The sequence below is a fragment of the Colius striatus genome, chromosome 19 (assembly GCF_028858725.1).
Source record: "Colius striatus isolate bColStr4 chromosome 19, bColStr4.1.hap1, whole genome shotgun sequence".
Classification (NCBI taxonomy): Eukaryota; Metazoa; Chordata; class Aves; order Coliiformes; family Coliidae; genus Colius; species Colius striatus.
Genome location: NC_084777.1, coordinates 8,949,184 through 9,093,362, shown reverse-complemented (window position 1 = coordinate 9,093,362; position 144,179 = coordinate 8,949,184). Strand labels below are relative to the sequence as shown.

Genomic DNA, 144,179 nt, shown 5'->3' with positions numbered 1-144,179 from the left:
GATATTGTGGATGATGGAAGTTTACATGGGTTCAAGCACATACTCAGTATGTTTATAGAAGAGGAATTCTCTGTGGGAGCTAAATGCTTAGACTTTGTGTGTCTCAGGAACTCTTTGGGCCTCTGATTGCTGGATTCTGAGTCAATGCTTTGGGAAAACATTGTGCATATTTGTCCTCTATATTTACATCTGCACGAGGGCTGGGGAGATTTGGGACATGTCTGTGGAAATGCCCTCATGACAGATCTCCAGCTGCACACAGCAGCCAGTATTGGGACACTTCTGGAAATGACACTACCATGGCTAACTGATGTTCATGACTTCTTAGGGCTCCAATGGGAAGGAATAGATGGAGTTACTGCTCCAGGTCTCAAGGCTATAGCTGCAGAATGGTTCAGATACACCTTTATGATCGGCAGACGATCGATGCCCAAGCTGAGAGAGGCCAAACTCAGACTGCTTCCTCCTTGATTTTTTTGATCAGTGTTAATTACACATTTCCTGATCTGAGCCTTTCAGCCCACTTGTTTGTCCTTTCCAGAAACCTGGTCATTTGAGTAATAGCTCTACGGTTTCCCAGGTGGGTTGTGGAAGACTATCCCCAAGTGAGTTGCTGGCAGCCGTCTTGTGCACTTGGCGTGGGAGACTCTCCACTTGTATCGCTCCTCCCTCCAACACACCCTTTCTGTTGGCTGCAATTCTGCAGAATTTGCTTGCCCACACAAAACTCTTACCCTACATTGAATGAAATTAGAGATTAAGAAATAAATGCACTTCAACAGAGGCTGAAGAGTCAGTTTGCTAAAAGTTCTCTGTATCTATTCTTCAGGAGCTGATCCTCCAACTGGTGTGTTCTCAGAAATGTGATGTATCATGAGAAATGTCAAGGTTCCAGGTGGAAATAGCATGGGAAAGTTATCCAAGAGCAGCCTTAACATTTCTGAATCTGTGAAGAAAATACACCTTTCAGAAGTGAAGCATTCTGGAAAAGGCACAAGGATTGTACAACTCATTTTTTTTTAGGCTGGTCTTAATGTTTCAGCCCCCTCTCTTAGAAGAGGCCCTGGGTGTGACTGTGTTCTTATGTCCTGTTCATTAATACAAAGGGCCTTTACTTCTATTGACAGAGAGATTACAAACCCACCATAGGTACTTTTTTGTTGAATTTGAAGTATAGTCAAGCAATTGTAGTTTAATATTCTGACACTGAAAAAAGATGCAGACACTAATATCAGCCAGTCTGAGCTCATATAATTTACCTTGTGGTAGCGTAAGTTTTGTATTGTTTATTGATTCTTCTGTAAAAAACTATCCTTACTTGTTAGTGAAAGCAAAGCTTTCATGGTAGTGAAGCCCAAATATTTCTTTGTAAAGATGAGAATCACCGATTTATTAGGTGTACAAGAAAGCACAGTAGATTTCTTTGTACTTCAAAGACCTTTGTCTCTCCCTCTTTTTGCTGCAAAGCTATTAAACACTGGGAGTGTTGTCAGGCACACAGGAGATGGGGGAACAGTGACCTCTCAGAGTCAGCCTTTTAACAAGTATGTAGATATGTATTTGGAGAGTTCTGTTTCTCTTTTGCAAAATTATCCTTAAATTTAGCCTATATGACCCTTGTATGATTTGAGATTAGCTGTCAGTTAGCATTAAGGCTATTTTCCACCTTAGCCATAATGGGCTGACCTTGATTTTTGTCCCTGGAAATTGCAACGTACAGGCTGCTCTCTCAGATGAACACGTGATAAAGTTCATTGTGATTCATAAGGGTGGTTCAGCCCAGAACACGAGACATGCAAATCAAAACAAGAGACACTATGTAAGGTCTGTGAGGTCCCTGAGCCTCTGCTGTGTGTGGGCAAATGCTAATTACAGTGACCAAAGAAAACCACGACTTCATACTGGGATGAGAGGTGAGGTGGAACCAGGGAAAGGAAATTACAAGGGGAGAAAGGATATCATTTCCATGTTACACAAAATCTGTTGTCATGGTTTCAAATGCAGAGGTGACACAGATACAAGTGAAGAGGGACTGGCTCAAGCCTTCACTCGCTTAAACTTTGCTATATTTCATGCTGAACAGATTCACATTTCAGGAATTATATAAGCATCTGTGAAAATTTGAACAGAAGAACTAACTCATCTGAGTTTTAGAGAATTACCAGAAGAATCAGATTCATTCTTTGCAGCATTTATCTTGAGTGTTTGTGTGGCTTCTCACTGGGAAAGGCTCTTAAGTGCTCTGTCAATATTAACTCACCAGGCCTTTCAACACTGCTGAAATGCAGGTATTGTGAACAATCCCTGAGATCTGCTTTTCTTGGGTACATTAGGTGTATTTTCCTTGGACTGATGCCCCAAAATGTTAAACAAAACTGTAGCTTATCCAAAGGAAAAAACTGGTGCATTCCTGAGATGCACCATTTGGACTAGAGTAAAGCTGGGAAATACCTCTTGGTCTCTTATCAGGACATTTATGTGTTTGTATACACATCTTACAAGGAAATTGCTTTGAGTTTTTTGTTTTGAGATTCGTAATTTGATTTAAGATTTTGATTTGAATGGAATTGTCTGGGCAACTGGGTATTAGTTCCCTCCATGAGAAGCTGGAAGAGTGTATCAAGCTGCCAGGAGTATGCGTGCAGCTTATACTGACAAGCTATTAACCTGAGACAACATACAGCCACAGCCACGTGGCACTTGCAGAGGGTTAACCACCCAAGTACTGACCAGGGAGAAAATAACTGCACCAGACCTAACTGCAGACTACCAAAGTGAGTAGTAACAGGATGGAAACTCTCAAGGAATCTGCTTGACTGATGGATCACTATGTATCTATATGAGCCTGGTGCTGGTATGAACTGACCAATGAGGTTCTGGTCACAAGAGGAGAGTGCTGAGGTGGACAGATGACAGGCTTGAACTATATAAGTCTGGCTTTGTGGGCAGTAGGTCAAGAGAGGTTCTCCTCCCCGTGTACTCTGCCCTTATGAAACCACATCTGGAACATTGTGTCCAGTTCTGGGCCCCTCAGTTCCAGAAGGACAGGGAGCTGCTGGAGAGAGTTCAGCACAGGGCTGCAAAGATGATTAAAGGAGTGGAGCATCTGCCTTCTGATGAAAGGCTGAGGGAGCTGGAACTCCTTAGCTTGGAGGAGACTGAGAGGATGACCTCATTAGTGTTTACAAATACATAAAGGGTGGGTGTCAGGAGGCTGGAGCCAGGCTGTTCTCAGTGATGGCCAGTGACAGGACAAGGGGCAATGGGGACAAGCCGGAACAGAAGAGGTTCCAAAGAAACACACTGAAGAACTTCTTCCTTGTGAGGGTGACAGAGCACTGGCAGGGTCTGCCCAGATGGGCTGTGGAGTCTCCTTCCCTGGAGACACTCCAACCCAGCTGGATGAGTCCCTGTGTGCCCTGCTCTAGGTGGTGCTGCTCTGGCAGGGGGGTTGCACTGGATGAGCTTTTGAAGTTCCTTCCAACCTTTAAGATTCTGTGATATGGCAGAAGGATGAGAGAGCAGTCTGAGAAGACTGGATCTGTGGAAGACCTGATGGCCAAATCTCATGGTCAATCTGTGCAGAAGGATGACCTGGTGGACGATGGTAATTGGTCAGCCACTAGGTTTAGGAGGCCTGAAGTAGGACTGGGTTTGTCATATCTGTGAAACTGGCTTACAGGAGACTTTAATGCACCCACATAGAGCATGCTCTGAGACTGCACAGGTTTTGGTAATAGTAGTGATGTAACTAGGATGAAGTTGCAATTATGTAGCCTACCTCTCTGGTATGGTGGAAGAGCTTTGAGAGGAATCTTCTCAGCACAAGTGAAGGCTGCTGGGGTGTGATTAATGAGTCAATTCACTAAAAGGCATTATTGCTGTGTCAGCTTCATGGGTTGAATTACATCTTGAGTGGGTGAGGAAGGAGACTTGTTAGAACAGCCCAACCTCAGATGCGGGCTGCAGGTAGAATTCTCTGTAAGGATAATGTTTCTGACTGCTTTCTGAGGTCAGAAGTTTGCTGCTTCTTAATTGGTCCTTTCTCAAGTGCCAAGGCGGTTAATGAGTCAATTCCTGAAACTTGTCAACAGATCTGTATTCCTCATCTCTTCCCCTGGGATCTCAGCACAATCCCAGCTGTTGGATGAGGAGCATGACCACACTGCAGGCCAGAGCAAGAGCTGGGACTACACCATCCTCTGAACGCTCAGGGATGTGCAAGTGTGGGCATGCAAATGGGATGATATCCCATCATGTGCTCCAGGATGTCCATAAGCCTGGAAGACTGATGCAATAGCCCTCATCTCCCACTCCTGTTGTGTGGGCAAAACCAGTGAGTCAGTGACCTCTGGGAAAGAGCAGAAATAATTTGCACGGAGTGTTGGGAGCTGAGGTTTCCGGTGGATGAAATAATAGGGTTACTGGCCTGCAGCAGTGACTCTTAGAAGGATCGTGATCTCTTGACACCGGATGTGACTGTGCCACAATCAAAACTTTGGGTTTTTGATCACCTGATAAAACTGATTTGATCTAATTAAATCTCATGACTTCTGTAGAGCTTAACTCTGTTGCTAGAAGAAGTGATAGGTTAAGCTGTACTGAAATCAAGCAGTAAAAGCTGTATGTTTATAAGACTAGGACCAAAGTATTATTTGAAAAAGCAAAATTCATTAAGAGTTTGTTATTTTTTTCTCACTTGCAACCTCTGGTATGTCAAAACAAAAGGTCAGCTGTTGATGTTAAAGGTATTGTATGGGGAAAATACTGAGAAACAGCTGCTCAAATAAATGACACAGTCTGTCTCTTATCACAAAATTATACTTAGTCATACAGCTCCTGTCTTGTAAGTGCATCACATTTTCCAGGTTAAACATCAACTTTGTCTCATATTTGATGTAAAGTCTTTGTTACTTACACGTAAATATCATGCCATCATGCTTGCCAGCATGTTCAGCCTCTGGAATGTTTTGCTAGTTGATGGGATCTGAACCATTATAAATGAACACATTACCATGGAAAAGAGGGAGAATTTTTTGTTTCAGGGTCTTATAAGTGTAGAGAAAGTAGGCTTGCAGGAGATGTGCCAGAGGGGAGGTGTGTATGACATGGGTAGTATGCAGGTCTCTATTTAGAAATGAAGGCTGTTTCCTGGTAATTTCCCTCATTTAATTATTAAAGGCAAATCACTTCTGGTTTTCCAGTGATCAATAAAGTTCTGACCTTGGTAATCTAAAAACAGAAGGTGATGCTGTAGACTGAGGGAAATAATAATTCTATTAGACAAATCATCCTGGGTTGTGAGGGAAGAAACATGATATAAATATTTCTATGTTCCTCATCTAATTTCATCTTACTACATAGAACTATCCTGTCCCTTACACATCAATACCTTAAAGTGTTCTGGCTATATTATAAGACAGCAGTGATGTAACCTTCCAGAAAGCACCCAAGACCCAAGCATGTGACATCTCAAGGACATGTATTTCCCTTTCAGCTATGCGATGGGCCCTGCTCCAAAAGAAGGAAGGGGACAGGTACAGGGAAAGTTGGAGGAAAGTTCATGGGCTGTAGAGCTGCCGTGGTAAATTGAACAAGATGCAGGAAGAAGGATTTGAGCCAATCTTTTCTGTAGTGTCTTTTCTACCCTTAACTCCTACTACTTCTATACTGAAGGACATGAACCAGGACTTACAGAAGTACCTAGAGAATCTGAACAATACAAATTTAGGGGTTCGGTTTGAAGTACTTGGGAAAGATTTGTTTAAGACTTGCTGAAAAACTTTGAATAAGAGAACTGGCACAAATCACATCCTCCCTCCCTTATGCTATGGTAGGTGGATCATGTGAAAATAACAGAACATCATTCAAATCTGCAAAGTAGCAGAATCACAGAATCAACCCTGCACTCTTTGCCATGTCCAAGTTTCAAGGTATTGGCTGTAGCTGAAGGACTAATGCCCATTCATTTGTCATTATAGTTGATTAAATTCTCTTTAGTTGCTGGAAGGCAAATTGTTCTGGAAAGCTTTAATATCTGTCTCTAACATGTCCTACAAGTCTTCCATTTGCAGGCTGTCATGTCATCCCCAGAAACTACCTGTTATCTAAAATTATGAAGTATAGCAAGGGAAGAAAAACCATCCCAAATCATCTAATTTGCTGATGACCTTAGGATAATGAAGCTGTAGAAAGCCCCTTTCCACCACATTTTTTGAGTCACATTGTTTCTGTTGTTTTCTCAAATTGCACCTTTCCTTTGTCTCTGGGTCATTCCAGTAACATTTTTTTTGCACCACTGAATGTTCTCCCTCTGTCCTTCAGTCTTCAATCCCAAACCCCCAGTATGATGTCTCACCACTGAGTCCTGGATTTTCCAGGAGCTACCTAGAATCTTGGGGGTTTGAGGGAAAAATTTCCCTTCTTGAATCACCTAGAACAGTTGAATAGAATTAAATGAAATGGCATTTGGAGTCCAATGGTATCAGTACAAGAAAAGAGTAACTGTTGTCTTTAATGGAAACCACAGACCCTTAGTAGACAAAAAACTAGTAAGTCAAGGTAGAAAGACTTGTTTCATATCTAGGTTTGATCTATTCTTTCATTTCCCTCCAAACCTTCCTTGAAATGTACTGCAACGGTCATGATTCATGAGACTACAGAACCTCTGCTCTGACTGCCTGGTTGCATATCTCACCACTGCAAAACAAAGTGGGTTTTAGTGGGTACCAAGCAATCCATTGCTTTCCTCGTTCATGGTTTTGAACAGTGCTTCACTGCTCTCAGCAGCCAGCTAGTACAAACAGGGTGAATAGCTCTTGTAGTGGCTGTTCTCATGGTAGGGAAGTCATCTTGCTCCTGGAAATCACCACCACTGCTTGCACAATCCCTGCTCCCCCCCACCCCAGTGTGTAGTGACATGTTGTGAGCCACCTCTTGCTAAAGTGGCAGGGGACATCTAATGCAGCAAATCTGGAATTCGAGGGCAGCCCTCTCATGCTGGCATGACTCTGGCTTCCTTGCTGGAACAACATCAGTTTGTGCACTTGAAGTGCACAATTCACCTCCATGCTGGGATACGGTCAGTTAGATCCCCGTTATCTTTGGAAAAGACTTTCGGAAGTGGCCAGACAGATATGTGTGTTTCAAGGCTGTTGAGCATTTGCTGTCAAAGATTTTTTATTGAGCTCCCATGGAAAAGACTGTATGAAAAAGAGTATAAAATGATGTCATTTATCCAGTATCTCTGAGGCAGCATGTCCAATTGAAAGTGTTCCAGGAAAACTCAGGGATAATTACTAGAGGTGTGGAGAATGCAAGCAGCATAAGGCATAAACACAAAGTGTGTGGTTAAAAGATTATTGAAGGCTTCTTTAAGAGCTGGCTGCAATTACTACATAAAATGCCCTCAAGAAGAGGAAAAGGACAGAGCACTGACCTACAGCTTAAAAATGTGCCTTCTGCACTGGCCAGTTGCTTTGTTTGTCTGAGCTTTGAATTTCCAGTAGGAGAGTGTGGGCCTTGATGCTGGGCTTCTTATTTGTGAAGCACTTCAGCTTTTCATCATAACATGTAACAGTAATTATTACTATTATTGCTAGTATTACTCTTGTTATTATTGTTGTTATGATTCTTAAAGTAGATTCTTCAGTAAGAGGCATTTCTTAAATGCAAATAATCTTTTCATGTGTAATATCAATGTTGCTTAGATCAATCCCTGTACTGTTGAGGGTTGCAATTGTAGTGCAGAAATACTTTCTAAGTCTTTCCAGGTCAAGTAACACAAAACTTATGCTCTCTGTCATAATGATTGAGGAGAAGGGAACCAACACAACTTTTATAGAGGACTGTCTTCTTTTTGTACTGTTGTTTTGTGTTCTTGGGAAACAAGCCATATTACTGTGATGCTGCTCCTTGGTGCTAATGCAGTTATACCTACCTGGAATGTGTCTTATGGAGTGTATTTAGTTGCTTTTGGAAACTGTGCTTGATCCCTGTCAGTGAAACAGATACTGAAAGGCTGTTAAAAATCCTAGCCACCACACAATGGTCTCTGCCTCAATGCTCAGCTTCAAAAAATTCATGTAGCACCTCTGAAGGCCATTGCAAGACCACTTGAACAGAGGTTTTTTCATGCAGCACTGAGGAGTTGTAATAGCATGATCAATGCAATTATGACATGAAGATAACAAAATGTGTCAGGATGGAAAGGAAGGAGAGCTGTCCAGGACAGAAAAGTAATAGTAACTGAAAGGAAACAGGCTGGCAATGCTAAGGGAAACTTCTTGCAACTTGAAATGAGTTTACTCACAGATCTCTTCTATTGGTGTGATTGGAAACCCCTTCACTGGAGTTAATAGAGAAGTCTGCCTAGTTCCAGGGAGGCCACTTGCTGCCTTTGTTATGTGCTGGAATTATCAACTCTTCTGGCACTCAAATAAAATACAAGAAATGGCAGAGAAAATAAGCACCATAGACCAAAGCACAGTACAGCCTTGGTTCAGAAAGCTGAGTTAGTGCAAAGGGAGTGAGATGCAAAACTTCAGCTCAAGGACACATTCATCCCTTGGCATTTCACTTTGAGCCATGTCAGATCTGACCAGAATCTTTCTGATAAAAATGTTTTCCCTCTGAAAGGAAATTTTGTTGAAATTAAATGAAAACTCTTGGAGGAATCACACTGCCTTTGTCAAGAACAAACATCCACAAGTTTCAGTTCAATTTTGTTTGTTTGTCCTGTTTTGACCCCATTTGACTTAATTTCAAAGTAATCTAATCACATTTATTGCTCTGTCTTTGTCAAAATTATAAAGAAGCCCCTCCACTCCTCTGAAGTTAGATCTTAGACAAATTAAGGATTTCTATTCAGGAAAATGTTTTCATCTTTTCATTCTGTGCTAGAAGGAAACAAAGTGAAATATCTGAACATTGCTTAGAGGAAATTCCAAGTATCATCTCTCAGTTTAGCAATGACAAAATAATAACAAAAATGACAAAATAGTGATGAAAACCCTGTGGCTTTCCCATGAGGAAAAGAGGGGTTTTTTTTGTATATAAACATTATTTTGTGCACAATCTGGACAAGCACATTTCCAGAGTTGTGTACTATGTCTTGATTTCACTGGTCAGGAAAAGTTGTTGCTTTATTTTACTGTGCAGTATCTTTCTTTATTTAGAAAAGGGATGTGCTAAAAATAGAAGCAGAATTTTAAGCTGTTCCATAATAAATTTGGTACGACTATGATGCAATCAACAGTATGTTTGTGAGATGAGCCCAATGGTACAGTCACATCTACATTGCTGTGATGTTCTTTTCTGAAGATCTTAGTTCATATTTGTCCTTTTGAGCAATTCCAAATGTCCTCTGAGGTTACAAGAGAGAACTGGACCCAGTGAATGCCTTAATCTCTACTCATTAACCACTTTTCATCTGGTCTTCATCACTTCTTTCAGAAAAGCCTAGATTAGAATGACTAAATGTGGAAATGAGAAAGCTTGGGTCTGAGATCTGGCTTGGGTGTTCTCCACATGCATCAGATTTTGCAGATGTGGATTGTTTCACCTTTTGATACTCCTCCTATATCATATTAAGCAGATCTGCTCTCCTTGGCAAGCTAAAAAAGCATGAAGGCTCCTCAGTATGTGCTCACAGCAAGCAAAGGTGGGGACAATGTCCTGACCTGAGGTCTGCACTCTGAGAGCTACACAACTTGCTATCTCAGGGCATCTGCTGATACCAATAGATGTTGGTCTTTGTGTAGTGGTCTTCAGCAGGGCTTTTGCTGTTGAAAAAACTGTCCTTTTCTGATCATAGGTGACTGTGTGGGGTTTCTGTGGAGCCACTTTTTGCTTGGTGACAGGGTGAGGGAGCTGTAGTGTTGGCCTCCATAAAGCATTCTTGAAACTTCTCTTGGCTCTGAGTCAGACCCACCTGTGGTCCAGCCAGACCAACCTGGCACCTCTGTGATCATTATTTAAGGAGGGAAATCTGCAGCCATGGAGCTGGAAGGAATGGGACAAGATGGAGGTGACCATGCAGGCCTTGCAGTCAATGAAGGAAGGGAGATGTGCTGGACTGGAGACCCCTCTGCAGCCCACGATGAGGTGGCAACTGTCCCCCTGCAACTCACAGAGCACTGGAGCAGGGGAATGGTGAGGAGCCCTCCTGCCCTAAGGCAAGACAAGGGGCAGGAGCCATCAGTGAAGAACTGACCACAAGCCAAATCCCTGACCCCCTGTGCCACTGAGGGGTGGAGGAGGTAAAGATACTGGGATCTGATGCCTGAGCTTGCAAAGAGGAGAGGATTGAAGAGAAGATGGTCTTAACGTGCTGCACTCTGTATTCTTCCCCGTCCTGCCAGGAGGGGGAGGAGTGAGCGAATGTCTTTGTGGTTCTTTGTTCCTACCTGGGCCTAAAGCATGACAGTTGTGTTGGCCCCCTTCTTTCATAGCTGGCAGCCTGTGCTGCTCCTAAGGGAGCCCAGGACTGCCAAGACCTCTTGGTTGCAGTCTTACATTGAAGAGTCACATATGTTCATGCCAGCTTTGAGGCCTTTTGAGACTTTGGTATGATGTTTCAGGTCAACATCACAGTCCCCTTCAACTGCCTCTGTGCAGGTGCCACCAGTTCACAGCAACACTCCTTCCTCACTGTCCAGCACCATCTGAGGGATGATTTATGTCTGAGCTGAATCAGAAGCTTCAGTGCCTCAGAAATGTCTCTGGGGTCAGTTTGTGCATCCTGAACTCTACAGGGAGAATGGTTTATGATAGCCATTGATTGCACATTTCCTGAGAGGAACATTCTAGGGACAAAGCTGATGAGCACAATATGCTAGGACCTCATCTGTCCCCTAGTGAGAACATGGTTCATGCAGGGGGGTTGGACTAGATGATCTCTAAATGTCCCTTCCAACCCCTACCATTCTATGATTCTAGGAAGGAGAGGCAACCTTGTTTAAGTCATAAAGGTCTTCAGCCATGATGGAAACTATTTGCAAGGAGGAGAGGAAAGTTCCAGAAATATGGCAAAGCTTTATGTTCTTGCACTATTATTCACCTTTCCAGTGAAAAATACCAGCTTCTCTGTATATGGTTTTGCATAAAGATGCAGCTGGGGGGAAAAAAAATAGATAAAAATGTGGAAGCCCACGCGTGTGACCACATGGGACGAAAGTGCCATTGCTTGCCTCAACACAGCCTCTGAAAAGTGTTTCCTCCCCTTCAATGTTTCTGGAGGAGGCTGAGAAGGCAACCTCCACATAGAGAAACTGCTCCGTGTCTCCTTGACAAATGAGGCACCAAGGAATGACGTGGGCGTTGCAGCTGCAGGGAGCTTTGTAGCTGCCAAAGGTAAAAGGCATTTCAAATAAACTTTCCATGTTCCTGCACTTGAAAGGGATGCAATGGGAGATAATGTTCTCCATAATCCCAGAAAAAAATGACACTGTTTAGCTGGCCCAGGGAGGGGGAAAAACAACAATATCCTGGGAAGATGAATTCTAACTCGTGCTCTGCGAGCATCTGCTGCTGTCTTCAGTTTTATGGCAATGACAGTAAAATACAAGTGCCTGGTCCTCATCCAGTGAAATAAGTGGAGGATGCTCTGCAGTTTTTAATGAAGATTGGACTCAGGACTCATTGTGGATGACAAGATAGTTTGTTTACATCTTGATAAAAGTTGAGAGGAGAGTGGCCAGCAGACCAAGAGGCATGGTTAGACACCCTCAACTTGGTGAGAGTGAGACTGTATCTGGAATATGGTGCTCATTTTTGGCTCAGGAGAGTAGAACAGAGTGTTTCAGTTAGAAGGCATCAACAAAGGTCATCTGGTCCAATTGCCCTGGCCATTTAAGGACTGAACAAAAGTGAGAACAAATTATTAAGGGCATTGTCCAAATGCTTCTTAAACACTGACAGTCTTGAGGCATTGGCTACCTCTAGGAAGCCTGTTCCAGTGTTTGACCACACTCTCTGTAACGAAGTGCTTTCTCTTGTCAAGTGTAAACCTCCCCTTGATGCAGTTTTGAATTTTAGCCCTGTATCCTGTCACTGCATAGCACAGCACCTCCCTCTCTGCTTCCTATGGAGTCTGTGAAGATGCTCTGGGTCCTAGGCAACATGACATGAGGAGAGATTGAAGTAGCTGGGCTGGTTTAGTTTGGCAAAGAGGAGCCGAAAAGCCTTGGTAATGCCAGATAATATACCTAGGGGCTATTCACTATAAGAACTTGACGATGGATGCTAGGATGATCTTTTTCACTCAAAGGGTGATAGAGCACAGTAACAGGTCATCAGAGAGGTGCCTGAGTCTCTTCCCTGGGAAGCTATCAACCCAATCTAGTGCCAGTAACAGTCCTGTTTTGAGAGGAGATTGTGCTGGAGATCCTTAAAGATCTGGGTCAGCCATTACACATACATATGTAAAACCTTTTCAGCCAAGGGCTCAGATTAATTAAAGAGGGACTAAGTTATTAATAGTGATTTAAATAGCACTACTGTAGTATCAAGTTGCTCATGTCTCACGTACTGTGCAAAGTGAAAAACAATCTTTGGTTATGTAGCCAAATGCCTGCTATTTCCCAAGCTACCTTCCACCACTTTTCTGTAGCTGAACTGTGAGAAGTGACCAGAAAGACTGCTTTTTTCAACACATAGTTCTGTTTATTGGTTTGAGATGAGTCTGGTTATCACTGCATAAAAAGTTTATATACCAGATAATTTACTTTATATGACATTTTCTGGGGAGATGCTTTGACATCTTTTGAGATACAACTGCCATGATAACAACTGCTCAGTGTAAGAGGAGAGGTGGCCACATGCCATTAAGAGAAAGCCAAGATGAGAATAAAGCAATACTAGTCAACAAAGTAGGCAGCAATACACAATATTATACACATCATTGTTTCATTTTTCATATTCTGGAATGATGACTGTGGGCAGAAATGGAGAAAGAAGAAGGAAGAGCAGCAGCAGCTCTCATGAGACACCAGAAACCTGGATTTAGTGGGGCCCTTTGGTACATGCAGAGACCAAGTCAAGTTTCTCTGCTTTTGGTTGTTGTAGTGGGTTTGTGTGGCCAGATTTTGGTAGTGGGAGGCTACAGTGGTGGCTTCTTAAAAGAGCAAGAGCTGCCCTGTATCTGACAGGGCCAGTGCCAGTCAACTCTAGGACAGTCCCACCACTGACCAGCATGGAGCCCATGCCAGAACAGCTTTACTGGCAGGAGTTGTTACCCCATGGAGGACCCACACTGGAGCTGTTTGTTCCTGAAGGCCTGTTTCTCCCATGGGAGACTCACATTGGGATAGTTTGTGAAGAAGTGCACCCCGTGGGAAGGACCCACGCTGGACAAGTTCCTGAGGAACTGTCTCCCATGGGAAGGACCCCACACTGTAGCAGTGGGAAGTGCGAAGAGGCCTCCTCCTGAGAAGCAGCTACAGCAAAGTCCATCTGTAATTAACTGACCATAACCCCCATTCCCCATCCCCCTGTACTGCTGGGTGTGAGGAGGTAGAAACTCAGGGAGGAGTGGGGGGAGGTGATTTAAGATTTGAGTTTATTTTTCATTTTCCTGCTTTGTTTTGATTGTTTGTTAGTAAATCAAACTAATTGTCCCCAAGTTGTGTCTGTTTTACAGGCGAAATTGTTGAGTAATGGCTGAGACATTGAGTCATCTCCCTGTCCTTATATTGACTCACAAGCCTTTTGTTATATTTCTCTCTCTCCTATCCAGTTTAGGAAGGGGAGTGATAGAATGACTTGGTGGGCATCTGGCACCCAGCCAAGGCTAAACCACCACAGTAGTGTTTGTTAGGCAGAGCTGCAGAGAAGGCAGAGGGTGCCTCACCCTCATTTTGACCTCTTTTGGGTCAAGGGAGACAGTCACCATGTAGATACTGAGCTCCATGCAGAGCTCACTCAGCCTTCCCCGAGAATGGTACAGGTCCAGGGAGGCAGGAGGCTTCACCTAATGTGGGCTGACAGCAACTGGACTTCTCTGTTGTAGGAGCTCACATACCAGATGTGGCTGGCAGCAGCCCAGGCACATGAGAGTGAGGACCTGGAAGGAGCCCAGGGAATGGATTGTAACCAACATTACTGTGGATCTGTAGGAGATGGGCATTCACTGGGGCAGGGGAAGCTCAGTCCTCTCAGTGCTTCCAGATCTGTGGTTGCCTACAAATCGAGGTCCTTTCAGCAGGAAAGCTGGACATTTTTGGCAGCTCAGGAGGGACATTATGGTCAGGTGAGGCAGAAAAGCCCTTTCTCTAGAGCTGAAATTCTCTTTTGCTTTTTCCCTCTCTTTCTTGGTGGGTGCAGTGTGAGGGTATACAGAGCTATGCTGTGCTGCTTAGGATGGATCTGGACCCAAGGACTGTGCCAAGAAATAGTAATTTATTTAACTGTGTTCAGTCTTTCTTTTCTTATAGTTTTTCTCCCCAAAGCCAGTCTTCATTTCCTGACAAAACTAAGCTGTTTTCTGGATTGGCCCGAGTCCTGGAGTCATTAGATTGCTGGCAAGATCCCATTCATTTTGCAATGCCTGGTAGTGTCTGGTCAAATGTTATTCTGGTTAAAGAGACTAGCTGCTGTGTGTTGCAGAATGAAATCAAAAGCATCATGAAGCATGGACTACTAAGTGTATATGGTGCAGATTTAGGTGAAAATGAAAGAAACTATAATGGTATGTGTCATAGGACCTTGAGGTCTGTCTGTGATGTTAATGAAGATATTAATGTAAAGCAATGTCAGGGAGGTTGTTGGCTTTTCCTCTGCATCTTTGATTGAAGTGAAGATTTTTCTTTAATATTTCAAACCCTTTGAAAAGAGGAGAAGCTGTTTCAGGGCATTGTGAACAGTGGTGAAAGGCAGCAGAAGTTATGTGCTGTACCTCACAGGCATGTCTGAACACATATGAAATGGTAATGAGCAAGATCTGCACCGTGAGGACGTCACTATGCTGTTAGGAGATTATGTAAGTTGTTTTCCTTGATCCAGAGCAAGAAGCCAGGAATAAAAGTGTGGAGAAATCCTAAGCAGATAGGTTTAGCTCCTGGGCTTGTGGTCCTCCCCCTGGTGCTTCTCACCCTGCTTTCAATGTAATGGAGCTCCTTGCTCAGTTTCCAATGAAAGGGGCAAAGATGATATCATTGCCTCTTCTGTCATGGAATAAAGCCTGAAAGAGGGTGAACACATGTAACCATCCTATTAGCAGACTGGATATCAATTACTGGCTACTGTCTCATAAGACACATTCATTCTCTAGTCACTTTTTGCTTCAAGTGGAGCAGTACCTGGGAATGTCAAATGTTACTACAGGATTCTTCATTTAAACGAATCTTCCACTTGCACAAGACTTGGTCACATGCCTCTTTCCATCACTGAGATGATCAGAGATTTTGGACAGATTCACAGGATCCTCTCCTGCATGGCGTGCAAGTTGTCACGAAAACAGTGCTGTTGAATTGTGTAGGTTCCAACCACCTTGATGCCTGATAAAATGCCTATAAAATCTCTGCTCAGTGGTCTGCCTTGAGCGTTTTCCTCCCATTCCTCACCCAAATGATTCACTCTGTGAATCAGAGCCTGGAGTTTTTGTCAGTTTATGTGGAAATCTAAAACATCTCTTTTAGAACCTTGTAGTGTTAAATAAAGATTTGTCACTCAATCTTGTGGCTCCTTTTGACCCTCTGCATCTGTCAGCATGTGCAGAGGACAAGGAGCAAAAAGCTCTTTCCTTGTCACTGTGGAGAGCCACAGCAGTAATAGGAGAAATTCCAGTAGTCCTAAAGAAGTTCTCTGGGTGGTAACATCTGGCTCATCAGGTGGAGGGAAAGACACAGTTCTAGGGTATGTCCAGGCCTGATTGTAACAAAAATCAGGCTGTATGACTTCATTAGTGCCTTGCCACAATGTGCTGAGCTTGTGTCACAGCCAAAAATCGTAAAAAAGCTGCTCTTCTAGATTCAATGGCAACCTGGGTTGGGATGGCTTCACAGGGGCTGGGGCAGCCTCCAATTCAGGCAGGCTTGGGACATGGCCTGAGGGAGTGTAAAGATAGAAATGGTTCTTGAGTTGGGAAGCTGTGCTTGATGTCTGGTAACTGTGAAGGGAGGGATACTTTTACATTTTCATAATAAAAGAGAAAACCAAAGGGCAAGGAAGGAAAGTGATGAGAGCAATGCTCATAATGAAGCATATGAATAAATGCATAAGTGATGTTTGCAAGGATTAGGGCATTCAGCAGTTCCAGGGGAAGTTTAAGAGAGTCTTTTCAGTGTTTATGGTTGTTTAAGACTTGTGATTAATTCTTCTTAATATTCTTTAAAAAATAATTAGAAGAAGATTTGAAAGACTTTCCATTATGTGATACAGATAATGATTTTCAAGCTTAAGGTTAGATTTTTTTTGACCATTCCCTCTGTATATTGAGTCCTAAGTTATGATCCCTCACATACCAAGATTACATGTGTTCAGGTAAACTGAAAGAGTCTGAATATCACACATCATGATTAAGTAGCAACACTTCGAAGAGAGGAATGCACTGCAACTTATCTTTCAGCCTAAGAAGAATAACAGACATTAGCAGAAGTAAAACTCTACTTACAGGATTTCTCCTTAGAATTTGTTCCTTGGAAGACATTTCTTTGGTTGTGGTTTAAGTGCATCATCTGATATGTGTAGAGTTGAAATGCCTCCAAACAATACTAAGTCTAAGCTGCCATGCTGGATTGTTTCTGCTTTCATAGTATAGTGTTTGGATCCTGATCAATGATACTGTGGAAATTGCCTTCTACCACTTTAGTCCCAAGGGCTGTATCATGGAGATGGTTCAGATTTATGCAATGACGAAAACTTGCCTTTTAAAGCCTTCTGTGTCTTCTACAAATGCATCTGTCATTGTTATATGTTTCTCTGTTAATGTCATGCTGTAATTTTGGAACATCTATCTGATGATGTGTACATTTTATTGTGGATCAGGAAACTTAAACCTCAGATAGGATATGGACAAATGTTTTCATTGACAGTAGCTAATTTTGTACAAGGACTCTTGAAGGATGGTGAGGGCAAGTATACACTACAAGCAGGGCTTGTGAAAACAGATACAGCCTGGAATGGTTGCCCTTGAATTTGCCAGGGCTTGCATAATATGCATTTACATGCTGAATGTGGATTTCAACTGGATCCCGAGTCTAGCTTTTCTGTCTTATGCTGTCAGTGCATGGTCTTGAGAAAAAAAAAAAACTAGAAAGAAGCAGCAGGACACAGTGTGAGATTTGGTAAGGGATGGGAAGGAAAGTGAGCTTTAACATGGGCCAGGAAAACGTCTGCCTACAGGTGAGCCTGGCCAGCCACACTGCCTGCCTTGTAGCAGCATCACTGGTCCAGAATCCTTCTTGGAATGGCCCCAGCCTCGTGCCAACTATGGGATTTGTTATACTCTGACCCCTGTGTGGCTCTGTACCACCAGCATCCGAGAATGCATTTGAAGTGCCCAACACAAACCCTGCTGGCGTAGGTGCAGCTGTACTGAGTCAGTGGCAGAAGTGGGAGTGAATAGGAATAAGACAATATTTTTAAAAGCTGCTGTTTAAATGTCATTGAATTTCTAAGAAAAGTGTACACTCACTGTTTGGGACTCTTGTGAAAGCCCAGACAAAATCCATCCTGAGCTCTTGCAAGATCATTCTTTTCACCTTGCAACAGGATTTTCTTATTTCTGTAACTCCTGCAACAGTTTCTCCTAAGAGGAGACATGCAGTTTCTGTGCCTTTCTACTAAAGGGTTTCTATCTGCCTCCATTTTTGAGACAGAGTGCCTCTCAGTTGCCTGACACTCCCTGGGAAGCCAGAGAGGAACGTTGTAGAGCCTGTAACAGGCAGAAAGCAACAAATCAGCGTGAGAGAGAAACACATTTGAAGTGGAAACAGGAAGCATTGGTCAATACCTTGCAGTTTCTGCCTTTTTGTGTGGTGAAAGAAAATAGCAAATAAAAGGCCTAGCACACCTCTTCCAGGGATTTATTTGTTTTTAAGAGAGGAGTTAAAAGCCTGATGTCAAGAAGATGGTGAGGTACGGCTGGAAAATAAGTATGTGAATGAGGGTGAGTACTCTCAGTGCTGCTTGGCAGACTGGTGGTGTTTCAGATGCTCTTTCAAGGGGATGATTTGCAAAATATGGAAGGGATAGGTACAACCTTCTCTGGGCAAATACACAGTGATGGATTTCCCAGAGACTTCAACAACTATGGACTGTAAATGTTGAACCTCGGTATTTGCAGCTCTCTAGGATAGGACTCCCTTTAGAGCTTCTCCCATCACCTTCAAAATCCCCAACCAAATAATTGAAACCTGTTTACTAGACTTCTGGTAGAGGGATGAGGCATTTTGGTTCTGTTGTGTGAAACCAGTATTATTTGCATTTCCAGAAGAGCCATCCCAAGCAGCAATTCCCAGGTTTGGTCTTCAGCACTTATCTCCTTTCTTATCACTTGTGGAATTTTCAGATATAACCCTCTTGTTAGCAAAGAAGCTTAAGATTTAGGTTTTTTTCTCTTTGTCTCTTCAATTCCTGTTGTCCTTTGAGTGATTTTATGTGCTATCTAAAGAAAATGCACTCTGAAGTCCTTATTGCTTCTTGAGTTTTACAACCTTTAAATGGAATCGAAGTTATTTGGATCTTATACCCCCCTCTCCCACCCAGTCTGTACAGTAATGAAGGATCAAAGTCTCACAGAAAGCTCAAGTGACTCATTAGAAATATTGACAAGAGACAAATGTCATTACTGAATTGTTCATACAATGCCATGACTCAGAACTGCTGAAGCACCTAAACTCATGCACTGCTCCTGCTTAAAAACACTCAAATATTTAAGTGGGTCATATATTTTTTAAAGCCCTTTAATTGCCATTAAACACCTACTTGAAGCAAGGTCTACACTGAAGGATGTTCCTCTGAGTCAGAGCAAAAGTACCAAGCACTTTCCAAGAATCGATTCCAAAACTTTAACTAACATTCAGCTGAAATGGTCAAATCATTACATCTTCACACAGACCTTTTATTCTTAGCTGAGAAAACAAAAACCTGCCAAGCACTGAAAGATTCTGATAACTTTCTGCAAACTTCTCTGCATCTGTGAAATGCAGCTCTGTTACATTTTCAGGGCGAGATCTGCCACTCATCACCACCCTAGAACATCAAGAGCACAGTTGTCTTTATTCAGATGCCACTTACTCAAGACCAGCACAGTTAGACGCTGCCTCTTGCTCCAGCAATTCCTATACAAACTCTTCCCACTGTTGTAGGTCTGGTCTGGGCATCAAGGGACCAGACAACCAGCCCTCATTCACTCTAAGGTGTATTTCATCTCACGATATTTAAACCAGACAAAATTATATGGGGACTTCCCTAGGCTCAGGACCTTAGTAAGTAGAAGTCCAACTAGATCCATGCATGCACATTACTACAGCTGTTTTGGGAGTCCAGACTCTTGGAGAAAGGTAGATGCTTGCTGCAGGCCACTGCCCAAGCAGGTTGTAGTCCTGTATCAGGTGAACTCACCCATAGGAATAGATTTGGATTTGGCTGGGCTGCAGGATCAGGTCTGTATGCACATCTACCTGGAACATGTTGTGTGATGCATCTGAAGATGATTAAAGGCACACTCAGCACTGTGTTACAAATCAGATGTGTTTATTCAGGAAAATACCCATGCCCCCAATATTTAAACTGCAATAATTAACATAAACCAGTTTCATTTTACATGACATGATAATCTTGACATTTCATATGTATCTATTACTAAAGCCCCTGGTGAACTGCCTCATAACACAGTCAGGTTTATACATGAAAGAAAAAAAGATACCCTTTAAATATAAAGGCTCTGTTATACTGCACACAATTCTGCTTGCCAGAGGCAAAAGTTCTGCTCTTCTGCCACTGTCAAGCTTGAGGAACTTGGTTGAAGCTCCTGGAATTAAATACATATAAAGTATTTAAAAATTGCATGAAATTCTTTTTAAGCATTACACTCACTCTTCCTCTAAAGCATAAGCTGTGGAAATAGTTATTTTCAGATTGTTGCAGTTGTCAATAATTGAGTCCCATCCTTGGAGACAGCTTTTGTGAAGCTCATTTAACTGTTCAGACAAGTGAGGGGTTTCTCCAATTCTCCACACTTCTTTGGCTTCCTTCCTTTTTTCCTCTTTATATTTTAGTTGCTTTTTATACAGAAACTGAAGAACAGAAGCAGGCAGAGGAAGAAGCAGAATAATAGAAAACCAAGGAAATTAAAAGACAAAAACCTCAAAAATGTCATAGACAGTTTTAGATGAGAGAACACTTCAAAACCCAAGTACTGAATTAGTGCCTAATTCTAAAATGTTGCTTTCCTCCTATCAGTTCTGGACAAGTCCAAGCAATAGGTGCTGGTGGGAATGAAAATGACTTAAGCAGCAAAATCTAATTCTTTTCCATCTATACAAGTAACAACTTTAGTTGGCATTTGTATTTTACCTTACAGATATAATTTGCTAGAGAGCCATGGGCTTTCCATGAGCCTCACACAACCTCAAAGCACAGGCATCACTCTCTAGGAAGCTGTTAGGAAGTGTCCATAAAATATCAGTAGAAAGTGCCCATAAATCATCAATACATGGATTAAATAGTCTTTTCTCTGTCTTGAATTGACTGAAGCTGTTGAGACTGAGGACTCAGTTACTGGGCTGAGTAAAGACTCACTCAGCAGTTGACAATCTCTTACCTAGGCAGCTATTTTGGCTGCTCTGACTCACCTCCTGGACATTCTTGCCTCATGCTGGCTATACAGAGAAACAGAAATCCTAAATTTAGATGCTATGGACATGGCTGAAGGGAAATGGTGTGCCAATACTGCAGGATATGGCATCTCAGGAAAAACTGATGACTTTACCTATGGTGTACAACATCCTCATCTTACAACAGAGGAGGGTGGTTGCTGTCTGCAGGGAGTCCTTTGCAGCCTAGATGCTGAGCATGGAGTAGTTGAAGGCTCTGGCATTGATGCAGATGTCAGGCTCTGGGGGCAGAGCTTCCCTGGGAGCTTTGAGCACTGCTGCAGAATGTACTCTTCCATAACATTTTTCCAAGACCCTGTATCCTCACAGCCCCTCAGACTTTCATGAAATTGAGCCCATTTACAACTAGTGAGGGTTTTGAGGTCACTGAGTGCAACTTCTGCTGTCACAAGTGTTGCTCATCAGAATTTGCATTTTGACACTTACTCCTCCTACAGAAACTGCCTTTGCTTTGAGGTTTTCTCTTGCTCTTCCCACCAAACACAAGCTGCATCACTTCCTTTTTTTTACAGTTGTGTCAGTAGGTTCAGACAGAGGTCTCAAAAAGCAAAGATTTCTTATTCATTTTGCTTTTTTTTGTTGGTTATTTGTATTGAATGGTCCCTTTCTTGCTTTAACTGTGGGACAGGCTGCTTGAAAACAGCTAGACCTGCCTGTAATTTTTTGTATTAAGAATAATAATATTAATTTAAGAGCATGAGCAAGTGACTGAGGCTTTTGCAGAATGCTGTTTTCTCAGTTTGGGTGTAGGAGTGCAGAGGTGCAGAAGATCAGTGCACTATTGATCCCAGTGGGATCTCAGGACTGCTGTGAACTTTGAGGTAGCACACAGCCCCTGGTTGACCCATGGCACAGTAAAAGATTTCTCTTTAAATGACTCTGATATTTTCTCCCTCTGGAAGGTGCTGAAGAAAAACAAAACCAGAAGTGAAGTGACTACAAAACTCCCAAGTTCTTCAGTAAGCACTTGAGTAGCCTAAATAATTAATCTGTGTCAGATAAGCCAAGATCTAATTTCAGATCTGAGCTTTGAGGAGTTTGGGTTCAGGTCAGTTTCCAAGGGGGTGCTGTCTAATTGCAATCCTAGTTTCAAAGTCTTCATAGCTTTAGTGAAGTTCAGACCCAGCTCTAATCTCTAATATTAAACTTGATCTGATTTTCTTTTGCTGCCCCCGAGTGAGCTTGGATGGAAGTGTATGCACTGACTTATAGTTAATTCCCTGTTAGAATCTTCTATAGCAGTTAACAACAGCCAGAATTAAGGTGATAATACATATCTTTTTCTCTCAGCCATGGCTATGAATAATGGCATATATAAACTCCCATAGATGCTGCTTAGCCAAGCTGACAACAGTTTAAGAGTAGGGCCAAGAAACCTCGACAGAGCAGACTTGCTTGTGAGATTGCTGATGCTTCCTGTTTCTGGTCAAGTTAGCAGCAGAGCACACACAGAGAAAGCCACATATTCTCCACATCTGAGGACAAGGGAAGGGATTTTCAACATTTCTCCATGATTTTTGGTAGTGCTCCCTTTCTCATGGACTGAGTGAGCTTCCGTGGTGGGAAACCAGAGCAAGGTCCATGGCTCAGAGGCGCTCCTCAGAAGTCAGAGGACCCTCCTGGTGAAGAGCTGGTCTGCTGCAAATGGTGAGGATGAGACCACGTGAACAGATTGTTCCCCAAAGTGTATTATTGTTGCTGCTGCTGAAAAGATGGGGCAGCACTGTCTGAAGGATTAGCCTGGGTGGTTTTTTTTTAGTCTGAGATCGTTATAAAAATATTGCCTCCTTCAAAAAACTAGGAAATAAAAGAAGGTAAAAGGATGAAAGAGTGAAGTCACTTGGAGTCTGCCAGAAAGTGTGGAGGATGCTGCTTGGCTCTGGGCCTTGTTTCACTGGAAGCTGTTTAACATTTTTATAACTGATGGCAAAATTGCACACTATTAATAGGCTCTCTTTATGGCTTTAATTTCTTATGTCTCGGAGCCAACGCAGTAGAGGCTAGATTGCTTTATCCTGTGGTATTAGGAAGCCTGAGGCTGAGAAGCTTAACACTGCTTTGTCAGGATTTGCTCTGTCTGGCAAAATAACAGAATCAAATCGTCCTATGCAGACAGCTTCTTTATGTTTTTTAAATAGCCTTTCTCTTTGAATTCAAAGCATCCAGGGAAAAGCTGGGGGAGGGTAGGGTGGGGTGTGTGTAAGTAAATGCTCATTTTCATTCATTAGCTGCCTTTTCTAGATGCAGGAGCTATGATTTCTGACTACCAGACTTGCTTAAACTTCTCTGGGCATTACTTGTGTGGATCAAGGTGGAGGCAGATAGAAGTTAAAACCCCTACCCAGAGACATGGAAGCTTTATAGGGTCCAGAGGACTGAGAAGATCCCAGTGAAAGTTGCAATGTAATAGGCAGGGTAAGCTTACTCTGAGGAAAAACAGGAAAGAAATAAGAAAGAGGAAGAAAAAGAAAGAAAGAGAGAGAAAGAAGGAGGAAGAAATAAAGACAGACAACACATGGCTTCAGTTTTCTTCTTTTCTGTCAATCATTAATAAGAAAAACATTTTTTTTGTTGTAGCCAATGTTTTTCAACACAGAAAGTAGATGTCTCTAGCAATGAATCACATCAGTTGCTCTGAGAGTTTCTCGTGTATTTTCAAGTCACCTGGTCAAAAGGATGAAATCTCACCAATACACGAGTTTCTGGTGACATAACACAAACAGCAAATCACTAGTTGTAGGAGTGTTTTGAGTCTGCTCACACAAACTGAGCTGTACCAGTTTACATCACCAACTAAGCCAGAAACTAAATTTATGACTAAATCTTCTGATGTAAACTGTTCATCAAGCTCTAGTCAAGTAAAGGAAAGAAGGTACAGTTATGCAAGGGGGAAAACTTGAATACCACTGAAAATAGACCTGAGTAGGATCTTGGGGATAAACGGAAAAGAAGAAAGAGCAAACTTGGTACCAGCTTTTGTAACTTTGTCCCTTCCCTCCCTACACTGAAATTACATTTCAAGTAAATACCTGTGTTACTGTAATTCACAGAATTTAGGGCCTGAGATTACTCTTTTATTCTTCATCATCTAAGCTTTCTGGTAAGCCAGAGAAGATCAAATAACACCTCTGTCCTCTGGACTGCCCAAACACCGCAGCTTTCAGCTGAGGGTCAGGTCTGAAATTGTCTCTGGACCTCAGAGCTAAATCTTGGAATGTTGAGAATGTGCAAAGTTTGAGAAAGTTAGAAGTGTGTTTACACACCAGTGTGTGCTGATGTGAAGCAGGTGTCCAACAGGCAGGACACAAGTCAAGGAAAATGTAAGGAAATTTGTTACATAGCTAAATTTGCAACTAGATTACTGTCTGGATATTTGCTATGAAAAGATCTAGAAACCCCAGGTGTGAATCAGGCTGAGCACTGTGCATACAGAAAGTCTCTGCCCCAAGGAGCTTCATATTTAAATAGAAAGGATGGATAAATAGTGAAAAGGAAGATCATTGGAAGTAAATAACATAAAGTCCATAGCAGAATGCAGCACAGAAATATCCTGTAAGTCCCATGTCTCTTATGTCCTGTCCCAGAGTTTTAGCTGTCAATCTGAGAGTTAATAATTTCATCATCTTTGCTTTCTATCCATAGACCTGCTCCAGAGCTCTGGTTGCCTGCTCCAGTTGCAAAGAAAGCTTTGATTGTAAGCTTTAGCTGTTACATTTTTTTGAAAGACTATGTCAAAATACTACTTGTTAAAATTCAGTTTAAAAGATTTCCCCACCTCCTGAGCACAGGCACCCTGACAGCAGGCCATTAGTCTCAATATTAGGCTCAATATTGTATACCCTTCTCATAATTTGGTTACATGTTAATCTGTGTTTGCACAGGGTTGTTTTGAGGAACCGTTGGCAGATTGGTGGGTTACTTGTTGGATAACCCAAAAACAATCCTACCCCAAGCCAAACCAAAGGAATCTGTCAGGTGTGGGTCTTGCAGTGTTTTAGGTTTGGTTCTGGGACCCTGACAAAGCTCCTTCTTTCCCCTAGCGATGAGGTAAGATAGGACATTTAAAACAAGGTGTTGCCTAGTAAAAGCAGGCTCCTGGTGTTCAGAGAAAGATAAGTCTGGCAGCAGTGGAAAGTCAGAGAGCTGCTCACATTTCATCACTGTACCTCAAGACCCCAAGAACGTTTTCATTGGGAAGAGAAATGTTATTCAAGAATTTAGGATGATTAAGTGTTACTGATATTCTGTCCTTCACTCTCAGGTATGTTAAATGGGGCTGGAACAAGGTCTTAAAAGTCTTTTCTTGGCATTTTTCTGCTGCACACCATGTGAATAACGTTTGCCTGCTGACTTTGTCATTCACAAGGAGCTCTATTTTGATGTCTATGAGGCTGTTTGGACAGCTGGGAAAATGAAAGTTCAAGTGGCAAAAGATCAAGTAGAAGCCTTGTTTCTGTATCACCAGCTCTTCACTCTTGCACTGGATGTTTTTGCAAATACCCTTCTCCACCAAGCTCAGTTTTGAACTGTTTACTGGATTGGACACTAGAAAGGAAAGAAAACAAGTTTTTAAATGAACCAGTGAGCTCTAGTGAGCTGAATTAATCCTTATGTGACTAGTAGCAGTGTTTTGGAGCACTGGAACAGGCTGCCCAGGGAGGTTTTGGAGTCTCCTTCCTTGGAGGTCTTCAAGACCTGCCTGGACACATTCCTATGTGACCTGATCTAGGTGGGACCTGCTTTAGCAGGGGGGTTGGACTGGATGATCTCTACAGGTCCCTTCCAAACTCTTACCATTCTATGATTCTATAAATGGAGATACTTGTCCAGTAGTTTTCCTGCAGGAGGCTCCAAAAAAAGATCTGGACTGATGGGTGGGAGTTCCCACATGGAAGTGGGGAGTAAAAAAGTTCCAGGGATTTACAGAGCCTTTGGGAAACCCAAGACAGGGAGATGTAGTGGAAATAGCCACCTGCAGCATTTGCAGGGAAATAGTGGAGATGTTTATAATTGTGTTTGTTTGCAGAAAGCAGTCTCTTTATTTTTTTCTAATCAAGGGTTTGAAAAAGGTTTCTGTGATCAGATGGAGGGTTTACCAGACACATCTACATTTCAGGAAGCTAAGGTGGTTTTTTTCTCCCCTATAAACTGACCATTTGGTCAAAAAGCCACTTGCCACTAAAACCAGTTTGAATAACACAAGTGCCTCCTCTTCCACCAGCTCTACAATCTCTCTTTGCCGACACTTGCCCTCGGCTGGGCTCCCCACTGACCTCTCATGTACGCAGCAGCTTCCTTGGTTGGGACATTCAGTAGGATTCTTACATAGTCTTCAGAGACATTTCCTGAAGGAAAAAGCAGATTAAGTGACCATTCCTCTTTTGTTGTTGTTGTACTGTAGAATGCTGTTAACATTTGACACCTCACTAACTTGCTCTGACTGCTTGATGCACAAACTCCACAGCAGCAGCTTTAAAGCAATTAGCAGCAGCAGCTACAACAGCAGTTGAGAGCTGGTGCTTACTCCTTGGCTGATAATATCTGAGGGAATTCACAGCAGTGAACTCAATTGGTGAATTTATAACAGTCTAAAGCTCTGGTAAATTGCAGCTATCAGTCCAAAAATATCCAACCCAATTTCTTATTCTTCTTCATACAAGTAGATATTATGTGCAGGTGAGCTGCTTTAAACCAAATTATTTGGATGTTTCAATGACAGCCAGAAGCTTTTGAACATTTACCTGGGTGCTTTTGAAATGCTGCCTTGTTCGCTCAGGGTTACACTGCGGGTGTCCCCAGCCCTTGGGGCGAGGGTTAAACTGTGGATGTCCCCAAGTCCTTGCGGTGAGGGTCACACTGCGGTGTAACCAGGGTGTCCCCAGCCCTTGGGGCGAGGCAGTTGCTTGGTCGGACCCGAAGCTGCTGCCAGAGGCGCCGGGACCTTCTGCCCGCGCATCCTCCGGCGCAGCCGGCCCGAGGGCTGAGCCGGGAACATCCCCGCTCCCGCGGCTCCGCGACCGGGCGGCCCCGGGGCTCCCCCGCCGCGCCGCTCCCTCCACTGGCCACGGCCGGGACTGCGAGTGGCACCTTGGGGCTGCCGCGGCCCCGCATCCAAGTATCCCAGGTCCCGCCTCCCGGCCCCCGCATCCCACCGCTGCCCTCTCCGTTTCACCTCTTTTCCAGTGACATTTCACCTCCCCACCTGCCTCCTGTAAGCTTTTCGTCTCAGCTCTTCCTGGGCGTTCAGTGAACGGTTCTTTCTCCTTTATTTGACTGTACAGGGCGATTTGTACAACCCTGAGCTGCCAACAGGCAGGGGGATACACAGCCAAGATACAGACTCAGGGTATGCCCCAGTGGCTGCAACCATGCCAGGGAATGCTCCTTTCTCCCTGCATTGGCTCTCTTTCTTTACATCTCTTGGCCCTGCTGCAGCTGTCCAAGGGATGTGCATAGGAGCTCAGATGGGAGATAGGGAATTTCCTATGGTTTATTCTACAACTCAATACCAGGAATAAAATATGAAGGAGTTTCAGTAAAGCCTTACCAAACTATACTCCCTTTTCCCAGAGTACACAAATACCCTAAGTTTTCCTATGACTCAGTTTATAAAATTGGTGTAAGAGTCACAATGCTACAAGGGTCTCTGAAGGACTGGTCAATACACAGAACCAAGTTCTTCTAAATCTTGATGCTACTCTGTGACATCAGATGACATATTTCATACACGTTGCACAGATGCACTAGAATGAGTCTACTAAATGCAGAGTGAGGTAAGGATTTTAAATCTCACAAGATTCCAGAAACTAATGGTACAAAAAGGAGATTCAATTCTCCAGACCCTTGCAGTATCTTCATGGTCCAATTTCTAGGAGGCATTTGGTCAGGAGGATAGATAAATCAGAGAATTGAAGCATGGTAGGGGTTGGAAGGGACCTTTAGAGATCATCCAGTCCAACCTCCCTGCAGAAGCAGGTCCCATCTAGATCAGGTCACACAGAAACGTGTCCAGGTGAGTTTTGAAGACCTCCAAGGAAGGAGCCTCCACACCTTCCCTGGGCAGCCTAGGCCAGGGCTCGCTCACTGAAACACTGAAACAGTTTTTCCTTGTGTTTAAATGGGACTTTTTAATGTTCCAGCTTCATCCCATCACCCCTTGTGCTGTCACTGGATACAACAAGAAGAAGTGCTGCCCCAACCTCCTGACATCCACCATTGAGATATTTGTAACTATTAATGAGATCCCCTCTCAGTCTCCTCCAGGCTGAACAGCCCCAGTTCCTGCAGCCTTTTCTCACATGAAAGATGCTCCATGGTCATCTTAGTGGCTCTATGCTGGCCTCTCTTCAGAAGTTCCCTGTTGCTCTTGAGCTGGGGTGCCCAGAACTGGACACAGATGAGGCCTCACCAGGGCAGACTAGATGGGGAGGAGAACCAAGATCCTCTGCTTGGTGACTTTTAACTTTACACTCAGTTGGAGATAGAGGCTGTGGATATTAGGAAAGAATTGTAATATTTCTCTGATTTCAGTAGTTGAAACACTTTTGAGGGAAACAGGTGCTCACTGCACTTCAAGAATGAGTCATGGATCAAGGTCCTTGGTCACACTGGAAATCCCCAAAGAAAAACCAAAGCATTTTTTCCCGATGTTAGTAACCTCAATGCAGTGTTTTAGTGAATGCACAGACACTAGAGATGTAGAGATATGGCATAGGATAGGAGAAAAGCCTCCTAACTTATATTTCAAACTTAAGTTGTACAGTGGTAGCAACAGTCTGTGGTAATGCTTAGTCAGCACCCTGAGCCCACTCGCTTACGAGTGTCCCGCAAGAAGGAAGAATATTTTTACAGAGGCTTGGTTGTATTTAGGGAGTTTACTCTGTAAGGTAGAAAATCCCCTGCTGCTCAGGCTGGCTTTGGAAGCTGCAGCCGTGCAATGTCTGTGAAGTGAGCAAACAGCTGTGCCTGTATGCAGACAGGTGCTGCCAGGAGCCTGATCAGTCACCAGTGGTGGCAGGATACTCATGGCACCTCCCTGACCTAGCTGCACTTGGCATTTCCAAAGCTGTACTGACATTTATGATGTCAGCAAGTTTTGTGTGTGTGTGTTTAAACCGTTTATTTGGTGACATCAGCTGTGTTTCTGAGAAGGCAAGTTATGGAAAAAATAATTGTTTGATAGAGCCATTTCCGGCTCTTGTTCTGCTGAGGCAGTTCAGATCTGTTCTCTAGTTTTGATTTCTGAGGTTAATTATTGTATCTGAAACATTTTAGTGCAAGCCAGGAGAGCCTGGAATCACTAGAGCCTCAGGACTGATTGATGGATAAGTTCAGTCCCTTTGCTTAGTTGGCTTTGCATTAGTAACAGTGTAAATCAGGAGTAATCCCACTGAAGTCCAACTGGATTACATGATCTTATAAATACTGTGAGAAAGAGGGAAAGCAAAGCCACATTTGGGGCTAAGTACCAAGGACACTACACTGGTTCGTTGTCCACTGTGAGCAGAGATGCTTCTGCAGGGGAGTTGGACCAGATGATCTCTAAAGGTCCCTTCCAATCCCTACCATTCTATGATTGTCAGATCAAGCTACTTTAAGGAAGCCTGCTGATAAGGAAGGAGTCTTAGTTGGAAACCATTTATGCTATTTTGTCCTAAAGAAACTGTCAGGAGATAATTCACTTCTATCTTCCTGACCTCTTTTTTACCATAGGGTGAGCACCCAGAGGGTGTAGCCCTGAAGAAAAGGGCCAGATCATTTCCATGAGCTTAATGCAACTTTTCCCCACTGAGCCAAAGGCAATGCATGGCAGGACTATGAAATGGGGCTCAGAGGAGCTGCAGCCTCACTGATGCTCTCAGGATTTGCACCTGCAGTGTAGAATGGAAAGAGTCTTCTCAAAGCACAGCAGGACCTAAAGAGGCTCTGTCTGCCAGCTAGGAAGAGCCTGAGGGCTTTGGCACATGTGGACATCTGGGCTGCTGCCAGACAGATCCCAGGAGATATGACTCTGCCTGTAGAACTCTCCTCACTGCTCATGGCCTCAGTTTCCTCACCTCTGAGATAGGTATTATGGGAGGGTGGACAAAGGGCAGTGAAAGCAAGAGCTGAAAGTCCCATGCCAGGGAGACAAGTATTGCTACACAGACATGGAAAGCCCCTCCAGTGGGGTTTTTGAGGCTTGGCCTAGGACCAGTCACCTCTTATGGTGAGATTCTCCTGCAGTGCATAAGATCTTACAACTAGCTGGAGTCTGAGTCCCAACAGGCATGAGAGTGGGTCAAAAATCTGAATGTGTTTTATGAAGTAAAGAAGTCTGGACAGCTAACAAAGAGCTTTCAATTCCTCCAAGCCCTCCACCAATTCCAGTGCTTATAAAATTAGGCAAGGTGATTTCATACATTCTTGTCAGCCAGCTAGAGTTAGCAGAACTTGTCTAATTTTATTTCTCAGCAGCTGCTGTTTGAAGTCCCCATAGCTATCTTTCACTCTCTCCTTCCATTTAAGTGTCCTGAAAACATCTGCCAGCTGACACTGAGGGACTGTCCCAGCAGAGTGGTGCTGTGACAAGTGCCAGCTGGATGATGTCTTCTCTTGGGCTCCGGGGCAGAGTTGAGCTCTGCTCATGGCTGTGCCTGCCACACATACACTGGATACCTTTGGTCCTTGAGAGCCCATGGACTGTCACTCTGGTCCTGTGCATTGAAAGGGAACTGAACTCAGCTTCCAATTTTACCTCCTTCCAAAAACATAAACTTTGGAAATGTTGCTTTCTTTCCTCCAAATTTAGGAAGAACCTTTTGCACACCTGACTACTGCAAAACTCGCAGAGTTTAAGGCCAAAACTGTTCAAGTTTCTAGTAGGCCACATAATTCCATGAGCTATTCATCTCTCTATATTCATCTACAACTTATGTTTTAAGTATTGGAGCGATGGAAGATCTAACATTCAGTATTTTGTGGCAATATTGATAATCTCGTTATTAATTAAACAACCAGCCCCTGTTATGACTAACTGGAATCTGTCTAGCTGCAGTTTCCTCCGGATGCTTGACTTAGGAGGATGCCTGTGTGCACTTTGTAGCATTTACAAGCCCAGACTTGCCCAAATTTTTCAAACTGAGAAACACAGCTCATGTGCCATGACCTCCCAAGAGCAGATAGAACCTTATACAGTTTCACACATACGCACACAAACACATACGTCTACTGAAGCTGAGAAGGCAAGTAGCTATATGGTCTAAATGTGAAATACCCAGTTTGGAAGAACTCACCAGCATGGGATTTGTGCCTAACAACCCAGTAATTTCATTAGTGTCACACTGGGACAATTCCAGGCTGGAGGGGAACAGATTTAGTTGCAGAAGGGCAAACTGCATTTAGAGATACTGCTGCAAATCTGGAAAGGCTTGTGTGCTTCACTGGCTTCAGCCTGATTTACTCTCCTGTAGCAAGGATGTGAATGTCACCTGTATTAGTTTAATTTCTTGGAGCCAGATTTTTGTTTGGGAACCCATTTCCCATTGAAACTGTGAATGGAGTGCTGGATTTCCTTTCTTGGTCTGTCCATCAACTGTTACTGGATTTTGCTTCCAGACAAAAATATCTCTAATGTGTGTGTGTGTATGTACCTGCAGGCTTTTCCTTTTATAAATGAGAGGAGATTTTGGTATCTTGCCTTTGCAGTCCAACATAACAAGAAAAGCTATCGGTTGAGGATCACATTTATGGCAAAATGAGGTTCAGAGAGGACAGAAAGGAGATGATGAGGGCTAAAATTCTCTAGATGCTGTTAGGTCATAAATTTCTCTGTGACTTTGTTTTCCCTCTAAGAAACAAAATGAACAATAATACCTCTCTGGCCTATATTAATATATGATTTCATATTTATGAAATGTGGATGAGTTTCCACAGAAATATTTTCACAAACATTTTGTTCTTGGTTAATTACTTTCTTCCTGTTGTTCAGGTGCTCCACTGACAATAGCACAGAGGATCTGAGGAAGCTGGTATTGTTTTTCACACAAACATTTAGTTACTTGACATTGCATCACCCTCAGTTACTCTTTGCAGATTCCTGCAGACCCATCCATTGAGGACTGACAGCTGAGTCAGGAATGTAAACCTATAAATCTGCTTTAGTACTCATGGGTATTTAGCTAATAATAGAACATAATCTCATTGTAAATCTGAATGAAATCATCATGGTTTTCCTGCTTTAGGTTTACAGAATTAAGTCAGAGAAGTAGCTGTGCCTGGACTACTGTCCATTTGCATTACATTACAATCTCTGCCTGAGTGAACTCCAGCTGTTCCCACTAACTAATACAACCCTGCATCCCCCACTACTATATCTGAGATATTTTGCACAAGTGGGTACCAACACAGGGTTTGAGCAAGGCTGAACACTCAGCTGGTAACTTGGCAAGGCTCACTTTTTGCTTGCTCGCTCATTTTTACAATGCAGGGCTTTGAAGCTCTGTTATGAACAAAGTAGGTACAAAAGACATCCTACCAACATCTGGGCTACCTGAGAAGCAGACAAGGATCCAAATAAAAATCCACAGCAATTTCAGCCTCACCACAATCCTCATCCTGCAATGTTTCTTATGCTGCTCTGCAGCTGCTGGATGGGACCTTGCAGCAGTCACTACAACTTCCTGCTTAGTAAGCAATACCTGGCAGCATACAACACAGCTTGCTGCCAAGGGGGCCTTAGTAAATGACCCACTGGGATACATCAATCAATTAGCCCAGCTTTATGCACTTAAAGAGAAAAATATAAGGGCATTGTAATTCACTTACACATTAATTCTCCATTGCCCTGCCAGAGATATGCAATAGAGACTGACAGGCAGTGAGAGGTAGGCTGATACAGAACTTACACCCCTTGTAAACAGCTTTCAGCAACTCTTCCTGCCTCGTGGGGTTTCTCTGTCATTCCCTCTTTAGTCTTTAATTAATGGCATCATCTCAGACTTAGCAGCAGAGTTCAGGGCAAGAGGATGCCTGTAATTGATACTGACACAAAGACAGAGAGGTTTCTGGCTAATGGATTGTCATTGATGAGGAGAAAAAAAGCAACTGGCAGAGCTTGCCTGATATGAAGGGGTTTTATAGGTACAGATATACACATATTTGTATGTATATTACAATGCACTTTTGGATTAGTGAGACCTTTCCTTCCCACCCTGGGAATGCCAATATTGCTCATGCTTTGCATTGATAATACTGACCTACAGATACAGTCTCTGTGGCTCCTTCTCTGTCAGTCACTAGACTCCATGCCAGCAGCTTTCACTACATCTTCTTATGTGCTGGTAAAACTCAGCCATGAAAAGCAGGGGAGTTCTGGTGACTCCTCTGAGGTTATTCTCTTTCACAAGAGCCTGAGGTTGTGCTCTGGGGCTGTACTGACTTGCAGCCACTGGGGACTCTCCATTGTCATGAGGGACTATGTACAGAGAGATTGATGCTTTGAGACCCTGTTAGGTTTGCAAAGATTGTTTTTGGGTATCTTTTGAGATGCACTGGAGTGGGATGGGATGTGGCTGTCCATATACCCTTATTCAAATCTGTCTTACATGTTCATGCCCTGCTTTATTTCTGAGGAACTTCAGATACAATAAAGCACTGGAAGATATAAGAAGGAAGAAAGACTTGAGGAGCTACTTAGGTTGACAGAGAGAAAGCAATATGTTCTTATGATGTCCCTGGGACATACTAAGGGAAAAATAAAATCCCTCCAGGAACTGTAAAATGCAAAAAAAAAGAATGGTTAGACAAGATGGGAAGTTGTGAGGAAGGACAGAGTGATATGCAGGGACTAGTCTGAGAATTATAGGCTGAAAAAAAACCAATGCAGAGGGGTCCCAAATCAAAAAGTTATCCAGGATAGAGTATGTGCTGCCCAAATGCTGCATTATGTCACCTGTGTGCAAAAACACAGCTACAGAAGAGGTGGTTACATGATTAGGACTCTCTGGACCTTGAACTTAAATTTCCTATTCTGTCAATGCTTCTAGAAGAACCCTGTGTGTTGTTTTCCCCACCTGCAGTGAGAGGCAATGGGATCTCCTGTCCTTCAGGACTGAGGACGAACTTTTGCAAGAAGTCAAAATACTTGGTGCTAAGGGCCGTGTAACCAGGGAGGCAATGTCAATGAAACAAATAGTGCTCCTCTTGGTCTATGCTAAGACAAAGCAGAATTTGCTACACCATCTCTGCTAGTCTAGTTTTCCCAATTTCATGCCCCTTGTGCTCATACTCAGACTGTCTTAATTCCTTGCTCTGTTCCTCTTGCTGCTGTTCTCCATTTGCTCCTTCCTTTCTTCCTCCCTCCCTCCCTCCCAGTACAGGAATTTCAGTTGTTTCAATAATGTGCCCATACATTTGCATCCATGCCTTGTGAAGATGGGGATACTACATCCACATTTGCAAGAGCCATCCCTTAAAATAAAGCTTAATAGTCAGCCTGATGTTCACATCTTCTAGTAAAAAGGATCTCATGCAGAAACACTCAGGGCAGATTCAGACATAGGTGTTATTTCCTCAGTCAAGCATTGATTTCTGGAGGTACCAAGTAATTTGAAAGCTTTTTGTTTCTGCTTCTTTCTTTTCCCCATTACCTTGACTTTTCACCAAGAAAAGACTTTATGTGAAATGTTGAGATGTGCACAATTGGCTTGTTTGTCATCCTGGGCAATGGTTGCATTACAGATGAACAAATAGCATGTATAGGCAGTTTAGGTGTCTTACCTGTCCTGATAGGCTTTGTGATGCCCTCCATGGCAGGATCAGCTGTCTGAAAGAGTATTGAGAGAAGTGATAGTTATTCTGGGAGAATACCCATGTTCAAATATGACCCTGCTTTAGAAGTGGATCTTAAAAGATACTCCCTTAAGGCAAGGCAGAGCCTGATGTACAGGGAGCCAGTGCCAGTTTCTTACAGAGCCTCACAGGTCAGTGAGGGATTGCTGTGCTGCAAACAGCTTGGCAAGCTCTCTGCACTCAGCCAGGTATCCTCAGTCATCTTTCATCAAAGCCCTTTTTTCCTAATGTAGAAAATCTACATTTCTGGCACAGACTGCAGCTCTGTGCTGTAAGAACTGTCTGTGGCTTTTGATGGGGTTGTTTTGGAAGCATACACTTTGAAAATCTCACTCTGTGGCTAGAAAAGCTTGGGGAGAGTAGGACAGAGTGGGACTGGACACCTCTGAGAGCCAATGCTCATTCCTGGGAAGCTAGTCTGGGTGAAAAGTTGTAGAGCCCTAACATGGGTCTGAAAGTGACAGTGTAGACTTGCTTCACCTCTCCTCCTACTTCTTGCTGGGATGTAAGCCCAAGGGTCCAAATGTCATGGGAAATTGTCCTCAATCAGCATGGCCTGAAAACTACTAATGAAACATGCTCCAAGCGTGACATATGGTAGGTTTCATCTGTTGTCATGCTTCTATTTTATCACATATCCCTGACCCAAACATAAAACCCTGAAGTCCATGCATATTGCTTCCACAAAAGTAAAGTCCCTGATGCTCATAAACATCCAGCCATGCCCTCATGGAGCAAATTCTCCCAATAGCAGAGTAAAGATACTGAGAATGCCTCAAAGGTTGAAACTTGGTGTTGTGTCCTGTCATTCACACACACTGATTAGAGAAAATGCTAAACAGGTGCCTCTGAAAGCAATTTCTTATTTCTTTCCCTTAATCATTTTACAAAGATTTTTCCCAAGCTGAGACAAACTGGTGCTGCCAGAGGATTGTTTTAATTCCTGTGCTGGAACTGTGAATATCCATTTAACCATCAGTATCTGAAATGTGCATCTGCCTCTAGAAAGTCCAAGAAAACACACCTTGAAACCACAACTCCCCAGACACTGGCCTGGAGTCAGCTTATCTAGGTCCAAGGCTCTTCCAAGAGCATGTCTGCAGAGCAGCTCTGTGAGGATGAGCTCTTTGGGTTGTTGTTCTCGAAGTAAACTTTACATTTGGGAAAAAAAAGCCTTGAGGCTCACTCTTGTTTCTGCTCAGCCTCAAACCATGATGTCTGTCTGTGGCTGAGAGGGAAGGAAGGCAATGGCACCTTTGATAGGTAGCACTAGGTTGCTAAGAGGCAAAGGTAGAGACTAGACATGAAAACTCCAGAAAGCTGAGCACTGGCCCCACAGTCAAGCTCATGATGAGCATCACAGGAAACAGAGCCCTGTGTGAAATTCAGTTTTTCCAGTACTGAGAGAACTTAATGAAGTGACATCTCGAGACAGCATGTGATGATCACTGTACAGAATACTGACAGCAAGGGTCTGAACAGCTCAGTTTTCTTCTAAAATGCCTCTGCTTTTCCTGTGGTGTTCAATGAATGGCACATCTTGTTTCAGAGGCAATTTCCAGTGGGTTTTCTTTGTTTTTCTTTTTGTCAGGGCTGGCCTCCAGAGGGGGCCAATAGACTGGGGCAGCCCATGGAAAGATTATTTTTAAACAGATAGAAATCACCAATAGATAGGGAAGGAATGTGCTAGGTGCTACAGAATCACAAGGGCTGGAAGGGATCTGGAAAGCTCATCCAGGGCAACCCCCCTGCCAGAGCAGCACCACCTAGAGCAGGGCACACAGGAACTCATCCAGCTGGGTTGGAATGTCTCCAGAGAAGGAGACTCCACAGCTCATCTGGGCAGCCCCTGCCAGTGCTCCCTCACCTCACAAGGAAGAAATTCTTCCTTGTGTTTCTTTGTAACATCTTCTGTTCTAACTTGTCCCACCATTGTCCATCCCTGAGCACAGCCTGGCTCCAGCCTCCTCACATCCACTCTTGATGTATCTCTAACCATGAATGAGCTCCCCCCTCAGTCTCCTCTTCTCAAAGCTGCAGAGCCCCAGCTCCCTCAGCCTTTCATCAGAAGGGAGATGCTCCACTCCATCATCTCTGTGGCCCTGCACTGAGCTCTCTTCAGCAGCTCCCTGTCCTTCTGCAACTGAGGGGCTCAAAACTGGACACGGTATCCCAGATGTGATCTCACGAGGGCAGAGTAGCAATTTCTGATTATGGCAGTCTCATAGCTGAAGGAGCTCTACATTTTTAACTGCAGCAGTCTTGAAGCTCACTGGGAGCATGAACACAAGTTAGGCTTTTACTGTCAGTTTCCTCTCACAGCACAAAATTGCTGCTTGGTTTTGCTGGTTTCTCAGGCACCTCAGTTTCCTACTGTCTCTATCAGCCAAGCTCATTTCCAAAGGAGCTGCAATAATGTCATTACTCTTTTAAATGAAAACTTTGACTCTTTCAATAATATTATTTCTCTGGCAGCTAGTGTAACCGTGTCTGTCATGATGGAGAGGTAATTTAATGCTTACTTTCATAATAAGTACAAACGAAAGCCTCATTATATGGGAAAGCTGTGGCAATTCAGTAATTACCCAGGCTGATGTTTTAAAGATCTCCCTTAATGTCTCACTGTTTATCACTTGAAAACCCCAGTGTCTCATTCCAACTGTACCCAAGTGGCTTCTCTTTTGGAAGTACAATAATTTCAGGTAAATGTATCCTCTCTGATATGACTTAAAGAAGTGCCAGTCAAACCTTTATGGTTTAATTTCTGGGTAATGTGCATACAAAACCACACAAATTGCACAGGGTAAATTTAGTAAGAGAAACTCTTGAGATGAAAGATGACATTTTGTTTTCCATGGCCCACTTCCTCCAGCACTGTGCTTGTGCTTTCATTCTATGAATAGCAGTAGATTTTTGTAGTGCAATTTCAAAGCCTGTAAAACTTCAAACCTGACATTTTACCCTGCTGAAGTTCATGGCAAGATTAGAAATGCACTTTTATATTTGCAAACACTGGTACCTCTGTCCTGGCTGTAACTGATTCCCCATTCAACCCCAGATCCACTTGAGAACAGTCATCTTTATTTTAAGAAGATAAAAATGTGCATAGGCAGAGGGAACAGTTGTTTTTGTAAGACCTTGCCTTACTTATATCCTCAGTAATCCTTGCTATAAGACTACTTCTTCATTAAAAACCAAACCCAAGAATAGAATGGACAAAGAAATGGGAGCGGTAGTGAGCTACTTTGCCTCCATCAGCTGCTCTAGGTAGTTTCAAGAGAGCTCTGCTTCACCATATCCCAGTGCATCCCAGCACACAGCACCATGCAGTGTCTTGTCACACATAGGGATGTCTTGCATTATGCCCATTACTGAAATTTATCGGTACTTCAGAGAAACACATGTAGACACAACCAGACCAGAGCATCTCAGTCAATGATCGTTCTCCAAAGTGACAAGAGACACGTTAACAGGACAAGGGGTGATGGGATGAAACTGGAACACAAAAAGGTCCATTTAAACATGAGCAAAACCAATTCCCCTGTGAGGGTGAGGGAGCCCTGGCTCAGGCTGCCCAGGGAGGGTGTGGAGGCTCCTTCCTTGGAGGTCTTCAAGACCCGCCTGGACACGTTCCTGTGTGACCTGATCTAGGTGGGACCTGCTTTAGCAGGGGGTTTGGACTGGATGAGCTCTAAAGATCCCTTCCAACCCCCACCATTCTATGATTCTACATGTAAAATCAGGTAGCAGACACTGAGGCACTGATCTATCTTCCGTCCACCTCTTCTCCTAACTAAGCAGGCAGAGGGTGGCTTGCACCTTGGATTATGAGCTTTCCACTTACATTTGCAGAGTAGAAATGAATACAACCCATGGGGAAACATCTATTTTTTTTTGAAAGCCCGTTCTCTCCCTCTTTGTTTCCTCTTTCTCTCCCCTGATTCACGTGTGTGCATTTGTAGCAGGAGGCAGTGACTGATTTTCTGGCCACAGAGTAATTTTTGGGAAGGCAGCAGTTCAAAAAGAAAAAAAAGAAAGAAAGAAAGAAAATAAGAAAAAGCCACTGAATGAAGTAAGAAATTTCTTACCGTCCTCTGAAAGAGTAAGACCATGATGGTGGCTAATGCAAAGATGAGTAACGCAGCGAGGGTAGCGATGATGAAATACAAACATGTTTTGTTAGTGGCTCCAAGCCTTCTTGAAACAGTGTCTTCATTCACATGCATGGTTGATTCCTGAGAGTCCCTCATCTGAAAAAGTATTTGCTCTTGTGCTGAGCAGATTCTTATATAGCTCTCAAGGTACTGCTCTGTATCTCCCCTTGATCAGGTTCAAGTTGCAGCCCATCTCTGTTCCTGGCAGGATTTTCCCCCTTCATCCTGGCTCATGTGATCTGGAAAAAAAAACTTCATCACTTGTAGTACAAAGAAAGAGGGACCTGGGGGCGTGAAGCAGGAGGCAGCTGTGAAGAGGGGAAGGAGCTTCATGTTCTTGGTAGGGATTTCGCGACGACAGCCTTGTCTTGCTGCAGTGGAGGTTTCTGATGTCAGAAGGTTAATTGTTACCAAGATCAATCGTCCCCCGCCTGCTACTGGCTTCTGTGAAATGGAGAGCTATGCAAATTCTGTTTCATTTTATACTCAGTGCAGCTACAGTTTGGTACAGTAAATCACCTCAGAGCTCTGCTTTCCTGTTGCATAGAGTAACCTCTTCTCATTCCCAGTAGCAACCCAGAGCTGCAATCTTCAGAGCTCTGTGTTGAGAGGTGACCTAGCCTTTGAGATTGGTGACTGTTCCTCTTGTCTGTGAAGGTCTTGAGAAATTGGGTGAGATTTTCGTTGAACTATTTCACAGAAACGTGTCAGGAAGATGTTTTTGATGCAGGATGCAAGTTCTAGGCAGAGGTGTAGAAGGAAAGTGGTCACACCAAAGCAGCTGAAAGCATGATGTGCCCACAGAGTGTTTATGTTTGCCTCTCTGCCCTTGCTTAGTTGCAGCTAGCGAATTAATGCTCATTTCTGTCCTGTCAAGAAGCCTCTCCTCTGTCCTAGCCTGGGACTATCAACCAGCCATGGAGTTTCTTACAGAAGTCAAATGAGATTTTTTTATCTGGAACCATTCCTACTTCATTCCAGTGTCGAAGGACCAGTCATTCCTAACCCTGCATTTTGTGTGTGAGAAGACTCCTTGCTTTCTGACCAATCCAACCTAAAACACCTTTGGATGTTTCTGAAAAATCTTCTGTTAGATGTGTGTCCTCTTTTGATTCATATCTATGCCAGCCAGTTAACTCGTGTAACACAATCAAAATGACCAGGAGTATTATTTGTCCCAGCTACTTACAGTTTGGTAATACAAGGACATCAGAGAGACCAAACAGGATCTTACCAATTATCCATCTACCTCAAGATCTTGCCTTCAGTAACATGCAATAAGAGATGCCTTGTGAAAAATATTAGAACCAGGTATTTATTCAGTGTAGTTCTCCAGTTTCTTCTAGTTTAGGCTGTCAGACACCCAAAACAGAGGTAGCATCTTTCTATTTAAACTCAAATCTTCTTTACACCTCTGACATTAGAGAGTCCTGGTATCTTAGCATTATATTACAACTGTCTGTAATAAAGCCTCTAAAGCCCAGCACTATAGAGACTTCTATAGATTTCCAACGGTGTTTTTCAGATCATCACTGTGGAAACAGGCACAATCTATTTTAATCAGACACAAAGAGAAGCAGCCTCCTCTCCTTAAGGATGAAACAATAGTCTCACATTGTCAGGCCTTGGCATTGTCTTCCTTGGGATATGTGTCACACAAAACCTGACAGTTTGGAGGAAGTAGAGCCTCACCTGCTGAGTCTTGCTTGCAGATGTAAAACTTCTGCACAGAGACTAGCAGTAGTGGTTCCCACTCACCCTCTTTTGTACTGGAAATTAATCTTGGTTTGCAAGGGAAAGATTCACACAGTCTTCCCTGTGAAAGCTCATTTGACCCTTTAAAGCAGCCAGTCTTGCAGAACAGCAAGCCCACCCTTGGGGAAGATGAGCATCATAATTCCATCACTGGTCTCTTTCACAGTTCTCAAATACGGGAAAATCCAATTTACAAAGATCCTGCAGTAACTGCAGCATCTAGTGATCTTGAAAAGACAGTCCAGCATCTCTTGCTCATGGCTGAGTGGATACATGCTTCACCAAGGAAGATCATACTCAATAGACTAATGATGGTATGGTTTAAGGATGTCATTTGGTGTCATGAGGAGGACACAGTCCTCTGGGAGCTTGTAGGCTTTTATGGATGTGCACAGTCAGCTTTTCAAGCTGTTAAAGACTTGTACTAAACTTACTTACAAGTAGACAACCGGATACTGTAGTGGTGATGAGTAGAAAAGTAACAGCAATCTGTAGATGATTTTATGATGGATCTAATGTCATGAAATGTAGAAGTGAAATATTGCTCAGCTGAGACAGCTATGCTGTTAAGGCAGACAGTAATTTCTAAAGAGGATAACCCTGTAGAATGAGTGGATACTTCTGTAGATTTGTCTTAGGCAGTAAATAAACCACTGCACTTTCCCATTAAACAAATGCTCTTGGGGAGCTGTGGCTGTATATCCTGGCTTGTAGGTGGTGATGCACTTTCAAACAGAACTTAGCACAGTGCTCTGTTATCCTCTCTCTCCTAACCTGTAACTCTACAAACCCAATCCCACTCACCTCTCCCTCATTCTGCCTGATTTCCAGAGCACAGTTCAACGCTTTCTTGCCTTCTGACTGATGTTGCATCGGTTCTCACAAGCTCCAGTTCAAGAGGTTAAACAGCAAGTGCTTGCCCTGTGTTTGCTTTGGCATGCTCTGCATCCTCTACAGCAAAGAGCTTTGCATAAAAGTACAAAAAGAGAGAAAACAAGCAAACCACAAACCCAGCAGTTCTAATTGTTTCTTGGCAGATATTGCAAGTCACTCTCTTTAGCAGAAAAATACAAAATAGCTCATCTCCTTGTTAATATTTATCTGCACCTCTGTTGAAGGGAAATAAACTTGCAGAAAGCTGAAAACCCATCCACACAATCAACGGAAACTTATCCTTGACTGAAGTCTGTGAGAACTGAAAACTCTTCCAAAAGACATTAATGGCCAACTCTTCAAAGATGTATAGCTACCCAGTTGCCACTGAAATCTAGGGATGCCTTCAGAAGTTTCTGATTTTATCCTCAATGGGAGCTGGGTCCAGTTCCTATTAAAACCATCATTCGTGTTTACATCCATGTAGTTTTCTGTCAGAACCTTGTCCTGAGCTTTTCAAGATCCAAGAGAGCTCAGAGAAGATGCACCATCATGAGTATTTTATTACACTGAGTGATTCCTAGTGCCCTGCTAAGTAAGGGTCTTAGGTGGCAAAGATGCTATAGGGATTTATATGTTCAAACAGAGAGCTCATGAAATGTAGGGTTGTTTAACTTCACCTGAATACACACATACAAATAGGGGAGCACATGTGGATGCTTGAAAGTCATTTAATATGGAAATGCAAAATCAGTAAATTGAGGTTACTGCAAAATGCCATTAGCACTCAAGGGATGAATCACCTTGTTGTCAGAGGTTTTTGTTTCCTCTGATGAATCACTCTCGTGTTGCACTTTGGCGTACCATTTGTACTCCACGGTTCAGATCGAGACAAGGCAGATGGGTGCCTGGGCCAGGGTGACAAAATAGCTTGTTGGCTTTTTTTTACATTGTATTTATTAGAATCTGTGCTCATTCACGTGACTCTAACCCAATGTTGATCACAGAATGAAGTAAATGCCACTCCAATATCATGTTGCTGACACTGTTGTGATGATATTGGCTGTCACCATAAAATAGTCTTTTGAAGGAGATGCTGTGTGTCTCTCATCTGAGCCTTCTGCTCCTGCAACATGTTGAAAGGTTTCCAAGAACAGCAGTTACTGAATAAAAAATAGACATCATATGGGAGGAAAATAAGGGAAAAAAGGAAAGGTTAGAACTGCCATTGCATACTATTATCTCCTTGGGAAGCTACATGCCATTGTTGTGCAACTGCTTTCCTGGTTCAAAAGAACTATATCACTCATCCTTGTAATGCAATTGAGAAACAAGTATATTAAATTAGCTGCAAGCTTGTTATAGTGGGAAAAACACCTTTTTATACTGTAGATAATATGCATCATCCATCTCTTTTGAAGTGCAGGTAGAAACCAGAGGCATTAGGCTGGATAATGAAATGCAATAACGAATCAGTATAAATGGAACAGTTATAAAAGTGATTGCACACAGATTAATCAGAGAGTGCACTTGCTCTGGAGTTGTCTGCCCAAACAGTAACAGTAGCATCCTTCCCAAAGAAGGGAGCTGCCTGCTTTGCTGGAAAATCTTTCAGTAGCATTTGCTAGTTAGAGTCAATCCAAGTGGAAAAGTTTTTTTCTGAGTATTAAAGCCTACTGTATTCTGTGTAATGAGATGAAGAAGATAATGCATGAGTCATAAAGCTGGAAGAAATCGAATAATCAATAAGATAGATCAAATAAATAAACAACAAAGCAGAGATATTTAGAATGTGATTCCTGAAATTCCACTTCTTCTGTTACAAAACACCAGAAGAATCTTCATTTCCAGCATGGTTCTCATAATTTCCTGAAAATCAGGCTGTTTCTGTGAGGTTCAAGTGGCAAAATAAAAACTGTAGCCACTCAGAAATACAGACAGCAGACTGTGGTGCCTCCTCTGGGGTCTAAACTCTAAAGAAAGATGATTCTATCAATTTCATTAGAAGAGAGAAAGAGGGACATTTTACTCTTGCTGGTCTGAATCTATGATTTTCAGGGCCCTGATGCAATAGTGATGCTCCATTAGAAATCAGGTTCTTAAGTTTCTGATGAATAAACTGGTTCAAGGAACATATTGCCATGATAAAAAGTTATTTGTATGAAAATTTACCCAAAAAATTCCTTATCTCTGAGTATGAAATCAACTAAAACTAAACAGCTTTTATACCCCACAAAACTAAGCAGTAATACATGTTGTTGTCATTGGGAGCAGTGGCACAGTCTGCCCAGAGGGACTGTGGAGTCTCCTTCCTTGAAGGTCTTCCAGACCCACCTGGACATGTTCCTATGTGACCTGATCTAGGTGAACCAGCTTCTGCAGGGGGGTTGGACTAGATGATCTTGAAAGGTCCCTTCCAACTCCCACCATTCTATGATTCTATGAATATGGTTCTTAAAGTCTGTCGACACACCTGAACATCTTGGCCTGAGGTGGTTTTGAGTCAGCAGGAGGAAGTTGTAACTGAAGGATTTGGGTGACAGAAAGAAATAGCTGAAAGCACTGAACCCCACTGAAATGAAGGGAATGGCTCCACCTCATTGTGCTGGACTTTGGATGAGGTCTGCAGAGAACTCACTGTGACTGTGTTATATGAGGGGAATTGGCCCTGAAACCAGATGTAATCCAGGGCTGGCAGAGAAATGCAGCACTGTGGTCAAGGCATCATAGAAAGTGATCTTGCACTGTAATGAGAAGAATTTTCCTGTGTGTAAATAAGGACAGTTCTAGTAATTGGCCATGGTAAGAAGTGGAATCCTGAACTAAAGAGTAGTTGGGCATGATTTGTATCAAAAGCTATTATTTGTGTTCCCCGTGTAAGAGATTCACAGATTCTGACTCAGACTTTTCATGACATATTACATAATCTGACATGCCATTCAGGAAAAGAGTATATGAGTTTACCTGGATAAAGAAACATCAGGTGGGGCCTGAGTTGTGGGAGAGGATCAGACTCCAACAGCATTTTGCATCTGCGTGGGGCTCTTGCAACCCGCTTAAGGAAGAGTATGAGGCATGTAGACAACTGGGATTGCAGATGAGCAATAGTTTCGGAAAGGATGACGGTGCCATTTAGAGGGAAAGGGTAACTCAGGTGTCTTTGGAGACAGGTATGAGGGTCTAGCTTAAGAAAGGCACTTCTCTAGAAATGTTAGACTGCAATGATAAGAATTTTCCTGTGTGTAAATAAGGACACTTTTAGTAATGGGCCATGGTAAGAAGTGGCATACTGAACTAAAGAGTAGTTGGGTCTGATTTATGTCAGAAGCTATTATTTGTGTTCCCTGTGCATAAGCAGTGTGTTGAAAGTTTTTGATTGAAGAGAGATGAGTGGTCTGGAGATCAGATGGAATATAATGAAACTGTCACAGGGACCACATCATCTGTGGTTAAGTTCCACTAGAAGAGCAGAATTACATCATGACTAAGTTCAGTTGGCAGTATAATGTATCCAGATTAGGAATAAGGTCCACATGAAAGGATGACATTCTACTTTTGACAGTTACTAAATCTCCCTGTGTCTTACAAAGAGGGAAATATACATTCTGCTCAGAGTGGCATACATGCACTAAACCCTATTGGGAAATAATATAAGAACCAGTGAAAAGCCAAAGTCACAACTTGCTTGAATCACAGTCTATACATCACAGGAAGAGCAGGAGTGTAGAGTGAAAGTATATTTGTAATTCTGGTGAGATGAAAGGCTTCAGTAGTCCACCTTTCTCAAAATAATCAAACTCCATCACTCTTCTTCCCTGGGAAGAGATTGAAGCTGTTTATTTTTTCCATCCCTTTAGTGCAAGGAAGGAAAAAGCTTCCAAGATTTCCACTGTAGTGTACGTGATAGAGATCATAGAATCACAGAATGTTAGAGATTGGTAGGGACTTTTAGGGATCATCTAGTCCAACCCCCTTGCAGAAGCAGGTCCACCTAGATAACTGCCTTAAGTGTCCAAGCTACCTTTAGTGACCTCATAATCTGAGATGGATCAACGTTGGTAGTTCCCCCCTCTCTCTCTGTTAAAGACAAATAACAAAACATCAGAAGCTGGAAGTGCCTCTGTACAGGCTCAGTGGTTAAATATAGCTGTGCACTCAAGTCTGGTGACCCTCTTCAGGTGTCTGTGCCCACAAAGACTCCCTAAAGAGGTTCCTAGCCCTTGGTAGAGTTGATGTCAAATGGCTCAGGAGAAACACAGAGAAAAGCTGCAGCAAGGGACATCTTAATTTAAGTGATCTGTCAAAATCCACACCAAAAACGAAAGGTGGTCAAAGGAGAAAACAACCTCTTTTTCCTAAGGGAAGGAGGAGCTTTCTCTCCAGATGTGGAATTGACAGGAATCCTAAGAATCAAGCAAGGATGATGTTTGAAAAAGTCTTAAATGACGAAAGTCATCTGGAGCTTGACAAAGGGCAAGAGTCAATGTGTTGGATGAAACTCTTCTCATTTCCCTGGGACATTTCTGAAGGCAGGCCTCAGTGCAAGCTGGATGGTGCTTCTTCCACCTAGGATGGTGCTTTCTTGAGAAGTGATTCATCCTGGTTTAAATGATTGAGTGAATCAGTTTGAAGTTTATGTCCCCAAACCATGTCACAGAAGGATTATAGAAACAGCCTAGACAAGTTATTTGGTCCAGATATCTTTCAGATAACTAAAGGCCAGGAAAATGACTGGGAGGGGGGCTTGTGACTTACGAACACAAGTCTCATTAACAGGCAGAGGGCTGGGATGTTAATCATCCCTGTTCTTGTGAAAAATCACACTCATCTTTGACATTATCCTTCTGAGGGTGGCAGCCATCCTTTAAGCATCATGTACTATTTTTGGGAATGAAATGATAAAAGGCCATCATCAAGCTAGGGATGACCCAGGGATTGAGAGTTATCTCAGCTGGGTGCATCCAGGGAGGAGCAGTAATAGCAGGATAAGGAAATTGAGGCATCACTGTGTCACACAGCAGTCATGACTGCCAGGGCATGATCTCCTCTGGAAAAACTGGCTGCTCATTTATGTAAATCACAGGAGAGTGAAAAATCAAAATATGTGGCCTTGAGTGAGAGTGTTGCTTTGTCTTTACAAAGGTAAATGTTAGGCAAGACCCTGCAACCGTTCATTAGAACATTTATGCTAAAAATACCCAAAGGCTTTATCATAGCTGTGTTTCTTACCCACAGGCAGGACACATCTACCGTTGATCCTGTTTCCTTTGCCCATTGTGTAATTAAATGTGGTGGTTTTGTCTTCCATTCTGATCAATGTACAAATGCTCTGTGCATTTCCATTGACATTCACATCATTTCTACTCCAGCTTCTCTTGAATTAACGTAGCACAGTAACAGCAATGTCAATCTCAATTTATGCAGGTTTATCCTAAAAAAACGAATCTTGTCCACTCTTTTATATTATTCCCCCCACCTCCTTTCCTTTTTTTCTTTCTTTCTTGCCTTCATACTTCCTTGGGCATACAACACACAGCAATTTTTACTGATGGAAAAGGAAATTATTCATCCTACCTAGAAGAGCTGGATGCTGAAATGCCTGAAGGGCAGTCAAGAGACACCATCAACACAAACCCATGTACCAAATAACAAGTGATTTTCTTCTGGCAATACTAATTCTCTGTACTTTCCCCCCACACTTTTCCACACCAGAGGTCTTTCAGCTTATGTGATCAAAGCAAAGTTGATCAAAGCAAAGCAGAAAGAATGCCACAAGGGCCCACCTATACCTTCAAAGGAGCCATTAAGAAAACAGCAGCACTTGGGTACCTGTTTGTTCCCACAGCAACTTGACAATTGATAAGTAGCCAAAGAGTCATGGGGACCACCAATCAACAACCATGGTTTGGTGAGTCAGCTGCAGACACTGTGCAGAGCAACTCAAAGTGGTGCTAAACTCCATCAGCAAACCTAGCCTGTGGTTTCATGCAAACACTTTTTCCTTCTTTTAGACTATATGGGTTCATGCCCCCTAAATTTCACTCTCAGTTTCAGGTATGAATGAATTCAAAGTTTTTAGGTAAATTTCAGCTAGTTTGGATTAGTTTCAGTTTAAACCTAAGCAAAACCACAGAATTGCTCATGGTTTCCAGGCCAAACCATACATTTCATCTAGCCTTTGGGGGTGTCATTATGAAAGATTTACAGTGTCTGAAAATAAAGATCATGATGTTTAAGCACTTTAAAATGCTATCTACACACTTTTCTCTGCTGGAAATATAATGGTTGACAATGCAAGTCTTTGTTATCAGACACCTGGTTGCAAAGAGACCGTTCTCTGCAGTGTGTGAGCCCTCAGTTCATTTTAAGTGAAAATAGATTGCTTTACTGGCCCTCCTTGGCTCATCAGCTTTGAATTTTTGTTTTGGCCCTTAGATTGGTCTTGTTAGTATAGTTTCAGCCTTGAATGCGTACCTGGAAGACAAAAATATGAAGGATTCTTTTTGGCATGGCATAGATAAGTCTACACCTTTTATATCTCAGAGTTTAAAGAGAGTTAATATGACTCTTTTGTTAACAGAGGCTTCTTCCAATACAGAATAAAACTAGGATAAGTCAGGCCAGAGAACTCATCAAGCATTTGGTAGCTCAGGCTACTGACACACATGTGACTGTCATGCAGAAAGGACTGTGCATGTAAAAGGTAGCCTCAGCCTTAAATTCACGACAGCCAAATAGTAGATAAACAAAAATAGGAGTGAGATAAAGAATGGGCAGTACTGAAGATATATTATGCTGCAGAAAATTGGTCTTGAAATACAGCACTTTTTTTAGTGACATATAAGCAAATGTGAGTATTTTTGCTGCATACATTTCCAAAGGCTGTGTCTCACCTACGGAGCCAATTCTGCCATCCAGAACACATCAGTGCTAATTCTTCTGCTGAATTCCCTAGAAATTACCTTATTAAGCACAACTGAACCAGGAAATTCAACTAGATTGGAATATTCCATTTAAAAAGATTGTTAGCTTTAATTTCAAACACTTCAAGTCATGAAGGACCTGCCATTTACGGACCCATGCCAATACCTAACTAACCTCAGTCTCACAGATTTGCTTCTCTTTTCTATTGGGTAGATGGAGAGTCAGACAGAAAGACAGAAAAAAGGAAAACCTTGTGGGGTTTTTTTCACCTCATCTGTCATTAACTCTCATTTCTACCAGTCAAAACTTTCCTTTTCTTAAATTCACACAGACCCAGGTTCAAATTTCCTTCTTCCCTCAGTTTGGATAAATAAATAAACCAAATGGCTCAAATTTCTCTCAGTAAAGGTATTTTCTACACCCCAAATCATTTGCTCTCTCCTGCCACTGCAACTGTTTGGCAGGGGAGTGTTTCTCAGAACATTCAGGATGGGAAACTGCAAACTACAGCTTCAAACAGGCTTCTAAAAACACAGCAAATGATTGAAAGTTAGACACCCCCACATAAAATACAAAAATACCCCATTTCTCTGTGGCCACTGTTAAATGTAATGAGGCAGCTTCAGGATGTGTATTGACAGGCTGGTTTGTTTTGTTTTGGTTTAGCTATTTTCTAAAGGAGTTTGGCCTGTGGGTAAAACTCAGACAGAAAGCAAGTCTGGTTTCAGATCTGGTATCTGCCACAACCATCTGATCGGTCCCATGTCACCTGCTGTGTCCCACATTCCCCAGCAGCTCTGGCACAGTCACCCAGGTGGGAGCTGTGCAATATGACCTCACCATCAGTCAGCATCGCTTGAAGGTGGAGGATAATTTTAGTGGAGATAGTAATGACTTTGCCTGGAGCTTCTTAGGCCAAAAGCACAAGGAAAAATGGTGAGAGGGGAGTGAATGACTCTGTAAGCAAAGCCATCAACATGTACTTTGCACTTGTCTGCTTCTTCTGTGTCTGCTTTAGGAAGAGAAATGTTTAAACTAAGCACTGAGGAGAAGGACCTACCAATGCCTTTGGGTCTGTTGCAATACACATAACTCCAGTGTTTTCCACTCCAGAGCACAAATACTTTTACAAGAAAGATCTACCTGATTTCTAGCATTTTACAGACAGAAAAATTGAGACAGAGGATGAACAAAATCTTTCCAAAGCCTTTGCCACAGCTATTGGACTAGCAAGATCCATGGACCTACAGTGGCTTTCCACCCTGAAACCAAACAGTTTGCAGAAAGAGGATCATGGTCCAAAGAAATCTCCACAAGCACCTGTGACAGTGCTTTGTCCTTGTCATCCTATCTGAGCCTGAGTGGTCTCTTCACCTGCAGCCAGGTCAGGCAAGGAATGAGGGAAGGAGTTCAGTGAAGGTAATGAGAAAGAGGGGGTGATGGTGTAGGCTGTGAGAGAAGATGACACAGCTTTGGCACAAGCAAAGGAAAGTTCTGGAATTTGAAAAAATTGACTCAACATCTCTGACACAGCAGATAAACATCTATCTGTTTTATTACTGGGAATCATATTTTTTCCTGTTTATAAATAGAAAGAGAATTTACCTCATGTTATTTCCTCCGGGGTTTTTTGGGGGGCAGATGTATGTGGGTGGTAAACAGCTCACAAAGAAGTTGTTGTTATTATTAGTCAACATGATGAGCAGGAGGGCAGGGACTGGGGCTATGATGTACCACATACAGGCTAGCCACAAGCCAAATGTGGGCCAATCACTCATTTAGAGTGAAGGAGGGACAGTACAGCTGAACCACTAATCTGGCTCTCATTATTGTTCTTTTTGATCCTATCTATACTCCTTCAAGCACTTTTCTTGCCAAAAGCTAACTTCTGTGGAGAGACAACGACCTCAAAGGCTGAAAACTAGCAACGAGACAGAAAAGCATCGATAAGCAGCCAGGCAGGGTTATCAGTGCACTTGTTTAAGAAAGCTTTTTAGCTCTGAGAAAGTCTTGCTTGCGTCTTGGTAACAGCCAGCAATGGAAACATGTGGGGTTGGCTGCTGTACAAACATATTACCAGGCAATCTTGTGGATTTGTAGTCTGAGCAGCTGATGCAAAGCCTGATGGGAATTAAAAGCACGGAGTGCTGGTTGTCTGGTCTTTAAGGCTCTGTTTTCCAGCTTGAAGTGCATGAACTGCCCTTGCTTGCCTGGGGCAACACCAGGGGTGGACAGAAAAGCCCTTCGGTGCTGGTTCTGGAATGATAGTCTTTCAGGGAACAGACCTGGCTTTGGGAGGAAGGAAAAGGAAGATTGGAAGGAGGATGGACTTTGGAATTTGGACTCCTGGGGCACCCACAGGCATTTCTGCATGCCCAGGTTGGCTCCAGGCTTGGGAACGGTCTCAGAAAAGGGCAGCTGTTAGATATATTCCAGTAGGTTCAACGGGCATCATGACATGTTTGGGATTTACTGTGGATATATTTGGCTAGTTCAGGCATCAGAGTGACCTTCAAGGAAACCTTAAGTAACAGGGTAGCTCCAGCCTGAACAAAGTGACCTGTGACAGTCATACTGTAGATCTATGTCAGCTCCCACCAGGACTTTGGTCTTCTGAGTCTGAGAACAAAATGGGCCAGTTGGAAATATCCCAATGGATTCCCTGTGCCACTGAGAAAACGCTGCTTTGCTAAAAGCAAACCCCTTTTCTGGAAAGGTGGCCATTCTGATACAACTTTTAGAAAATGAAAAAAAACCCCTCAGATTTTAATAAGCTTGAAAGACACAAGTTCAACATTTGGGGAATAAAATGATTTAATGTTTCTATAAAAACGGCTTTTGTTTTGGAACACTTCCCTTTACACTATTTTGTTTATACAATATGTATTCAGCTTGAAACTATGGGAACAATTAAGTCCTTTGATGTCTGTTTGCTGCTCCTTGGTGGTGGAAAAGGGACTTTTGCTTTGTGACACATTTCTAGGATTATTTTTTTGCTGAAGTGATTCTTAAACTGCAGCACTGTGACCTGAATACAAAAGCTGGTTCCTGATGAAATACTTGTATGAACAGTGGTTCTGCACCAACAGAAACCGTCAGCACTTTTATTCAGTGATCTCAAGAAAGGCTTTTCTGTCAATCTAATGAATTTTGTAACACTTTGAAAAATGGTCAGCTTGCTTTGCTTCCCAAAGAGATAGCTCAGTGTGGGATGGTGATGTACAAAGATATGGGAAATGGGAAGAGGGGTCAGGGATGAGCAGACAGGCAAGGGAGGTGGAATATAGGAAGAGCTGGAGAAGTATCAAGTTGATGAAGGCAATTGATGAAGGACTGTGTGTCTGAAAGATTAAGTGTGGAGGTCCATGAGTCCATGGGAATGGAAAGGATGTTCCTCATGAAGACAAGTCTGTAGCAATGTGGCCTGGAACTCTCTTCTTCTGCCATCACCCCATATCACTTGGAAACATTGTCAAATGCACTGGAAAAGGAGTGTAGGGCTGCCAAAGGGCCATAACTATTCACAATGCAGCCACGCATCACAGATAAACTGCTGTGCTATTAATGACCATTAAAGCATTATTAGGAAGGGAGCAGCTTATGTCCTTCTTGATGCAACCCTTGAGAGTGGCAGAGGGCTGGAGTTGGGGTGATGGCATAGCCGTGGGACGGCCAGGATGAACACCAAAGTGGGGGTGTGGAATAAACCAAGGATTAGGAGATTGCATGGATATGGTCCAGAACTGGAGAGGACATTTACACATATGATTGAGGGACTGAAGAGGAATAGAGATTAGGTGACTGGGGATAAAGGCAGAGCAGTGGGGACAGTGGGGGTTGGTGACCTGATCTGACACTGAGGTGCTGCACAGGCACCGAATGGTACAACCAGAGGTGAGTCACTATGTAGGCAGAGGATGTGGTGCATGGCTTGGAGGAGCAGGGAGCACCCAGCCCTGCCACTGCTGCTTGCTCCTCTGCTTTGGAGAAGAGTGAGCAGCCATGGAGGGAGATGGCCAAGGGCATGGCTTGGACAGGCTTCATGGCAATTGGAGCAGGTTCCCATCCTTGCAGGCAACTGTCAGTGCAGATGGAAACAGTCAGGTCAGGCTCCTCCAGTGCTCCAGCAGAGCAGCAGACAGATGCTGGTGACTGAACTTTATTTCATTGGGAAATTGTTGATTTGGGGACCATATTTTCTGATTAAAACCAGCAGTTGGGATAGTGGTGGAATTTTTTACAGGTCACCTTTAAGCATCTAGATATTTAGCCTGCCTTGCAGCTGATTGTGCAGCATAGAGGAAGAGAAACCAGCCAGGTGGAGAGCAAAATATATATCCCAATCATAACAAGACTGCAAAGACTGATAAATTGAACCCTGGTAAATAATTTGCTGAATGCAGTAGATGAATGGCAATAAATCTGATGGATTAATTGAAAGAAGGTAGAGGAAGAGGTACCACAAGTTACTACAGAAGATAGTCCTAGATGGTTGCACAGCCCACAGCCTGTGCTTTCAACACTCCTACGGTGGAATCAGTTGTGATAGTCATCTCTTTGAGCAAAGAGCTGGCTATCATGAAATGCTGTGGCTCTAAAGCTGGGACAAAATCATTCAATGAATCATCAATTCATTGGAAAAGGCATTTTTGAGTTAGCCAAGCCAGTTCATGAATTTGAGATGACTTTTGCTGAATGGTTGAGATGAAACTCCAAGTGCTGAAAACTTTTATTAAGTGCTGGAACTAGACAAGACTAAGCTGTGGTGTATAGATCAAAGGTTAATTACTTTTACAGTTCTATCAGGTTTGGTTCTTGCCAAAACCTGAGCTAGGTGATGGAGACATTGTTCCTCATCCATTAACTGGTTGATTAAGGTACCGATGCACACCATAACAACCGTAGGTGTGATCTCCCTCTCTGACTAATTCACACCACAGATGTCATCAATCCTCTCTCATCCTCAAGAAATCATTGTTAAATAGCAAGCACAAACCAGAATATCATAAACTCAATGAAAGTGTAGGAAAACACCTGATAATAATTTCCTGAAAGCTGCAAGTTAAAATTCCTTCTCTGGGACACACTTTTGTGGGATGAGTAGCTATTAGATGTCTGTAGATTCAACTACTTATGACCTGGACTCTGCAGGAGATCAACAACTCTTTCTGTATTGGTTGGGCAAGGAGAGAGTTATAACTGTATCTTTTCTGCCAGGAGCAGAAGCAGCAATAAACACTAGAAAGGTGTGTTCCATATGGACAATCAAACCATTCTGGAGCCAATGGATTCAAATTATCAATAGCCACTTAATGAAACATCAGAGAGATGTCTTTGGCCACTGCAATGAATCAGAGCACTATACTGAGATCAAATACTCCTCTAGCCTGATACATCATCTTCAACTACAAGATGCTGTGAGAGAGAGTATAAGCAACAGGCAAAATATGGTGGGCATTCACCTGAGTTATCTAATTCTTGTTCGAGTCCAGTTACACACAGGGAGATGAGGTTCATAGTTTGATTATACAATGCATAAAGCAAACATTCATTTCATTTAATTTGCATGTTTTGAAGGGTTTTTTTTATGGGGTACCAAATGCTTGTTAGGGAAAGAACTGGATTCACCTCTGAGCCACTGCCTCCTAACCAAAAAGACCCCCTAGGGCTGTGTTCTTGTTTTTATGCTATGCAGACTGGACTGGGAAAGCATTAAGAGCTTTTTTAATTGGTAGTTGCTGACTTTCAGGGTTAGAAGAGAGTTACTTTCATCCTTCAACTGCAATGGGACTTACCTGCCTTTGTAATCAAAGGGGAGAAATAGACACTTTTCAGAAGGGATTTATCTGCCTTATCTGCTTCAGGATGGGGTGGCTTATCCCCTAGATATAGCCATTTCTTCCCAGTGACTCTTGCTAGGAGGGCTCCTTCTCCAGGACATTTGAACGTTGGGGCAAACAGAGAGCCTGGCCATACAGAGGAGCAGCTGCCTGACTATAGGAAAGAATAAGGAAAATCAAAAGCAAGGTGTGATCTTTACTATGAACCCTGTAGGACAGCCAGACCTGAAGGGCTGTGACCCCTTAGAGCAGCCCGCAGCAGATGCTAATGAAAACCCCTGGGATAATGAGTGGAGTTGTGTGCTGGTGTTTTGACTTGGAGGAAAAGTCATTGAAAATGAGGCCAGTGAAAGGGGAAGATGCGGCTGCAGGTTTCTGGGAGGAAGCAGCATGGGCAGCAGGCAGGACACGTGGGAACCAGGGCTGTGAGCCTGTGTGCTCCATCCTCTGCATGAAGAGATGGGAGAGATACAGTGACTGGCCCTCATCCCAGCAAGGAAAAGCTGAGCACCTTTCAGAGTTTTTTCACCTTCAGGTTTATCCAAGAGCAGGAAACACCAAGCTGTTCAAAAATATGAAGAAAAACTGAAATGAAATGGTATTTCCTTGTTAAAATCTGAGGTAGGCTTTTAGGTTTGTTTTCATTTCAGCTGATGCCAGGTCAGTTCTTTTGTCTGATCTGTATTTGTCCCCCCACAGCCCTGCAGAGACAGGCACAGTGCAAGCACACCGGACTAGCTGTCAGCTCTCTGGTGTGGTTTTGTTTGGTTTCCTGAGAATCAGGGGACATTTCTTGTTTTGCAGTTTTAACAGAAACCCACAAGCATGCTGAAGTGCTTTAAAGCCCTAATAACAGGCAGGTGAAAAGGTCAGAGAGGGGCACCATATTGCAGCACTGCCATGGTCAGCTCATCTGCTGCCCCTTGTAGCTTGGAGCTTAGTTGCAGCCGCAGCGAGCACCAGGCCGAGGGATTCTGACATAGCAGTGATGTGGATAGTTGTGATGTGGATAGTTACAAAGCTGTGGTTAGTTTTACAGGCACCTGTGTCAAATTCCTCTCAGAGGTCCTCCCACAAGGCAGCATGTGTTGTACAAGACGGTGAAGAAAGAACAGGAGGAGGGAGACGACTGTGTCATATGTTCCCCTCGGGCTTGCTAGTTTATCTCTGAAAAAAAAGCCAAAAAAAGAGCTTTAGAGTTCTCAGTTTTTCTTTTACAGGGGACATTTAGTGGAAACTATTACAGTAGCAGCAGAGGAAGGAGACAGGCAGCCTCCATCTGTGTGCTGAGCTCAAGGCAATCCCTGAACCTCAAGGAGGAGAGAATCGAGGATGGGAGCAGAAGTTTGCAGGGTTGAAGCGATGGGGATGGCAGCTGAGGGAGGAAGGTGATGATGCTTTCAGCTCTGGCAGTGATTTGTTGTATGTATTGAACCAGGAATTTAGTGTCTCTGTGCCTAGGTTTTGACAGAAACAGAAATCCCCAGGAGCAAGGAGGTCTGTTGTGGAGCTGCTGTCCCTTGGTGTGTTTGAGAGGCACATGAAGCATCTCTTGAAAGGACAAGGATGTGAAAAATAACCTTGTGACTCTCACAAGGACTCTGTAGCCTTTAACACAGTAAATTAGAAACAACACCAGTGCCATTTATTGCTGTACAGCCATAAATGAACCAACGTAAGCAGTGAAATAAAAGCTGTCAGATGTGAAAACTGGCCCAATAAAGTTGGCCAGATTTGGCAACAGCTCTAGGTTGACATACTTAGTACTCATTTGCTGAGTGCCTTCAGCCTCACTTGGAAGCCAAAGCAAAGGTCCAGCAGCTAAACTTGGAGAAGGCTTGAAACATTTCACATTGGCCAAGTGGAAAATGAAAGCTCCCAAAGTCAGTGGTGACTTCCAAAGAGTGCTGGCTGAAATGAGAGGCCTTTCTGCCCAGCTTGGGTCTGCTTACACAGGTGGCATGCTTAAGGCTGCAAGAAAGAAAGAGTCCACAGGGGAAATCTAAGAGTATAGTGCCAAGAGTGTAGGAAGGGCTGCTGCTATATTCACGTGGTGCAAAAGGATGTAAGTTTGCAGGAACTTCATTAAAATTGTGGTTATTTGAGGGGAGGAATTTTCCCTTCTGGTGAAGTCCATCTGGCAGCCTACTTGCAAGTGGGCAAACACAGCAACGTTTTTGGGGCCACGATGCCAACTTGCAGAATTACTAATGTGCAAAGCTTTTGTTAGAAATAGATGGGGGGGGGGGGGGGGGGGATTTTCTTTTTAAGAGTGTTTGTTTTCTGTGCTTTATTTTTTTTTCCAGGAAGAGATAGATGAGTCTCAGAACTGATGCACTCCAAACTCTTAAATGCTGGCACTGCGTATTAGCTGCTTGCTCAGTGGAGAAAATTCTTCCTTATATAGGCCTTTCAGAAACTAGGTCAGAGGATTAACATGAGTATTGGTGGCTAAAAATCCTCTTTGACAGCTTGCCCTCCTTCATTATTTCCTGCCTTTGCCCACTGCAGACCCAAGGCCTGCCAGCTCCTCTGTTGATTTCTCCTGGGGTGAACTATGATGACCACAGAAGTTACCCCACTCCCTGCCACTGCTCCAGACCCCTCAGACACACTCAGCTGGTTGGCTTGGTGACACCAATTATCTTCCCAGGAAGTAAGCTGGTTTTCAAAGAAACGTGGCAGTGTTGTACCAGGCTGGGTGTTTACCAGTGGAAAAAACATCTGAGCACAGATGCCCTCGTGTGCTGAGGGATGGTGTGCTCAGGGTACACTGCCTCTGTGTTCCGAAGCTCTTATTCTGAGAAGATGGTAGCTGGGCTAAATGTCAGGCAGGTTGTTAGTTGCTCACACATTGTCCCCTTGAAATGCTGTATATTGGAGCTTCTAAGAACAGCAGTGCAAACAGCAACAATAATAACTGAAACCTTCTGTGAAATATTTGCAGTGAAACTCCATGGAATGTTCTGGCTTTAGATGCTGTTGTTAACTGAAGGATCGTGCAGGTATATTTGTGCTGATGGGACATTTCTTGCCATACTGTTTACAGGAGACAGATAACATCTTTCTGTGTGAGAGACATATTAAAAATACATATACCCACACATTCATTTATGCTCATCATCAGTCAAATATTTTAAAACTCTAATTATACACTCACTTGTCTGAAACAGAAGTGAGTTCCTAGCAGGAGCAGCATGCACTGTTATCACTTCATATGCACTCTCAACCTGATCCCCAATGTTTATGCACATCCATACCTATCTCAGGATTAAACTAACATAAGATTCTCAGTGAGAGTCACTTAAGGTGCTTTTAGTTCCAGAAATGTGAAGTGCAGAGCAGCCCCCTGAAATCTTCTGTACCTTCAGCACTTTGAAAATCTCAGCACCTGGGAGGGAACAAAACCCTCACCATAGGTTTTGGGTTTGTAGCTAATTATGCAGCCTTCAACCAAAACAAAAGCAGCTGATGTTGCTTTGGCCAGTAACATATTCATCAGGTGGTGTTTCCCTTCCCTTCCCTTCCCTTCCCTTCCCTTCCCTTCCCTTCCCTTCCCTTCCCTTCCCTTCCCTTCCCTTCCCTTCCCTTCCCTTCCCTTCCCTTCCCTTCCCTTCCCTTCCCTTCCCTTCCCTTCCCTTCCCTTCCCTTCCCGTGATGTACTTTGAAGTACAGGCATAAGTGAATGAACTGATTGCTACAGAAATCAGAGAACTCTTACTCGTTAACACATTATAACAAGAAAGACAAATGCCCAAGAGCTTTTATCACACACCAACAGAAGTGTGGAAGGGGGCATCTATTGAAATGTTTTGAGTGTTGGTGATATCTGCTTGCAGATGGCACGGGGCTGGTGGGACTTGGCAGCCACAGGCTGTTCCTATCAGCATGCCAGTGTGGATGCTGAGATCCTGCTATCTGTTGCCACCTGAAACCTCTGTGGTTTCTGCTCACTTTCTAAGCTACAAGAAGTGCTGATGTTTCTGCTGAGCTGCTGGTGCTTTGGGGTCTATATCAGTGATGCTCCCAGTGTTGTAATGATTCTATTTTTATACATGCATGTGTGTGTGTGTGTGTGTGCACGTGCTATTCATGTGTGCTGCTCACACTCCTTCTCCTGCACAATGGCTACACACTAATACAGATGGATATTGGTGGGCAAATGCATATACAGACATGGATAGTTTCTACATATACACAGGTGCACATGCATGTGTATATATAGGTACACATGTGTATCTGTCTCACCTGTGGAAGCACAGCTGACTCACTGAAGGCTATTTGGCAGCTCATAGCAGTGCTCCCCCTGCGCTTGGGGCATCATTTAAACTGCTGAAAGCAGGAAGGATGCCCAGGTGCAGGACATTAACCCAGCCCCAAACACTTCTGGGCAGAGCTTTGCCCTGGCAGAGCCATTGGCCAAGGGTCTCTACAAACCCACAACAGCCCATACCAGCCTGTGCAAGGCAAACGGATAAGAAAACAAGCCAAAGGGATTGCACCCCACAACAATGCAGCATGGGAAGATGCAGAAGTGACCAGGAATGTTTCATCTGAAGTGACTTATTACATCTTCCAGCACATGGGCTTTCACCGGGTAAGTTCTTCCTTTGGTCTGATGGCCAGTCCTGTTTCCCCTTACAGCAGAGAGAGGCTCTCCTGCTATAGTGTGGAAGCAGCACCTCATCATATAGCTGGTTTTGAGCTCCAGAGCTGCAAGGACAATGGTTTGTGTTGAAAGAGACATTTTAGGGTGAAGCAGGACTTAAAATTGAGGTTTTGCTCAGGGACACTGAAATTTTGGTAGCTGAGAGACCTTAACTTTCAGTAAGAAGAGTTTAGAGTAGTGGTTGGAGCTGCAAGTACTTGGAAAACCTTTTGGAAAACAAAGATCAGGCTGGTGAGATGTAATCACCTGTGAAATCAGGATATCCTTCTCCTTAAGCCACACCTTCCCCTGCCTCCCCTCCAGGTATCCAAGTATAACCATGACTGGAATATATTCACATGCTTGTACCTAAAACATTTTGGGGGATGGTCTAACCTCACGTTTATTATTTAGTTTCTAGGGAGAAGTCAAAGGGTTCAGGATATACACACACTCAGCCTTTGTTTTTTCAGTTTCTCTCAGTTACGCTTCTTGTGTCTGTCATAATGCACTTGAAACATCTCTGTGGGGGTTACTTAAAAATTTCCCTTCAAAACCTTTTTCTAGGAAAGGGAGCTTTTTTGACTTTGGTGTATTGTGGTTTTTTTTTTTTTTGGCTAAGTACCATCTTTGCAAGCAGCACCCTACTTGCATGGAAACCCAGAAAGTGTTGATAAACTGTCCTCACTCCTCATTGTCCCCGTTTCAACTGAGACTGAGTTTTAGATTTAGTGTGAAAATCCTGTTGATAAGACACTGATGATTTCATTGTTACTCAGCAGTTCTTAAATGAAGGACTTTTCAGATTCCCATGTTGTGCCATACAGGAGGTGCACAAGGGTCTGGGAGTGATCAGAGCCAGGGTAGCTGACTCCAACTTACCAAAGGGATATTCCATACCACAAGACATCATGCCCAGTATATAAACTGGGAGGTGCTGGTGAGGAGAGGCAAGATTGGTCAGAAGGAGCTGAGCAATTGCATTGGACATCACATTTTTCTTGGGATTTCATAGAACCACAGAATGTTAGGGTTGGAAAGGACCTTTAGACATCATCCAGTCCAACCTCCCTGCAGAAGCAGGTCCCACCTAAATCAGTTTGCATAGGAATGTGTCCAGGTGGATCTTGAAGACCTATTTCTTCATCTTCATTACTATTATTGTATATTTTATTGTATTTTAGTTTAGTTATTAAGCTGTTCTTATCTCAACAGATGAGTTCCACTTCTCTTCCCCATGCCACTACCAGGAGCAGTGAGCAACTGTGTGGTGCTGCCGGGGGTTAAACCAGGACAGTCCTAAAGCTGAGAGTTTCACAGCTGCTTTGATGAAAAGCGGCCATTATCTTTGAGAATAAATCAGAGTGTTTGTGCTGTCCAGTGGCAGTGAGATTTTTTTGAATCCACTTGGGCAAGAAACAGAGGATTTTTTACATTATTTCTCCTCTCGTTTTGCCAGTTAGAGAAATAGAAGGACAAGGCACTAAGTAAAAGTAAAGAGTCAGGGGAAGGGCGGGGAGGAAATGAGCACTTCCAGTCCTGAAAGTAGTTTCAGTTTAAGCAGTGGACAAAATTTCAGATTAGCTCTTGTTTTTAACCCTTTCTTCTTAAACATAAGGAAGGGAGATGCCTTAGACAAATCATCCACATGTTGGGGTTTTTTTTCCCTCCTAATCTGTCTATCTGTCTTGGTCTCTTTCTCTCTTTCCTCTTTACAGCATATAATTTACAGTAAACACACAGGAAGCTGAATGATTTCCTCTGAGGAAAGTACCTGACAAAGAGGTGAACAAGTAAAATCATCAGGACTTCATCAGTGCATGTTTGTATACTCTGTGGTTTCAGGCAGACTTTATCTTGAGCAAGAAAGACATCTTCAAAGTGGTTTGGCCAGTTCATGGGAGGTGGGAGGTACACGAGTCTTCAATCCTTCCCTGTGGCCATCCAAACACAGTAGCTATTAGTTATGTTGCATGTTGTCCACCAAAAAAACACCCCTCTTAACCATTAACACACTGTGACTAGTGGTCATTCTGCATGGGGGCTTTGGAGGCTCTTCTCTGTATCCAGAGGCTGAAGGGTATCAGGCTGCCAGGCCAATTCTTGGGATCTAAATTGGGGGTAATTAGGCAGGTGGGAGGCAGTTTGCAAACACCTCTTTGTGTGGCATAGCCATAGCTGCCATTTCAAATCTCTCCCCTCTATTCTTTTCCACAATCCTCTAGGAAGTCAAGTTGGTGAATCAAAGCAATCACCAAGGAATGTGAGCTTGGGCCTCCAACATTGCAAGACCCCTTTAAAAAGCTCAGCCCAAACTTTTGTGATTTCAGAGGTCTTGAAGAGGGACTTTTACCCTTAAAAAAAAAATCCCTCCTCATCCTTAATGTCACCTAAAAGGGCACAAGTGAGTAACTCTTCAGAGATTGTCTGAATGAGACGTGAGTTCCCCACGCTTTAAAAGTGACTAAAACCGAAGTGGGTTTTTCAGTGTGCATGGCTAAATGTAGGAGTAGAAGGGATGAAAGACAGACAGAGATTGTACACTCTTTGTTTAAGTATAATGCAATAACTTCCTCTATCTTTCTTTCCCAACTCCTACTACCTCTAGAAATTCTTCCTTTAAACTACAGAGACATTGAGAGTCTTGCATGTGGTTGCACCTTCCTGCTCCATCCTGACTCAGGATGTCATTTCCACTGCAAAACTAAATAGGACTGATTCATTTTGCAGAAGGAGCACAACTGATACAGCCAGACAAACCCAGATGGAGGCTCATTCTCCACCTTGTGGAAATTCCTCACCAAGGTGGCTAGTCAAGCAAAAACCTCTTCACTGTTCTATCAGGAAGATTGTGTTGCTACTCCTAAACTTCTTGGGCTGGAGCCAGGGACGAGCTTGTGACCAGCTGAGGATGACCCAGAAAACCAACATTGTTCTTACATTGCTTTTTCATTCTTTTCTTTTTTCTCTGAGAATTGTCTTTCCCTCTCACCTAAAGAGGCTTCATCACAGAGAGGCCATGTTATTTTCTAGATTGAAACTCTGATTAAGATGTGGGTTTTTTACAGTGAAGCTGTCATCCTCCCAGGAGCAAAGATCATATGTGCAGCTTTTGCTGATGTTTGCTTGAGGTGACAAACCACATCTTGTTTATCAAGACAAACATGTGTTGTATCTACACAAAGCTGCTACGGCACTACAAGCTGAGATTTCTTCACCTGGTAGGGCTGCTGGGGAAATACTAAGGAAAAGGACAGTGAACAAAGATGAGAGTTGGGAGAGTATCAGAGCAGACTTTTTCCAAAGAAAATGTGAAGGCAATCCTGGGCAGGGGATATCCCCACCTGGAGCTGTAAAGATGCTGGAGGGTTCCTATATTCTTTTTTTAATTATTATTTTACAGGGATTTCCCCTCTCACTTCTCATAAAAATAATTTGATCATTTTGCCTGATCATTTTGCCAAGTTACTGTGTTGACACACATGGAGGTGTCTCCTACCTGCTCGCTACTTCTAGTTTGCCTGTAGCTTCTGATGGAGTGTCAAGAACTAGCAGGAACCAGCCAAGCACTGTCTCAGCAACCTCAGCACTATTCCTTGTCCACATCCCTGGAAGGCAGAAGTACAAAGTGGCATGATAGCTATGAGGCTGCCAGTGCCTTGCCATTTTCTGGGTGAAGGATCAAGCTGCTGCTTATTGGTGGCATCTAAACATTTCTATTCAGCTTGCCTTCTGACAGAGAAGGTTCAGTAGGTTAAGCACAAAGAATGATTAAGAGAAGGGGAGGAAGAAGAAGAGGGAGGAAGAAGGAGAAAAAAGCCACTCACAACAAAGTACTGCTCCTGCAGAATTTAACAACCCTCAGAGTTAATGAGGCAGATGTGAGATGGTTTTCAAGGCTGCAGTTCTGGATTTGGATAGCGAAGACTGAGAGAAAATGGGTAGTCAGGGCAGCCAGTGGATCACTCTATACTTGATTTCTAGATTTGCAAGCTCTTTAACCCCCAAATATGCCCAATTCATTTTATAGTGAAACAAGTCAAACTTAATGAAGTGATAACTTGTACAGGAAAGATGGGAAATAGAAGGTGTCTTCTATCAGAAATCACTGCAATAGTTCAAGCTACTTATTCATTAATGAAGGCTCAGGTAAGATGCCCTAGTTTTGTGGTTACATTTAGCCTGGCAATAGGTGAGATCAATTACCTTAATCAATGAGCAAAATGAAACAGAATCAGGAGATGAGGTAAAGGAGCTGCACCCAGAGATGATGCAGAACAAGAGAGTGCTCTCCTGGGGTCAAACTGAGTCAACATCAAGGTCTTACTCTAGTTCAGACAGATGGAAGAATTTAAAGCATCTGTCATCTGCCACATCACCCTGGAGTGCTCCAGCCACCCTGTCAGTGTGGATGCACACTCATACCTGAATTCAGGCCCCCCCCACCCCAGTCATTTAGTAGGTCAACTCCCATAAAAAGCCAGAGGATTTAATAACCTAAAAGCTGCCATCAATTTAAGCCTCAGTCCCCAAAAACTATCGATCTAGCAGTCTTTTGCCTAGCTGGCTTGAAGCAATCACCTCACCCAAACTTATGTAGGAAACCCAAATCTGAGATCCTGCTGGGACTGTGGTAGGAATAAAGGTCTCTGCAGTGCTGGGCACGCACACTGACTGCAGGAGGGAGGACACAAACAGTGGCACTGGAACAGATGTTTTCCATCTACATGTCTCAAAAATACCCTCTATGGATACAATTTTAACATCATAAATACCATTCATTTCCCCAAATATCTCCATCAGTGCCTTTGAGACTTTGAATCTTGCTGCCAAAGTATTTCTGAAGCCTTTCCTCTCCTCCCTCAAGATTCTGAATCTGTTTCATTAACTATTAACAAAGGTGGGTTGTGTATTTTTTGACAAACCAATCAGACAACAATTTGGTGCACCCTTGGCAGCTTTATAAATAGATTTCAAAACTGAGGATATTTTTAAGCTGTTCTCACATATTACAGTCAGGAGAGTGGAGGGAGAGGAAAAAGCAGAAAGCAACTATCCCTGACAGCCCATGGTGAGGCTGCTTGGTACTGAATCAAGCATGTGCCAGCTCTGAAGGGTGTTTTGGCATGTGTTACTTCAAGGATTTGCCAGTTTCTCACTCATAGTAATGATGAAAAATACCAAGCAGGGCATCTGTCAGTGAGTAATTACAGGAAATATCATCTTTCTTCTGTGTGGTGTGTTGCATCATTTCTGGAGCGAGGTACAAATCTGAGCCTGTCGCCAGCAGCCCTCTTTGGCTCTGCCCAGCTAAATGACATTGCAGCCAGACACAGTCAGAGTTGTGATGTTACTAGAAATGAGGAAATAGTTTCATAAATGTCATTTCTTCCTCTGAATGTCTGCAAATAGGTTGCAAGAGCTTTCTTGTACAGATTTAGTGTCATTTTGTAATAACTTGGAAAGCATCTTGAGAGGGGAGCCTATTTCTTCATTACCGGATTTGCTCTTTTGTCAGTCACTTTCTGTGACAAACACCAAAGAAGGGCTATTAATTCCAGAGAATGGATTTAATACAGTGCTGCAGCTCAGCCCCTTGACAGTGCTCTGGAAGCTCCAAGAAGCCTTGTGTTCCCCCAACAAAACAAACAGTATTCATTTGTATAATTTCAAGGAAAGGGATGGGAATGGGGGAGAAAGTACATGAAATAATTTATGTGATGGAAATTCCTCTTTGACACATGCTTTTTGCTGTGACCTAGCTTCTGGCTAGGTGACCTAGCAAGCTGAAAACCAACTTTTTTCCTTTCTCACAGGTGTCCTTGCAAAGTTCCTGCTGTGTGGCCATGGGACAATGTAACTACAGGCAGTTACACTCCTAATGAAGAGTGCTGCTGTAGATGCCAGCAACAGCAGGGGAGCTTGGAGTGCTGGACATCACCACAGGAGAAGACAGCAGTGAAGGACCCTGTGTGTCTGCAGGATTTGCAAGTGCTGCTGAGCAGAGCAGCCCCAGACCTTACAGATGGACCCACTGTGCCATCTGCTGGCAGCCAGGCTGAAAACGGAGCAGGAGAGAAAGCTGGGCTGCTGAGAGATGCTGGATGAGCATCTGAGAAACTGGATGAGCAGGAAACCTCCGAGGTTTCGTTAATTCTGTTAGGAACTTCTCCAGCAGCTTCCCCAGACAGGCAGTGCCAGCTCCCAGCTGGCAAATCCTCTGTGCCATCCCAGTGCATTCTTTTGCTCTGTGGTCCTAGAGCCTGGGAGAAGCATGACAAGTACCTACAGAAAACAGACATGTCTGAAATGTACTCACTGAAACTATTACTGAAGCACAACACAGGGGCTTTGATGCTCCCATCTGCAGCACCATCTCTGTCTCCATGCAGCAATTCCTGCTGTATCCCAGGGATCTCTCACAGCAAGGCTGCTCCCAGTGCATGTCCCAGCACTGGGGTTCCTCACCAGGTTCTCCCCACTCTGGGCCATTGCCAATATTTCAGGTAAGCCTGTGAGCAAGCTGGCCCTGGGTCACAGTCAATCCCATGGGCTAATGCTCAGCTGCCACTCAGAACTGCAACAGCCAATTGAAATGCAATTAAAAATAATAACAATAGCAAAAGGAAATACATCAAATTAGGAAGATGGGACCTAAAGGTGAAGTGTTTCCCTCCCTCCTGCCTTTCCTCCCTCTTGATTTTGAAGTTTCTTTAGTGATATTGCATGGGCAACATCCACACCACTTTTTACACCGTGTCAAATCAATATTATCTGACCTGATGTGAGCACTTCACAGTCAGTGTTACTCACGGAGCTGATCATCCCCACTCTGGTGGAGAGCATCTTTTTCATTCCCAGACACCTTCCAGTGATTGCCAACAGGCAGAAACATTTGCTCTGTTTGAAAAGTGCAACCTTGAAGTAGGGCAGAGAGACGGGATTAAAACAAAAGAGCTTTTATTGTCTTCAACTGAAGAGTATGATACAGAGGAACTACACGTTGGTTTCATTGATATAAAAAATCAGAGCCCTTTATTTACACAAGTGTTCAAAGTTGCCAATGGTACCTAACAACAACCCTGTATTTTCTTTTGTTAGTTATTCCCACCTAGCTGGAGCAAGCACTGGTCAGTAACACTTAGAAAAACATGTAAGATGCTTTTGGGCAGAAAATAAAAGAAATGTGTTCTAAAAGAAACCAAATCCTTATGGGCATTTCATTGTAATGAACCCAGCAGAATACTTACAGCCAATCACCGACAAAAGGAACAGGTTTCTGTAGGGGCTGAGCAGCCTCATCATTCTCAGCCTTTCTTTTACTTCCCCACCTCAGTAAACACACCCTGAACATGCACAAAACCAACAGGTATGGGAAATGGTAGAAATTTATTTAAAAGTCATTGTGCTTTTATTCATTAGAAACAAATGTACAATCACACACTGTCCTGCTGTGTTTCCAAAAGCATGGTTCTCTTAAACATGACCAAAACTTAGCTTATTATTATTATTATTATTATTATTATCATCATTATTATTATTCCTTTGTCATTATATTAATAATATTAATCTTATGATAAGTTTAGAAACATCCTGCTTTCCCCCTTCCCATCCCCTCCTTCTCTGTGGTACTTGCTATACATCAAAAAAGGCTTTCCCATGACCAAAGAACTTGAATTATAACTAATAATAATAATAATGATAATTAATTGTACACAGTTCTGTGTGTAAAATATGGCTGGTTCTAAAACAAACTACCAATGTACAAAGCTGTTCTCCCTCCCCTACCCTGGGCCACCCGAGAGATAGACTGTGGAAGAACTTTTATCCCAGAGGCTTTCTGAGAAGATAAAAATTAGGAAAACAACACATAACCCTTGAGTTCCTTGTCTTTGGTGTGGAGGAAATTACTGGTGGGCAGCTGGAGCTGCTCTGCTGCAGGGACACTTAAGGCTTGTTGTTTGGGCTGCTGCAGAAGCCTGTGTTGGACCAAGGGTCATCGATGCTTTGGTTTACCTACCAGCTCCTCACCCTCCACCTCACACCTCAGTGATGCCAGAGGGCCTCCCCACACCCCCACTCTATATCCCTCCCCCCATCACCCTGCCCGTTGCCCGTTTGCTCTCCTGGGGCTTTACGCTCGCTTTCGTCTTCCTTCCAGGTTTCGGAAGCTGGACGGTCTCAGCTTCATCTCTGCAAACTGGATGGAATACTCATGGCCCTTCCAGTGGAACCAGTTAACACCCTACAAAGACAAAAATGTGAGAGGTCACACATCCACTCTTTCTCCTACTGTCAGCCTTTACTGCTGTTTCAGACTGCAGGCTGTATTCTAACTCTGGAACAACAAAGTAGAAGGGCTTTGGGAAGCACAGAGCTGTCACTCTTTGCCTGGCCTTCAGGGCAGGAAAAACACTTTGTTTCACATGTTGAAAGCTACAATTCTTCCCTGCATACTTGGGGTTTTCTCTTGGAAATTCACAGAAAACCAGCAATATTTCACCAGCTGACATTAAACTCCTGTTTTGAGAGCAACTGCCCAGATCTTTCCCCATGCTCTGAAGAGTGGGTTTGGTCAGTGCTCTAATGCCTGGCTATCTGAGCCACCAGAGACGTCTATAATTGCAATTCCCCTTCTTCTAATGCATTCTAGAAGCCTTCAAACATCAAACTCACCTGACTGTGGCTGTTGTCACCATATCTGCCCATCAGATTGACTCGGTGGCAATTCTTGTACCAGAACGCACCCTTGTATGACAAAGCACAGTTAGTGATGGCAGAATCATTGTCCTTGTCAAAGGTGGAGAAGGACCTTCCATTATGGTAAGTCATGGAGTCACCTGGATGGGAGAGACCAAAGAAAGAGTCAGTGGTTTGCTTAGTTGAGATTACACAGGAGTGACCATTCTGCAGAGCATGTGTGGACTGTGACATGCACCCTCTGTAAAGCCTGGCTGTGGATCTAAGTGCTTTTAAATTGACTTGTTTTAATAGAGAAGGAAAGACACAGTTTTTGTTGTTGGAGGCAAGTAAAAATATTTTTCCAGATGGTCTCTAATCCCCAGTTCACTGTTTTCTTAATGCAGGTCAATGTCTGAACTTGCTGGCAAAAGCTGGATTTTGGCCTTGTACAGAAGGCAGTGTGACAAATCAAGTCCAAAGAGACCTCCACAAGGAATGAATCAAGACAAAAGGAGTCTCCATGATTAGCTCGTCCATGCAGTAAAACTTCTTTAGCTGGAAATACAGAGAGATGTCAGCCTACTGCTGACTTCCCAAGGCCTGGGCACCCATTTACAAGTGAGTGCAATAGAAGCAGCCTTCAGTGTATGTCTGAAGCAGAGCTCACATCCATGCCTTATGAGTCATAGAATCACAGCATGGTAGGGATTGGAAGGGACCTTTAGAGCTCATCCAGTCCAACCCCCCTGCAGAGGCAGGTCCCACCTAGATCAGGTCACACAGGAATGTGTCCAGGTGGGTTTGGAAACCTCCCAAGAATGAGCCTCCACACCCTCCCTGGGCAGCCTGGGCCAGGGCTCCCTCACTGAAACAGTAAAGTAGTTTTTCCTTATGTTTAAATGGAACTTTTTGTGTTCCAGCTTCTTTCTGTCACCCCTTACCCTGTTGCTAGATACCATCAAAAAAGTGCTGCCTCAACCTCCTGACAGTTGTGGTGATGCTGATCTGCAAGGTGACAAGGTGACCTTGAGCCAGCTGGGAGGAAATTGCAAATCAGAAGACAACAAACTGTTTCAGCTCACCTGCTGTGCCACTGTAGCCATCCACTCTGAGCCTGTATCTGCTCTTGGCGTCACCAACACTGAACCTGTCATAGACAGCATAAGCTGTCTCACCTCTGTCCTGCAGATCCACACGCAGCTCGTACTGGCCCTGAGAAGTGATTTTGTGGAGGTTCTCCAGACCTGTGGAAATAAATGACCAATCCATTTGTCTCCCTGTGTTGATTTGTCTAGCATAGTGTCATGTGGTCCAGGAGGTGACACTGGCCTGTAGAGCTACACCAGGGCATAAACACTGATGAGGAAAGTCAACTTTGATCTGTAGCATAATAGTCACCAAAGCAAATCAATAAAAGCAGGCAGATTGAGAGACTCCTTCCTTTCAAATCACAGCAGCAGGTGGCTCTTTGGGAAAAGCAAGGCTGCAATGCTGTGCTGTGTGATCATCATTGTCTTTCATTCACCATCTTTGAAACTTTGCTTCTATTTTCCTCACTTTGTTTCTTTGAGCCACATGGTTGTGTTGTGGGGAGTGTCTTAGGAGTACAAGAGGAAAGTTTTCAGTTGTTTCTCTGACTTCAGAGCATCAGTGAGCATTGGTTTGGGCTGTTCAGTGACCCAAGCAGCATGACACCTATGAACTGCAAGTGGAGGGACTGGTTTGTACCTGGCAATTTGAATCTCCCTAGCAGCATGATGTCCCCAGCCTCCTTCACCCAGACTGTGCTCCCCTTTACGAACCAAACTCTTGCCAACTAAATCGAGGCTTCAAAGTGCCTCCTGGTCCTTTGGGCTTTGTTAATTTTCATTTAAAACAACCTCAGAAATTCTTGCCACTTACCTATCCAGAACTCATCCTTAGGATCTCCAAAACCAGCCACATAAGTCTTCCAGTTCTTGTAGAAATCTTCCTTTCCATTTTGACGCCTCAGGAACACCTACAACCACCACATACAAGAAGTGCTATAGTCAAACTGCCTTGGACAAGAAAGGGCACTGTCAATGTGGGTTTTATAAATGCAAGGCTTGGCATTGCTGCTTCTCCACCCCCACCATGCAGAGCAGCAGTTTCACTGCAATTACTGAATTGTACCAAGTCTGGTGAATGTACTTTGCTTCTTTTGAGTTTCGAGTTTCTCTATTGGGGTCCCAGGCTCCCCTGCATGACATGGCCTTTTAGTTCCTGCTCTTGGCTTTTTTTAACATCCCCTTGTAGCTCTATGTCTCTTCTACACAGTCCCTTAGCCATGCATTTCTCCAGCTTCTTCCTTTCTATGCCCCGGATCCCTCTGGCATGTTCAGATTTCAGGAGGTTAGTACAGAGAACTGGCATTTTACTGACACTCATAAGATATAACATTCAGAAATAATGTATCTGATCTAAGATGGTAATTTCAACACCCCTATAGCCAGTGGAGAGAGATCAGTGCTGTTCCCACCCATCCATTGGAGACACCTCTCCCTTCTCCAACAACAGAAAAAGCTGGTAACCTCCCTTCTTGACACCTAGGTGTCTTACCCAAGACAAAATTCTGCAGTTTTATAGGCAAATCAGCCCTATTCTAATGATAGAGAACTCTGAGGGATGCCATAGATCAGCAGGGATGGCATCTGCCACCCCAGCTCTTTGCATATAAAGGGTGATGTGGGCCTTTTCCCCCTTACTCACAATCCATCCGCCCCCATCCTCGTGCATGTCGCAGAAGACTTGCAGGGGCTGAGTCTTGTCCCCATTCAGGTAAACTGTGTAGAGCCCAGAGGAGGTTTCTCCATTCAGGAGAGCCTGGGAGCAGTCTTTAGGGTAAGGATATAGAAGACCACCTGCACATGTGAAAAAGGAGAAAGCAGTCTTTAAAGACCATAGAAGTGATGTAGATGGATATACAGAAAATAATTTCATCCTGCCAGTCCAGGGGAAGCAGATGACACCAGAGCTCAGGGAGAACAGGGACTTTTGCACTGACACTACAAGAAAAGGAAGTGCATACTGCATTAAAAACCTTGAAGTCTGTGTCTGCTTATTGCAGAGCTCAGCACTGTCCTGAGAGCAGTTACTTATATCTTATTTCAGCTGTGCATGTGCTCTTAGGTCCTTACTTGTGGTGAAAATAGTCTGAATCATTTTGCTCTTCAGAGATCTGTTCAGTGCCTGGAGTTTCACTGTGTAGTGTGTAGACGGGCTCAGCTCTGTCAGGCTGTAGGAAGTTGTCTCAGGGTTTAGGATGACTTCCTATGAGGAGCAGAAATAAGACAGAGAAATCTCACTGAGGAAATCATGGTAATGGGAACTGTGGCATATTATAATTTGTCACATTGTTTTTGTTGTAATTCTTTATGGTATTTTTAACCATTAAATGATTTCAGACCAAATTTCCATTCCTCTAACATTTCTATCAGGCTTTCTTCAGAAAGTTGAGAAAAGTTACCATGATGTGTAAGCTGTGTGGCTTAAAAGCAAGTCAACATAAGAATTTACATGCCTTGAACATGCCCATTGTATAGATGTCTCTGTGAAACTCACACAAAAATTAGAAGAATCACCCTTTAGGACAAGGAATTATCACACTCTAGTCATCAAAAAGCTATATTCCTGTAACTTTAAAAGATTGGTTTTCAGTATGCTGAGGGAATTTGCCTTCTTGTAAACCAGAATCCTTTCTGACATCCCAGGCTGGGGATCCAAAATGATCCAAAATGTCATCTTTGCTGGAATTCACCTCACTTGTATTTAAGCATCTAGTACAAGGTAATCATGTAGGAACAGGAGAAATTATTGGAGAGCAAAAGGCCCTTTCAAAGGCAGTTCACCTTGCCTTAGACACCTCACTCACACAGGAATGGATTCTCCTAAGTTTAGAAAGGGGAATCTCTTTCTTTGGGGTGTGTGAGTTTGGAATGAGGGAAAATGGTTGATCATGCCTTTATATGTATTGTGGAGAGATGACTGTCAAAATTCAGGCTGTGTTTGACCTTCTGTTTCAGGATATAATATAGGAAAGTATTTAAGCAGGTTTTAAATGCATCTGTGTTAAAGCTAGCACTGAAACAAGTGTTTAGCATTTTACCATGTTGAAGTTAACCACATGATTATGTAGTTACTGGATACTTCAGAGCATCTCTACTACCCAGTGCTGGCATAACCCTTCTGGTTTGTTTGCAAGTGCTGTACCTTGACTTTGCCATCAATGGACTCATAGATCAGGAGATAACCAGTGACAGGAGCACGTGGAGGCCTCCAAGTTATCACAGCTGTTTCTGACTGAACCTCAGTGGCACTTAAATCTCTTGGAGTATCCAGTCCTGAACGAGACAACAGATCAAATACAGTCATACCTCTATGGAGTTTAGTACACTGGCTATCTGATGGACACATGAAAACCTTATGGGCCATATATTAAAACAATACAGGAAAGCAAACATTTTCTTCCCAGAAACCTCTAATTAAAAAGTATTTCAAGCTAGTGTTTATGATTAAAAGATAATTTCCCCATTGGGAGTTTGAAATGATGGTTATTTATTTTATCTAAGGTCAAATATTGGCTTGTCTCAGAAACTTTAGTTTATAAACACTTGCATTGAAACGTCTTCTAAAAAAAATGTGTGCCTTTCATTATTTCACACAAGAAGAAAGACTGGAAACTTTGGTTCTAGTGATGCCTCTTTTGAATAGAAAAACTTTTCATACTTGGTCTGGCTACAGCTTCCCATCTCCACTGTATCATAGCACTGAATTTGTATGTCTTAGTTCTTGGTTCTCTAGTTAACACCCTGAGACAAGTCAAGTAACAGTCAGGAAAATGAGAAACATCCATGATCACATTGATGCTAATGGAAAACTGTTAAGTCTGAAATCAACTAGGTCCTTTTGGCACTAGTACCCCCAAATAAGAGCTCCTGCTTTGTATGAGAATCTGTAGAAGTGGTGACAGAAAACTACCTTCTGAGTTACTCATCAGCCTTCCACCAGAGAAAACTTGATACAAATGCTATCACAATTCAGGTTTCTAGTAAAAAAAGCACAATGTGCTGGCTGGCTTTATGGTGTCAGAGAAATGTGTGCCAGGTGTAAGGTGAGAGTGAAGTAGGACTCAGCACCTGTAGTAAACTGTGTGGAGAGGGTCTCGCTCCTCTGTGTGTCTTTCAGTGCGTGGACACTCAGTGTATACTCAGTTGCAGGTTGAAGGCCCTTCAGGTCATACTCAACAGTGTTTCCTGATACCATCTGAGTAACTTCTGGTTCTAAAAGACAAGACAGAGCAGAACAGGACCCAGCATTATTCAAACATGTCATATACTCAACTCCATGCTCCACTCTGATATTTTTATTCCTATCTAGGAGGAAGTGCAAAATAGCAAAAGCCCAGAGACCATCTGCCTGCTTACACTTATCCTAAATCGGAATTAACAGCGCTTATCTAGGAGTATTAGCACACTCTAGTGTTCACATGAATTATAACACCAGAATCTCGGTCACCTCTGTTGGTGTCTGAATTGAGAATGCTTAATTAAAAAGATCATTTTTCAAACCCTTGCAGCAAGGCATTGTACAAATAACCCCACACCATCCTCCTGGAGTTACATTGCTGCACCCATTTCTGAGCATCTCTCAAGAGCTGGAACACTGTCAGCTCCCTGGCCCACCACTAATTCTTCTTACCCTCCTCAGAGACATAGGAGACAACATAATTATCCACTGCAGCAATTGCTGGCTGCCAGGTTGCCAAGGCCTCAGAGTCTGTGATGTTCACCACTACTAGGCCTGATGGGCTGTCCAGAGCTGAAAGAAAGAGAATAACAGATTGAAGGAATCTGACAAATGTTCTCAGCCCTGTGCAATGCTCTGTTGTAAATATCTGACATTAAATGCACAAACACTGCTGCTTGGTGCAGCTTTTATGATCCCCTGTGGAATACTAGAGCTCTGAAGAAAAGACGTCAGTGCCCATAAAGAGACATCAAATGCCTCCACTGGAAAGGAAGGTCAGTGCATGAAAAGATTAAACACTGGGAACAGACATAACTAATTGTATTATCAGATCAGTCTTGACATCATTAATTTTAACAGCTCTGTCAGAGCTGACATATTTCTCTCAACACCATCAAATCTGGATTGCTTTTTTGGAGCAAATTCAGGAGACAGAGCTAGGAAAAATAACTAAAGTGACAGCAACTGATAGCCACTGTGACCTTTCATCAGCTTGTCCTGCATGTTTAAACATAAACCAATCAAACAGCCAGCCAGCCAGACATCCAAAATCCCCAAATGTCTTGCCTTGCTTCCTCATAGGACTCTACTTTGCACATAGTTTTATGCTCTCCCTATCTTGGGATAGATACCTGCTGGCAGTACAGATGGAATGGGTTATAAATGTCATGGTATTGACCAATACTCATCATCTTTCTCAAAAAAAGAATAAATGAATGAGACTGCAGGAGCACAGTGGACTCCAATTTCCTGCAGAAAGAATATTTATCTGCCTAGGACACAGCCTGGAACCTGGGAGATGTGGAGTTTGAGTCTATAACAGAACAGTCTATAACTGGTCTGAACAGTTCAGCTGAGCTGGCTCTTCGATGCCTCATGTGTAAAATAGTATTAATTAAACTTCTGGTTTGTTTCTGATGTATTAGGACTGTAAATACATAATTGTATAACTGTCTCTCTGCAAGTTGGTAGCAAACAGGAGACTGATCAAACTTACACATTCTATACTCCTCTGAAATACAAAGATAAAATGAAAGAGTGAGCAAAACAACTCCTACAGTTTGTGCTGACAGCAGAAATGGGATCTCAGTGAGTCTTCAGCTCCAGCTCCAAGCTTTTTGTCAGGCACAGGCAATACCTGCTTGTGTTTCAACACCTGCTTGTGTTTCAATATCTGCTATTTCCTCTATATATTACCTGTTTTCAGAGTGCCAGAGACAGGTTCACTTTCTTCAAAGCCCTTCACAGAGATGATACTAACGTTGTAGCCTACACCTGGGACTAATTTCACCAACTTGGTCCTTGTCTTGCTTCCATCGACTGTAACAACATTTGGAGTACCTAGGATGGAGCCAAATGCCAATGGATTAGTGCCACAATAATCCAGTAAATGCTTGAAGGACATGTTTCAAATTAAAGACATTATGACCAACATGGATGTGTTTGTAGAGCAAGAGGTGAACTTTTACCCAGTCAGTTGCAATCACTAATGCCAAAGGGCAGCCTCAGGAAAGAAAGTATGGCTCTATGATGCCTAAATCTAATACACTGATGGTATCACAACAGTAAGGAAAAATCTAACATTTCTGTTCAGAAGAAACACAGTTTTACAAATGAGATGGAGGTGAAAACACTACTGGTTGTTTCTGGTAAGAGCTGGAAGTTTCTCCTTCACCTATCTCACTTTGAGTATGTATTATAAGAGGTGCTGCATGTGTGGGTGAGGACTTAGGACACGTATTTGTTTCACATTCTGCATTTATTCCAGGAAAGCATTTAGGCAAGTGCCTAACTTTATGATTTTGGATGGCTCCTTTGTTCTGTGGAATCACTATATTTTTCAATTGCCTGTGTGCTCACATGCTATATTGTCTATGTCTTTATTCCTCCTAGTAAATAGCATTTCTTTTATGGTCCTGATGTCTGCTGTGTTTGCTTTTTAGCTGTTTCCTTTCAGACATATCCTTAAGTTATGCTAAAAATGTAGTTTTTAAGCTAAACACTAAAACAGATATAATGGATGGAATGAAACATCAGGGAGTCCTAAGAAAAAATCATTGCCTTGGAAAACGATTGCAGCCATGGATTATGATGATCATTTCCAAGCACCATCTTTTAAAACATGCTTAGCTCATAAAATGTCTACAGAATAATGAGATTGCTGGAAAGAAATCCTACTTAGGAGGCTCAGCAGGAGCAGAGACTTTAGTGAATGTGGCTCTATTAGAAGTACAACCCTTCCAGCATCTATCTCTGAGCAACCTTACAAGTCTTGTCCGTGGGATATGAGATGCTCCTGGGACCATGACTGCACACCCATATTCCCAGTTTGAAGAAAAAAAAGAGATGATCTGTGTAAGATCATGTGGGAGACACACTGAAAGATGGATATCAGCACAACAAACCCTTTCTTCACTCCTTGTTACCCTTTCCCTCCCCGTCCCTCCTCAGTTACTCACCCCCTGAGAGAGGGACGTAGGAGATGCGGTAGCTCTCCACGCGGCTGCGAGGGGGTGTCCAGCTGACTGTCGCTGAGTTTTCCGTGATTTCAGAGAAAGAAATTCCCTTGGGAGATCCAACAACTGTCAGTGGAGGACAGAGAACACACCATATAGAAAGAAAACGTGAATCATTTGATTATGAGTCTCTAGTGCTGGAATATTAGTTTGTCTTATCGCTCTATTCCGAGAGTTGATGCTGTCAATACTCTGCCCTAAACAACACTCATGCAGGGAGTATCAGTTAGTGGATTTATTACAGACTGTCAGCAACAATTTATTTGATCTAAATTTCCCATTTTCAATAACATTACAGTAGTGCATAGCTTAAAAAACACCTCACACGTGAATCTACCTACTAAGTACCCAGAAGTAACAGAGATTTCGGTGTTGCAGACCAGTGTGGAGGAACACTCACTGAAGTACTGTTGTATTACTCTGGAATCATTGTATTTGTTGCTTTTTCAACACTAGTTTTACTTGGATGCTTTTTAGTTTCTACATTGAGTCTTGGAGCCGTATTTGTGACATCAACAGCAGCTCTTAGCTATGGAGAGATCTCTGTTCCTGAGCATAAAGTTTCTGCTATAGGACGCCTCAAAAAGACCCAGACTCCAGTGGTCTGAGTTCATCAAGGGTCCATCCTCTGAAATAGTGACTGCCAGTAACTTCTCTTGGCTTCAAAATACAAGCAACAAGACTTTGTTCTTGGAATCTCTGAGATTATGATTTTTCCTATGTGTGTTCAAGCACATCCATCCAGAGAAAGGCCAAGTACAACCATCATGAGGAAGGAACTTATGGCTCCACTACAGCTCTTTGTCACACAATCCAGTCTTTCCCTGTATAAACCTGAGCACTACATTAGTCTATATCAATTAGATCAGTAAGCTGGTAAACAAAGCTCAAGGTTTGCAAAAATCACCCAAAGATGCAAACAAACATGTATCTGAAACATTCCAGTTAAAGGCCTGCTGCAAAACAAGCACAGAAAGGGCTTTTGGAAAGACATGGTAAGGAGAACTGGCACTTCAAAGTTTACATTGAGCATCTCTCTTCCACTCTGATTTTTTGACTGTTACCAAAACAACCCTGACTGGTGTTAAAAAAAATAAACAGCCCACACAGAGTAGGCCATTAGTAGAAAGGAGGGAAATACCTAACATCAGTCACATTAAGAGTGATGGAGACAGATTGAGAGCAGGGGAAGGGGGGCAAGAGGAGAAAAAAAATGACTATGCTTGAAATAGCTTGGAAGGAACGTGTCTGCTGGGAAAGAAGTCAGAGGGCTGTTTGTTCCATGTATCCCCAAAGTTCTAGCAGCAATGCACTAAATCAGCTAAAAGGCAAGGAAAGAAAAACAACTGAGCTCTCAAGAGAAAAGTAAATCATTTCTCTGGAGGTCACTAGGCACGTTGGGTCTGTGGGGTTTGCTCATGGGGTAAAGCCAAAGAAAGAAAGAAAATATTTAAAGATAATGAAGAAAGCAAGGTGAAGTTAGTAAAGCTACATCACGCACAAGGTTACTACTGATTTAGGTACAATCTGAAGGAAACGGAGGAGTATAAAGAAAACCTGGGAAAGAGAGAGAAGTGAAAATCATATTGATTTTGCTTCAAGTTTTTAGTGCTCTTTGGGACTGGTGAAAAGTGCTGGTGACAACTCTAGAGACCAAGGAGATGGATCAGCACTTGCTTTTCATAAATACAGAGTGATCCAGCCTAATCCAGAAAATGAAGTTCCAAATCCATCTCACTTGGGCTTTGCTGTGCACACTTCCATGGGATTCATGCTTGTTTTCTGTACAACATGAACCTCTGTATAATAAAAAGTAGTAAGAAGAACCTTGACTACATGAGAGTTCCACATCCCCAGCTACCCAAAATGTGGGGCAGCTTTCTTGGGATTAAACCTGGTAAAGAAAGTATAATAGACCACCAGAGCAAGCCTCCATCCTGAAGTGAGTCCCAGAGATGTAAGACAGTGCTACCTTTAAGCACAGGGAAATGAAAAAGGAGCAAATGAAACCATCTTGTTGATTGTACCTGAAAGCCAACATTAATCAGGAGTGAAAAATCACCAACATACTGCTGTCTTGCCACTCATTAAAAAACAGTTAAGCTGTTGAGCAGATACAAGTCCCCATTAGTTCTATGAGAGACAGAGAACTCTCCTGTGAGGTTGCTAAAACACCCGTGATACCTGAGTAGTTGCTATTCATTGGGGATTGTTTGCTAAAATATTGTTATTTCATTACCAACAGACTATAGAAACCTGTTTACTGGTGTTTTTCTCCTAAGCAACAGCAAGCATCAGGTTGCATTTATCACTTATAAAGAGTATGTCAAGTGTTTTGTGATCCTGTCAGTTGAGAAATGCTGCCACAGTGTGGCAAAACACCATTAAAAGAGGAAAGTATCAGCATGAGAGCAAACACTTTGTACCAAGGCCATTAAGCACACAGCTGTGTTGTGGTCCCTGGTGAGGGCTGAATTGCACCTTAAGAGACATTACACAGGCTGATTTCCAAAAGACACCAGCTGTCATGTTGCAGTGGATAAACTCCCTGTTCAACCTCATTAGACACTGCAGGTCTGTATGATGCTGCCTTGCACTACAGTGATTTCACAATTAATAGTTTCTATCACAGTAGAATTGACGACCATAAAATGACAGCATACAAGTGCAGAAGGTAGGGAAAGTGGTTACCATCATCACTCCAAACAGGACAAACTTTTAACAGCGTTATCATCTGCAGTTCTGGGGAAAAAAACTATTGCTGTTCATTTGTAAATAATGATGTAAGAACAACTTGTAACAGGTGTGGGAAGATACAACTTAATCATCAGCTCCCATATCAGTGGTTTCACATCACCATCCTGACGTGATGGGAGCAAGCGAGATCATCTCAGCCTCCAGGCAAGTTACCAGCTGCAGGGCCAACACAAGCTACATGGAGAAATAGAAAACGTCAGTCCTGCCTTCCTCATCCTTTCCTCACACAAACCCCATGGCTGTCATTAGATCAACTGCCTTGTTGTCTTCTTAGGAGAGAAGGAATGGAAACTTCAGAGGAGAGTGAGGCAGCAAATGGCAAATGCTGCAAGGCAAAAGGCAAACATCTTTCCCTCCTTTCTCTCAGCAGTAGGTGATTTGCTGTACAAAGAAGTCAGCTCCTCAGAGACTATTGTTTAGCAATGCTCAAAACAGATTCCCTCAGTGGCACCAATTACACCATTTGAGGACCTGATCCCCAAAGACTGTATTTGTGTGTACAAGGGTATGTGTCCAGGGAAAGAAGAAGAGGGAAGCTGTGAGTGATAAGCACTCTAGATTGTTTTCCTGCCTTCATTTCCATGGTAGTGTTTGGTTTAGCTTTGCTGATCTGCTTGCCAGCTTTGTTCCAACTGTTATTTTATTTTCTCTTCTTAACTAAAGCTAAAGGCTGCCTAGCTAATTTATTCCTTGTTCACTTGTATCTTGTACACAGGCCAAAATAAAGCAAGCCTGAGCTACCCCCTTCAGGGATAGAAACGTTTCTTTGCAATGGAAATGCTATAAATATACATATTTTGTCTCATACTCCTAGGAAACTAGTGAGATGCCTCGGTGGCCTCAGCTACCCAATATGGAGTAACCTGCAGAGCAAATTGTTTAGCTGGACTTCTGTGGCTCCAGCTCTGTTATCAATTATCCATGGGCTATTTACATCTAACAAACATCTTTTGGGCTACTTGCTTCAGTAGGTGACATGTGCTAAATCTCCCTGAAAGAACTGAATGAGAATGTAGTCACGAGGCAAATGATAACCCTTAGTGGTTTACCATAAATATCCTGGAAGTCAGTGAAAATGGAGACATGCTGCTAACAACTGCAGTTGACTTTAAACATCTGTCTCCATTATGAGTCAACCTACATGAGCCTGGAGAAAGGTGGCTTGTGATGGATGCATGTTCTGCTTCGTGTAAATGTCTAGGTAAGTGTACATATGTCTTTGCTGTTTATTCAAGGGATGGGATGGCAATCAGTGGAGCTGGTCAGAAGTGTGCCTCTCCCTGCTAACAAGCAGCACCACAGGCATTGTGGTGAATCATGAGGCCATTCTATTTCAGGAAAAGTTGTTCTATACTGAGTTTTTGTTATCCCTTTTCTGTGCTGTCTGGAGCATATTGCTGCAGCTGAGCAATGCCTCCTTAATGAATTTCTATTGGCCTCTTCACAGCCTCTAATCCCAGACTTAGATCAATTAGAAATTATTGTGTTTTGATATCAGCAAGCTCAAAATTTTTAGAAGAGAGAATTTGGGTCACAGGACATTGCTTTGTTTGCTTTAGATATAAATATGTCCCAAAATGTAACCATGACTTTGTTGGAAAAATGGAAGAGTTTAATTCCAAAGTGCCAAAATGAAATGCTTAAAATGATAACTCTTTTTGTTGTTTAAATCAATCTCAGGAATTAAACCACAGCTTTGAGAAGTTTTTACTTGACTAATATCTGCTTATTTTCATTAAAAAGAAATCATAAAAGAAAAAATATTCCAGATAGTTACAAATAGCACAAACTTCCTTCTCCTTGGTGCTGAGAAGATGAGGCTCTGTTCTAGCAGAGACTTTCCAGAAACATGTATTGATTTAGGCTAACTTCAGACATAGACATTTGCAGTTACAATGTCGTTTCATTAATGTGAAAGGCAAGAATTCCAGCTTTATAGAATTAAGGATTAAAGCCTCGGTATCTTTAAAACAAAATGGTATGAATTGGTAGTTGCACCTATGTGTCTTCTTCCTGATGATTTTACCTGGGTAAGTCACTACACTAATTTACATCAGAATTTTTGACACACAAGAATGAGAACATAAAGCAAGTTCTGCTGAGGGAGTTCAAAGCTTTTGTTTTGCTAGAAACTCAAGCTTCTTTTGAATTGTTGAGCACATGTTGCTCCTGATAAAATCAATCTAAGCTAATAATGTTAGTCCTTTACTGATCAAGCCATAAATAAGCTTCTCAGCACCTCTGGTAAATTCATTTTGTCATAACTCTTTCCTAGGGAGGTAAACTGTTGTGAAGTGGTGACATGTCATTCATCCCAGGTAACCACTGAAAAATGCTGATACAGAGACAATATTCCTCATCTTTCAGAGTCAGTGCTTGAATTTACTGTCTAATTCCAGGCCATTAAAGTAACTAAGTAAAACCGTATTAAAGAAACTGATGAAGTTAAGGAATGTGAGATGATTGATTATAAATTACACCACATTTACCAGTAATTTGGATAAGGGACATGCAGGAGACAATTCAAACACCTCAGTTACTGTCCAAGCTGGTTATGAAAAGGAGAGATGCTGAAAGAAAACAGGCATGAGCACGTTACGCTTTCCTTACTCGGGAGACAATACCTGTGGTTGCTACTGCATTTACAGGTTGGGAACGCCGTCCACTGCTAACTCCATACAGCTCAATCTCATATTCAGTACCCTCTTTCAGCCCTGTTATATCCTGGGTGCGCTCATGGCCTGGTATTATTAGTTCCAGTGGATCAGATTTCCTTTTGGTATCCCTGATTTTTAGAACAAAACTGTCGAAAACCCCATCATCTGCAGTCCAGGACAGACGGAAGCCATCGGGAGTAGCATCTGAAACCAGGAGGTTGTCGACCTCGGGTTCTGCTTCTAAAAAAGGAGAAAATAGCAGCAGGGAAAGAAATAATTTTTTTTAATCAGTTGATTAGAGACCTGCCTGAGGTCTGGACATAGCACACTGCAAGAATCCAACCACAGTTCAAAGAAAGAGAAACAATCTGCCAGCTATTGAAAAAAAAGGGAAAATATTAGCATTATACACATATTAAAGAAGATTTATGTGAGTGTGTGCAGGCTCATTCAACCTTTCACTCTTCAACAGCAAATCCACTACATGGACATACACCATTTGCCTCTGACATGCAGTTACACATGCTAATAGTAAGTTTCATGTGCATTTCTCCCTTGCTACCTGTGTGAAACCCTTATGTATGATAAAAACAAGCTCTTGTTAAGAATTGCAGGCATGCCTGTAATGTTGTCAGGCCTCTCTCTGTTAGGAAGACAACACAGAAGTCACCTGAAAGAATTTTTTTCTTCATGCAAGACCCCTATTTCATGCACTTATGGCATCTGGGATGCTTCCAGTCAGGCGAATCCTTTACTTGGATATTGAAGTTGCAAAGAGGAATCGTGACAATTCATAAACAGCACACTTAAATCCAAATGCAAGACCTACTGTCTTTAGTGAAAGCACCCATTCAAGAGGATCTCAGGAGCTGTAAGTTATGAATTACCTGCAAAATATCTTTAGCTCAGTATGGTCAGGCCTCATTACCTACAGAAATGCCACTGGAGTGGTTACTATCTTACAGCATCTCCAACCCACTTCTTCCACAGAAAGACATTCCTATTTACTTTCTGATAAGACTCCAATCAGATAACTGCCAGCTTTACTGCTGCATAGTCAGCAACATGCAAATGAGATGACGGAGATGGGGCTAGAGAATCAGTCTGCAATGACTTTTCCAGAAAGTTCAAATGTAGCTGGAAAACAGCAGCTATGATGAGGTTGAAAACATGAACTAAGGATTTCTGGAGAGAGATGCCAACTTTATGGGTGGCTATGATAGCATTCAATGGTCTGTGGGTGGAACCCACACAGAGAGTGAAGGAAAGGAAGACAAGGGCAAGAAGTCCAGTATGGCTCCTCCTGAAGGTCCTGTTGGTTGGCAAGTTGGAGAATGCTGAAGTGCCCAGCAGTTGTTAACAAGATGAGCTCCCACATGCAGCCACTTTTCTTTAAAGATATCAGTTAGAAGTACCTACATGACCATACCAGAAGCCTTCACCCCTCAACCCTCATGCACATCCACAGGATCCCTCATAAAGACAAAAGGGAAACATCAAGTTAAAAGAAACAGAATTTCATTGGTGGACCTATCATAAACCAGGAGGAGTTATGTGTAGCCACGATGCAGAAAAGGATGCAAAAGCCAAAGTTTGCTTTGCAAATGGATTGCATAAAACATCTCCCATGTGAGAGGAAAAGCAAGAAAGGGTGGAAGAGAACAATTTGTTCACATTAAAATACCTGTAACAGCCACAGTGCTTAGGGGCTTTGTTTGGTGCCCCTTGGCAAAACCATAAAGCATAACCTCATAGCCAATGCCAGTAATAAGGCCTTTAAGCTTCAGTTGCCTCTGGGCTCCCGTAAGGAGGAACTCCTGTGGGTCCAGCAGCTTGCCAGAATCCACCACGACTACTAGAAAGTTGTCAAAGGCATTCTCCGATGCCATCCACGACACTGTGAACCCATAAGGGTTAATATCAGAGACAGTTAGGTTTTCCAGTGGGGGCATGGCCTCTAAAAGAAGGGAAGGTGCAAAAACACACACACACACAAAAGAAGCGAAAAACATTGCAAATTAGACAGTGTCACAGATTCCACTAAACACAAATCACATTTTCCCCCAAAACATGGATTTAATAGAAGTGCATGGCCAGGACCACAAGATTGGAATTTTCAATGGAGCCCCCAGAAGTTAGATGCTCAATTCTTGATTCAAGAGTATCTCAGCACCTCAGCTCACAAGCTCCGTTGAAATTCCTTTCTGTTACACATGCACTGTAAGTCAGTTATAACCAATTACTAATGCTATGCATACAGCTATTATTTCCTTCCACTTGTGTCCACCATCAGTGCTTTAGGGACAAGCCTCAACTTTGGTATTCACAATTCCTGTATTTTGCCTCTTTACCTCTCTACTTCACGTGAATATCTCCAGCTTTCCCTTTCAATGGTGGAAGGCTCAGAGATACCAGAACTGTCAGAATCAGGACACTGATCAGTAAGGGTCATAGTCAGGGCAAGTACTAAACACTTGCAGGATTGTTTTTGCAGGGGATAGGAGAGCAGCCAGAGTTTGCTCTGGCTAAGGGCAGAAGCTAGTGACTACAGAGCAGAACAATTATCTGTCCAAAGACCTTCACAGGCAGCTGCTAGTGTGGTATGATGACAGCTTAAAGAAGTTCCAGTGAGGCGTCTTTGCCCATGATCACGACATTCATCAAAGTTTAGAGGCTGGGGATCAATTCCTCAAAACTTTCCCACCAAGTCTCTGAAAATAAAGAAGGTCAAATTTTCACTAGATAGTTTCTCAGTGTATTTTGCTCACTCTGACAAGTAAGGAAAATCTGACAAAGTCAGATAGGAAAATACACTGTCTGCTGAGCCCTGGCTTTGATCCTGGATCCCAAGCAGTGCTTATATTTCTCTAAATTATTTGTCAAACCTTGCTTTGCTGGCTCAGGAGCTAACTCATCTGATCTTCCAATCACTCCAATTCCACTCACTTATGTAAATACCAGTTAAACACAGAACTTTCTCTGGGAAAGGGTTTTGGGTTTGGTTTTGACATTTCCAGACTGCTGAAATTGATATTCTGATAGAATTTGGCATAAAAATGTTCATGTCTTCACCTTTGTGTGACAGATTCAGCTTGAGTTTACTGGATTTGAAAACATTTCTGGAGTTTGCTTACTTCTAATCGAGTAACCTCAGAGTCACATTTTAGATTGGTCTCTGGGAGAGTGGGTAAACAAATTAAGAGCTCAAACTGATGATTTTGTTTTCCTGGGATATGACTTGAGTGACATCAGCTCTCTAAACTCATCAGGTTTATGTGAACTGCTGGCACATCCTTCTGCTGTGTAGAGTGCCACATGCTTACCTAGCTGTGGGAAGCTTCTTCTCAAAATACCAATGTCTATGGTTTATTTTCAAGAAGGAAGCATTAGTGTTTTGCTAGAGCAAAAGAGCAGGGGTTTTGAAAGCAGAGTTGCTTGTTTCTGACTATGTAACTGAATCTCATTAGGGGCCAGATCAGAGCTGGTGCAAGTTTTAACCTTTTGCCTTAAGGTGGGAATTGCCTTTCGCAGAAACTGACTGTTCAAATGCTGTGAGGGATGCTGCTACTGCAACTGGTGCTTCCACTGCATGTTATTGAAGAGAGGAGAGAAAGAAGGCCTCAATTTCTCCATGAATCCTGTTTAGGACATTCATATGTCAATGTGACAAGCTCTAGTAGCACATACTGGCCAAAGAAGGTGAACACCTTGGCATTGATTTCATTATCTAGGAGGTATATGATGTACAACTGATCCCAGTCAATATCTGACCAAGATATTCAGACATAAGGGATGTGTTGAGGAGCCATCATAGGACAGCAGAGATTCTAACATCCAATCCTCTCTGGAATCTTCAGATGCAACTACTGAGTATAAAGCAAACTTTCCCCTAAAACTTCAGGAGTCAAAAAAAGATTATTAGACACGGGGGAAAAAAACCAGAGGGCTCTTAACTCACTTGAAGCTAGTAGTCCCCCCAGAAATCATTTTTTAAGGCCAACATGACTGGTCTGACCCATTCTTACACTAAGTTAGCAAACAAAACTTTTGTTGCTGGACAAGATATTCAGTGCTGTAGAGAGGTTTTTGGATTTCTTTTCCCCATGCTGGAATATACATTCTATACACATATTTTTATAGACTTCAAACCTTTAAGCAGGTACCTGTCATGACAAAAGCAGTGAGGGGCTCTGTGTGAACACCTGCATTGGTGGTCCCTTTAATGTTAATGTCATAGCCAGTGTAATCTAGCAGGCCTGAGATGTGAGCACTGCGAGCACCTCCTGACACCGTAAGCTCCTGGGGTTCATGTTCTGCATAGGTATCTCTAATACGTATAACAAACTTGGCAAAAGGCCCATCTCTTGTGGTCCATGAGAGGTTGAAGCTGTCAGGGGTAACGTTTGTGAGTGTGAGCGTGCCCAGCTGTGGCTCAGCCTCTAAAGGAGAAAGGAACACAGGTGAAGAGACAGTGTTACTCTGAGGGGCTGGGGGAATTAGCAGTGGAGGTTTATGAATCATAGAATCGTAGAATGGTAGGGGTTGGAAGGGACCTTTAGAGATCGTCTCGTCCAACCCACCTGCTAAAGCAGGTCCATCTAGATCCTAAGGGTAAGGTTGAGTGCTTTACCCTTACTTTGCAGTGGTTGAAGAGAAAAAAAGCAGCATTGCAAGTGCTATTTTGTAAGGTTTTGGAAAGAAGCCTCTGAAATTAGTGCTGATTTTCATTTGCTTTTCCATTCAATTCTCTTAAGCAAACTCGATTTCCCTAAAGAAACATGAGCCTGGTTTACTGAAGCACCAACAGTCCTGTGGTAAAACCACAGAAACTGCAGAAACTCTGCACTGAGTGTTTGTTGAGAATACAAACCCACAGCAATTTCAAAAGAAGTGAAGTAGGACTCAGGCAGCAATCAGGTGAGTCCAAAACAGACATCCTTGAAATCTCACTTCAGCTTCTGTTTCCTAGACTTGCAGATATCTTTTTTTTCCCCCTTCTATTTGGACTCTGAGGAGTTTTAATCCTAAAAGTTATTATCTCAGCACTAATCTCGGGACAAAACCTCCTTGGACTCCACAGATAATGTGTTCCTCATCCTCTGATTAGGCACAATCAGAGAATTTCTAATAGAATGAACAAAAAAGCCCCAAATTACTGTTGTTGTTGTCCTTGCTGTTGTTCTCCTTTCTGACTACTCAGCAGTCAGAAGAAAAGCAGCAAAGACTTTTCTGTTAGAGGAAAATCAAAATCACATTTCTCCCCTGTCAGGGGAGAAAGTTGACCTTCAGGTTATGGGGGGGAAAGTTCCTTGTCCATTCTACATTAAAGCTATTCCATTTAGCATAAAATCGTTGAAGATTCATCAGAGCACAGAGAGCACAAACATGACCCAGCAGTGAGGTTTTCAGAGAAACCTGTGTCTGCTCTCAGGGCTGATTTTCTATTTTTTCTCTTGCCAACTGAGTACAAACCAAGAACACCTTGGGAAACAGACAGTAAATACAGGGAAAATAACCATGAACATGATCCATGCTGGGAGAAAAGCAAGACAGATATATCCCACTGACAAAGAGAGCACTGAAAGAATGAAATCTTGTTCTTAACTAAAACATGAACTACTGCAATATGTTCCAACTTTTACTCATGTCCCTCATTGCAAAACTTTTAACCAATAGTCCACTTTCTTCTCTGGAATTGTGTAGGAACAGGTGAATCCAAGTGTCCCCAATTAAGCACACATGCTGTTGTCATGCTGTCCATAAGTGACCATCAATGCCTTCATGGCTGACAGTGAATATGTCACCATGTAAGCATGGTACTTCCAAAGACAGAGGAGGAGATGAGAAAATGTCCACAAAGCAAGCAGACTTGGGTGGACAGTCCAATGAAACTGAGCATGGAACAACCAGCCCCACATGCAGGTCAGAGAGGACAAACTGATCCTTTCCAATCCCGTCCTGAAATGGCCACATTCCTTCACATGCCACTTGCTTCCAGTCAGGCACGTTCACATCACCACACACAGACTACAAAGAACACTACATGCAAAATAAATGGAATTTGTCTCCTTGGGCAAGTCTTAGTGATCTCCTGACACCCTGGAATCACCAGCACCATAGGAAAAGCTCTGACATCCAGTGAAAGGACAGAATTAGAGACTCAAAGATAGCAATACAAGTGACAGCGGTGGGCTGACCAGAAAGGGTGGACTTGCTTTTTGAGTCTCTCTCTGCTGGGAACACATGAAAATGCTAGGCAGAGAAGAATATCAGAACCAGCACAAGGTGGCCAGGTCATTCCATGCATTTTTGGTTGGTCATTTAGCATGCTGCATGAAACTCACACAAGAGATGCAAATATCTCGGAAGACATTTGGTTTAAAGAACAAAGAACCCAAATGGCATGCAAGTGCCTCTCCAGGCTGATAAAGATATGAAGGGCTCCCACCCACAGCAAAGAAAGTGAGTATGGGATGAATAAGAATTTTATTCCATCTTGAGTGCAAAGATGCTCTGTGAAAAACATTAACCATCTGGAGCAAGTCAGTTATATATACACAGAACTTGCAGATAAGTGTATATATAAGGAAACCAATCCTGGTTTACTACTGGCTCCCTTAATGCTGGGGGCACTTTTTCAGCCTTTTCCATTGCCTCAGATCATTCTTTTTGCCAAGTGCTCTCAAGCCTGATGTATTTTAGCTTCCCCTCATAGTGATTTACCAAAGGAACGATGATGAGTTGGAGCCATGTTTTAGAGCAGTTCCATGGACAGCAAAAGAAAGAAGAAAAAGCAAACCTGGAAGGTGAAACAGTGAAATACCTGTGGTTGCCAGTGCTGTCAAGGTCTGACCACCATGCCCATCAATTACACCATGGAGTTGGACAGTGTAATTAGTGGCAGCTTTGAGGTTGGTGACTACAGAGCGCCGGGAGGTCCCTGGCACTGTGTGCACCAGGGAGTCCAAAGGGAAGTCAGAGTTTCTGACTTCTAGAATAAAATGGTCAAAGGCATTGTCCTGCACTTCCCACATGAGTGAGATGCTGTCTGAGGTAGCATTTGATACAGTGAGTTTGCTAAGAAGAGGTTCCTCTACTACAGGAAGAAAAACAAATGGAAATGTATTGAAATTATTAAAACCCAAAGCAACAACATCAAATAATATAGAAGTTTGAATGCACATAAGCCACAGGTCACGAAGATCTTGTGACCTTGTGTTTTTCTTCATGTTTTTTGTACCACCACCCCTGCAGTCACCCTGCCCATGTTACCCACGACTCAGTGAGGATATTCAAAATCTGCTGATGTTAGAAACTGCAACTCTGTTATCTTGTTAGTGAAGTGTGATATTTTGCTCAATGTCATTAGCTGTGTTAATCTATTGCTGTGACAACTTTCCTAAGATCATGTTCAGCAGGAAAAATTTAGTAGAGATATTAAATGAGCATAACTTGAGCTATTATCTGCCTACTATGAGAATGCACTTGCTGCTTCCATAGTCCACTCTTTCCACTTTCATACTCTAATTGGCTAGAGCATATTGAACATTTGATTTCCCTGTCTTTTCTGGAAAAACTGTTGGCTGTAAAACTTCAAGATGTGCAACAAACCAACAACTAAATGCCTATCTATGTCACTCACCAACATCAAGTCAAATAGGCTCTTTGAGTCTCTCATGCAATGTAAACTGAATTCTGAAGTTGAATTCAAGCAATGCATCTGACTTGCAGGAGTCTGCAGACACAGACTGATATGTGCCTGAAATTTCTTTAGAGAATCAGGATAAAAACTGTTATCTAGAAATCATCTCATCTGAAAGAAATTCTGACTTCTCTAGACTGGCCTCTTCTTGATAGGTGCAAACATGTTGCAAGGCTAACCGTCTCCCTCTTGGTTCTGGGGATATTTGTTTTGCTTCTCATCTGTGTTAGAGATTGCCCCAACCTTAATGTCTGAACAAAAGCAAACCTATTGTGTGAATGAAATCACATCACAATGTAATTGACTGACTTTGCTGGATGGGATGGTGGATTAACATTCATAGTTCAAAATATCTCCGGCAGGTCTTCCTTAGAAGGTGTCAAACAATGAGGTAGAGGTTTTGGTAATGGGTAGACTGATGGGGTAGCTGAGGGCAGGGAAAGGGGCACGACCTGTAAGGAAGAGTTAGAAGAAAGGAGAGTTAGCATTGAGGTAGGTTTTATGTACCTGTTGTAGCTGCAGCACTTATTGCCTGTGTGCGGAAACCATGAGAGATCCCATAGAGGTAGACAATAAAATCAGTGCTGGGAGAAAGCCCTGAGATATGAGCAGTTCTTGAATTGCCTGAAATGTTGAACTCCACGGGCTCCAGCAACCTGTTAGAATCAATAATTTCAATAGTAAAGACGTCGAAGTCTCCATCGGTGGTTGTCCAAGAAAGATTGAAGCTTTCAGGAGTAATGTCGGAAACGGTTAGCTCAGCAACTTCTGGGTGCACTCCTGAGGAGGGAAACAACATTGGTCAGAAGGGGACAGCCCTGGACCTCCTCCTGCTAAGAAATGCTGTGCTTCCTCTCTGCTCATGCTGGCAGCACTCCAAGCTGCCATTGGAGAAGAAGATTTGAGTAAAAGCTTGCTCTAAGCAGAGAGGTACTGAGGGGAAGAAATCAAACGAAAGCATCTCAAAGTGTTCAATAAGAAAAGATTAAAAGAAAAACAAAAACCCCAAAGCTTGAAAGCTATGGCTATTTCCCTCCAGGAGCAGCCATGTGTCTTTGAGATCTGAACATGAAAGCAGATGCAAAAGAATGCCCTGGGGACATTTGGAAAAGTCAGCTTCCAGTTATAAGAGAAGTTAAAACTACAGCTTTTGCTTTATCCAAAGGGAAAGGTTGTGGTTTGTTTGCTCTTCCAATTTCCCTTTCGGCTTAAGCCTATGAAAGCTGGCATGGGATTTTGGAGCTGTAGCCAGAAAGCAAAATAGTGATAGCTGTCTTGGGGTTTCTTCCTCTCTGTAGACATCCCTAATGCGTCACAGGAAGGCTCAGAAAATTATGACAATTGGAAGTCCCCAGAAGGGAAAATTTTGAAAAGCTGAGTGCTGAGCATGACCCAGAAAGGGAAGGGAAAACCTCAGCAGGGCATCTTCTGCTGTTTTCATTCGGTTAATAAAAAGAAAGTGCATTGCATATTTAGACAGGACACCCATGATGTCTGTTTTCTTGTTTGTCCCTGTACAGCCTCCTTTGTCTAGCCGCATTTGTCTGTTTTCAATGGGCAATCTGCTACCAGCTCACACTCAAGACTCTCAAAGCACAGGACTTCTAGCCTGCAGCGAGGGACAGCCCAAAGCAAGTGCCTTGTGCCAGACATGTTTCTATCTAAGCCAGGCTGCTTAAAGCATTATTGAAGCAAGGAATCTCTACTGTGTTTCATGTGTTAATTCTGTTTAGTTGTTCTGTGTAATTTTTATCCCCTTCTGGGATAGATAATATGTGCTTGGGGAAATCAAATATGAGCAAGCTCTGGCCATCTCACAATCACAGAAGGTTGTAAATGTCTGTATGAAAGCCCAGAGGCAGCAAATGTTACCTACAAGAAAATATGTGAAGGAAGAGCCACTGGTACTCCTTTGTTGCCAGTTAATTAATACCCTGTTCATTACCAATAATCATAACACCTCGAAGAACCAGTGAGGCATGCAGGACAGACATAAGTATATATTTACCTTTCACAGTCAAAACTTATGACAAGCTCTCATGTAAAACTGCTGTCTTTCAGAAGATTAGCCAGAAAATTAGTTTTGTGGCTCCTGACTTGTTACATGTCACCTTCTGACAATGTGGGGCTTGCCTGCCTTCCTTCTTGTAGGTCAGTTTTATGTCACAATACTTATACTGAACTACTTCTTCTTGCATTTTATCTTTTCCAGACCAATTAGGCTGTTTTACAATCTTAGGTATCTAAATATATGATGCTACTCTTGGAAGGAATTTGTGCTCTTTTCTGTATGAGAACATAGAGGAGGTGTCTGTCCTTACCTCTGAGGCAGATGCACACGCTGTACACCTGAGCTTATATTCACACAGAAGATAGTGCATAAGCTCAGAGGCAGCTTCTGAAGGGTAAAAACTAAACATACTCTCAGGCTTTGATTACCTGGGCTATAAAGAACAGATTTGTATAATTTTGCAAAGCAATCCAGACTTTCCTGAGCATGTACAACAGCCACTTGGAGTTTCCTGTTAGTGTCAACCAGCAGAAAAGCAAGTAAAAGGAACAAAATAATACATCCCGAGGTGGCAGAAAAAAAGCATTCCTAACAGTGAAGGGTCCATGGGGGCACTGAAACTCTTATTGGAAAGTTTGACCATGAGATGTTTCCATGACAGAGATGTTCAGCCAAGCTTTAACAAGTTCAGTGCATCCCATGCACAGCCAAGTGAGCAAGGTTTGCCAAGCAGTTGCAATAGCTCTGGCTCACATCCTTGTCTGCAAAGTAAGGGAGCCATGAGACTGTGTGAGTAACTCGGAAAGATACCTGTCACGGTTTCAACAGAAAGGGGTTTGGTCCTGTAGCCTTGAATCACACCATAAAGTGTGATGTTATAAGGTGTGTTGGCTTTGAGGCCTGTAACATTCACAAAGCGCAGCCCGCCCGGGACTGTGATATTCCATCTTTCTTCAGGATTGTCAGACTCCTGCACCTGAATGATAAAGTTCTCATAGGCCCCATCAGCTGCTGTCCAGGTGAGCTGGAAACCATCCCAGCCAGTCTCTGATACCGATAATTTTCCAAGCTCAGGTTCCTCCTCTGAATAAGGACAGAGAGTCAATCAGTTACTCAGATTACAGACTAGTGGTGATGACATATTATTTAACAATCTTCCCTGGTAATGAATTTCACTTGTAATCAGTGACAGGAAAATTCACTCCCACTCACACACATTTGCATTCTCAACTCCCCAGCTAACTTGTAAAGTCTCTTCAGAGATATGGCAAAATAGAACAGTAAGAAAAGAACTGCAATAATTAATAACAACCACATTAATGTCAAAAGACAGCTCACAGAAAGCAGCTTATAGACCATCTTAGAGCAGCAAGTGTTTTGCCAATATAGCTTACAACTCTCTATGAGAGATGATGTACTATTACCACTTTACTGCACTGTTAACAACTCAGTATTTTCCTCTACAAAGTGACCATGAAGACTGCAGTAATGCCTGTTGTAAGGATAGGACGACACTGAGTTTAGAGTACTTGGGATTCAGATGTTTATGCTTTTAGTTGTGGCCACAAGGAGGATGTTATTTGTTCTTCCAAACTATTTCTAATCTGAAATAATAAAGAAGGGGAAAATTCTTCCATGTCCAGTATGTCTTTAGTTTAATGGAATTCTGTTCCATAGATTAAACTATTCTTCCCATAAAACCTTCCTTGGAGGCAGAGAAGCTTAGACTTTCAGAGTTTCTAAGAGTAATTTAAAATTGAAATCTACATTCACAGCAGTTTTCCCAGAAGCCATCACAGGGTGGCCAAGGAAGTTGGGAACCATCAGAGCAAACTCTCCAATGCTGTTAAATCTGAAAGCAATTTCCATTCTCAGCAAGAATGGAAAGCCCTCTGTAACAGAGTAAATACAACTGATTCCTTAAAATCAGCAGTCATATAGAAAAATGACAGACAGAAAATGACCTGTTTTTTTCTCTACATGGAAAATCTTACTATAGGATTTATTATTGGCCTGTGGATTGCGGTTACTTTGCACTTGCCTTATTTATTTGCACTTTTGACCCATAAGCATTATAGCAAGAACAAAGTTTGACTAATCCCAGTCTGTAAGTCTAAGAATTTATAAGAAATGATGAAGGGAAATTGATCTGATTGTCAATTGTAAACTTCAGCTTTAAGCTTTATGCATATTTTAAGGCAAATGATAAGGAGATGTTGGAATGAATGAAAATTAGGCTCAGCAACATTACTTATATAAATTTTCCTCCTGTAAAAATCAGAGTATTGTAGGATTGCTGCAAAGTCTTATATAGGTAGCTGGAGTTGTATTTTTAGAGACTGAGCAGTCAATTATCTCCAGTGAGATTCACTAATGTAGAGTAAGTTGCTGCTACTCAGGAACACAAACGTTTTGACAAGCTTTTCCCGTTCTGTTAGAAAGGAAGAGATCGTTTGTGAAATAACACATTGATGTTCAACAAAAAAGTATGAATCCAAAGGTGATTTGCTTTGTCAGGAACAGAAATGAGACTCATTGAGGCAAAATAGGAATCCTGTCAAAATAGCATCATTTAGCTGCAAAAGAGAAAGCAGGTCAAAAAAAGGAAATGGTTGTATCAGAAATAATCATCTTTTGGTGGCAACAGAAACAATTAAAACCAACATATTTCCTTAAAATGAAAATGAAAGTAAAGCAAAATGTTATAGTAAGGTAAAAACCTTTAAGTAAAAGCTTGATTATATTAATTAATGCAGTAATCATCAGAGCTTAAAAGCAATTCAGATTTCTCTGAAAAGGGCTCAGTTTCATTCACCTCCAAGGTGCAGAGTCCCTTTTCCTCCCATTTGTTTCTCATGCATGTCTGAAACAGAAGTGCACACAACTCCATCATGCTCTCTGGGGACCAAGAGATTTTCATACCAAATCATGCACCAACAAGGACTGCTGGAGACCTCCAAAAGCCTCATCCAGAAAGCATCCAACATATATGAGAAACCAATGACAACGTCATGACAAATGATATAAAGGGATGATGTTTCTTTCTTTTTAAAAAAAAGATCAAAGCATTGAGAGATGAGACTGCTCCAGCCTTGTAGCAGGTGTGAAATAACCTCTGTGTTTCCATGAAAATATTTTATCCCATATTGTGAATTTGGTTTTGGGTGATGAACAGGTACAATCATTGTTCTCCAGCTAGGTTGCCTGGATATAAACTAGTACTTTGTTCATTATTGAGCTAAGCCCTGTGACTGTTGCCTTGTTTCCTCATGAAATTCATGTAATAAGGGTAAGAAGTGAATCAGAAAGCTATACTCCCAATGTTTTACAATCTTTTTTTTTCTCTGACATCACCACTTCCATGCCAATGCTGCAAACTGCAGCCTCCTTGCAAACTTTCTTGTGCTTGAACCATAATCCAGATAAACATCTGTAACATCTTGCTATTTTCAGGTGCCTTGTAAATAGCAGATGCATCAATGTCTCTCTTTGCATGCAATTTGAAAAGAGAAAAATGATGCTACATCCCCTCAAAAGACGCATGGGGCATCGTCCATGCTGCACTCAAGGCTCTCATTCCACAGCAATAAGAGTTTTACCCCGTGCAAAAGGAAGAAAGATGAAAAACAACTAAGAAGAGATGCATCATTCCCAAAGCCTGGCGTCTCTGCAGCACAGACATGAAGTGTTCTGTTCCAAAGCAGAAAAGGAATAGATGGCTAATGAATCCATAGAAAATACCTGTAGCAGCTATGGCTTCCAGGGACCAAGAGAGCTGACCTTGAGTGCTTCCATGGAGGTTAATCTGGTATTGTGTGACAGCTGTGAGATTGGTAATTTCTGTTTCTCGGTGATTTCCCGGTAAAAAGATTTCCCGTGTTCTGTTTAAACCGGACAGGTCTTTCAGAGTGACAAAGAACTGATCAAACACCTCATCCTGCGCTGCCCAGGACAGGATGAAACTACTGAACGTCCTGTGTGTTATAGTAAGGTCATAAAGAAGAGAGCCAGTGGCTTCTGAGGTGGGGAAGTCAGTAGGCACTGAGAGCAGAGCAGGAGAATCAGAGCTGGGGTTTGTTAAATAACTTAGCTCTGTAGGTGCAGGACTGGCAGGATTAAATGACGTTTCATTGAATAATTCTCCAGATGTTGTGACTAGATGTGCTAAACAGAGGTAAATTACAAGTTAAAATTTCCTGATAATAAAGACAAAGACAGCTAACATCTGATACAAAACAGTTTGTGTGCTTTTTGTTAAAGAGCTCTAAGAACAGATAAAGCAGGTAACTACTTTTTTTGGAGACTGAATCCAGGCCACAAGCAAAAGTATTGAATGCAACATGGCTCTCACAACCACACTAACAGATCCAGAGCAACAACCATTAAACACAGCAATGAGCAGAGAAATGGGCACATTCTCAACTGATGTAAATCAGTATTCTTTGATTACCTCCAAAGGACTTTGCTAGTTTACATCAGTGAGGATTTGAACCCTAAGTCTCTCAAACATGACTTTTGTCTTTACAGCAGTACATCAGGTATTGCTTCTGGTACAAACCATAAGCGGAATGCATGCCAAATATTGCAAACATATCCAAATCCAGACTGAGAAATCAGCCACAGCAGAAGCATGCTAAATCTCATCCTATGCAATCAAGAACAAGCTTGAAGGAGTTACACATGCAGAATGTTCAAAAAAGGTAGTGGAGATACAAATCCTTACCTAGAAACTAGCATAGAAAGAACTTGAGCAATCTGTCTTTAAAGAGATCCAAAAGGAGGGAAGGGAAAAAGACTCGGCCTCCAGCATGCTGAATGATCTGTGAATATATCCTGTAGCACAGCCAGATTCTGAAAATCTGAGAACTGTGGAGATCACAGAGATTGTGTTTCTGATCACAGCTGCAAGCCAACAGGCAGGTGATTTTTCTGACATGCAGAATTACTCATTAGTGGAAAACCACATCGTTTCATGCCTCAATGCCTTCGTTGCTTTCATGCTCCACTTGCATTCAATTAAGAGAGAGCAAGTCATCTACCCCCATCAATCAGATCAGCACAAATAGGTACTCAGGATTCAGCATCTGTCTCCAAAGTCACACATACATCAGAAAAAATAAATTTTCAGAGGAGAAAAATCAATTAAAAATGTTTTCAGACCAATGCAGAAATCATATATTGAAAACATACTCTCAAGACAAATATACATGTAGAAACATTGTTTTCTGCATGCTTTCAGGAAGGAGAGAAGCTTATGAGAGAGCTGTGATTTATATTTACATATAGCATTGATATTCTTGACTTAGGTAGGGGCCCTCCTTAAATTACCCCAGCACATGATCTGAACCAGGCCCTACATATGCTGCAACCTGAAGACAACCATGTTATCATCACACCTGCATACCTACAAGTCTGGCATTATGCTCTTGATATACTGAGCATCCATGAAAATATCTTGTGTAATATTAGTCAAAATTGGCTTCTCATTTTCCCTCATTTTACTTGAGCATCCCTGCTGACACTTCTCCCAGATTCCTACCAGTTACTGTATAATCACATGAGGATTTGGTTACTCTAATCCAAACAGGAAAAACAGAAGCATATACAGAAAAACTGTATATTACAAAACTGTAATGTACAAAAAATACCAGGTAAGTGGCATTTTAATTCAGATTTAGTCTGTCACAACTTTGTAGTGCCAACTTTGACAAAGTTGTCTGCAGGCTACCATGTGCAGATTGTCTCATGGAGCATGTGTAATTATGTGCAGTTACATTACCTCTGGGTTTTTTTCACACCTCACTCTGAGGTTTACCTCAGGTTTAATGGTTTGACTCCACAAATGAATTTGTGGATGAGAAAGAGTGATCTACCCTCTACACACATATATCCCCCACATAAAGTTCACATGTAACAGAGGAACATGTGATTTTGTGTACACCCAGTCAATGGATAGGAAAATTAAAATCATAGGAATACATGGAAACTACTCTGACACCAGAGCCTACATCAGTGTTCATTGTTTAGAAGATTAATGTTGTAACAAATAACAAAGAATTTGAAAAGCAATTGAACTGTAGGATATAAGACCAATGGAGTTCAAACATCTGAGTTAGCAATAGATGGAGAGAAAAGAAAAACAGCTCTAGAACTCTAGGAGGGTGGATGACAGCCAGATAAAATGATTCATGGTGGCAAGATAAATGAATAGTGGATGCCAAAGGGCCAAAAGCTATGCAGAAGGGAAACTGGATGGACAACAAACATATGTTCTTTCTCAGACTGGAATACTTCTCCATATCACTCTCTTAGCAAACTCTTCAGGCTGAATATGGCCTAAATATGCCTATACTGCTGCTGCTAGCCTTTTGAGGAATTCCATTGTAATGCTTCATTGGCAATTCTACTAAAAAGAATGTTAATGTCCTGCCAAGACACTTCCCCAGTTCCTTGGGAAAGAGCAAATGGTATTCTGTATTATTTCTTGCTTCAGACAGTTTCACTGCGGAGCTCAAGCACGCTACAAGACATGATGGTATACCAAAGGTATTGTCATCCTTTCCAGGCTCCTTTGACTAAATGGCTTTCTCCTCTTTCAACCAGCTGATTAAACTGGGCTTACAGTGCCTGTGTACTTCTGAATCTCATAAAGAAAATATAATCACAACCTAGCAGCTACCAGTAAAAATTATTTATGCAGCAGCTACCTGTAAAAATCCCTCTACTGAAATCAGGTTACAGGTACTTTCAGCATAGGAATCAGCTGAAGAAATGGATGACCTTTACTGGTAATTTAGTTTCCGAGTGGTGAGCACTACAGTTTCCCATTGAACTGGCTCACAGTCTTCCTAATTCTTCTTTGGTCTTGTATAAAAAAGTGTGGCTCAATCCAAGATTGGTAGAAGCCAGGAGAGGAAAAGGGACTAATGCACAACACAGACAAGGGTCTTTGGTAAACAGCATTAATCTTCTTTAAAACACTCCACAGAATGGAAGAGTTACTTCTCCAAGCCATGCTCCTATGTGCAACTCACTTCCAGAGGCAAGAAGGTATCATCAACAGTTGCTGCACAATCTAGGTCCTTCAGCAGAGGAATTTGAGGTTGGCACTTGATTTCTGTAATGCCCACTCATTTATCTCCACAGGCCTTTCATGCCTGATATATTACCATCCATCCTCCTACAGGACTCACATTATGCCATGCAGGCAGGGTTCCAGAACCAGAGCAAGAAAGAACAAAGCTGCAGTCTGATTGCTCAGCTTTCTCAGAGCTGAGTTACATGCTCACCCTACAGATTAGTTGTTAATCTGATGTAACATTCTCAAGACATCCTACCAGAAAGGTCCCTCCAACTAATAAAATGTCTCATTTTCTTTGATTTCTGAAGTAATTCTAACCCAAAGCCTTAGTGTGATGCTGGGTGGGACCTCTAACAGATAAGTAATACTCTTGTTCATGAAACCTTTGTTAATAACAGAAAGGAGGTACCTGATGTAGCCTCAGCATCCAGAGAAGAGCTCTACTCTCCAGCCAATCCATACACCTTGATTTTATAGGAAGTATTAGCTTGGAGGCCGTCAATCACAGCACCTAGGGGTTTTCTGGGCAGGAAAGTTTCTGCAGGAGGCCCAGTTGCCAAAGACACATTCTCCTACTCCACCACAAAACTACTGTAGACTCCTGTATTTGTGTACCATGGGACACTAAAGCTGTGATCTGTTACTCTTGAGACCACAAGGTCCCTCAGTGCATCTTTCTGCATCCCTGAGGCCTTTAGAGCAAACAAGTTCCCAGAGTCAGAAAGATGCCCCGGGTCAGAAGTGATCCATTAAGGTTAGACTATATAGAGCTACAGAGAAACAGGCAAGCAAATGACAGTGTGATATATTCACCCTTTCCTTTACAGCAAAACAAAATAAGATTTAATGTAATGCTCATTTTATGATCTTTACCATTTCTTGAATGCAGAATCATGGACATCACTTAAAAAACCACTTTGTCACTTGAGTTGCACTTCATCCATATGACGAGAGAGAAAGCTACCATCCTGTACTATGGAAGATTTTGTGACATGTCTTTGCTAGAGGTTCATGAGCTCTGAACACTTCAGCTGTCTGTGTGAGAGTTGATAAACACAAAAAGATAACAGGAAGAGTGTGAAAGGAGATAGAAGGCACTAACAGAAGATGTTCAGCTCTGAGGCTGAAAGAAGTGTTACTGTCAGCAAACAAGTAAAGATAATGTGTGGGAAACTCTTGAATACCTGCTGGCAGAGGAGTCTGACTGAACCATCAAGAGGCTGGGGAAAAAATGAAAAAACTGACAATTTGGAGAAACAAAAGAATCTCTGAAAAGAAAAACTCTCAGCCCTTCCATAGTCCTGGCTCCCCTGTTCAGTCGGGATAGAACATGTCCCTCTAAACAGCGGGGCTGTCTCCTCCACCTACAGAGAAGAATTAGTCCAATCCTGGCTGTGCTGGAGGCATTTTCCACTTCAATTATTTCTCTTTCTCTCTAGTAGCTCCAAATACTCTTCCCACTAGTGCAATGGACCTGAGATTCCCCAAAGTTCTGCAAGACAGGGTAAACCAACAAGTTTGCTTGGTTTAGCCTGAGGTCTTCAAGGCCTCCCAAGTACTGGGAACATGGATAAAAAGGACTGACTTGAGAGCAGATGAAAAAGTATACTGAAGAAGAGACCTCTTGGCTTATATCCCACATGCTTATGAGCATTTCTACCTCTCCATCTTCATGTGTTTGGATTTGTCCATTGCTATGCAAGAGGAAGGTCAGAGGTGATATCAACTACTGCTGTTGGTTCTAAGCAGCCCATTGCAGAGAACTCTTTGTTTACTAGGTGCTCTGAGTAATGATTTAAAACAAAGACACTGGCCATATGAATGTATTTATATATATAAAAAAACCAAACCAAATCAGGAAGAAGAAGCCACCTTGTGTGGCTTTGGGAGGTGATTCTGGGAAGATCTGACTGTGAAATGCCACAATACGTTGTTTCTGCCTTTTCCCTATCCATGCATACTTCTTTTGAGACCACTCAGTAGATAACTTCAGAAAAATCAAAGTCTGCTCACTCCTACCATATAAACCTACAGCTTCCTCTTGCATGTGTGCCTCAAGGCCTCCTAATTTTCCTCTACTATGGACACAAGCCTGACTTACGCATCAAACAAGTAATTCAGTAGTGATGTTTTTCTGTAGTTTACACAGTACCATATAACTCTCTGCTGTACTGGATTACTTGACTCCATAAAGCATTCAGAGGTTCTGCTTACATGAACACTACCAGAATATATAAAACCAGTTTTGATCAGTTAAGCTTTATAGTCATTAATTTGTAAAATCCACAACTTCTGTCATGTGTTTATCTCACAGATGGTCTTTGAAAAGGATAAACACCTTGATATATGTAAACACAGTAATTGTAGGCCAGTTGTTTTTGATTGCATTGCTTCTGCTTAGAGCAGTTAAGGCTTTGCCTCACAGGATTCAGCCTGAGGGCATGTAAAGATTCATGATTTATTTGTGTTCCATAGCAAGCTATAATTCTGTGTGAAACAAGCTTCAGTCAGAATGTTTCACAAAGAGTAAAATCTTGGTCAATAATTAGTCTGCTGGTACTGATTAATTTGAGTGGTTTCTACAAACAGAGATGGCAGAAACAGACCCCTTTTCTGTAGACACATGTGACTGTCACAGCATCCAATGGAAATGGTGACTGTGAGCAGAGTTGTGGTAGCTTTTCTTACTTTTGGATGAGAAAACTGAACAAAGGCAACATTAGAGCTCTGTTGACCCTGCTGAAACATGATGGATGGAGGCGTGCTGTGAAAAGAATTCATTAGGCAGGAACAAGCAATGTTAAATACATTCTGGTTGCTCTTCCTCTTAGTTTCTGGCTGCAGAAAACAAAACTAGTTATGAGACATAATGCACAAAAGAGCAGCCTCACTTCAAAGGATGAGGTCTACATTTCCTGCAGGACAAACACCTGCATTCTTTGTGAGTTTTGTCAAAGGACAAGAAAGAAATCGTTCAGAACATGGACCTAAATGCAGTGGGTAGGGAAATACACATCTATCCCTCAGTTAAGTTAATTATGCTAGACAGAGCTAACTCTGCTCTGCAGGCAGTTGATGTTTTTAAGCGGTTCCCCAGACACAGCTTACAAAAGGAGATGAAGTTGTACTTGGGTTACCATTGCCCAATGACCTGGTGCACAGCACTCATCAAAAACTGTTACTCACCAGTCGAACCCTTGACAGTTGTGGGTTTGCTTTTGTGTCTGCCTTTCTCAGCCACCAGACTAATGCTGTATTCGGTCCCTGCATCCAACCCTCGAAGGATAAAAGAGGTGCTGTCCACAGGGATCTCCACTTCATTCTTGGTTCCAGAGGGGCTGATGTAAATGAGGCGGTAACGATCAAACTTGGCCACTGGTCTTCTCCACCGAAGGGATAAGGTGGTTTCAGTGGGATCACTGACTTCCAAGTCTTTGGGGTTATCAAGATCTACAGGTGAAAAAACCAAAGTTTAGGTGTGTCTTAACTTCCCTGGGATAGTTTTTCAAGCATCTGTAGAGAGAGTAACATAAAGCTACTCACCAGTGCCAGCATTAATGGTAGCAGGAGCACTTTCCCTGTCTTGTCTCACTGCTGTCACTCCAATACCATATTCAGTTCCAGGCCTCAAACCTAAGACATGAGGAGTAGAAATATGAGTCCTTGTCCAGGGACTATGCCTATAGGCGCTTGTTTAAATAAGGAAGCATGAACGTATGCAAGGTAACACATATGCTTTTCTGTGTATGCAGTGAATTGATGTTTCAGTTAACCCCCTAGCTGATCTGATGTTAATAACTCTTTTTTCCATGATCATGCCAAAGGATAAAGATTATGACTGACTGAGGTTACACTTTGGACGCTGTGCAAACACAAAGATAAATTTGGCTTTCAAGAGCTTGCAGTTTAGGTACTTCTGCCAAAGAAAAGCAGATAGGCATCCATGATCCAGCCTTGCTAGCTGGTAAGGCAACTTCTATATACATGGAACAACTGAAGACTAGCATCAGTAAATACCACCCCTATACATGTAAAAGCCTTTTGAACTAAGGGATGTGTAGCCATCTCCACAAAGACAAGTAGTTACCTAGAACTTGGGGAACTGACTATAGTGGGATTCAGAAATGCACACGAAAGTGAAATGGCTCCACACCCTCTGTTGGCTAATTATCCATCTGCAGGTGTTTAAATATGTATCACATGTATTTTAATGGCTTGTATTCAAAATAGGTAACCTTTGCTGGTACCTCTTATATATAGTGACCAAAAGGTGTTTTTTCACCACACTACTGTGCTCCAGGGTGATGGCAGCAGCATGACATTACAACAATCCCCCATCCCCTTACCTGTGAGTGTAGCTCTGGTTGTTGCTTGGTTGCCCTTTGGCACTGTGATCTCAGCATGGTCTCCACCAGAGATGGGAGCAAATTTAATTCGATAGTTATCAATATTTGCATGGCTGTTCTTCCACTCCAAAGTAATGCTATTGTCTGTCTGTGACACCCTCTTCAGGTTTCTTGGAGCATCCAAGTCTGTAATCAGTCAATCAATAAATAAACAAGTACATTAAAAGGAATGATTCTCCTATGACAGCAGTCTCTCATAACTACATTTCTTAGAAGGTGAAATGACCCCTAAGGCTGTCACATGATCCCACTATGTTCTTAATTACTTCAAGCAGATTTCTTTTAGTATGAAATGGGGAGTCCACTACCTTTGAGGAAAACATCAGTGGAAGACATTCAACTTATATCTCCTGAGATAAAATGAATATTTAAAATTTTAGGAATTATTTTTTAATAACAAAGTAAGTCTGTGGAAAAAGATATTTGGATGAAAATACTAATTTTCCTTTAGAAATACCTCAGCTTTCAAAAGGAAAAAGAAAAAAGAAAAAAGAATTTATCATCTCCATCTGTTCAGTAAATAGTTTGCATTCAAGGAAAGGAAGAGTAAATTTCAAACAAAAATTCAATGTGCTTTCGTTGTTCACCGTTTGAGTAGACTCAAAACCTGCCCTGAATGAACAACTTGCATTTTAGGATGAAAAGGGAGGTAATTCTCTATGAGAGCATTTGCTCAGCTCCCTTAATGCATCAAACCTTTGATAATATGCTCAAGTACCTAGGCTTTCATAAAGCATCCCCAGAATCACTGAGGAGCAAAGTAAATTTATGAAAGCATGACAGAAAACGTTTGAAGAACTGAAGAAGGAAAAAAGCAGTTCTCTGCTAACCTGTTATGCATTGAGACAAACAGAAATAGGTCTTAGATGGAATAGGAACCATGGAAGATATTTAGCTCAGTAGAGGGAATGTGTTTCCTGAAGTAGAGATTTAGGATATGATGAGTAAAAGCTTCTAAGAGACTGAATAATATAATTTCCTTTTCAAAATACATTTAGATATTTGGGGATCTAATTATTTTATTAAGCCAGTAAGTTATATAAGGCACAGCAAAATACTCTCCACCTTCTTGCACCTCTTAACAGCACTGACTCTGTTGGTGCAGTAACTATCAAGGAACATGACACAAATATCAGAGGAAGACTTATGGTGATTGTATTACCTTCCCAGAAGTTTGGGCTGGTACTCAAGCCTCTTACCTGTGATAAAGACTTCTTTCATGGGGTCGCTTTCCATGTCCCCTCGACGAGAGATGAGTGTCACTTCATACTCTGTGTGTGGCCTCAGGTTTCCAATAGAATATTGGTTTTCATCTTCAGAAAGGTCAATGGTTGTCCTGTCCCCTGGAATATCCTTGGGGCCATAAGTGAGCTCTATGCCTTCAATTTCAGCCAAGGGTTTAGACCATGTGATAAGAGCTGTGGTGTCTGTGATGTCTTTTGCCTCGATCTGACTGGGGGCATCAAGCTCTGTTACAAAAAGAGAAAAATGTGGTTTTGAAAGAAATCTTGCTTGAAAAATTCACGTGCTTATAATTGCTGATTTAGAGCAAAACTAAAATTAGTGGCTTCTACCAACTGAAACTTCTCTTCATTTACTTTCTATAGTTGTAGAAGAAAGTGACAAATGGAGTCAATTCATCAGAAGCAAATTCATCAAAATTCATTAACATCAGATGCTGACAAAGGAAAACATGCAGCAGCACTAAGAGGTTCTCCATCTGCACAGTAAAAACTCTCCTTGAAATCATTTCTTCATGCATATATCACCAGGATGCAAGAAATTACAGTTTCTGTTGACATAGTTTTTGAAAAAGAATAAAAGTGCATCCTGCTTGCTACCTTCTAGCCAAATATAAATTTCCTTCCCTCTTTCAAATGGGTAATTAGGAAAGGAATTAATGACTCCACATGTATTCTTCATTAGCAGCTCCACTACTTCCTTATCCCCAACTGTCAATTCATGGGATACAGCTTGGCTTTCTCTTTGTTTAAATACTCCTTAGCCAGTTGTTTTATCAGTGGCAATACACCAAATACAGTTTGTGCTTACTTGTGGTTATCACCCTGGATAGTCCTGGTCCTCTGGTATTGTTTTTCACTATATGAAGTGATACATTATACTGTTGCCCTGGTGCCAAACCTGGCTGCATGTAAGATGTTTCTGGCCTTTTCAAGCTACTGGTTATATCTTCATTATCATCCTTTTTCTGTAACACATGGAACAATCAGTTAGTATAAACATTAAAAAATCCCCAGTCTTTCATTTGTATGTGTCCTCTGTATAAGAAACACAACTTCCTTACCATATTACGGAAGACCAGCTCCCAGCCATCAAATGAAAAGTTCAGAGGGTCCCACTCAACCTGGACAGATGTTTCCCTAACAGTTTTGAATTTCAGACCTTCTGGAGCAGGCAGATCTGTGACAGGGAAAAAAATGGATATCATTACATGAGCAACCAGTTCCCATAAACATGGCAGTGGGGGTGGGACATCTTTCAACCACTGTAAACATCTGACATATAGGCATCTGTATCTGAGATGTTTAAACCATCTCTGCAGACAGTTATTCTGTCTTTGGAGAGACATTTCTCAGATTTATTTTAGACGTCATCTTAGAAGAAAATGAATTTTGTCCTAGAAATCTCTTTATTGACCTCTTGAAAGAAGTCTGGTGTGGATGTTTGACAGTAGGTAAGATGAATCCTGCTCCAAGTCTCTAAAAATAACCACAGTGATAGAAGTCAAAGGGCATCTTTTTATGTTGGAATGTTTCAATGTGACTGTGCAGTGCACAATACAAAAAGAAAAATGAGCAACAAAGGAACAGACAGGCAGACGAGAAAGTAAGTTCTGGGAAAACACATTAAAGATGCAAAACAAGTATAACCTCCATTTTAGTCAAAACAGTTTGAATCCAAGGGATTTCATATTACATTTTTACACATCACTAATTTTCTTTTCAGGAAGCACTTCCAGATTTTAAAAAGGTACCTTACTATGAAGAAGCCAAGGGTCTTAATTTATAAGCACTCCATGATATTCATTGGGAGGCACTGCAGACAGCAGAGGAACCAGTGAACTGTACTTTTCATATAGTTATTGATATTAGAAAAAAATAGAAGGTCATAAGGTTATCTTTGTCCAGAACAGAAGATGAATTGGAAATAGAAAATGCAGAAGAAATAATACCCCCCAAAAAGGAATGCAAATAAATACATACTATGGAATAGACAAAAGAATGAATACAAAGAATCTTAAACTCACACGTTGCTACCCTCGCACTGACTGGAATACTCTTCTTGTTTTTAAGGATTGCAAAGACACGGATAAAGTATTCTACGCCTGGTTCCAGTTCATGAATAGTGGTGGCTGTTTGGTTTCCTGGCACGGTGAACTGCATATCTAAGCCACCACTGCTGGTAGGTACATAGGTGATGAGGTACTCGTTGACGAGATTCTCATGCTTCCATTCCAGATTTACGGTTTTATCTGTTACGTTAGTCACAGTCAGCTCAGTTGGAGGAGACACTAGGAAGGGGAAACAGAAAACAAACTTATAAGAAGTTTTCAAGGCTCGGAAAATAATGACTTACCCAAGTTTCACATTTTCCCAGGACCACTTTATAAGACTCATCTAAGAAACAAGTAATGGGGAAGACACATCACACTTGAAGAAAGGAACATTCAGCTGATGAAGACTACAGACATTCCCAAAAGTCATGGGCCAATTTCTACTCTCAGATTCACACACAACCTAGGGTTGACTGTGTTTCAGCTCCTCCTTTCATGGCTACTGTACAAAACCACTGTAGCTCAGTTCCTAGGGATTCACACATGTAATTCAGCTGCCAGCAACACATGATTTTATAGCTGGAAGTTCTGGGGTTTGTATAGATTTTCCAAAGTAAAGTAAAACATTATTATTATGGTAACTGCTTTCAATAGGTTGCTCCACAAAAAAAGTGGCTTAGGAGTCTCCCAGAAGGAGGAGATGAAAAATGGGAATTTCTTTTCAAAGGTATTCATTGTCTTTTAAAATCTTCCCAACCTCAAAGTACTCTTGGATTATTCCACAAAGATCCAGGTTAAAAATTCTCCCCTGGGATTACTACAGAAAACTACCTTCCTTGTAGTGTAATGCCTGTCATTATTTAGCTGCCAAAATCTTCTATGAGTTTCCATAGACAGTGGTACTGGGAAACTAAGCATGTGTCTTTATAGCTAAATTTTCACTCCAGTGGATTCCATGTTTTTACTCTAAGCTTTTGTCAGATCTAATACACCCACATACAAAATAAAATTTTACTTTTGTTAAAAAATCTATTTGGCCTAATGAGAGATAGCCAAAGCCCCTGCAATAATCCTGAAAGCCTGCTCTGCAATACTTGCAACATCTGACAGTTCCGTCACGACTGTTGTTTCATACAGATCACTCAGCACAACATTATTTCCTGCGTGTGCCTTGCCTTCACCACACCCTCTGCCTCCATCAGGGTTCTAGATCAGAGGTTTGCTTTCAAAGTAAAGTCTTTTAGCTCTTGGGGCATGTCAGTGCGTATTGTCGGTGCTGTGCTTCATTTTTGTCTCCTAAAATAGCGATGGCTTTGTAAATGCAAACGTTTTCTCCATCCAGCGTGAGACTGGGAACCAGAACCTGACTGTAAGAAACATTTGATACCCTGGCTCATTATTCACTGACATTCAGTATCTACATTATCTCATTCCTGCAAAACCTTATTCTTTAGTCAAAATTCCATCCATATTGTTTTCACTAACCCTGCTGAATGCTTAACTAACAAGACTCTGGATACATCTCCTTAGCCTTACTTTCAGACACATCATTTTTAGCATCAAGAGGTATTATGAGGAACTGAAAGGCCGTGGTGAAAAACCCCAGACAGTACTAGCTAGAGCTCTCCAGCTATATGGAAAAGGTTCACAGAGCCTCCAAGGCTGCTGGATGGACACAGGGAATTACCCAGGGAAGTGACTCAAAACAGACACTACAACTTACCATCAGAGCAGTCATCCCCCATGTACCCATCTTCACAGACACACTGCCCGTCGACACAGCGGCCCGCGTTGTTGCAGTCGTTGAGGCAGGCCCGTTCACGGCAGTCCTCCCCCACGAAGCCCTCGTGGCACACACAGCGCCCATCCACGCAGCGCCCGTGCTGGTGGCAGTCATTGGGGCAGGCCAGCTCTCCGCAGTCCCGTCCCGTGAAGCCATTGTCACACTCGCAGCGTCCCTCCACACAGCGCCCACGGTTGTGGCAGTCTTCAGGGCATCGCAGCTCCCCACAGTCCTCTCCTGTGTACCCCTCATCGCACACGCACTGCCCGTTGACGCAGAGCCCGCGGTTGTTGCAGTCGTTGGGGCACCGCAGCTTGCCGCAATCCTCCCCGATGAACCCCTCGTGGCACACACACTGCCCATTGACACAGCGCCCACGGTTGTTGCAGTCGCTGGGGCACCGCAGCTCCCCACAGTCCTCCCCGATGAACCCTTCCTGGCACACACACTGCCCGTTGACACAGCGCCCACGGTTGTTGCAGTCGTTGGGGCACCGCAGCTCGCCGCAGTCCTCACCCAGGTACCCCTCGTGGCAGACGCAGCTCCCGCCCACGCAGCGCCCACGGTTGTGACAGTCCATCGGACACCTCTTCTCACTGCAGTCATCCCCCACAAAGCCCTCGTAGCATACACACAGCCCGTTCTCACAGCGCCCGTTGCCATTGCAGTTGTTAGGGCAGGTCAGCTCGCCGCAGTCCTCCCCGGTGAAGCCCTCCTCGCAGAAGCAGGTCCCGTTAACGCAGCGCCCACGGTCAAAGCAGTCATTGGGGCAGATGAGTTCACTGCAGTCCTCTCCAGTGTAGCCCTCATCACAGACACACTCATTGTCCACACAGCGCCCACGGTTGTGGCAGTTGTTGGGGCAGAGGGGCTCGCTGCAGTCCTTGCCGGTGAAGCCCTCGTGGCACACACATTGCCCGCTCACACATCTCCCATGCACGCTGCATCCCTGGGGGCAGAGCTCTTCGCTGCAGTCTGTGCCTGTGTACCCCTCAAAGCACATGCAAACCCCATCCACGCACTTGCCTTGGTCATTGCAGTCAGATGGGCAGGTAGCCTGGCTGCAGTCCTCACCAGTGAATCCTTCATGGCAGATGCATTTCCCCTGGACACAGAGGCCCCGGTTGAAGCAGTTGTGTAGGCAGTCTGGTTCAGAGCAGTTGGAGCCTTTCCAGCCAGGCTCACAAATGCAGCCACAGATCTCGATGCTGTAGTTGCCATGTCCACTACAATAGGGTGTTGTGTCCAGGCGACCTATATCAATGATCCAGAAAACCCATTACTCCCCTTGGCTTTAGGATGCAGTGTGGTACACACAACCTAAAAAGGATCTGATCTTCCTAGCTCCCTACAAGACATAATTCCAGAATCACCAAGGCTTTTAAAAGATAGTACATCCTTCCTTCTCCAGTGAGATTTAGTTCACTTGGAATGCTTTAAATCACACTGATGCCAGGGAAGACTTTCTGCAACTGCTCAGTGAATAGCATGTTGGATGCCTCTGCCCTTCTCAAAATCCTTCTTCTACTGACTAAGCAGCTTTCCTGGCTGCTTCATTAGGGCATGCACCGTGAAGCATTAGTCACCACTTCAACACACAAGAACACAGTCAGGGTGCTGTATTATCAACTGTGAGGCAGACTGTGCTTGGAAGGAAAGATTACTACTGAGAAGATCCATGTTTTCTCTCCTGTGTAATCAAACTCTTACCTCAGTTTAAAAAACAGCCAGAAGGATACCTTTTCCTCCCACCTCCTAACTGTTTGTGCTTGTCTATTGCCTAATGTCCTAGTATATTTTTTTTGGTCTCTATTAAAAGAAAACTTGGAAATGAAAATGGTTACATTGGCAGCTTACTCAAGGGGACAAAATGTGGAGCCAAAAGCTTGGACTGTATGAGTTTTAATCTTGACTCCAACACAGATTGTCACCATGCCCAAGTAGTGTGAAAACTCAATGCCACAGCTCCCAAGCAGCCCAGGCACACTTTTAAACCAGATTCATCAAAACTGCAAACTGTGAATGAATGTATTTCACAAGCTGGCCAGATACACTCCCAGTTTTGACTGTGTTTCAAATTTAACAGGTTGATTTTTGCTCATTCTTGAAGCAGATTTGAGTATCTACTCTAAACTAGTTCTACAGTCAGCACAAAAATTTCACCAAGAGTAGATCCCCAGCCTGTCTTACCTTCTGCTGCCTGGGAATTAGGACAGCACCCAGCCCCACTGGTACACTGCTCCCGTAGGGAGGATACCAGCCCCTCCAGCTCCTCTAGTCTGCTCAGCAGATCCTTAATATCTGGGGCAGCTGCACAGCCACAAGCCCGACGGGGGATATTGATACGATGTGTGAAGACAATCTGGTTCTCCCCATTCACTGTGTGCTCCTCGTAATTCTTGACGGGCTCAATTTCTGCTTTCAGGTCTGCATCACCGCTCGCTGTATCCAGGTCCACAGAGCAAAGGGAGCCAACAGGCAGCTTAATGTTGTAGACGTGGTTAAAAACCACAGGCTGATTATCCTCTGGCAAGGTCACGTTTAGCCCAGTCTCCCGTTTCTGCCGGATGATTCTCTGGATGAGTCCACCACTGACATGCTGGTACAGCAAAGCTAAGATTGCACAGGCCAAAACCTGAGTGAGGAGTCCCATGGCGGTGTTCAGGTCCTTTTCAAAGCTGATGAAGCCTTATATAAGTTTGGCCTTTTAATTCTGGAGCAGAAACTGGAGAGACAGTTCAAACCAAGCTGGATACCCTCTTCTTTTCTATCACACTCGTTCCCTAAAAGAAGAAGCAGCAATGTAAGGGATGAACATCATCTGCATCAACAAAAGGCCTATGACACTGAATGTGTGTGGACATCCTTAAAGAACATGGCTGGGGTGCTACTCAATGTACAGTCTCAGTTCACCCAAGCTGCTGAGCTTGCTTATACATATATACTACCAAAGTATTACCTTATTTTTCAGGATCTCAGAGTGTCACAAGACATGAATCTTGAGGGAAGCTACATTACTTCCATTTCAGAGCAAGTATAGTGGAGAATAGAGGGTTTAACTGCCTCAAGCAGAAGACCAGGGCAAAGAAGCCTGCTGAGTCTCATCTCAGCTGAAAACAGTACCTTCACACAGAGATAGGTAAAATAAATATATGTTCTGTTATGATTCAACTAATGCTAAAAGTCGGTATTTCCTTCACCTGTTAGTCTGCTGCTTGAAGGCTACTGAAGGCTGAATCATGGAAGAAACTCAGGACACTATCAAAAGGTATATTGATACTACTAAGTTCATTGCAGCCCTTTTCCATATGCTTTAAATTACTCCAGTTGCTTGGGAACCTGAACTCCGGGGCTTGTAGCCCAATAATAAGTTCCACTGTACTGGTGATTTGTCTACAGCATGAAGATAAATGGAGCTCTCCAGAGAACACAGCAGGCTGAATGTTCTGGTGCCAGAGCTTGTATCACAGCTAGCAATATTTTAGCATATTTTGCTTTTTGCTTTCCATGCAATGAAAATCCACGTGCTATACACTTTTTGCCCTGAGACAAAGCCATAGAGCTAAAATTGGTATCTAATCCTCAAGTAGTTATTTAAGGGACAGGATGCTTGACAGATGCATCACCAATGGAAAATGGAACAAACTGAAAACAGCTCTTGATCTAATTCTCACTGAATTCTAGTGAAAATCAAGCATCAGTTCCCTTATGGCCTTTCTAAATCTCAAACCACAAGAATATGGGCCTTGCCCAAACTAAGATAATTGCAGTTTTTCTGCTGAGTTTACATACTGTTTTATGATGGCACAAACTGGTATTTTTTTCAATATGCCTGGAAAATGAAAAACCTGCTTCTGCCAAGAGCCACTGTCACCGTCACTGTTGATGAAAGCCCCATGAACACAATTCCTTTTACTGGATACTTGTTGCATTAAAGCCAGCCAAAGCTCTCAGCCTACAGATGATAGTGGAAGACATATTGCATCTTGGCTGACATCCTTTTGAAGTTTATGAGGGAGCATTATGGTGGTCTAGAAGAAGCATTCCTCAGTGTCTGATCTGTGACCTGTATATTTTGACATCTAGTGTGGTATCTGAGCTAATTCAGGTCAGGTGTTTCTCATCTGATCTGTTAAGGACCCAGCATAATTAGCTGAGCTCCACTCCTAGATCTGAGGTCTACAAAACAAGACACCTTCATACAATTATTTACACATTAGCTGTATTTTTGGCTGGAAGAACAAAGATGACATCCTTCTCTCCAACTCCTATTCCTCAAATACAGCTAAACAACAGCTCAGATGGTAATAGACCACCCAGGAGCAGGCCATTCCAGAGAGAAATGGAAGCTCCAACAACTCTCAGGCTCTACTGTTAATTTTTTCCTCATTTTCTTCTCTTCAGAACAGTTGATGTAGATAGACTGTATTTTAAACTTGCCTCTTGGAGACATGCTCTCTGTATTTTCTTTGCAGATATCAGCTGCTGGATTTTTTTACAAGCACCTAATAGTCTTGCAGCAAGGGTTTGCAAACGAAGATGACGCTTCTCATCCTGTTTGGCTTTGCTCTAATGCACATAAAAGGAGCTGAGTGATGTTTGTAGAACATCTCTCAAATATGCTGAGAGGCCTGTATGATCAAGAAATGTGTCCATTTTTTACAAGCAGTTTGTCTAATATGGAATATTATTCATCCTAATGAACTGTGAGTCTCATGTCTTCCTGACATCCTGATTACAACACAACTGCTTCAAAAATCCCAGCAAAGATTATGTCATTGGTCTGCAAAATATTCTGCTTGTTATGCAGAACAATAAAGTCTAGACGTTGTATTCTTCCAGTCTGATCACTGGTATCTTCTCACAGTCATCAACCTTGTTGGGCAAGAGATATCTTTTACTGCTTTCCTCTTCCCAACTACAATATAAATAATAGCAAAAGATGCTGTGGCCTCTCTAGTTTCTGGAAAAAAACCACATCTTAAAAATCTAATCACTAGCTAGTAATACTCTTAATAATATGTGGTGGAAGCAAGATGGACTGTCAACACCACAAAGAAAAGGAATAGTTTTCATTTCCACTGCAGTCCTTTCATCTGAGAATCTGAAAGCACATCACAGTCTGCTGTCAAAAGCTGAAAAAACATGTTTTTGTTTAGACATTCTCCCTCCACCTCCCTCCTGACAGCAGAATGTTCTCAGTACCTTTCAATTTAATTAGAATTTTGTTTCTTGATAGGAAATTTTCAGTCAATCTTGAAAAAAAAGTATTCTTGGGGAATACTAAGCAAAGTTAATGTGTGAATATTTTCCTTGCGCAAAGACATATTTGTGGGAAACAAGCAGGTGTGAGAAACTAAGTTACTGTTTGCATAGTTGAAAGTTCCACTGTACCACTCTAGGCTCTCTTTCAAATTCAGGAGTGGCAGAGTTGTGAGATGATTTGTGGGTATGTGGAGCAATAAAATATGCAAATGAGTACCTTGTACAAGTTTAATCAAAACAGATTGCAGCAATGAAGAAACAGAAGTGTTAAAAAGTATCTCAGCTGTCCTTCTGAAAGGAGGCAGAAGGCTGATTAGATTTGCTCTACATGTCATGACTTGGAAATCAGATTTAAAAAGGCAGGGAAAAAAGAGAGAAAAGGAAACAATTTCTAAACAATTACTTCTAATATTACAGAAGGAAGGGATTAAATATTGTCAGCATGTATTGGATTGAATCACATCTTTTTCAGATTTGCATAAAAGTAGCAATGTGCTGGATTCTGACAGAGAGGCTCATTTGGAGATGAGCCATAGCCCTCTACAGGAAACACAAAACAGCACATTCTGAGGTTTGTTTATTGCTAATCTCAAAATAGTTTTCTGTGATCTGTTAACTGAACAAACTTCATGTTTCAAGAATTTCTATCTAGGTGTGATTCTGCCATCTGTTTCCTCAAGACTGGGGTATCCAGCAGTGCACTTGTGTAGGCACTGCCATCATGATATCATGGTGATCTTCTCTTTATCTATTGCCTTACAGACAAAAAAGCCACATTAGGAATTTGTTCTGACCTGGAATACACTTTCTTTGCAGACACAGGGAATTTGTCCATTTTCTACAAGGAATACAAGCAGTGCTGTTACAGAGGACTGATAACTCAGAACTCTCTGCCAGAGTGCATTTCTACAAGGCAAAGCTTCAAAAAGATGCAACCTTCTAAAGAAAAAGTGCTAATGTAGCTTTGCCAAGAGCATGTGACTCCTGAGGCTCTAGGCGTCTTCTCAAACACAAATGGACTAAGTGTGAACTGAAATATTCTCTAGGAAAGAAACTGGGCGGGGTGGGGGGGGAACATGGAGCAGATGAAAGTTTTGACATGGCAGACCAAAACACAAACAGTTCTGACTTAATCATCTTTCACTGCTGTTTCCATACATTCATAACTACAGAAAATCATTTTCTTTCTATTCCAAATTCCAACAGAGCAAAGGAATCAGCAGGGGTACTCAATGTAGGTCAAACTACATTAAATCACAGCGGAGAGCAGAAATTTGTAACAGTCCTAAACTCTCAGCACTGAATCTTTCCAGCAGCAACGATCAAAGCCAAATTGTTGCATTTTTTTCCCTCTCTTTCTCTATTTATATTGTATTCATTCTAAGGAGAAGAATTTTAAGGCAGCCAAATCTACAGTAATTCAGAAAATCTATTGTACTCCCCAAGGCTCACAGAGAGTGTGTGTGAAGAAACATTGCACCAATGAGACATCGTGGACGTGAACAGGTCCTTAGGATGTGAAGTTTCAAAGGAAAATAATCATAATTGAGATTTTTTTCCCCCTAATTCTTGAATTAACTACGTGAAAAAAGGAAAAGAGGATCATAATTATCAAAGAAGAAAGAAATAAGCTGATTCTCTCACTCTCAAAAGTTCTAACAGACAAAATGCAGTGAGATAAGCTGTAGAGTCCATCCAGTTTCCAAGTTGCATTGTAAGGTAAGTCTAATCTATTGTCAAACAACTTCACTGCTACCTCTGTCCAGCATATACTCTACAGTTTTCTATATAAGAAATCCCACATCTGGAAAACTCAGTATCTGAACTCAGTGTCATCTCCCCTTTTATAAATCACGGTATGCAAGGGTGCTTATGTGCAAGCCTTTGTCACCTCACTCTGCTCTGGATTAGCAGACTGAATCTTTTTCCTGAAAGTTAGGAGGCAAGAAAACCATTAACCAAAGAGATCTTGTTGCTTGTGGGTGTCCAAGTACAAAGAGTACAGTACAAAAGAGGGAGAAAGCACCCTCTGGAACACCTGTATGGAAAAAAGAGGGAGAGAGGAAATAAACGGGAAGGAAGTTTTAAAACCCATTTAACTAGACAAATTTGATGTCTAAAGATACAAGATGGTACCAGGTACTAAAATTCACTTTCTATTACTGAAGTGATTCAGTGATGTCCATAGCCTCAGAACAAGGGCCCCTTGGGACCCACATGTGCTGCAGATGGTGGCAGAAAGCATTTTCTCCAAAAGAGTTTGTAATTATAGTGGACAAACAAAGTGTCATTCCTCCATGTTGAATATGGAAACTTGAGGCACCAACAGCTGGCACTGAGACACCTGAGCTCCTGGAAGTCTCTGAAATTAGGCCTAAGTAGTTTCCCTACTGCAAAATAGATATTTACCCACTGAGTCGCATCACTGTAGTTCAAACACAAGCACCTCCCAGAAGGCATTTATAGCACCTTACAGCACCAGACCCTAATACCATATTTCCTTTTCATGAGTCTGCCTTTATGACTTAAATTCTTTTTATTTAAGGGCAAACTGGCAGTTTGTGTTTGATGTGGGTAGGTATCCACAACTCAGAGCTCTGAATATATCCTGTAGCCACCTGAGACTCATCTAGAGCTGGCATCACAGATTTAAGGGCAGTCACCTTCATGAGACTGAGAATACTTAAAAATAAAGGCAGAGATGGGAACTGATTAGCACAATCAATTCATGATTTCAGAGCTCTCATAGATTAGAGTTTTCATGTGCAGAATGCACCTATCATACATATGGGCCTTACCCATGCTACTGGAATTACTAATAAAAACAAAATGAATTTTAGATCACCATATAAAAGAACCCCACAGTAGATTCTGCTAATCACTAGAACTGAGATCAGATTTATACCTCAGACTGTTTCAAAGAACAGCAATTAAATACACACATATTTTTCACCCCTTCCAGCCCCTGAGGTCCTGCTTTAAACATCACTCAGCTGATATGTGAACACTCCAGATAAGTTTTCATTGTTGGCTTCAGTTCTTAGATAACATTTCTACTTTAGGGAAGCTATATAGCTCCTGATCCTACCGTATATCATCTTTAAGTAAAACCATTTGGATTCCTTTTAGCCTCCACCCATTCTACCTTGGCTGAAAAGCAGCATATAGACAAGACTTTGCCAAGGCTGTTTTGGAAAGAATTTGAATTAATTGCTTTGTGTACAATCTAGAATTTAGCAAAGGCTCATATTTCAAAGCCATCAGCATGACAGTGCCACAAAAGGGGAGGAAAAATAGCCCACTGAAGCCAATATCCATAAAAATGAGAAAAAGCTATGGTAAATTCTGAATGATAAGCATAAAAGGAACCCCATGAGAGACCTTCTGTCATACAGTGACTATTTTGAGTTAAATTAGCATGATTATTCCATTATAAACTACTTTTTGTTTCAAAAGTTTTGTGCTCTTAGCCATGGAAAATTTCTTTAGGTCTATCCTCGTTCAGGATCTCAGAGGGAGAACAGACCTTTCCAAACGAAACAATAAGTTTGGCTGGTTTTCAAAGCAGAGCAAAAGTTCAGAGATCAGAGGTGGTCTTCTTCCAGTATCAATAACACCTTTGATCAATAAAGTATTAAATATGATGAGAAAATCTCATGAATTAAATGAAAAAAAGTAATCTGGCAGAGATTCAGCTGGGAGAAAACGACTGCTGAAAACACACAATAATTAAACAGAAGCGAAAAGCAGAGGTGCCTGCAATAACAGGATATTGAGCTCAATGACCAAGAGGTGATTTCCAGCTTCACTGTCCTAAAGACTATTTTGATTTACGTTTCTTAGGAACTACCTGGCTGATGATGAGAAAAGCAAAGAAATTCTGCCTGAACATACTACTGCTGCTATTGCTAATCCATCAAGAGAAAAGGAGTGAGAACTCAGAGGAGAGCCAGGCATGTGGAAATGACCCTGTGCTGAGACTTGTGAGATCTGAGATCATTCCTAATTTCTGGCATGAGTTTAGCCAAGTCAATTTTCATCCTGATTTCTAATAAGTCTATGGGAGATTTGCATCCTAAATGAAGTGAAAATAAGTACATTAAATTGCTTAATTATTCTTATGATTCCAATTGTTTGTATAGAGAGATTTTGCAGTTTAAGCCCTATGAAAATGTTTTTCATGCTTTCATTTTTTTGCCCAAGTTCTATGATCTTCATGCTAGAGTTTGTGCCTCGAAGAAGTCCCAAGTGCATTAAACAATAGTAGCCAAGTGGCTACACTTCTTAATAAGGTTTAATCACAGTTACCTCCTAAATAGGCTACAGATAGTAGACAAGACTGATGGGGGAAAAGGACAAATAAGATGCCTTGGAAATTACACAACCTGGCTAGAGCAAAAATGTTCTGAAGCAGATACCGTGTTGTTTAGGGCTGCTGAGTATAAGAAACTCTGGTTAAGGCCATGCCTATTTACTTATTTACAGAATAACTCAATGCTTCCATATGAGCCGTTCCAGAGGCCAGTCATCATTGGAGGAAATTAAATAACAAACTTGTGTTTAACATTGTCAAGAGAAGACTAGTTTGATGGAAGAGCTTTATGCTACTGTAAGGAGATTTCCATTTCAAGTGTGGTGCAGGGGTTGCAGCAGTGGCCCCTGCTGCAGTTTGCACAGCCAACAGGGCAGACAGGAATACAAGTGGCAGAATTTGTAGACCTTCTGCTCTGTTCATAATCTCCCAGGCACAGCTCCTGCAGGATGCACAAGGGGCCAACACTCCTGCAAGTTCTCTCCTGCAGGTAACTTCAGAGTTGTACATTCAGGCTGTCATGCCAAAGAGCAGCCTGGTGTATCCCTTAAAGAAATTAAAAGCACGGTATGCACTGTAACATGATGCTCCTGTGATGGCTTGAACCCTCACTTAATCTAAATGGTCATGAATATCAAACAGAAAACCTCAAGAACAGAGGTCTACAACATCTGTTGTCCTACCAACGGGTATCTCAAGTGCTATGCAGAATTCACATTTCCAGGTACGTGCTGAATCCTAGAATATCCAAGCCTCTTGTGGCTCCTGTCAGAGCTTTATGGCTATTTAAACATAGGTTTTTGTAAGAAACATCCAATGTGGCATTCTGTAATAATTATATAGGGCCAAGCAGACTCATAAGAAACACAGGAATCAAAAGCTCTTGATAACTCCTTTGTGGTGTGACCAGAATTAATAAAATTATCTGAGTTCAAAAAGAACGAAGATAATTGCTGAGTGACTCTAGATGCATAATGCTGACCATGCTCATAACTCGTTTACTCTCCCATGTAATATACTGTTAAATGTGGATAATTAGAAACAAATAAATGATACATCTCAGTCTGAGTTACAGATGTGCTGCCTTCCAACATGTTCATGGGCTCCTGACTACAGATAATGTGTTTTATACAAAATATGCCTCCTGTGACTTGGCAGGATCTTGCCTTTTTAGTTATTTTTACTTCAACAACTACAGTAGCCTTTCCTGCCTTTTCTTGGAGACCCTAAGGTCTCTGCTGCTGTACCTTGTCCAGCAAAAGCATGCCAGGGTGAGAGGTTGTGCTGCTCTCCATGTCCTTCTTTCCTTTCACAGCAGAAATACAAGCTATGACTTTACAACCAGACTGAGACTTCAAAGCACCTGTCTAGAAATTCACATACTTCCTCAGAAGTACCTACAAAAATGATATCCTAAGGATACTGATGCTGTCCAAATTGGTTTCTAGACACCCTGAGAGCATCGAGGCAAAGCAACCATGTCACTTACATATTCAGGAGGGATGCATGACATCTTCTGGCAAAAGGTTATTTTGAGTGCGCTGGATGTGACCCCACAAACATTCCCAGGGTCAGCTCCTGCCTGCCAAAGCTTTGAGCACCCAACAAAACCAAGACAGACAATGGGAGCTGTGAGTGAAAACCAGACTTGCTTCATGTCTGCAAACCTGTGCCAGAGCTTGCTGGTTCCAGGAGGGCAGTGGCCCAAGTGCACGGTCCCGCCAGCAGCTTTTGAGTGCATGGCAGGCTATTTGAGATCAGGAAAATCTGCCTCTGGTGCTGAATTTGCATACATGTTTAATCCCAGTAACTGAGGAAGACATTGGCAAAGCATAGGCCCTGACAAACGGAGGCAAATCAAACAGAGCCTAACATTTATTTTGGGTGTGCGATGGAGTCTGAATTCATGTGACAGAGTAATCCTGTCGATGAGGTCATGTGTTCCTCTGAAGGGGCTTCTTTGTAGCCTTGGGTGAGTTAGCAACGCTTTTTCTGTTATCAAGCATCTGATTAAACTCACAAAAGAAGGGTCTTTAAAAAACAGTCTCAGGCAGAATTAAGAAGTGAATAAATAAATTGTTTTTTTCCTTCTCATTTTGCCCGTCAGGAAGAGGAAAGGGGAATAAGATGGGAAAGGGGCACAAGAAAGGGACTCATTGTTCTCAGATGACAAAACAAAGGTCTTAATCCATTTTCAAATTTTCTACAGAGCCCAGCCCTGTGGCACATTTCACCTTGAAGGATCACAGCACAGTATCTGAATAGCACAAGCCTCTTAGAAGCCGTCCTATCCCTCTCTGCTGGATTGAGACAGCACCTAGCTTCTGCAGTACTAAAAACCTTTACCAAAACACTGGGTTCTGTTCAATTATGGGAGAGGTAAACTCAAATATGAGCCCAATTTTCATGACTTAAAGAAAGACTTAGCCCTTTGGATGAGAGTATTTTTCATCCTGCAACTCAGAAAACTCTTGTAATGCCTTATAGGACTCCTTACCCTGTGGCAGGAACTGACATGCCCAGTTCTGACAGCAGGGGAAGAGAGAGTTATAACCAAATCATTACTAATTTCCATTGCAGTACACATTTCTTCTAAGTAGTGCAGATGCACTACTACAGCAGATACCTTACTGTCTATAAGCATCTTTGAGTGCTTATAGATAAATGTTCTACTTATTATACAAAAAAATATCGTTAACTATAGACAAGTAACGCTCCCCCTGCAACCCTCAGCATGTTTGGCTGGAAACCATCTTGGCTCAGGATTTGAAACAAACAGCTTGAAAGACTGGGAAAAGAGAAAATAGAAGAGCTGGAGACAAGGCAGGGAGGGGGAGCAGAGGAGACAGACACCAAGATTTCTCAGTTTTCTAATTTGATTGTACTGTTCTGGTCTATTAGCCAGTTCCACTTTCTCTTTTCCTACACAGAATGTTAGAGCAGCTGGTGAATTTGACCTGTGGCACTCCAGTGATTCACTGCAGCTAAAAATATGTCTGTGTAATACTTTCTAAAAAAGAAAGTTTTTGTTAGAGATAAATTAAGGATAAGATCATGTAAAAGGGATGCCACTGAATGAGTGTAAGGAAATCATACAAACTGCAGTAGGCTGACTGAAGCCATGTCTCACATGGTTGCTGCTTCTTTTTGCCTTCGAGGTGCAAAGCCCAGGAAATTAAAATGGTGCATCTATAAAATGCACAGGCTTAGTTTGAATAAATCAGATTTATTCCCTTTATTATGTGAAGAGGTGAAACTCTGAATGATGACCTGAAAAAAAAGCCTAACAAATGTTTAGCTGGGGAAACTTGGGGGTTTTAAAACATATTTCACCTGATATTTGCAACAGTGACCTGTATATTGGTGTATTTGGGTCCTACTACTCATGCAGAATGAGAAAAGGAGCAAGTATCTTCTGGATTTGTCATGCAGGGACATGTGGAAGTCACGCAAGGGAGTGTGCAGCTCATTTCTGCTCTACCACAGAGCCTTGGTTTGTGGTGCTGTGAGCGTGGACCTTCCTGAAGACTAGAGACTCCATGAAAATTGGGAATACAAGCTGCCAGATGGACTTACAAGGAAATCTAAAGCTGATTGATGGGAATCAGGATGGAAATAAAGTTTGAGATGAACCAGTATACAGGGCAGCCAAAGAATACATTCATCTAGGAGTTATAGTTGAATGGAATTGTGAGGCGTACTGTGCTACCTTATAAAATCATTGCAAAGTGAGACATGAACAGGTCTCTCTTACTAAATGGATTCCTCAGGCCTGGAAAAACTACATCTCAACAGTAGCTTAGACATAAGCTTCCCAATCAACAGCCTGCCATCTCTTAGTCTTCTGAACCATGAGATAAATGAGGTTAAATAGAGCTGGTTTGTTATGTCTGGATGTGTGGACTTCCCACAGAACCATATGCTCTTGGCATACTCCAGCAAGTGCTTCCAACCTTGGGATTAATAGTGTGGTCTCACGGTTAGAACTGAGGAAGCAAAGTCAAGTATTATTTTATAAATCATCTGGCATGTCTCAGTTTATCCTTGGGTAAAACCTCTCAGAGGGAATGTATGTCTCAGTGAATTAAGTATTCCAAGGACCTCAAAGGAAAGGTGCTGTCAAATTCCCATTTCCATAACTAAACATCTTCCTGAAGAGTGCTATAAAATTGCCAGAAAACACCTAAGTAAAAAACAAAGAGCTGGAGTGTTATTCCCTGCAAAGTAAGGGAGAAAAAGAATCACAGATAGGGAGATATCTTTTGCACTGAAGAAGACAGTCTGGCCAGAGAAGTGCAGCAAATACGCAGATATCTACATGACCACTTGACATTCTAGGGTAACAATACTAAACTGAAGATTTATTCTGAAGCCAAAACATAGGATACATCAAGAGCATTACCAGAATAAGAGGAAGAATCCATGGAAATACATTATAAGGTCAACAAAACCCACAGAGATACACACCAGAAAATTATAGAAAAACCTACAATCGAAGCAAATTACATGGGTCTGGCTCATATTCCTGTATCTCCAGAATGCCCTTCCATCTATAACAATATCCAGACATTCTATGAAGTCAGAGGAATCGTTCATACACACACTCCTCCTCCATGATGAGCTGTATCCACTGTTGTGTAGCAACGTCTTCTGCTGTTAGACAACTGAAGTGATTCATGCCTTCAGACAGGAAGTAAAAGAGAATACTACATCCAACTCTAACCACCAAAGGGTTTTTATAGAAGCCACAGGAAACAAACTAGTTATTTTATGGGGCAGATTATTCAAATGTGTTACGTATAAACTAAAAAAGAGAAACAGAATTAGAAGAGGTAACTATGGGACAACTAGCACAACCCCATCTGGTTCAGCTCTCAATAACTGAGATGAGGCACAAGTTAACAGGTAATGTCTCTGTCCTTGGACCTTAGGTTTTTCTTCAGAGCTCAGACACTTGAGCATCAATTTCTGGAAACAAGAACTCAGAAAAGGGAAGCAACACAAGCAGATCAGTAGGGTGCTTGTGAGCTGCATTCAGAGTGCACAGCAATGAGCCAAGAAAACTATTTGCCACTCTTTTTCTCCCATCTGCAAAGCAATCTCTGTTCTTACTGTAGCTTTCAGAGGTGGAAGAAAAGCCACTAGCAGATATGGCCTAGACAAAAACTGTGGATTAGACACAGCAGGACACATCAGTGATGTGAAAAGCAACAAAAACAATGGAGTCAGAAAAATTGCCACTGTTCTAAAGACAGAACTATAGAAAAAGCAGAATGATAGAAATGGGTCATCTCAGAAGGACTCCTTGGAAAGCAGAAGGGATGTGTTTGCACCTTCCTTTTGCTTAGTTTCCCACCAAAACCCCTATTTGCATTTACAGCATAGAAGTGAGTTTTGCTCATTAGTCTCTGAAGACACATGTAGAACTCTCTATTGTTAAATGTGGAACTGAATCAGGTCCATAGCAGAGCTGCCAACAGATACTGAAGCCTAGATTAGTGCCTTCTCCCATCTTTCACAGCATAAGCAACTTTTGAGCACAGTGTCACAGTAGAAATCACTCTTGCCTCATAAGTATGTACTGTACCTTTTAATAAAGCCTTTGCTAATAGCAAAAGCATTCACTTGGTCTCTTGGCTTTTTCCTCCTCATAGCAAAGACGGAGAGTTGGAAAAGATCTACGGTTTTCTAAACTTGTCTTTGGAAAGTTTCACTGCCAAGTTACACTTTGTCAGGAGCTCATTATTTTCCGGGTAGACACTAGAGACTTCACTTTGAATTACTTTGAGGGTTTTGCTGATGCAGTTTCAAACTATCAGGTTTGTGTTCTTTTTTGCATGAATCACAGCAACTTATGTTCATTCCACATACAAAGCTCTGCTTCATTTCCAGACCCTTCTCCACAATGTTTCTTCCAAAACCACCTGTGGGTTTTCCAGAGTCCATTTCACCACGTTCTAGATGGCTTCATGATGAGATGGGAAGAACAGAAATTCAGAACTTTTGAATTTTCTTCCCACTCCTTTCACGCTAGTAATAATTTCTGAGACAAAGCAGCAGCCAGTTCTGGAAATAGGCACTTGGATAGTGTCATTTATCTCTTACATTTAAAAGTGAAGTATCAAACATCAGCTTTACTACAGGTAATAAGAGGTAGGAAATGAATCATCAATGCTGTTGATAAATATGAGTAAGTGATTAAGTAGATGATCTGCTATAAAGATCAGATGTCAAATTAATAAATTTACCAAAAATATTGGTGAAAATTATGCAGTAGAAAATAAGATCTTTTGGCATAAGAACCATGAACTACTGACATATTAAACAAACACTCATGTAGTGTGCAAGTGAGAAAATGTTACACACTAAACACACTGAGACATCATTGCTTTGTACATCATCTCTGATTAAGCTGTTTTTTAATTTCTCCTGGAGGTCAAAAGGAAGAGATACACTCAGTATCACACTATTCCATATTTAAAGTGGATTTAGCTAAAGAAATGTCACACACAGAGAGATAAATGATGTGGAATTATTCTGTTTTAAATGATGCTGAATTATTCCATTTTAATGACTTTAAATGACATTAATGACTTTGCTGTAACTAAGAGCATAAATAATTTACATGCATATTGGTCTCGAATTACAAAAAGTGTTTAAGTAGTATGAATTGCTACAGATGATATCAGTTAGCTGGCAGCAGGACACTTTCAGAATTCATTGTGGTTATTTGCATGCAGTTTGTAATTTTACTTTGATTTAACCATATACTTATTCAAGTATAGAAAACATCTCTAAAAATGTCTGAGAACTCAACCATAAAAGCCTGCAGTATTCTTGGCAATCAGAAATATTATTACATGCCTCCTGTCATTAGCAGACTTTGGTCATCATCTTAAAAGAAGCTGGGGAAACATATGGTTAACCCTTTGCCAGACAATTCTTTGCTTTTAAAGCGATTATTCGTTTACTTGGGCAGCTTTTCCTCCCCGCCAGAGCTCCTCTGTCCTTGGTACTAACATTGAAAACGTGCAGGAATGTTACATTTTTCCAACTCACAAGACCACAGAGTAGTTCCTTGAAATATGACTTCCAGCAATAGCCTCCAGGCTAGATATCTGCTTGGCCTAGTTCTGTCAGGTACAGTAGCATCAAGGATTTGTATCTTGGACAACCTACAGTAGGGTAGTAAGCTCTTCATAGAACAAAATATATTATCAAGAGCGAAGATGAAGTGGAATCAACCATGGCTTGGCAAAGCAAAATAAAATATAAGTTAGATTCACAAAATATGAAGCAAATTGAGTGCAAGCCATTTGGAAAAACAGAAGAGGCTGCTCCTAAAAAGCCCAGTCTGAGGACTTTTCTCAGTGTTCTGATGTAAAGCACAAGCACTTATGTAATGTAATGGAAAATCCAGCCATACACACAGCCCTAAGCAAGTGATTAGTCGCAATGTTGACTGAACTCGGACAAAAAAATCTGTGCTGCTGTTTCAAATGTCAGCAAATTGGGCACTGTTACACTAATGAGAGACTTGAGAGACCTCCACCAACAACGCTCTGACCTCGTTCTCTAAACCTACAGTGACTTGAGACCTGCCTGAGCTGAAGTCTTAGCTGACAGCAATTTGAACCGTGGAATAAAGAAAGGGATGTGGAGCTCAATTATCCAACAACAGATCTCCAGTGAAATCAATGCAATTGTGTCACATGAGAATTTGGCTGGCAGCCCCTCAAGCCTACACAGGAGAAAACCATCCCCTCAGAAATGCAAGTTGAAGTGAAGCGGACGAGGAATAATGCAGACAATGAAGTGCCACTCTATGCATGAAAAATGCTCGGTGGATTCTAATTACTTCTGTCAGCCTGGCTTTATCCCCACGTTAGTCCATGAATAGTACTCCTGACCTATATGAGCACAAACCAAATGAGATCAGGCCAAGGTATCCTCCGCAAAAAGAAATTTCTCTGCTATGTAATTGAGGTAATGTCAGGCAGGTATACCCTATGCATATCCAACACTGTATCAGAGGGAAGTGATGATTGCTCATATTCACAGAAAAAGCTCTCTCTCCAGGTGAAACTAATGAAGTTAGACACTGTAGACTGAGTTTTTATTTACACTAAGGCTCCCTTTTTGTCAGTGCAGTAAGGCAAATTAATAGACTATTAGGATACAGATATACAGAAGAATTAGGCCATACTTCTCTTCATAGGACTTGCACTTTTCTTACATCCAGGGTGATGTTTATGTATATACACAAAACCAAACACAGTTTAAAGGTTCCTACACACATTCTAAGTAGCATAAATAATACAAAAGAGAGTGATGCCACAGCCTGTGTTTATTCAGGATTAATTCACTTTTCTTATGGATGAGACTTCATCCACTTGAATAGTGCCAGTGGGACCATTGATAACATGGAAATGTAAACACACAAATCAAGGGGGATCCCAACCAAAGTAAAGTAAATTAATTCTGTGACAAAAATGATCTGGAACTGACATGGCCTTACAATACAAAGAGCACAGGGCTTCTGAGAACACAGATGGTGCAGTGACACCGAGTTCACAGAGATGCAAAAGCCTGGGCACCATGTCCAGCAATGGGAAAAGCATGGACAGGTACACATGGCTGGCTGGTAGTGAACTATATTTCCTTGCTTATGACAACAAACCTGTCAAACTCAACTGTACCACTACTAAGGCAACTAAACAGTGTACAAAATAACATCCTGAGAATGAAAAGTAAGGTAGTAACCACTTTAATGCATTTCAGAATGGAAATCTCTAGGTCCTACATTCTTTCCATCAAACCTGGAACTGCAGTATTTATAGTGCTGGGTCACTGTGATTGACTTGCTAACCTGTAAAGTGTCTAAGTCTACATCATAATTAATGCTTGGCAGTGGAAATATAAAATCCCTGGCTTGTAGATGGTATATCCTCCTATAAACACTTCACTTGGCCACCAAACTGGAAAATAGATAGGACATTCATAAGGAGTGTTCACCATGGGAAATCCCAGCATTTTTTCCTGGCAACTATTTACATTGCCAAAACACTTCAATAAGAAAAATTATCTGAGATTTTTCCCTTAATAAGCATCCTGTTCTCATTTGACTTGTAGTCCACAGTGCACAGCACTCATTCTGAGTCAGACTTGAATTACTGTAGCACAAGCAATGCAGAAGGGAAGTATAAGCCACAGGTAAAGGAAAAATATGCATTACCCCGTGTCTCACTAAGAGGAATGGATTGCCTATACATCACAAGCTACCTTTTTATCTTTCTTGGCTTAGACCTTTGTCACAGAGCACAGAGAAATTATTTAGGATGATTCAGCATATCCCAAAGATATGTGCTTCCTAAAAGAACCAGTAAAGACAAAGAGCCAGTGCAAACTGAACACTGAGCTCCTTTTGAAAGTTTAACAAACTGACTTCTGACAAAATGAGATCATACTGGGCCAAGAAAGGAGAAAGCTGCTAAGCTCTTGTACTGAAGTGTACAACACATACTGATAGTGAATCTTTCCTGTCCGAATAAAGGCTTTTCATCAAACCAAAGAGGCAGAAAACCACAGTCACAAGAGTGCTCAGCTCACAGTTTGGCTCTCAAACCTCCTAATGCTACATCCTGTCTGTGAGATGAGACCAAAATTGATTGACAAAATCTGTCTGTTGCCAGTTCTTTTAATTTCTTGGGAATGAAAAGTGAACTTCTTTCTTGGAAATAAATCTTTTTAAAATCCCTTTCCAGTAGCAGTTCCTTAATAGTGGAAATAACTGTTTAGTCTGTTCTGATGGGCTTTGTGCTGCCAGAATGGTGTAAAAAGGCATAAACGTAAAGAGAAATCAAGGCGTTTTAGAGATATATTATGGTTAGTATTGTAATCCTGTAAGAAAATCAGCATTTGTAATTTTAGGTTTATGGGCTTATCATGTTGTGATACCTCTTGGGATAAAGCACAGACAAATGCTGAAGTACTTAGGTGAAGTAAAAGCAGTACAGTGGAATTTCCCCAGGCACCCTATTTCAGACTCCTTTGAGTCTCTGGGCCAGTATCTAGACACATATAGTCAGTGGTGCAGCCTGGCTTGGGGAAGAGGCTGACTGCTACAATAGACCTTTGTTGTGCCTGTGATTCAAGCAATTATTTTTAAAATCTGTATTAAAGATTTCTGTTCTACCTCTCTGTACTCTCTATTCAGTTACTGAAAAGAATATGTTTTCTAAGCATGAAACAATATCATTTTTCTCCAGAGTTTGGAAACTGAGCACTTGTATGAATTGAAGAAAGCTTCCTTTCTCTTCCCTGTGTGGTTCTGGTTATGGGGAAAGAGCTTTCTGTGTGAGTAATCTTTCTAAGTAGGAAGCAGAGATCCCCTATTGCTAGGGAAGAATAGACCTCCAGTAGGCTAATATGTGATGGATGACTGAATGCAAACTTGGCAACGTTACTTTCTACTACCCAAAGAATACAAAATGCCACAGACTATTCGTACACAGGGACTCTCTAGTTGGAAGTTCTGAAAACTTGGCAATATCCCACTTTGGTTTAATTGAAACTACAGTAACAGGACAATTAAGAATGTGAATTTGGAGAAATTTCTTGCTACAAGATCAACTCAGGATGAATTTGTCTTTGATGACTGACTCATGCATAAGCCAAAACTCACAGAAAGTTATTTTCATTGACTCCACAACTGAGCAGCAAAATCTCACATTTGTTTATGAGGGGTACTTCATGAGATATAATGTATATTAAACATTCTTTAAAGTTTACATCTAGAGATACTCAACAAAGCTATAGAGGGTTTCTGTTTTATCAGCAAAAGGATATGCAGTATACAGCAGAGTGAGAGAGAAATGAGGCAAATGAGACATTAAGACTGTGTCTCCTTATAAGGGCATGTATGTCATTCCAGTCAATGTTTAAAAGAGACACTGAGTTATTGAAGCTTTATCCTTCTAGCAGAAGGATTCCTATTATATTCCTTCTTTCAATGCTTGAACACTTTCTGATGGATCAAGAGACATCTCTTGTCAGGCAGAATCCCATCCTGACTCCTCTCCAGTCTGCCCATTCTACACAGTTTGGTTACATCATACATTGAAAAGATTTCACTAGCTGGAAAAATGCCCAGTTTTTAACTTTTCCCACATGTGGAAGGCATTTAACTTCAGCTTAGATTGGACAGAGGATCAAATGCATGAGTGGACAGTAAGCATTGAGTTAGGGGATGTTTCACACTTGTATAGACCCCAGAGCTCAGTGGAAACTGAGACGGCTCAAGATCGTCTATCGGGGTTGTTCATTTGCCTTCTTTCCAGTAGTCCTGTTCCTCAAAGAACTATCTTCTTCCTTCTTTTTTCTATTTGTTATACAATGAACTGTTTTGAACAGCTAATAATAGCAATTGTAAGTTCTTTGTGGCAGAGAGCATCACTCATTATGTCTATTCACCCATTCGAATACGAGGCCCTAAAATGCAACAACATCATCAACGTCTAATAAACTCCTAAACAAAACCAATTAGAAGCTATAGGCAGCATGTCAGCTTTGATATCAGGCATTTTAATGACTTAAATTACATCTTATGAGCTGATACATGATTTGTACATAACCTTTATTTTTCAGCTCTTGAGCTCAAGTTCTGATGCTTCCTGTCCAAAACTTACTAGTTACTAGTCCTACAATTGCTTGTACTAGTTTTACACATTTCTGAGCCTGAGTGATGATAAAATGTTGAATCATTAACTTAATTAACTCTCTCTCTCTTTCTTAGCTTCCTACTTTGGTAACAATGATTTTTCTGCAGTATTACATGAGTAACTTCTTTAAAATTTGGTATGGGTAGCTATTACATTGTACAGTCATTTCAGACCTCTGTAGTTTATAACCACTGGTTTTAACGAGATCAGCCTTTGAGATGGGTGTGCTAAATTTACACCAGAAATGAAGTCTGAGAAAGTACATGTTGGTAAATCAGAGCACTCTTTTAAAGCCCAATATCTCAAACTGACATGGTTCAAAACAAATACCTTCTTATTATTAGAAAGCTGAATTTTCTAACTTTCTAGTGATATAAATCACGTATTTCTAAGCCTAGAGCTTTATGAGACACTGGACCTTAAAACTGTCAATGGCCCTTGAGCTTAGTAGGCTGTGATGGCACGTGTCCAAACACGAATATATCAAGTCACAGTCTTCAAATTAGAGTAATTTTTAACCACTCTGAATTTCTCATGTTTCAATATATGCCACATGGATAGAAGTATAGCTGATAATGGAGCAGACACCACCCTCTGCATTTACGCTTACTCCAAATGCTACATTCAACACAGATAAATACCAGAGTTCACTAATGGAAACAGCCAACTGAACGAACACTGTTTCTCCATTTAAAGATTTAACAATACAGGACATCCATTTAACCCAGATAGCTATTATACAGTCCAGTACACTTCACTGCCATTTAGCACCACTCTGAAGCTCTGAACACACCCTACAAAGCCAGATGGACAGATGTACTGCTGTGTTATATGAGGAACATGGCAGAGAACTGCACAAGTAGGTCTAGTATAGCAAATGGTTTCACCAGAGGACATGAAAGGGTTAAAGCTCCGGCTCCAAAGCAACATCTCTGTTTCAAATATACACTTGCTTCTCAGTTCTGCTTCATTCTTGAGAAGGATGAAAAAGTCTCAAGCACAGAGTCTGCCATCTAATCTAATTTTTTTTTATCAGAAAGTGAAACAATACTCAAGAAAAAGCTTTGACAGCCTCTTTAGAGCAAGTGAGAACATCTGACATGACTAATCTTTGGCTTTTTCTTAGATATTTTATTAAAAAAGTAGTCATATGAAAAATAAGCCACCTGATCTGAACTTCAGACACCTTCAGAAATGCTATTATAGCAACATGATAGTTAAGTTTAAGTGAATACCAAGAAGAAATGATCCAATCTTAAACAATTGGGATCAAAAAAACCTCCAGCTAACATAGTTGGCTTGTAATTTTGTAAGGCATTTTTTAGCATGAGTTGAGGGATATACTCAGTAAGTTCTAACACCATTATTTCAACCAGAGAATTGGATCTGGTTGGTTCTCTTTTCACATGCCTATCACCACAATGTACCTGAGTGACATTTCTTCAGCAGAATATCATCTTCTTCTCCAAATGACATTCTAATCTGCACGCTTTTCAGCAGATCCTTTGGCTCTTCTACAGCTTTGGAAACACTAATAAAGTAACTATAGTTATGGGATTAAGGACTGGAACTTGCAAAGAATTCTCTCTGGGCTGAATGGAGACAGGATAAAACTAATGAGCAAAAAATATGAGAAACAAATAGCAGTTTGCTGAGGATAGTGAGTTTAGCCACAGTGGGGGCCAACAGTGCCATGTACAGCATCCCTCACTCTTTTACAGCTGCTATTGCCCTGCTCAGTTCAGATGTGCATCCTTTCCTGAGCCCTGGTGTGGAGATGTAGCAGCTGCAAAAGGGATGCACTGGGAAAACCCTGAGACCTCTTCCAAGTACTTCCAAAATTCACTGTCAAGGAATGTGAACTGCAGAAAGATCGATTCTCTTCTTTTGGCTAAACACTTTATCAGACATTTGCTCCTGAATTCCCAACAGTAGTAAGAAAAAACCCCTAAAGACATCATAACACTGCCTGGAAGTCTTCTTAGCATTCAAAGGACCATCCCTAGCCCCTACTGTCCAGCTCATTCTTGGACTATAGCACACTTATGATTTCACAGTTTTAAAAGGCAAATGCACAACCCCAGCAAAATAAAACAAACTCCACATATAACATGTATCAGAAAGTGTGTGATATTCATTCCAATTATGTAATACAATTTTTTAAATCAATAAACTAAGAGAGAGACAATAAGTTTGACAACAGCTTTACAATAAGGCTTTTATCCAGTTTGGGTGAACTTTGTTATTTGGGGGTTCTTTTCAAAAAGAAAATATTGATACATAACTTTATTATGCCTTTGAATTTTATAATCTCTCCACTAGGCAAGAGGACATGTCACCATCATTTAAACCTGATTGTGGTATGATAAAGACTTTTCAGAAGTTTAGAATTAATTGCCAAAAATTTTAGCTCCTAGTAGCCAGAGAGCAGATCAGACAGGGAAAACTGCAAAGGTGATGCAACACAAAGTTTTGAGCAAGTTGGATTAACTCATAACTGAAGCTAAGTGCAATCCCCTTCTCCCAGTCAGCTTCTCAATTTTAAGCCAATTTGAGTTTAACTGGTAAGTGCAGACACAGTCATGCAGAAAATCTCAGTGCACAAGGGAGCAAGTAGTTAAGACAGACTGTAAAGCAAGTGTCTACAGTTTTCCATGATGATGGAGAATTTCACCCTTCCATTCCCTGGAACCCACCCACTGAAGTGCTGGTAATAAGATACCAGTTGAATCTTTCTTTGTCTTTCGCTCCCCACCGCAGACTAAGGTTACTGTACTTCTGAAAGAAACTGGAGCCCAGTGGGGGCGGGGAGAAAGGTGACAAAGGCTTCAGTGCAAATAAGTGTGCAGACAGCAAATTAAAAAGGGAAAGGGGCTGACTCTTTTCAAGTCACACACAATAGTTTAGGAAGAGGAGTTACCTGGGAGGTTTAAGACTTTCAAGTCTGGTACACGAGGTGAGGATGAGGGAAACATTTCTATCACTTCAGTAGCTAAGAGGGAATACCAAATCTGGTTTTCTACCCTTGCTGTCAATTAGGTTTTTGTCTCTTTCTGTATATGTCCAACAATCAACCAAGTCATCCTTCATTCATTCATTGGATCAGATTGATGTCACTGAGGCATTTCTTACATTATTACTACTCTAGACAATAAAGACAAACTGAAGATAGACATGCCCCTATTCAAATATATTCCCTAATAAGATCCTGGACTATTCAGACTGATATGAAAGTCATGACAAAAGACAATGTTATTGTAAACTTGGGTGGAAAAAGGGCTTCTGATTTTTTAATTCAGGAAGGAAGCAAACTTACCTTACAGTCTATGACAGAGCTTAGATCCCTCTGTGAGCAGTCTCCATGAAATAAATAGGATGTTGAAGTCAGCTATCGGCTTCTGACTTTGTTGCTGTCCTGTCAAAACTCAGAGAAGTTGCAGTGTCTAATTTTGCGAGTGAGTGTGTGAAAGAGAAACGTTTGACAGTAAGGCAGACTGGTCAGATCAGCCAGATTCTGCTGGGTTTATATAGCTGAGCTGCAAATCCTGATCCTTGGCTCATTCCACTGTAATAGGATGCCTGAAGGCATTTTTTTTTTTCAGTTTTGCTTTAAAGGAACAGCCTCTCTCTTTGGCTCAGCTTCTGAAAGACACACACACACACTCACATACACACACTGTCATACATAGGCACACACACAAAAAAAGAATTTGCATGCAATTTATGGCTAAAGAAGGAAACCCCTGAACCATTAAAAAAGAAAGTCAGCTCAGGGCAAATGACTCAGAAAGCTGAATATTTTCCTTACAGCATCAGCAGAGTATATTATTGGGAGATTTAATCCCCTCATCCCCATCATTTTAACATTGTGAAAGAGTAGAAAAGTGAAATAAAAAATCATAAGCAGGGTTTCTATTCCAGAAAGTCCTACAGAACATAAGGGGTCTAGTGTGCAGTTACTGTAGATCAACCCCACTCCACAGGAATCAACTGAAAGATTCAGATTTACACTAACTGAGGATCTGACAAATCCTCATACTTTCAAGCTTGTGATCAGCTTTGTGTCCTTTTGCACTCCTGTCCTTTCCAGAGCCATGGGGAGAAGAGTGGAGAGATCCAGAGGAAAATCTAATGAGCAGAGTCCTAGCCTCATTCCTTGGAGGAAGAAAGAAAAAAGAAGAGATAAATCCTGAAGAGAATGACACAGGAGGGATTCCCTTTCTTCTCAGATCTGATAAAAGAGATTAAGTGGCTGTGTGCATGTGTAAAGATAATTCAACCACTGTCCTGAGGCTTAAGGTTTCTCAGTCACTGCATTCTCTCTGCTTGCCATCTCAGAGCTATCAGTAACACACAGAGCCTATCTGGGACCTTCTCAATGTTGTTATCTCTGACTACTCTTGAACCTTAGGCTTGTGAGAGAAACTAAAGATCACATTTAAAGGACTCTAACATTGCTTGATACTAAAAAACTGCCTCTGCCTTTACCTATATCCCAGCTCACTGTTGGCTCCTCTTTCTTGGTGGGTTTCTTTTTCTTTTAGTTGAGGTGCATGGTGGCATAGAGGGAGAGAGGAAGATTAATCTTTACCTTTTAGGTCTATATTCTAGGATAAAGGATGAAATCACTCTTCTGTTTGATGATTTATAAAGCAAGACTTATCCAAACACTTCTGAAGACAATGGAAACACAAACCACTAGTCAAGGATTTCAAGGGGCCATGGAACAGCCCAGTAGGAGAGTCATGGGATCCTACTCAGGAACAGAGGTGTTCATAAGGATAAAAAACAATTGCCTGGATCTTTCTGATTATGTTTCTTTCTGAATGTATCTCCTCTCAGCTGGCCATTTTCCATGGACTCACACATCACTTTATGTATTTTCTCCTTTTTGCTGCTTTAGAAACACAGCACTGCTAGGAAGATTTGAGCAATTCTACACATTTAGGAAAGGATGGGAGAATTCCTGTTCCTGAAATTCTGAATCACTGTTTTAGAATCATTATTTTTGGAGACCATAAAAAGTAGAGTTCTTTTGTTCATAGAACTTCTTAAATGTTCTGTGCTGTGCTTTTCATACATAACATCAACCCCATACATATATTCTCTTGTGTCTATGCCGAACTGTCTTCCTCAACACATAGTAGAAATTTTAGTCATTTCCAAATAGATGCAGATAAAAAAACCCCTAAAACACCAAAAAACCTCACAGGAGTTTTTACAAATTATTTTCCCAACAAACACATCACTTCTCCAACCAATTACATAAGCATTTAATAAAGAATGAGATCAAACATTTCAGTAAAATCAGTGCATCTATATCAGCAATTTATGAACATCCATTTAGAATTTCTCTCTTAATTTTTGGATGTGCTGTGTTTCATATAGTCATTCCCTAAGAGAAAAAGTGAGGCTCTATTAGAGAGGGCCAGAAGTGTTGATTAATCACAGCAAAGGACTCAGATCCTCTTTGATTGCTGATTTCTTAAAAGTGAATTGTGTTCTGGACATCAGTAATCTCAAAGAGATGGAGTTATTGTATACAACCACTAGTAAATCTCCAATTTTTGTCTAGAATTCTTCTCAGAATAATCTGATGATGGTCCTGATACCAGCCTATATTAGCTCTCCCCCAATTATACAGTCCTGTGAAAGTCAATTAAAAAGTGTAGTCAAGGCTAAAAACTGATTGTCAGAAGTAACACAATTTTTCTGATAAAATCTGCTGGGGACTCAGAAGAAGATGGTTCCCTGTACAGTGAACCATTCACTCTCTCTGATGCCAGTAGTCCTTTCACATACATTTGCAAACACCAAGAAGGCCAGTGGCATCCTGGGATGCATCAAGAAGAGTGTGGGCAGCAGGTCAAAGGAGGTTCTTCTCCCCCTCTACTCTGCCCTGGTGAGGCCTCATTTGGAGTCCTGTGTCCAGTTCTGGGCTCCTCAGCTCAAGAGGGACGGGGAACTGCTGGAGAGAGGCCAGTGCAGGGACACCAAGATGATCAGGGGACTGGAGCATCTTTCATACAAGGAAAGGCTGCGGGAACTGGGGCTGTTTAGTCTGGAGAAGATGAGACTAAGGGGAGATCTTATTAATATTTACAAATATCTAAATGATGGGTGTCAGGAGGTTGGGGCAGTACTTTTTTTCTATTGTACCTAGCAACAGGACAAGGGGTAATGGGATGGAACTGGAACACAAAAAGTTCCAGTTAAATATAAAAAAACCCCTTACTTTACTGTTTCAGTGAGGGAGCCCTGGCCCAGGCTGCCCAGAGAGGGTGTGGAGTCTCCTTCCTTGGAGGTCTTCAAGACCCACCTGGACGTGTTCCTGTGTGACCTGATCTAGGTGGGACCTGCTTCTGCAGAGAAGTTGGACTAGATGATCTCTAAAGGTCCCTTCCAACCCTACCATTCTATGATTCTATGACTGTCTGCACTCATGAGTCTAAACTCTAGTTAAAGCTTGTGTATGAATTGTGGAAAGAAACTTGCAGGATTTGGTTTTGAAGTGTTTACCAATACTGGTTCTTCTGCCAACAACTGTTGAACAAAATCTTAAACAAAACTTTTATCCAAATATTTCTCCATCCAGTTACCTGACTTCAAAGATATCTGTCATACGAGTTATAGGTAAGTGTTCAAACCTGTTCTTGCTTTATCTTTTTGGGCTCACCCATTCTTAATCATATTCTGTTGCAAACACAACAATATGCTGAGTCAGAAACAAATGATAACGTGAAATAACAGGGAAAATAAAGCTATTTTTTAGTCAGAAAAATAGCTTTAGGGTATGATCTCTAAGAAACGGGACTAAAACTGAATTCTGTGGCTGTTTTATCCTCTTTCATGAGATAAATATTGATAGCAATTGAAAAGTATGCAGTACTTTTGTAATTACATATGCATGACCTTGATTTGTTTACAACTGTAGTCAAATACAGGTCAGTTGAGTAATATTCTTACAATCTTGCTAAAACTTTGGTTCTTGGGCCACCATGTTATCTACTGCTTCTCACTTGATTTTGTACTAATTTGCACCAAACCATTGTCCCAGTGCATTTGCTGCTTCTTACTTGACAGTCATTTGCAAACACACTGATTTCTATGAGAGCATTTGTTATTTAGAATCACTCAAGGCATACAAGAAGACACTTTAACTTGTTTCCCCAGAAAATATATAAATATCTATACTATTGCTTTAGATATCTGCTATTTTCAGCAATTCATGTTGTCTCTACACTAATAGTCTCCCTTCCTTGATGTGATTACTCTCCAGCAGAATAAGGACTTTCAAGCACTGCAGACTTTTTGCTAGTAGTTTTTACTACTTATACTTAGACAAGAATACTAGTTTATACCTAATTCAGGAGAAGTCTGACCTGAATTGCTCAATACAGAAACCGAAAGTACAAGTTTGCAACTGCTATACAGATCAGCACTGCTGAGAAGTTCAGTGGAATTAACTGCACACGTAAAGACAGTGAAGTTGAGGACCCATAATATCCATTCAATTATTCAATATCACATGTCATTCTAAATTGCACAAACATACTTGCCAATTTAGGAATTTGGAAGAGATGATCTCTAAAAAGGAAATCTCCTCTATTATTAGAATTTAGTATTATTATTATCAGGACATTTCCCATGGCATACATCCATTCTCTAAATGAAGGAATAAGAAGCAGCTCTTTGAGAGCAGATCCATGGTCTTGTGTACTACCTTTACACAGGAAGACAGTTATGACATATCAATTTAGCTTTTCTTCACCTGTTTTTTTTTAAGAGCCAAGTATATCTTGACAGTATTTTTCATGACCTGGAAAGACTACAGTTTGGTGACAAACAAGATGCAATTGGTCACAGATTAGCAAACAGTGATATTTAACCTCTCCATCCAGCTTTTGAGGATGAGCAGCAGATAGAGAAAATCAGGAATCTGACTGATGGAGAACCAATCATTTGCTTTGTAATTCATAGCCTCTGCAATCAGCTGAGGAGATGAAATGGTCACTGAAACAATAGAGACATAAGCCAGACAAATAAGTTGTTTGACCTGCACAGCATTTATACCCACCAGCCAAGTGTTTCAGTGTGGGAGTTGGAACTAATTTGTTCATTTTCATGGAAGAACAATTTTGGATGTTGAAGCTCAGATTAAAGAACAATATCCCAGAGCAGAGGCGATGGGGGCTGGTAGGCACCTTACATGCATATCCTTAAAATGTCATTCTGGCCTCCTTGAGCACTAATAAAGAGGTTTTACAGCTACATTTGCCTAATTATTACCTCACTTCTTGATAATGTAAAGGGAAACATGGCCAAGGAAAAGCTGATTTGTGAGAATTTCCACTTGACTCCCCAGCTCCAATCTTGATGATTTCTAGTAAAAAGTGCTAATTAGTGTCCCACTCTCCCCTGTTGTGGTTTTCTTTTTCTCAGAATTGCCCCCTGACCAGGCATATCAGATTCAAGATGTCAAAGACTGGCAAGGACCAGCTGCATGATTAATCCCACATCACTCACAAGAGTCCTTGGAAATGTCCTGCCTGATCTAGCACCAGTTTGCACCCAGGCATGAGGAGAGAGGAGGCCAACTCCCAGTGCTGCCCACTTCACCCAAGATGAAACAATGGGAAAAGGAGAGGTGATGCTGGCTCTTGTCAGAGCTGGTTCTGTTTCTATAGCAGTGAGGGGAAGATGAGCTCTTTCTGCTCTTTCCTTGGGTATCGCTTAACACACTGCACTGTGTCACTAGTGAGGTCACACCATAAAAGTAGACAAAAGGAGCAGAGAGAGGCCTTCTTCCCTTGCTTTTTTTTCCCCAGCATTTCCGGTAGGAGCCCGTACACCTCTTCTCATATCCTGCACTTGGCTTCTTCTGGGACCAAAGGAAAACCTCAGAGCAGATGGGATTTAGCTTACTTACATTCTCTATAGCTAACTCAGATTTTATTAAACACAGCTGTAATCCCAGACTTCTTCAGATGGGTTACCTCACTTCTGACGTTGCTTTTGTGTCTTTAGAAATCCAGGCTTAGCAATAAAAAATTCCAAGTTTCTAATTAAGCCCTGACCAATTCTTCACATCTTTAATAGGGCAGTGCAGTCTACTTGAGGCTGAGATTAGAGTCCATCAGATATCAGAGCAGAAGCAGAATAAATGCTATAGTAAGACAGGATAATGAATTGTTGACTACTCCTTATTCCAAGTGCCTTTCCTGCATTCTCTAAAACCCAGCAACACCCTATTATCTCACTTATAAATTTGGGCTCTCATCATCAATGACAGAAGAGTAAATTCAGTTTAAACCTTCTCTTGTGCTTGTAACCATCTTTCTTAGCTCAGTTTTGAGAATATTTCCATTTCAGTGCTAGCAAACAAGACAAGCCTTCCACAACAGAGTAATCCAAATACTTCTATACTGAAGTGAGGTTGTATGTAACACATTTATATGTCAGCACAACAATGGAAATCATGTATGTGGCTTTTACTCTGAAAACAATTATGGTATTCTCATATTTTTAGAGTGTGAAATGTATGACAGTATTGTACAAATACTCTTCCAAAACTTCATTTCATGGAATCATAGAATGGTAATGGTTGGATGGGACCTCTAAAGATCATCTAGTCCAACCCTCCTGCTCAAGCAGATCATCTAGTCTAACCCCTAGATCAGGTCACACAGGAACGTGCCCAGGTGTATTTGGAAACCTCCAGAGAAGGAGCCTCCACACCCTCCCTTGGCAGCCTGGGCCAGGGCTCCCTCACCCTTACAGTGAAGAACATTTTCCTTAAGTTTAAGTGGAACTTTTTCTGTTCCAGCTTTTGTCCATTACCTCTAGTCCTATCACAAGGCACTACAGAAAAAAATGTTGCCTCATCCTCTTGACATACACCTTTCAAATACTTGTAAGTGTTAATGAGCTCCCCCCTCAGTCTCCTCCAGGCTGAGCAGCCCCAGGTCCCACAGCCTTTCCTCATAAGGAAGATGCTCCAGTCCCCTCAGCATCTTGGTGTCCTTGCACTGGCCTCTCTCCAGCAGTTCCCTGTTCCTGGGGAGCCCAGAACTGTACACAGGACTCCAGATGAGGCCTCATCAGGGCAGAGCAGAGGGGGAGAAGAACTTCCCTTGACCTGCTGCCCACACTCTTCTTGATGCATTCCAGGATGTCATTGGCCTTCTCGGCCTTGAGGGCATGTTGCTGGCTCATTTACAAAACTGAAGTTACTTGGATGCACAAAAAGAGCAGACATTGCAGTTTTGTTTTCTTTTTTTTTTCATTATCAAGATCAATAACTTAATAATACCTATGTTTTCAAAACAACTAAAACAGAGCAGAAAAACCTTATTGAAGTGCACAGGGGTAAATTAAACTTTTTGTTTACTCCCAATGAATGGCAGTCTATAATAAGGAATAAAGAGAATACAACTGAAATGAGGATCTAACCTAGAAAAGAGAAGAGGTCCTGCTGTAGATCTCTGCCTTAATCTGTCATCTCCAGAATAGCCTTGAATTTGTTAGGGTACAGTCAGGATTCTGTCATCTAAAGTAAGTTCTAGGGCAAATGTTTGCATCATGAGAGGTTTTTTTCTACTGCTATTGTTTTAAACTGCATTTATCCTGGCAAAGGCAGTGTCTCCCACAAGGCTCGATTATAAAACTGATGCCTGGAGAACAGAGAGAGGACTCAGAACCTACATAGGTATCAAATCCCAAATATTTTATTTCTTATTTAATAGCTTTTTACAGACACCATTAGGCAATGAGAATTAGAAGCACTCATGTAACAGTCAGTGCTTTAGTATCCCAAAATGATCATGTCCAAGTTTGCTCCTTACAGTTAGGAAGCGATTCCACTTCTTAAAGCCAACTAAAGATACTCCACGTCATGAATTCCAGTCAATTACAGCCTAATTCAGCCCATATCCTCCTACTGGAGTTTTCCACAACCTCAACATAGTAACTGTTACACAGTGAAGTTTTTATCTCACTACCTGTTGCTAAATAAAAATAAACCATAATAAAGAGCAGGGTGGTGGGAAACTCAGAACTCCCCATGTTGAGCATCTTGGATTTCAACCTGGCATTTGGCCAAGGTGCAGAAGCACTTATGGGCTTTACACTTATTCCTCTGATAGTATGATGACTCTTCTTTTTTTTTTCCCCCTGTCTACGTTGCTAGTGTCTGTTCCCAATTTGCTGTGTAATGAAGTGATACAGGGCTTAGGAATGTCCCCTGGAACAAACTACCAACCCCCACCGCCTACTGCGACGGGGAGACTCATGGCTCTGACTTCATGGCACTCGGGACTAACAAGCACAGAGCTACTGCAGCAGCCCTGGCAAGAACAAAAAAGCAACCAGACTCCACTATATGTCCGCCCAGTACTGAGGGGGAAGTGAGTGAGGACAGATTTTCCATTCTATAGCCAGAGGCCCATCTTACGGGAAATTTCAGTCAGTAAAAGCAAAATGTTACTGGAATGTTGCCTCCTTCTGCTTGCATGAAATTTTTAATTATTATTAAATTTGGAGAAACAGGTGTGAAAAATTCATCTCCTTCCCCATGGGGCTTGTTCAGATGCTGCAGATTGCATGGACTCTGTGAGATGCAAAAGGGCTTCTGTCTGGCAGTGCTACCTGCAGACAAATAGCTGTTTCTAATTAGCTGCGGGTGTTCCCCTTGCCTGCCTACCCCCAAGGCAGGCCAGGAGGAAAGCATTTGGCAATAACAACTGCATTGTCTGCTGAAACAAGCTGTCAAATAACTTCCTTTGCATTCAGAGTATCCCATAAGGTAGCTGAAGAAATAAACTGGAGCAGTTCAGTTCTTTGTGAGCAGCCACTTATATAGTGTCCTCTGTAGGTAGAAGATGCTCAGCTGTCACTGAGAGACTACCATGAAATGACACTGAAGCCTCTATCAAAACATTGATTGCTCTTCCTTTAGGTGAGGCAGTACAGAAAGGCTTCACAGAGTCAGAAAATACTTTTCCTGTTTGTGCCACCTCCCCATGAGTGTTCACAGATCCAGTCACTCCAGACAGGGCTGCAAGAGGGATGATACCCCTCACTGCACTGATACTCTTCTGAGCACAGAGACCCATGCTAACAATGTGAATGCAACATGACTCATTTCAGTACTGGTTTAAAAGTCATTTCTAACCAGTCAAGAGTGTGAGGAGCTATAAGCAAGCCTATGCCCTATTCAGTGGAGTGTCACAGACCTACAATACTGAAAAACATTAAGGCAAGAAGCCCCTGAGCAAGCAGCTAGACAATGATAAGAAGAGAACTAGAGAGAAATGTCCTACAAGGACCTCTGTTACGAGCAGCATATGTTTAAAGAGACATTACAACTCAGGAAGGATAGCACAATAGATTTTACTCCACGCAGCAGCTGGCTCAGACAGCAGGCACATGGATTCTGGGGGTCTCAGACCAGAATAAAAAAAGTATAGCAATGCCTCAGTAAAACAGTTGGCATCTCCAGGCTAATGGACATTTGAGGAAGTTATTAAGATGTAATCTTGGAAGTAATTCTTGGCACCTGTGCCTGTTCTAACACTGTGGTACAGATGAATAAATTACCTCTCAGTAAAAGAGGAAAAAAATTATTTTACCATTTTTTAAATACATGTACTGACAGACAAAAGCAAACAGCACAGTAACAAGGGCAGGAAACATACAGAATGTTCTGAGTTTTCTAATTTAACTCATATCTTTTCCAGAAGCTGAATCCAAAGGATACAGTTGGTATAAAGAGCTATATTGAGGGGAACAGCAGATGCCTGTCAGGTTTTTTCTTCTGAAAGCAGATCAGAGAATTAATATTTCTTGTACCCAAATCAAACCAAAACGAACAAAAACTCTTGTCTATAAAAGACTCAGATGATTAAAACCTATGAAATTTGCTTGCAGAGGCCTGGGAGTCTCTGTGCACAGCATTTTCTGGGGCCAATCCAGCCCCCTGCACTGTGGCCACTTTACAGCCTAGGAGACAGCAGGAGTTACACTGTGCTGTGTTCTCTCCTCCCACCACCAGCAATGAACTGCCCTGACCTGTGCCCATGGCTAGAAGGTTCAGTACAAGATGATGGTGGTTCAGGTGTGTGCACACATCTATGTATATACCTGCTTATTTTGCACAGACATTACTTTTCCCTTTTCCTTCTTGTTTCATTTAAGTGCAATGCACTTTGCCAAGTCAAGAATGTCTGAGATGCACTTATTTATAAAGGGAATTTTCTCTCCAGGCTCTGGGCTATCTGATAGCCAGATCTTTTCTCAAGGCAGCACTGAAAGTGAGCTGTTTGTTCTATAATTAACCATTTCAGAGAAAAATTACTGGACTGCCTAACTGCTGTCTAGACCTGGTCTGGCAATTCCCATTTGCCTAGAGGGTCTAACAGAGTTGCTCATGTACCACATATCTTTTATTCCATTTTATTTTTTTAACCATGAAATTAAATCTCTTACCTCATTACAGAGGAATCTGATGAAAGGTAAATCTATTTTAGAGCCAGTTGATATATTTACCACAATGGCATAGGACTACCTGACCTCCAGGCTGCTGTGGATTTAATGTGGGAGCCTACAAAAACTTTAATGCTTTATCTAGGCAAGGAAGAGGTTAAGAGGAAAGAGAGCACTCAAGAGTAAATTCTGCTCTTAAGGGTTGTAAATCCAAAATAGCTTCCCCCCTCAAAAAAAACAGTGACACTATTTCACATTTAGAGTGGTGTAAATGAGTTTGCCTCCCAAATGACAGGTCAAAAGTTTGATGTTCTAGACTGGAAGAGGGGAAGTGGTTAATGTTTCACCACACTATAAAAAGCCAACTGTGTCAATAGACTATATTCCACCTGGAGAAAGAAAGTTTCTAAATGTGGTCAAATTTGACATCAGAAATGTATAGATGCAGCCTCCTGTATGGTACCAGGAAACATGAGGCGAGACAGAACACATCAATGGAATCTTTTTTTAGCTTGAGAATATGAATAATGTGATCATTGAAAATGTGGCTCAGGGGCCCTCACAACCCAGGGTATGCAATTCTCAAATTCATTCACAGGTTAATAGGTTTATTTGAAGAAAACATCGACAATCTGGATGCTTCTACAAAGCCTCCTCTGAATGCCCCCATGTCAATTTGGCTTGGAAACTAGGCTGAGCACAGCATGAGACCTCACTCTCCTCAGGGAACTATGGACTTGCTAGGCATAATTTGAATGGTTTCCTTTGCTTGCTAAACACAAGCAGCAGAGGAGCTTTTGAGGACCTAACAAGAGTGACTATAACTTATTTAGTTTTCGAAGGAGTTCGTTAATGAAAGTTCCTGATCACAGGCTCATCCTGAAGTCAATTACAACAACTGAGCAAAAGCAACAATTTCTGTTCTCCAGACAAAATAGTCAAAAGCTCTGAAATGACACCACCTATGCTATGCAAGTCTGAGACCACATACATCACAACATTAGAAAGGCACTTGGCTCTTACTATGACTTTTCAGTCTTGGATAATCATAAAGTATCATATTGTGACTTAACTAGCTGTCCCTCTCAACAGATTATGACAGGTATTAGCCAGAGAGACAACTACAGGTACTATGTTTACTGGGAGCAAAGGTCTACATTCAAAATGACAAAATTAAGGAGAGAAGGAGACCTCAGAAATCAACTCAATGTTTTTCTTGTCCTCAGGACCCACAGCACACTCAGCAACCTCTGGAGTCCTATGCCCAGGATAAGCCTCTCCAGCACATGCAAGTGAAACCAAACTTCTGCCAAAACCTCTTCAGAGAAACATTCTGCTTCACTCATTTTATATGCTTTGCACAGTTTAAATCCTTTCATTTCTCACACCTGCAGTAGAAGTGACAGGGAGAGGAGCAGACTCTCTGTACCTTCTGTTCCACCAGCAGGGTACTATGAAGCCATGTGTCTCCTCCAGGAGAGGCTCAGAAACAGCTTGTAAAGATGTTTTCTCCTGCTTTGTAATGCATCCCTGAATCACATACAGCTCTTGCAAACAGCTGCAGCCTGAGTATCTATCACCTTTAAAAAACCATACAACAGGTTTTTGCTATCTAGACAAACTGCAATTTAAACATTGTGAAAGCAGCTTATGCCAAGTAGTTCTAGACAAGATGAGAAAGGAAACAATGAATGTGAAGACGTAGAAAATAAAGTTTCCATGCAGACTATTTGGTAACAGGTTGTTTCAGAGCATAGATGTCACCGAAGGTTTTGTAACTCCAGGGGAGTTTAGATCCTCTCTCTGAGTGTGACTGCAGTTGAGGCAGTTTATATGCATACAGCTGAGCCAAGGGTAAAATACTGTCATACCACTGGCTTACA

At 42.0% G+C, this 144,179-nt stretch overlaps 2 protein-coding genes across 5 annotated transcripts; both read right to left on the bottom strand.

The window, feature by feature from the left end:
- Window positions 1-24,524: 24,524 nt before the first annotated feature.
- Window positions 24,525-39,046, bottom strand: TNFSF8 (TNF superfamily member 8). The gene is made up of 4 exons (XM_062011788.1): window positions 38,756-39,046; window positions 34,596-34,641; window positions 26,111-26,182; window positions 24,525-25,382 (listed from the first exon to the last, which is right to left on the bottom strand). The coding sequence occupies exons 1-4, from the start codon at window positions 38,915-38,917 to the stop codon at window positions 24,985-24,987; spliced, it is 678 nt and encodes a 225-aa protein (XP_061867772.1). The 5' UTR covers window positions 38,918-39,046; the 3' UTR covers window positions 24,525-24,984.
- Window positions 39,047-66,969: 27,923 nt separating this feature from the next.
- Window positions 66,970-132,300, bottom strand: TNC (tenascin C). 4 transcript variants are annotated; one of them, XM_062011299.1, is made up of 24 exons: window positions 132,131-132,300; window positions 109,708-110,300; window positions 107,458-108,771; window positions 105,708-105,971; window positions 104,745-104,860; window positions 104,492-104,648; window positions 103,639-103,908; window positions 102,380-102,565; window positions 101,577-101,666; window positions 101,220-101,483; window positions 91,763-92,035; window positions 89,449-89,721; window positions 81,207-81,479; window positions 75,769-75,891; window positions 74,507-74,650; window positions 73,262-73,381; window positions 72,700-72,843; window positions 71,774-71,904; window positions 70,702-70,834; window positions 70,274-70,425; window positions 69,446-69,542; window positions 68,626-68,787; window positions 67,538-67,701; window positions 66,970-67,106 (listed from the first exon to the last, which is right to left on the bottom strand). In XM_062011299.1, the coding sequence occupies exons 2-24, from the start codon at window positions 110,168-110,170 to the stop codon at window positions 66,996-66,998; spliced, it is 5,424 nt and encodes a 1,807-aa protein (XP_061867283.1). In that variant the 5' UTR covers window positions 110,171-110,300; window positions 132,131-132,300; the 3' UTR covers window positions 66,970-66,995. The 4 variants fall into 4 exon arrangements, with proteins under 4 accessions (XP_061867283.1, XP_061867284.1, XP_061867285.1 ...); XM_062011300.1 differs by lacking the exons at window positions 89,449-89,721; window positions 91,763-92,035; XM_062011301.1 differs by lacking the exons at window positions 81,207-81,479; window positions 89,449-89,721; window positions 91,763-92,035.
- Window positions 132,301-144,179: the final 11,879 nt, after the last annotated feature.

Excerpts from the sequence above, each read along its gene's own strand:
- TNFSF8 (XM_062011788.1), bottom strand. The coding sequence starts at position 38,917 with ATGAGGGACTCTCAGGAATCAACCATGCATGTGAATGAAGACACTGTT. Across the intron at positions 34,642-38,755 it reads TCTTACTCTTTCAGAGGACG|ACAGCTGATCCTGCCATGGA; the intron begins GTAAGAAATTTC and ends ATACTCTTTCAG. Across the intron at positions 26,183-34,595 it reads CACAAAGCCTATCAGGACAG|GAAATGTCTCTGAAGACTAT; the intron begins GTAAGACACCTA and ends TTTTTCCTTCAG.
- TNC (XM_062011299.1), bottom strand. The coding sequence starts at position 110,170 with ATGGGACTCCTCACTCAGGTTTTGGCCTGTGCAATCTTAGCTTTGCTG. Across the intron at positions 73,382-74,506 it reads CTCTGGCACTCTGAAAACAG|CTCTGGACAGCCCATCAGGC; the intron begins GTAATATATAGA and ends TCTTTCTTTCAG. Across the intron at positions 69,543-70,273 it reads AGGATGGGGGCGGATGGATT|GTGTTCCTGAGGCGTCAAAA; the intron begins GTGAGTAAGGGG and ends TGGTGGTTGTAG.